This window comes from Epinephelus lanceolatus, chromosome 4 (assembly GCF_041903045.1).
Source record: "Epinephelus lanceolatus isolate andai-2023 chromosome 4, ASM4190304v1, whole genome shotgun sequence".
Lineage (NCBI taxonomy): Eukaryota > Metazoa > Chordata > Actinopteri > Perciformes > Serranidae > Epinephelus > Epinephelus lanceolatus.
The window spans coordinates 46,319,712-46,463,596 of NC_135737.1; the positions used below are offsets into that span (position 1 = coordinate 46,319,712).

Here is a 143,885-nt window from a genome sequence, read left to right on the forward strand (position 1 = left end):
AGACAACCCAAAAATGGAAGGCCTCTGGCCACAGTTATCACCAGTATGGAGGCATAAAAATCTCTCACTGTTAAATGTATGTCCACTGAGACTTCTGAGAGGCAGAAATAAACACAGTTTTAGTGTCTCTCCCACTAAAATAAATTCTATATATGAGAAACACTAATAGATTTTTTGTGGTGCGTTCACACAAAACAGAACTGACACAATGATCTCGAAAATCTAAATGTTTCATACAGTTCATTTTATTCATCTTCAAACAAGTACAAAAGCAAGAACATCTGATTGGATCTGTTTTTGAAATATTTAACAATGACCAAAAAAACAAACCTTCAACTAAAAAACAGTGAAATATTTAGATGGCAGTTGGTTTACAAAGTTCCCTTTTCAATGATTCTCTCAACCTCAAAAGGCTCAAAACACGTTATCATCATCATCACCATCATCACCATCATCATCATCATCATGACACAGCCCACGGACGCCAGCTTTAACAACTATTGATCCTCCTGAAATCTACTTGTTTTAAGAACCTTCCCCTGAGACATTTGGGTTTTAACAAGTCACTGACTGAGCTGCAGTCACACACAGGTGGTCTCTCACAGCTGTTACATGATGCTGGGAACACAAAACTCTTCAGTCCCTTTAAACACACAATAATAAAGCAGGCAGCACCTTGTTCCTGCTGGAGCGTGACATTATTGACACTTAGTGGACAGTTAAAGTACAAAATCAGTCAGAACTCCACAAACAAACAAAAGATAAACCATCAAACTTCCCTTTCAGAAACCATGTTTCTTTTTCATGTTTTAGCCCCTTTAATAATCATCAGATATACTCTGTGCACTACTGCTGTACCAAAACTAGCTGCAAATAATCCATCATGTATGGTTTTATTTTGGTCACAGTGAATTTATTGTTCTTTGGAAAAGCACTAAGGGCTTTTAAAATCTAACTGCATTTAAAACGCATCATCAAACACCAACAACACAACTTTACTACAATAAATACAGACTGGATCTCGGCTGTGATAATGTCTCTGCAGAAAGATGAGTCACTATGAGATGATCTTTGGAGAAATGAACTGAAACCAAAAGCTGCCTGAGAAAAAAAAAAGGAAAACCAAAATCATTAACACTTTTGGTTGTTTAGAAAAAGGCCAGCAGTGATGTACAGATATGTGATTTGTAGTTAATGGACTAAAACAATAAATAAAAATAGACACACAAAAAAGGACTTAGTCCTTAAAACTTTGACAAATGTTACCCTCAACACATTTCCCTTTTTGCAAAACATCTTAATGAATTTTAAATACAAGTGCTATCACGGTGTAAAGGCAGTTAGTGGTCAATATTAAGTACAAAATACTTCATAATTTTGTCATAAATGGTACTTTAATTAAGTATTACACAGAGTTATTAAGAGGAAAGCAGGCCCCCAGGAAGTGTACCAGGCTTTGAAGTCAATTTTCGTAGTGGCCAAACAGTGGTATTGCAATTTTCAGGGTCTGTCGTGTGATGCCAATGGGCCCAAAAAGACTTTTTCCCATAGACTTACATTGGGAAAAAGACATTTATATATATTTTTAGAGTCACAACCTCCGCAAAAGGACTTGCTCCACTATCAAGATTTAATCCATTCGGTCCAGCATCTTTTGAAAATTCTAAAAGAGCTGCAAGATTAACTAATTTTATCAGCACTGAAGTTAGCACAGCGCTAAACTGGACATTAGCCGCTCGGTCAGTGGCCGTAAGTCTCTAGTGCGTCTGCTCTATGAGCCCAATGTTGCTGAAACATTAGTGATTGTCCGGATAATTTTATAACATGGAAATTGAGTGATTTTGGCTTCATGAGTGACTGAGCAACTTTCATAGGACTGAACGGGGCCTCACCGCCAATGCTGTATCCATGGGGGCAGCACAAAGCTAGCCTGTGAGCTGCATCCTTTACATTAGCTTTGGCTACATAAGTACAGATTAGAGTTTAGAGATATAACCTGTGTGAACAAGGAAGTAAATCCTCTAAAGTCAAAACATTAGCGTCTGCGTCATTACATGTTGTTGTTTTTTGTTTTGTTTTTTTACACAACATGAGTCATAAAATTATTCTGGCTGTGACTGCTGACCTCACTTTCCTACTGTGCTAGTACAGTGTTTCTACGTTATTAATTATGATTTCATATCTAGGAAAAAAGGAAATAAACAGCTGTACAAGTCAGACTCTTTCTCATTTTTAACCCCCTCAATCTTTCAAACATACACTGCATTTATTCAACAGAAAAAAAAGACATCTATGATTCTTCTGTTTTTTTCTAAGCAACTACTGCAACATTGGAATTACTAACAAACAAAGCAGATTTACAACTTTGAACACATTGATGTGGACATTTAATCAGCTGATGCTACAATAACGTAGCATTGGTCTAGAAAATGAGGCAGTTAGGAATAATTTTACTGACAGAAAAATCTCATATGCAAAGATAAATCTACATAGTACAACTTCCCATTAGTTTACATACGTTCTACTATATTTAGGCGGTATATATATTCTTTAAGGCATGGACTTTGGAATATTATTTCTGAGCGGGTGAAGCCAGACATGTTTCATATGGAAGCCCATCAAGCCAGTGTGATGAAGAAAAAGAAAACTCATCAGTTCATTTTTTTAAGATACTGAGCCCCACTGTCGATAAAGCCGACTTACTCAAAACAATGAAAAGCTCTCTTGAAATAATGACACTAACTCATTATTTTAAGAAAGCTTCTCATTATTTTAGGATACCAACCCAGTATTTTGCAATACTAACTCTTTCATTAGATACTAATTTTTTTGAGATACTAATTTGTCATTTTGGGTTACTTACTCATTATTTTAAGAAAGCTTCTTATTACTTACTGATACTATCTCAGAATAATTAGCATCTCAAAATAATGACTTAGTTTCTTTAAATATTTAGTATCTAAAAATATGCAGCTTTCTCAAAAGTAATGAGTAAGTATCTTAAAATGATGAATTGGTATTTCATAATGAGTTACTATGTCAAAATAATGAGCTAGTCTTGTTTCTATTTTGGGTTTTTAATTTATCATTTTGGTATACTAACTTATTTTAAAAAGGTTTCTAACTTTAATGACTTATTGGATCTTTATTCATTACACGGGCAGAAATGTGCTACCGTATTATTTTCATGTAGCCTACAGCTCCTAGTAAGAGACAAAGATATATTTTAAATCTAAAGGCAGCATATTGTGTTTAGACTGTTAATTTAATGGACAGGTTACTGCGAATTATTGGAAAGAACTAAACTCAAACTGAAATCTTATGTTTCAAACCTAAACATGATTTGATTTTGTCCCTTACCTTTCAGGAGTTATAAAATATTATACAAACTGCTCATTTAATCTCAACACACCACCCACATCAGCTGCCACAAAGCACGAGAGAGTATTTCTAAAATCTCTCTTTTGTTGGTGCATAAAATCGCATCTTAAGCTGTCAACATTTAATAATATTTTTAAAGGTTTGCAACCTGTCAATCTCGCATAGTCATTCCTTGTCCTCAAACAACGGAGGTTTGGAAAAGTTTGCGTCCAGACCAGTTAAATTGCTGTGTGATGCAAAAAATACACACCAGAACATTGAGTCTGAAAAAGTTCCCGAAGAAGGCAGTAAGTGGTAAGTAAAACTGGTTGTTTCTTTGGTCAGATTACTGTTTTTAAGGACAAGGATAAACTGTCTTTCTCACGTCTTAAACTTTGTTTATAAAATGAATGTAAAAAAGCTGTTTCCAATAGATATCAAAGTATTTTTTCTTAAACTGATGCAGCAACCTGTCTCTTTTTATAGATTCTGAGTGATGACCACTTTTAGAAAGTTAAAGAAAAAATGTAAACAGCACACAGAACCAGTGGAATTGTCTCACTTCATTAAAGGCTGTATAATGTTGTATCGAGTTTGTCCATGTTCACAGTGTCATTCAATGAAACAAGATCCAGAACCCCTCCTCTGCTGGGCAGGTGGGCATGGTGCAGGAAAGCTCACTTGCCCAATGTGTGACAACCCGGGCTGGTCTCAGGTGGGTAAGCACCTGTGGGATCTGTGCGCTGCACCCCAACATGAAGTTGATGACTTTATGTTCAAAGCCAAGCAGGTGCCTATTGTGGAAAAGTTACAAGAGCTCAGGGCAACAAATCCACAACCATCTTTGACTTCAACGCTTGAACTTTAGGAACCGTGTGAGTGCGGAAGATCAGAGTGCCTTCTTCGCCAAGGCCAAGAAAGTGATACCAACGTTGCTCCAAACTGACGAGGAAGGCCATGGTCACAACTATATCCATGCTGCTGGGGTACATAACTGGCTTCCCACCTATACCAACTGGACACCAGCCAGTTGTCTTCACATCACTGAAAATGGAAGAGGTCCTGGACATAGATCAGGAAGAAGATGAATCTTGTGTGGGTTGGAGATGACAAGACCCAAAGAACATCTGGCCACACCACTGTGGCCCTCAATGAGGAGGAGGATACTTGGCTGAGGAAGGTGATACACATTACACATAGCACGTTTTTCATGCAGCTGACAGGAAGCATCTCACCAAATTGAGCGCTCACCTGAACACAGCCTGGCATGATGCTGGCCTCAAGGGCACCATCACCATCAACTTAACATGATTAACTGTGAGCAGTCAGGTCAAAAAGCACCTGACCCAGAAGGAGAGAACCAGGGTGGACACCTCCATGTGTCATGATGTGGCGACAGCAGAAATATTTTACTGCACTGTACCAGACCTTCAACAGGACTTTAAAGTGAGGTAACTGAGAACAAAGGCCCCGGTGGAGGATGCTGAGACAGCAGAAAGCCACAATCTAAGGACTGAGCTGGAAGGGGAGCCCCAACATGCTGATGACCCTGACACAGAGTCAGATTTGAGTGACTTGGCTGCAGACTGTGAGGCAACTGAGGCAAGAGACTATTAATGACTGTGATGAGGATGAAGGGCAGCGGGTCAAGGGGACTGAGGACTAGGGGCAGGAGGGCAAGGAGGCTGAAGATAAGGCAGGGGAGGAGAAGGGGGTTGAGAACTCTACAAAAAGCCCAGACACCACTGACAAATTCTCTGACAGGTCGCCAGCCTCAATGATGAGTGATACAGGGAGGGATGAAGATGAGGATGAAGGTCTCAGAGGGTTGGATCCGACACTGGTTATGTGTTTACATCTAATTGGTTTTAAAATGAAGCCAACTTTATTGTGATATTCCAAAAATGAGGTTGTATAATGAGAACATTTTCATCTTTCAGTGGCTCATCACTTAAAGAAGAAACAGTTGAAGTTCAGACTATTAACTAACTGACATTTGGGTTGCACCAAAACCATGCTGCAGCCCGAGTTTAATACAGGAAGAAGCTAGTTTTGTAGTTAGAGAAAACATAGTTGGATCATAATGGAAATTATGTTGGAAAATGTGGAGAAAAACGTGTATGTGTGACACTCAGTGCTGCCCTTGATTCAAGGTTTTATTAAGTTGCTTCTTCATCCTGTATTCCTGCACATCACTGTCAGATCTTTGATGTTTGACTCTTGTGGGTTCATTGAAATGAGCATTACATGGTGAGCTGCAAACCTCTGTTCTGTCGAGCCTGAGGAAAGTGCTTCGGTCAAACTGTCTCTGGGTGGTCCTCAGGTAGGCGGGGGTCCGTTGACATATCTCAGTGCCAGGTGGAAACTACGATGCATCCTGCTGCTGCGGTGACACGGCGGCTCCAGGACGACCCAGATCAGATAGGCCAGGAGAGCCAGAGCTGCAGCCAGAAGGAGGTAGAGGAGGGCTGGGCAGAGCAGGGAGGACGAGGCCCTGCTGCTGGAGGTCATACTGTGGAGGAGAGGTGGAGGTGTTACTGTCTGGTTTGAATGCTCAGCTGTGGAGCTAGAAGATCTACTTTTGGGCAACAGGTGGAGCTTAACTAGAAGGAACAAGTTAGATGCTAAACTTACGTGTTGATAAACCTTAGTGGTTTTTTAATGAAACTATAATTTATCAAGCAGTCATTGACATGTTAAATTATGTGCCATGCAAATGGGATATTTTGCAGTAATGAACACCGGCATTTCCCCGTAATGGCTGCGGGAGATCGTTGTTTGCATTATCTAGTATATATCCCTCTATAATAAAAACCATAACAGCTAGAACAGCAGCTCATTCATTTTGCAGCAGAAAGCTAAGGCTTCTGTCTTTCAAGTGATCATGTTGTTCGCTCAGAATGATGTCACTGCATTGCATTACATGTGGTGCAGAAATGCGCAGTGGTGCCACAGGAATAAATGATGTATCTATCACAAAGCTTTTGCACTCTGCTCATAAAAATGATCATACCTCAAAAGCTAAATTAAAGCTGCAAGCAGTGTTGGGCGGGACCTCGGCCTCACGCCGTTTTGGCCTCCAGCTCACGCAGACAGTGCGAAATATTCGTAAGAGTCGAAATGTCGAGAAAACAAGCAATGTCAAGGGTACGCAAGGTCATGTTTGAGGGACTTTATATTACAGTGCATTACAAAATGTATTTAACGGTCATAATCACAAAAGTGGCAACAGTATTATAAGTAATAAAGGCTGTAGTAGTATGTGGGAGATGGAAAACACTGGTATATAATGTGTAGATGCTGTTTCAAATGAAGATTCTGCTGCTGCAATCTGTCCTATAAAGATTGTGAGACACGCACACACTGACTTACATGCAGCAGAGGGAGAGACAAGCTGTGAGAGACCAGGCAGATGGAGATGGCTTTAAAATGTGTCGAACTCCTCCCTTTTATTTCCAAACCGTGGGTCCAATCCTTAATCTGAGCATATCAGCAGAGAGATACACTCGTCCCGAACACAGACATATAGGTTTTATGTTTGTGGACTCAAAAATGCGATCTTGGTCGCAAGTTTAACATGTCTAGCTCACAGCTGACAATTTCTCCACATTTGCTCATGTTAAGTTCAGAGGCACTAGCTCACTTCCTGTTGGATTTAGGTCAGGGGTGTCAGCGCATGATTTGTAGGTCTCGATGAGACAAACAAGCCAGTTTTGGTTTGATCTTTCTACGACATTTCTACGGGCTGCAGGAGCCATTTTAGTAGATCTAGGTGGCACTAGAGAGCCCATTTTGGCAGTTTGGGGGTTAATTTTTTTCATTTTATCAAATTATTCGCCAGTCCTGACATGCGTACCAATTTTGGTGAGTTTTTGAGCATGTTTAGGGGGTCTAATTCCAGCTCAAAGAGGCGGTGGGAGAAAGAATAAAGAATAAAAGTACCAGAAACAAAAGGGTCCTCTGACTTCGGCCGAGGTCCCTAATAATGTACATGCATGTTCCACAGACACAGGTGGGGCACAAAATGGCATGCAACACCACAAACTGTGTGCAAACACTGAGCAGTATTCTTGTTAATGATGTGATGAAAAACTTGACCTTCTGTTTTTCTCTTCATCAACACAAAGGACACTGTTCTGCCTATCTCCGTGGTTTTAGAAAAATCCTGCATATTACAGTCAGCCTGCGTCTTTTATCGCTCCATCTGCACACAACTCTTTTCTCACCTTTGTTCGGAGAGAAGACGCTCAGCTTCCTCACAACAGGACTGCTCTTCTTCAGCCTGGGGAACAGAGAGAGCTTCTGTTGATCCGCTGTGGTTTCAGGCAACATTTCTTACTTTCACAGGAAAACTTTTCAGGAATATATCAGCTCAGAAATATCTGCACACACACAGAGTTTATTCCTCCCCAGAGGGCATGACTGACACTATGTCTTATTACTACTACTTATTTAAAAGGTTCTCTGCGTATTATTTTCCATCAATAAATCAATACTACATTAATTTTTGACACTTTAATTACTGTGAATGGATGAAATCCTCTGGCAGTCTCGACACTGTATATTATGTGCCATGACAACAAGCCTCTTTCAGGGAAAGCTGCGACCAAAAACACCAACAACATTTCTATGATAATTTATCTGGTTTATCATCCAAAATTAAGATAACCAACCGATGCTGCCTACTCACCTGAAGATCTGATCGATATCGGTGCCCTGTCCAATCAGGCGAAGCTTTTAGGTCATGTGAGGGTGAAGAGGAGGGGGCAGGAAAAGACTGTTGTGTGTTGTTGAAATGAGGACGCAGATGGTTGGGTGTGTCACTGTGGCGTTCATCCAGGTAGCACTGTAACACAGAACAGTTAAATACAGTCTGTTAATGGATGGACGGTGATAAAGTCTAATTAGTGAAGGTTAAAGCTGTCAACACTCTCCACATCTGCAACATCTACAGCTGTTTCAACCCTCCCCCCCCCCCGGGGGGGCGCCTAGGCAGAATTTGCGACAGACATGTTAGTTGCCAGCCAGAGTTCTCTTTATGTCTTCTGGGTCAAGTCCAAGTCCAAGTCCAAGTCAAGTAGCAAGGCTTCCAGGTTTTTGAATGCAGACTATAAAAAAATTGCCCAACATTTGATCACTGTCATTTCAAAGCTGTGTTAAATTGGTTTTAGTCCTTTTTAATACATTCTAACAGAGCTGTTGCAGTTGCAGAGTGTTTTTACATCTTTACACTGGATACCTAAACTTTGCTGTTACAAACATGACTGGATGAGTTCAGATTAAACTATAATTTCCATCTTGTGGTTGTTTGCCTCTTCAGTTTACATCCATGTCTGTCCATGTAGCCATTGGGGGGGGGGACTGATACACCAAAGAAGCGTCGCAATATTTTGTGTGGAAATGCTGTATCGATAAAATATCGATTGTAGTTTTTCTATAGGATTTTTTTTTCACTATGGCCACTGTGCATAATGTTCTTGCTCTTCAGACACCAAGTGCTTTACACATACTGGGACAACTTACTCCATAAAATCCTTAATAAACTGCAGCAGCACACATGCTGTCTACATACTGAAACAGCCTTGTAGTCTGGTTTATGTCAGACAAACCAAAAGAGCTTTAAAGATTCGTATATCAGAATACAAAACTACAATCTGCACACAAAACAGGGACTATGCTATTGCCCAGCACTGTGCACAGGTTAACCATGGCCCTGCAGCATCAATAAAGTTCTGGGGGAAGAAAAAATGTCACCCTGTCCTAGAGGTGGTGACATTGTCAACTCACTGCTCTGCAGAGAGGCATATTGAATTCATATTCATAACACAGTTAAGAGGATGTTTTCCAGACATCACACTTAGTCCAGCTATGCTAAGTTCTGTCAAAGTGGCAAAACTTCACCCCCGAGATGATGGAGCACACGGGGAGGGAGGGTCAGGATGATGCCTCAAATTACAATTCAACAGTTTGTTCAGCTCTCAGTCTGAATTTGTACACAAGCTGTCCCAAACATCGATTAAACTCCTGATTCTCTCCTTCGCTGCTCTCAAATCTGGACTCGCAGGTTGATTTCTGCTCCAATTTGTTTTGTGCTTGCTCGATAGTTTTGTCAGTAATGAACCTCCATTAGAAAGTGCCAATGCTATTACGCACAAACATGCGTTCAATCAAACTCCCATATTGCAAATGAGTGTGCTCAAAAGCGCTCTAATTACAATAACGCACACACTTTGTCATCAGATCTGACCCTTAAAAACTCATCTACCAACTTTACCTCTCTCTCCCGTACACAGACAGTAATCTGTAACGGGTTGTAAGTCACACAGAGGAAAAACAGAGATGAAGGAAAGTGGAAGTAAAAAGGAAGGAAGGAAAGGAGGAAGTCTGTGTGTTTCTCTCCTGTTTTTATGGCGACAGTTAAAGTGCAGCCAGACTCGATGCATAAATCAAGACTTTATGGATTCATTTCGGCGGCCTGAGGAGCGGCGGACGAGACGGAGGAAGAGGAGAATAAATAGGCGCTTTCACCAGTAATGAGAGAGGGAGAGAAGGCCAATGAAGTCAGATGGAGAGAGGAAAGTGAAGTCGGAAAGGGGAAACAGAGAGGAGGGTTAGAGGACAGATATTGAGGAATCTGTCTTTGCAAAAGGTGGAAAAATAAAGGGTGATGAGTATGAATGTTGATGGAGCTTCTGGTGAGAGGGCACATCACTCAGTGTGTGTGTTTGCTGGAACTCTTTACAATGCTGAGCAAAGTGAGAGAGATAACAATGACATACTGTGTGTAAGTAAGACAACCTACTGTATGTGTATTAATGACTTCGTGGGGAATCCGTTTCTCAACCCACATTTTGGGGTCAAAAAGTACAGAAGTAAATTAAGGAGAAAAGAACTGAGTGAGCACTAAACAAGTCTGTGTGCTGGTTAGTCTGCATCAACATTTGCAAGTATGCCAAGTGGCAACCTCTGAGGCTGAGAAATGAGGCCAGTGTGCAAGTGCCAAAAACTGCAGTTCCTCTAATGGCCACTTGAGGCTGGCTACAAAACCGTAAGGGCCCGTCCCAATACCCCCCCTTAGCCCTACCCCTAGATTTGCGCGTTCCCGCAAGGGGTAGTGGTGTCCCAATTCCTTTTTGCATGTAGGGGTAGGGGGGATAATGAGGGGTAGTGGGTATGAAACTAGCCCTTCGGAGCGAGAGATTTCAGATGCTGACTTGCCAGCAAGGGGCAGACATCGCCATGGCTACCACTGAGCAAGAGACGGGGAAAAAAGTTCATACATTGCTAATGTTACCGTCGTGAGGTTGCTTGTTAGCTAGCTAGCTAGCTCGCGCTATCTGGCGTCTGTCATCTGTCCTGTTCTGCAAAATTGTCGGACTTTTCACATTACGATAACACGCCAGCTAGTATAACTATGCTGCCTCGTAATGTTAGCTGGATAGCTAGCGAGCTGAAGTCCCCTGTCGTCTGTCGTTCATCAAACGAAGCATGATGAATGCGGCAAACGAGATCGGTAGGATGAACTCAACCGGAGACTCCATTGTAGATGCCGGTTGGAAATGTAGATGGCTCGCAGCTTCCTGTTTAAAATAGTTATGTATGCGTGAACGTAACTGACGCAGTGACGTAGTGAGTGGTGTCCCAATTTCTAGGGAAAGATTTCAACCCCTACCCCATGTTGCTTCATTTTGAGGGCCAAGGGGTAGGGCCAAGGGCTACGGGGTAGTGGACAAGGGGGGTATTGGGATTGGGCCTAAGTCCCCATAGAGCTCTGTGATAAAATACTCAACTCTACAGCAGTAATAAACATGTTTACAGCCTGGTACAAAAAACAGTTTTGGACTCTGAGCTAATTTCAACATTCATGACAACTGTGCAGGAGGTGAATTTCTATAACTCACCCATTTATATTTTATTAAGGCCCAAAGTTACGCATATTTAAGTGCAGGGCTGCTTGATTGACAGGCTGCGTGCAACTTGCTGCAGTCATTGAGTCAGATTCACTCCTCACTTCTTCACAGCTCTAGCCTCTCATCCAAATATGATCCCCTCTGACTCCAAAAAGCCAAGTTGGCAGTGGAGAATAAATATTGGTTCATTTAATTGGTTCCAATAATTGGTCCATAAACCAATGGGCAACCTCACAGTAGCTATGCCCATTATTTTTTACAGTCTATGGAGTACGCAGGCACACATTTGTTGTGATTTTTGAGACTGAGAGAAGAGTTGTTGGACAACTTTAAATCATCAACAGCACTGTTCTTGCTCATAATTATTAAAGTTGCTCACTCTTACTTGTGACAAACTGTGACAATAAGTTCTTCATCTTAACCTGAGAGTGAAGTTTCATCACGTTAGACCCCACAACTTTAACAAGACTTAAAAGGCCTGTATACTTCAGACACTCCCTAACCAAACCTCTGAACACGTTCTCATCCTAAGTCATCACATATCGCAGCTTTGTCAGTGGACTTTCACATCTACTACTTACACACTAGGTATCCTCCTGCATTGTCCTCATTCAGTTATTTTGTCACCTTCCATAACAAGGTTGGTCCCCACAAGGGCAGCCATTTGTGTGTGTGTGTTTGAGAAAAAGAGAGAGCAAATTGGTGAATGTCTCGAGAGTCAGGTCAGGAGTTTTTACACGCACAGACGATGTTCATGTGATGCCATGCGCTGAATGTTAATGCTGAACTCCACAGAAAACAAGCTCAGCAAACTAGAATTATCACCGTGTGGTCGCATGCTTCCGCGAACCAGTTAAGCTGCAGTTACAGTTTACATTCATGTCTGTCCAGACTCATATGTAGCGATGACGGCTGACAATGCTTCACATGTTGCTGCAAAAAGCTGCAAATTTAAAACATGATCTATAGAAGATCTATACAGTCAGCACAGTTTCAAGGTGGACACCGAAGATTGGAGTCACCAATTCAGCATCTGACCAAATGTCTCCCCTTCTGTTCCTGTGATATGATGTCGAGTAATAGCCAGAAAAAATGTGATGATGTCAAAGTGAAGTTAAGCTTTGACCTTTTGGATAAGAAAAGTCATCCACTCATCATTTTATCTTGGCCAAAAACATATTTTGTGAGGTCACAGTGACCTCTAACGACCAAAATCTAATCAGTTCATTGCTGAGTCCGAGTGGACATTTGTGCCAAATTTGAAGAAATTCCCTCAAGGCATTCCTTGGCCAGAAAACATTTTGATGCCACAATAAAGTTGATCGTTGAACATTTGGATACAAAATGTCATCATTTCATAATTTTCCTTCGATTAGACATTTGTGCGAAATTTTAATTAGTGGATGAAGTTTTGAGTTTTGGCTAAAAACATGTTTTGTGAGGTCACGCTGACCTTTGACGTTTGACCACAAAGTCTAATCAGTTCATCACTGAATACTAGTTGAAGTCTGAACCAACTTCCTCTTGAGAAATCCCGTTTAGAGAATGAGACGTACAGACAAAAAAACAACCCAAAACCAGCCTCTGGCCACAGCTATCAGCAGAGCAGAGGCATAAAAATAAGACAAAACAATAAGGTTTATATTGTTGTTATTGTCAACAAATCTCACGAAAAGCACAAAACCAATAATGTGTTATGATGTTCTGATATTCTGATACTCTTTGACTCCCTGTCTGTTGGGGACTATTTTCAGCGGTGCATTAATCCACATTTGGTGCTCTTGTGAGTATTTGTGGCAGCGCAACAGTATATGTGGGATTCAGTCAGAATAACTACAGAGTGTGTTTTCATGGTGATGAAGGAACAACAGTGTGACTCACTGATGTGTTTTTAACAACAGTGGAGGAAAAAGATTTATTGCAATACTTGTTCGTAGATACATTCGGTGTTAGTTTGAGTCTTTTCATAGAACGTCTTGACAATTTAAAAAACTATATGGAATATCATCAAATTTATCCTTGAAATAGAGGTGAAATATGAACTTACAGCTGCCAAGTTAATTCTTTCATTTTGCAAAATGTTGGCAGTAGAACAAAGAATTGTCAGAAAGAATGTATTTTGGTCAAGAGTAATTGCTCGTCAAGTTTCAGTAGTGTGAATGAAGGTCACCCACCTCCACCTGCCCGTCCGTCTGCACAGCTCTGGAACAGGAAGTCCTCCTTTCTGGAGGGCCGGGACTCTGGACTCCCAGCCACGCCCTCACGCGCCCACCGTCAAAGCTGACTGGTTCACCGTCCTGTCTGTCAGGAGTTGAGGTCGCCCACTGGTCTCTGTTTGTCCGAGTCCCGCCCCTCTGGGTTGTGACTGGAGGGAAGACACTGGGCTGGGCGTGGTCAAGCCATCCCTCCAATCGCTGCACAGAAAACAGATAATATACACAGAAGACTTAGGTTTGGAAAAAAGTCATTTTATGCCATTCAGATGATCCAGCCTGTAACAGTTTCTTGTTTTGGTTTATTTTGTTATGTGTCATAATGTGGAAACTTACTAGTGTGAACTCAGACATAGAGACCTAATACTCTTTTAAAAGGGCTTGTTCAAGGGTTTGGAAGGTTCCTAACTGCTGACTTTTCACCAGATCATACCATCCAGGCTTTTAAATGATTTCCTAATTTTCAAGCAACCACAGCTTCGTTTCACTGTAGTGCAATTTAAACTAGATTTATCACCCTATGGTTGCATGCCTCCATGCACCAGTCAAGTTTCTCTTATAGTTTACATCTATGTTTGTGAAAACATGGGTGCTTCACACCCATTGTCCCTCTGACAGGACAGAAGATCTGTACAATCAGCACAGTTTCAAGATTAACACCTAAGATTGGAGTCACCACTTCAATATCTGACCATATAGTTCCTCTTCTGTTTCTGAGATATGACGTTAACTAATGGCCAGAAAAGTGTTTTATGCAGAACATTATGATGTCACAGTGAAGCTGACCTTTGTGCCAAATTTAAAGGAATTCCCTTGAGATATCCCGTTCACAAGAATGAGATGTACAGGCGGACGGACAACCCAAAAACATAATGCCTCCAGCCACCGCTATCGCCGGCACAGAGGCGTAATGTTCAGTGCCCTTTTTGTCCTATCAAAGTGCCAACATTATTGTGTGGCACTTCAGTTACACTCCTTTTTGCAAAGCTTAAAAAAGTAACCACATTTACAAACTTCCTCATTACAATTATAATAATTTTCAGAGTTTGTTAATATAATTCTCTTTAGCAGATGAGTGGAATGTCTATACTGTGATTTTATTACGTTGGTCTAATCTGTCCACAAGACATCCATTTCCTGTCTGTCTGTCCTGGGACAGACGGTTTCTCTGCCTGTGGTTTCTTCCATTTTTTGTCCCTGTTGAAGTTGTTTTGGGGGGAGGTTCTCCTCATCTGCTGTGAGGGTTTGAGGACAAAGGGTGTCGTCTGTTGCACAGATTGTAAAGCCCCATGAGGCAAACTGTGATTTTTGATAGTGGGCTATATAAATAATGATCTAAAAATGATGTAAAAAATGAAGTGTAGGAAATTAGCTAAAACATGCAAAACTACCATGACGAAGAGTTGTACCACAGGACAGTGGGTTCTGCACCATATTGTCAAAGAAGTGTGAATTTAAGTTAAACTGGTGACGCCTGAAATTGATCAGAGGTGTAATCTCCATCTTTTGACTTGCATTCAGAATTCTTGCGGCATACAAGCAGACGAGGTCACACGGTCGCAGATTAATAAAGTACAAACATGAAGAGTCCTCTGGGCAGACAGCGCCAAGCTGAGCCTGCAGGCAGGGCGTGCTGACATCACGTCTCTACACATCCAGCAAATACATAAGATTGTATTTTTTCTTTTTCTTTCAGAGTGTACACACACTTTGATGTCTTTGTTGGGATGCTGCAGCTGTGATCAGATGCTAATTCAGTTTTACGTGCGTCTCTCTGTTCGTCTCTTTTCCTGTTGGGCTTTGGGGTTCACCGACAGGGCAACAGTGTGTGGGTGTGAAACAGACAGAGAGGCAGAGAGAGGGGGGAGCTGCAGGCGAGCAGAGGAGGATACTCAAATCACTTCAATATTTCGCTTCGCGCCTCTGTTTCCCCACAGTTCATGGACGCATGTCTTTTTTTTCCTTCTCCATTTTTTATCTCTTTATTTCTGTGTCTGCCTCTCTCTCTCTTGTGCAGCTGCTGACACACTCCTGTCTCGCCAAAATAAAGCTAAAAGAGGAAACTGACAACAACATATAGAGGTGCCACATCCTGCAGGCGTCATCAATAAATCAGCAGTAGAGGAGGTGAACTGTTGTAACCAGCTCATAAAGCCGGCACGCAGCCACGGAGAACATTTTTAGATAGCTGGTGTATCGAAACATCAATGACTGTGTACGTGTGTGTCTGTGTGTGTGGGACAGACAGACAGACAGACAGACAGACGAAGCCTCTGGGCCATGTAGCATCTGGGTCAGAGCAGAGCAACAGAGAGTGTACAATGAAGTTAGAGGTAAACACCACATGGTTTTGTTCTTATTTCGGCCTGATGTTGCTCCTCTGTAGTCGTCCTCCAACAACACATCAGTTTGAATGTTTCAAATAAATAAATACATTAAAATGAATCATTTCAGCACCTCTCGCTTTTGTGTTGCCAAGTGACATTAGAAGGAAATGGCAGTTTGGAGCAAAAGTTAGCGTCAAAATCATTATGAATACTTGGAAAACGATACATAAATTGTCAAACTGTTTCTCCATGTTAGCTGGTTTGGGCTCGTTAAATTGACAGTTTGAATATGACGCCACAGAGGTGCCCTTTTTGTTTTTGTGTCTAGAGGCTAATGGAGACAAAAAATTCTAATTAGGTAAGTATTGAGGGAGACAGCTGCAGTCACAATAGCCAAACAGGCTATAAGTAATTCCTGCAGGCAACTGTACACTGACAACGACACTTGGCTAATGTTATCATATTTTTGGGAGCAGACAGAGGGGTCTACAGTCTGTGTTTGAAGGATATATCCAGGATGGCAAACTGACTCAGCAGCAACAACAGGTTAAAAAGACAAAGATAGTTAGAAGCTAGAGCCGAACTATAGGCTACAGATCACAGTGTAAAAGTGAACCACCACATCACTGCTGATCGCCACACAAGACAATAAATATAAAGGGAAACTTTGCTGATACTGAACCAGCTGTGTGTCATCACAGATTAACGTTGTTTGGCTTTCCCCCGTGCCGCCAGCCGCCGGACCTCTGCTGGTGGATGGGTGAGGATCTCCAGGGGAAGCCAAACAACAGTCATCTGCGCACAATGCGATGACACACAGCTGGTTGAATATGAGCAAAGTTTCCCTGCTTCCCTTCACTGGTTCCTGTACAGCAGGGTCGGTCTTTGTTTCACTGTTATAATTATCAAAAAGCAAAAGCAGCATTCAGGAGGCTATACCTTCATTAGCTAGCTAGCTAACCCTAAACAGGGAAGACAGACATATCTCCTTCCAACCTCTCCAGGTAACGAGTATCATTTATTCACAATGATCTCTAGGCTCAGCATTTAGCTCCACATCCACAAAACCAGCCTGAATAGAGGAGAATCAGAAGCGATTGCATGAGAGTCTATGGAGCACAATCGTGCTGTCAGAGCCTTGTCGGAGCTCACCCATACTACGCTACTACAACAACATTATGGAAAGAATCCCTGCAGTGAAATGAAACATTTTTTGTACCTTTCACTTGTTCCGCACCAAGTTTTGCAAAAGGAGAAGTCTCGTTCTGATACCTTGCAGACTTTTTCACATCACTGAAATCAGCTAAACATTCAGCCGTGACAATGAAAATATTTTTGATTAGAGTAAAATACACTTTCTCTACTCCAAACAATTTCTTTCTGCAACACGTCACCTCTCGTGAAATTTTGACCAAAAAAAATTTTTTTGGACGTACATTAACAGGCTGGAAAACTCTCCATATTGCAACAGGCTCCAGGTTGAAAAAGACCAGAGTCCCCCTTCATCAGGCAAAAGAACATAGCTAACTTCAGTGGACAAAATTCAAAATGGCCTCCCCATGCCTCTCTGTGAGGTGTGATTTCTCCCAGCCAATCAGCGAGCATCAGGCTATATCATAGATAGTGACATCCTGGGGTCTGTCCCAAGTCTCTTAAATTACTGCTAGTTATCTTACCTAGCCGACTTTGCTAGCTGTTTAGCCCCTCCCACCTAGGAAAAAATGTGAGGAGCTAGCGCTAGGAGTGATGAGCGAGCATTGTCGGTTTAAGAGACATGAGACGTCCTTTCCACTGAAGCGTCACGTGAAGCGACATCCATTCCTGATGACGGCGGCACCACTGGATCTGCTCCGTAAGGAAGCAGCCAGCGTCTGGCGGTACTATGGGTACATCCCAAGTCTCATTATATTCGCTGACCAAAACAGTAGCCCCACCACCCCCCGCCATCATGACTCTGGTCACACACTTTTGCATGTAGCAGCCGCACATCACCGACAGTCCAATGAACAACGCAATGGGTTGTGACTGAAATAAACCTAATTGCAACATAACAATCTTGCATGAAATATCATTACTCTTTGAAGTAGGTACGTGAATTACAGTGACTCATTGCAAAGAATGCATGTAACTGGTACTTACTCCTGTACTGTTTCTCCACCATCTCGTTCAAATGTGCCAGATGTAGAGGGCGGGTATTTATACGTCATGGCATTCAGCTGAAAAACTCTTCTGGATAGGAAGCTCTCGACCATCCTAGCTCGTAGCTGCTTAAAGCTTGCTGCTAGCTCCTAGCGCTAGCTCCTTGCTGCACAAATAAGAGACTTGGGACGGCCTAGAAGATGGCAGACCTCAAACGACTTTCGGTTCAAGCGAGGAGCTAGCAGTAGCACTATAAAAATGAGAGACTTGGGACGGACCCCTGGCATCTGACAAAATCAGCAGTGGCCCAGACTTCCTTGTTGCGTGTATGGTTGCGTGGCCAAACCCACTCCGACACCCACAGTCATAACATAAAAAATAACAGTGGTGGGTCAGTGAAACTCACACATTATATGTTTGAATAGTTGTGCTAAATGTTAAGTGTTGTTTGTGTGGGATTTCTACAAAGTAGTTACATTTTGGCATTAGAATGGTGACACTATGTTTGATCACCTGTGACTAGTGTAAGACATGCACCAGGTGCGCCATACTGAGGGAACTGTTTTACAAATAACGCATCATAACGTAGGACAACAGTACTCAATAGTGCACTGGGTGATGCCACAGGTTTGTGTGTTTTTATATTGCATTATTATATTTAGTATATTTATGAGCACTGTTGGAGGGAGCCAATGACTGCGTCACTGTAACTGTGCACACAACAATAAAGAACTTGAAATGTCTGTTGTCTGATATTTTTTAATTGATGACGTCTCTTTTTCCTCTGAACCATAATGAATTTATTTTTATCAGAAAACTCAAGGGGGCTGTTCTTGTTTAACTCACCAGATCTGTTTCCTGGTTGTTGATGTCATTGCTGATGTCAGACAGAGAGCCGAGGGAGCTGAGGTAGCTCCGCCTCTTCACACCATCTCTGTGACACAGACCTTGAAACACACACAGAGCACTCATCCATAAGAGTATGTTTCATTGAGGGCAACTTATATTCATTATAGCCAACACCAAAACCTAAAGCCCGGAACGTTCAGCAGTCTTTCAGTCTTATCCTGACATACGTTTAAAAAACACCCTACAGTTGCCTGCGGCCCTTCATGGTGGTCTGGTAAACGAGGTGTTGGATCTGTAGCTACTGAGAAATAACAGTGAAAAAAAAGACTCAAATGTTCCTGTGAGGAAATTTTATATGACAGACACTTGAAAATATTCCTACCTGTGCTGACACTGAAATACGACGAGTCGGCATCGTCACAGGAAACAGAGCGACCAACATCAACCGAGGGGTCCCACTCCAGCCCCAGGTGCTCGTGGGTAGGTGAGGACTGAGGAGGGAGGTGAATGGGAGAGGAGAAGGCCGGGGTGTGGTTAGCCGATTGGCTGGAATCTAGAGAAAAGACACAAACAGTTTGATTTATTACTGAATGTCAGCAGTTGTCCTTTAGTGAGTCATTAATACCTGTAATTAAATGTTTAGTGTTTCAGTTAACCTTTCGGATGGTTTGATAAAGCAGGGAGGTCCAGGTTGGTTTTATCAAGCACTCCCTCTTCCTCTAATACAGTCTCTGAAGGACAACCAGAGTCTGTAGCCTGAGATAGAATCCAGTCATCCTCAAACACCTGGAGGAGGAGCAGGAGGAAGAGGGGGAGGAAGAGAAAAAGAAATGAACATTAGAATTACCACCTTGTGGTTGTGTATGCTACATGTTAGCATGTTACAGTCTCCACCCATGTCAGTGAAAACATGGATGCTTCACACACAGAAGATCTATACAATCAGCACAGGTTCAAGATTAGAGTCACCAATTCAGTATCTGTCCAAATGTCTCCCCTTCTGTTCCTGAGATATGACGCTGATTAGTGGCCATAAAAGTATTTTATGCAGAACATTATGATGTCACAGTGAAGGTGACCTTTGACCTTTTGGATATAAAATGCCGTCACTTAATTATTTTTTTCCTGTTAGACATTTATGAGAAATTTTGTCATAATTAGTGGATGAATTTCTGAATTGAGGCCGAAAGCATGTTTTGTGAAGTCACAGTGACCTTTGACCACCAAATTCTAATCAGTTCATTCTTGAGTCCAAGTAGATGTCTGTGTGAGCTTCACTCCACCTTCATGTATATTTACATCTGTGTGAGTTCACTGCCATTCATTTCAGCTGTCACAATGAGTGTGTGTCTGTGTGTGTGTACCAGTCTCATGCTCAGCAGCCGCGTGTGTGTTCGGGCGATGTTGTTGTAGACGAGGCTGCAGCGCCGCAGCAGCTCCAGCAGCCGACTCTCCACATGCTGAGCATCAGTTGGCTGGCTGCGCTGGATCAAGGCCTCCCCACGCTGCAGCAGGACGTTCACACGGCCGGAGTTCACACACACACACTGCTGGAAGGACTGCACACACACACACACACATAAAAAAACCAAAACATATACATAAGGTAGGAAAACACATGCATTTAGTTATATAACACAAACACACAAACCTGCAGTTGTCTCAGCTTTTCGCAGGTGTTTCCTGTCAGGTGATCGACATCGGTCAGACGGACGTCCAGGTCAGCCAACCAGAGAGTGAGCTCCTCCCTCTCTGCCTCAAACCCCTCCCACTCCGAGACAAAGAGCTGACAGAGAAGAAATAGAGATACACACAAATCTCTCTTTCTTTGCTCTGATGGTTCACAAATGCTTCAATAAAGGATTTTTTAGTGTTTTAATGTCATTTTTTCCACATTTCTGCCTGAAGCTAAATTCAATTTCTCCTAAATGATTAAACAGATCACAGGTACACTGCACTACCTGGTAAACATGCAATCTAACTTTAGAAAATGTTTTTTGGACTTTACATTTTTGGCACCAAAGATCTTTTCTGCCAACAATAAGTGTGAGCATGTGAATACACCTGATTTAACATTTACTTAGGTAAAGTGTGGAGTTGCTGCTGCAGTAGAACCAAAATTTACCTTTTGGTTCTCATCTCACCCAAAACTCTAGATGTCAGAATCAGCAACATGAAAATTCAACCGCAGCATTAATTAACTAAAATCGCTTTCTATGCTTTAACAAAATACAAGATATTATTGGAAGTACACTACTTATTTGGGTATTTTATTGGGTGGGACTCTGACCTTGAGTTGTCTGGTGATGGATTCCAGTTTGGCGTTCACATTGTCCCATCGTTGCCCACACTCCCTTGCCATCGCCAGCAGCCGCGCCTGCATGGCGCCTTGAAACAGCCGAGTCAGTGTCCGATTCTTCTGGGTCAGACTGTCCAACTGGACAAGACGAGATCCGGCCTCGCACCGCAGCCTCTAAACACATACAGCAAAAGCATGTTTTTTTCCTACAGCTACACAAAACAACTCAGACATCTTTAGAGGACTCCATTACCCATAAGTCCTGTGCATTGAAGTCATGCAGTGAATTAGCCTGTTGGTTTACAATCACATTTGACAAAGAAATGCATCAAATCTTTGGATTTGAGAAGCTGTTTCTCATTCCTCAGAGATGTTGGTCCATATTGACATGATGACATCACACAGTTGCTGCAGATTTGTCGGCTGCACATCCATGATGAGAATCTCCCGTTCCAGCACACCCCAAAGGTGCTCTATTGGACTGAGATCTGGTGACTGTGGAGGCCATTGGAGTACAGTGAACTCATTGTCATGTTTGAGATGATGTGAGCTTTGTGACATGGTGCGTTATCCTGCTGGAAGTAGCCATCAGAAGATGGGTACACTGTGGTCATAAAGGGATGGACACGCTCAGCAACAATACTCAGGTAGGCTGTGGTGTTTAAACCATGCTCAGTTGGTACTAAGAAAATCTCCCCCACACCATTACACCACCAGCAGCAGCAGCCTGAAGCGTTGATACAAGGCAGGATGGATCCATGCTTCCATCTGAATGGCAACAGGAAGTCAAATAAGCACTGGTTCCAACCAAGGTGTGCAGAAGAGCATCTCTGAAGCAACAACACCTTGTCCAACCTTGAAGCAGATGGGCTACAGCAGCAGAAGACCACACCAGGTGCCACTCCTGTCAGCTAACAACAGGAAACTGAGGCTACAATTCACACGGGTTTTCTCACCAAAACTGGACAATAGAAGATTGGAAAAACCACCCTTTCTATCATCTTGAAGCAGTCTGGCCATTCTCCTCTGACCTCTGGCATCAACAAGGCATTTTGGCTCACTGGATATTTTCTCTTTTTGGGACCATCCTCTATAAACCCTAGAGATGGTTGTGCTGAAAATCCCAGTAAATACTCAGAGCAGCCCGTCTGGCACCAACAACCATGCCACGTTCAAAGTCACTTCAATCACCTTTCTTCATCATTCTGATGCTCCGTTTGAACTTCAGCAGCTCGTCTTCACCATGTCTACATGACTAAATGCATTGAGCTGCTGCCATGTGATTGGCTGATTAGCTATTAACGTTTGCGAGCAGTTGAACCTAATAAAGTGGCCGGTGAGTGTAATTGCAGATTGATTGTGTGTCGAATGACTAATCAACTTATCATTGCAGCTCTAGTCTCACTCTGTACAAATCAGACATTAAAGTCCTGCATTATGCAGACGACTTGACTCTGCTATCTGCTTTCAAATGAACATTTTTAGAAAAGAGCCTGAAGCTGCTGTAGTAAAATCAAAATTATGTTTATTTTCAAACATTAAAATCTGATAGAGTCATATATATTGTGAATTGTTAAATTTGTAACTTACACTCCACCTTTTCAACTCTTTGGGCCTCGTAATCAGCGGCACATGAAAATTCAACCATCAAATTATGTAACCGATAATAACAAGACTTTGCACCTTCAGTAATTTTTTCTATACTGGTGTTTAATTTAAAGTGCAGATACATGAAACAGGGGGAATTCTGTGCTTGATCATTCTCCTGCCTTCTCCTCCAGTGGAACAACAGAAAGTGACTGATACATAAAAGCAGCTGCCTCACTGTGTGTTGGAGCTGCAGAGGAGGTTTGCTGTGGATCACATTTCCCAGAAGTGACCAACCTGACAGCAGAATTTAATTTGGACAAACAAGGAGAATCTACAGCTTTTCAGTCAGCAGGGATGGACGCACTGCTCGGCTGCACACTCAAACTTTGTGATTTAAAGGTTGTAAAACGACGGGATTTACACATAAATACTGACTGCCTCAGCTTTACGACCAGCCGCTGAGCGATATTTACGCTCTACCTGGATTATGTCTTTAACCTGCACCTGAACTTAGCCGAACTTTGTTTTAACCCCAGTTTTTCTTTCACCGAGGCATGTGAGCTATCCAGATTGTAGAGCCTCGAGACAAATATATGGATCTAAGATGCACACTTACTTTGATTATGACAATGATGTACAACACAGAGGAGAGTTAATAAATGACCAATAAATAAAAAAATAAAATAAAATGCAGGACAAGCTAAGATGAAAAGTAACTGTGGAGAGATCAAATTTAGTAAGAAATAAGGCTATGAAATAAAAACTTAGTAAGCAGATTTTTTTTTTTTTTTACATTACTGAGTAAAAAGACTCCATATTTAATCCGATGAGAAATAAAGTTCCTATTTAATCCCTTCATTAACTGAAGTTTGGGTTCAAATATGAACTCACTCTTAGTTTTTAATTTTTCTCTGGAAAATTTTGCAAAAGTTCTCAAAGAGAAGCTAAACTCATCCACAATTTAAGATCACATGATTCCTTTCTATGCAACCAATTGTCAAATCTCATTCCGGGCGCCCTATTTAAACTGCTCTGTCCTGCCTACTGTTGCTGCTTCCTCTGCAAGCCACTTTGCAACCTGCCTCCACCCCAGCTCCTCCTTTTCATGCTGTGTCTGACTTATCAATAGCCCCTTTTCCACTGCAGGAACTTTTCTCATTTACCCGGGGTTTTGAAAAACCTCTGTGCATTTCCACCGAAATTACCCAGGGAAAAAACTTACCCTGGAAAAAGTACCTAGTAAGGGGGTAGGACTTTTCAGATTACCCAGAATTCTTGAGGGGCGGGGCGGTGTGCCGAAGAACGCTGATCGGTGGAATGCACACACAGCCTTCCGCAGTTCCGTGTCAGTGTGTCTGCAAACTTTATTTCATTCCTATGGGCTTCACTTCGTTTGTGTTTTGATTAAGGACGGGTACCGACACCCAGTACTAAATTAGCACCGGGGCTAAATTATCAAAGACCATAGTATTGATATGCTCTAACAGTATCGGTTCTTTTGTGCTGACGCTAAACTCCTCCACATACACACACACTGACGCAACACGGTAACCGGTGAACAGCCGAGCGGCCGCAGTGGAAACAAAGTGAAGATAACTCAAAAATGACTCAAGTTGACGGCAGCTATACTCGTTACTGTAACTAACACTAACCCTTAAGAAGCAGTAGCGGCAGTAGCTCAGTCCATAGGGACTTGGGTTGGGACCCGGAGGGTCGCCTGTTCAAGTCCCCATGTGGACCAAATATGGAGCGTGGACTGGTAGCTAGAGAGGTGCCAGTTCACCTCCTGGGCCCAACTGCTCGGGGCGCCTGACCAAGGCAGCCCCCTCACTCTGACATCTCTTCACTTTCTGTACCCGGGGAGGGGGTCTTTGCTGCTGCTCTCCCTGCCTTTGGCTTTGCATGTAGGCATATGGAAGGGCAGGGAGGTTTGTTCTCTCTGCCTCAGGCTTTCCTTGTTTGCGTGTGAAAGGGCAGAGAGGTGTGCTCTCTCCACCTTAGGCTTTCTGCGTAGGCCTAGTAAAGGCAGAGACAATACTGTAAATGGAAGTAATTTTTCTTTGACTAATGTGGTCCTGACTCAACTGTGTTTATTGTGCATTTTGTCTCTCATTTGTCCATTTTGTGCCTCCTCGTCTCCTCCGTCCTCCTGCCTGTGACCTGGACATCATTCACAGCGGGATGCTTACGGATGTCTCAATTCCTAAAATGCATGTCAATGAGAGAAGAGTGAGGATGCACAAGTCTCTCCTGCATTCATGACGTGACACACAGGAAATAATGCAGCTGTGTTTCATGTCATATTTAACTGACACTGCTTCGAAGCCCAGATGTCTCATTATATTAAATGCCTGTTGCCTTGACTCCTCCGCTCACATCGGATGGGAGGGATTAAAACATGAGGAGAGAGGGCAAGGAAAGGAATCAAGGATGCGAAAACTGAAAAATGAGAGTAGGGATAGTAAATACAGCCTGAGCAAAAATCTTTTCCCATGGAAAGATTCCACCTCCAGTGTTCCTGGAATTTGCCACTCTACAGTAATTTGTGTTTCATTTCTACTCACCTCAAACTTCCTCAGTTCTTCCTTGGCAGTGATGCAGGTAACGTGGGCAGAGTTGGGGGAACTGACAGCCTGCTCGGCCAGTCGAAGCCAAGTGTCCAGGTGGGCGTGTTCTTTCATGAACTCGTGCCAGAGCACCCACTTCCTCTCTAATCTGGAAACACAGAGGAAGTCAAACAGCAAGAAAGACACACAGGCTGCTGGAATGTGAGACACAAAGACATGGAGGTTATAAATGGTCTTGTGGCGGCAGCGGGGGCGACTCCATAGAGTGCCAAAGTTAAACCAGATCTACCAGGTTGTGTTCCAGATGTAAGAAACCTTAGACAGTAAACCCTCAACCTCCAAGAACCACCATTACATGAGAGACAGGATGCCTCTGGCTGCAAACAATGTTAGTACTCTTTGGTTGATAAATCTAATATTTGTGAAACCCTTGGATTCCACTACTAAGCTCTCATGATACATATATGCGGGACACTCACTGTCCACATCCCTGCAGGTCTCCGTCTTGGCTCCAGCTGCCGTCCCCTTGCTGCTCCGAAGCTGCAGACGAGGTGGAAAGAAAAGGAGACTCTGACAGATCCAGAAACAGCTCCATGTCCCTCACTTCCTGTCCCTTGGTGTTGGGGTGGCGCTCTGAAGTGGCTGGGGATCCAGGCATTCTGACATCACGTGACCTTTACCTGTTAAGACACAAAGTGGAGACAATAAATTAGACTGTTGAAAGCAGGAGTTTGTAGAAAGGCCAGAAACATGTTTTGTGAGGTCACACTGACCTCTGACCTTCGACCACCAAATTTTTATCAATTAAGTCATCGTTCATGAGATAACAGGTATCATGTTCACAAAAATGAGACAGATGTAGGATCACATTGACCTTGACCTTTGACTGAAGACCACCAATATCTAATCACATCATTGTTGAGTTCAAGTGGACATTTGTGCCAAATTTAAAAAAAAAATCCCCCAGCATGTACACAGAGATGTCGTTAGAGAGCTGCTACCAAGTCCCTTCTTTACACCGCCTTTGCATTTTTACACAGAACCAGCCGGCAGCACTTTATAAACAATAACAATCATTTACCGTCCCTGTTATATGCCGCTTGATCTCGCCCTCTGCTCAGAGGGTAAGGAGCTCCTGCACCTCATTGTTTTTACTATTTGTGGACATTCTTAGCTGTTAAGTGCTAGCAGTGTGTGACAACCTGCTGGGCGATAAACCTGATTGTGATTTAAACAAGTCGACTTAAACACATTTGAGTTTTTGCTCCTGGAGAACAGAAGAAAAGCAAACAACAAGAATTCATTTTGTTTAGTGGTTTAAAGCCTCCAAGCAAAGAGACAGACCTCACACACACACGCACACACGCACACACACACACACACACACACACACACACAGCAGTGATTCGCCATTATCACCTCCACAAGGACCAACACACACACACACACACACACACACACACACACCTGCAGCTACACACACAAATATGGAGCCAATAACGCCACACTGAGGGCAAGATTTACGTGTATGAAAGGAAGAACACATTTACGCTTCACCTTTTGTTTAGTTTGAGCTCACAGCCTGTGAGTAATTATCTCCTGATTTACAGAGGCAGCAGCTGATCAAACAGTCGGGTCCACAGACTGACACCCAGGCTCATTCTCTGAGAGCTCTCGTCTTCTGTTTTTTCCTCTCCTTCTCTCCTTACTTTTTTCTTTCCTACCTTCCTTTCCTGTCTAAGATCACAAACTTAATGAGTCACTCATTTAGCGCAACTCTTTGTCTGTGTGTGTGTGTGTGTGTGTGTCCACCTAAGAACTTCTGGCGTCCCAGACTCATAAATCAAGCGCTTCCTCCCACCCCACGGGAGGCTGATCAGGCCAAGGCCACATCCTCCAAACCCACACCTGGGGACTCTGTGTGTGTGTGTGTGTGTGTGTGTGTGTGTGTGTGTGTGTGTGTGTGTGTGTGTGTGTGTGTGTGTGTGTGTGGTGTATTAGCAGAGTTATGACGCCAAGGCTTCGGCCCTGCACCTCTGAGACGCCACATAGATCCCACTTACTGTCTGTCTGCATCAGTGTATGTGTGTGTGTGTGTGTGTGTGTGTGTGTGAGTGTGAGTGTGAGAGACTCCTAAGGGGCTGTGCATGCGTTTTTTGCGCTCTAAAATTCATTGTTTTCAGTGTAGACACGTGGCAGGCACGCTTAAACGCCAGAGAGTCCCCAACTGCCTATTTTTCAGGCTGCAGCCTGAGATAAACAGAATTCAACTTTTGGAACGCAGCAGCGCACACTGCATGTCATGTCATGAGGACCAACCAATCACCAATCGAATATCAGTATGTCATAAATATGGAGAAGAAGTTGATCATTTTAGTGCAGGGCTGCCAGAACTTTACACAGGCCTACACACAAACAGCTCATGGAAGAAGATCAGCTCTGCACTCAGGGTTTCAGGTCAACAGGCTGTGTTACGGTGCTTGTTAAGGCTGCTTAGCAACCTTAGACGCAACCTGCCACTGCGCTCTTGAAAGCTGGCACAAGACCCAAGACAAGCCTAGCACCCAGCATCTGACCTCACGTTCTCCATGCGGTTAAAGACGCAGCATTTGCACAACCTGTTAGTCTATAGGCTGTTTCAGGGCGTGTTTAGGTTGTCAAGAAATGACATCATTGTTTCAGGTAGACTTTCAGTCCAGCCAGTATTGCAAGCATTGCAACATATGAAACACTGAACTTTAGTCCTCCTGAAATACACACTGTGGGAAATGACAAAATCAGTTTCAGGACCTTGCGGCTCAGTTGGAGGTTGTTCCCTTTAACATGGTTCAAACTTGATGTCAGAAATAAAAGTCTACTGCTTCCTTGAAGAAACGAACAGTGCAAAGCGCCAGAGGAAAGAACTGGACACCACTGGGAAAAATCTCCAAAACTCCAAAATCTGTAGTGCTCATTTTATTACAGATAAGTCAATTGTTGAAGATGACGATCACTAGCCAAGAGAGGAGCATCTGTATTACTGTGTGCTGTGTCTTAATTTCATTCTCCAAACTAGAATAACCACCTTGTGTTTGTATGTTTTGCAAACCAGTCAAGGTGCAGTTACAGTTAACATCCACGTCTGTGAAAACATGGATGCTTCACACACACATCAATTCAGTATCTGACCAAATGTCTCTTCTTCTGTTCCTGAGATATGATGTTGAATAATTAAACATTATGATGTCACAGTGAAGCTGACCTTTTGGATATGAAGGTCATCACTTCATTATTTTTTATCCACTAAGACATTTCTGCAAAATTTAGTCATAACTAGCATTGGAATTCTTGAGTTTTGGCCAAAAACATATTTTGTGAGGTCACAGTGACCTTTGACCACCAAAATCTCTTGTGTTCATTGAGTCCAAGTGAATGTCTCTGCCAAATCTTAAGAAATTAAGAAAAATTTCGAGATATCGCTTTCAAAAGAATGACACAAATGAGGTCACTGTGACTTTGACCTTTGACCTATGACCACCAAAATCTAATCACTTCATCATTGAGTCAAAGTGTATGTTTCTGCCAAATCTTACGAAATTCCCTTACGAAATGTCTAATTTTCTTTGAATGTAGGTCTTCAGTTAGTCGTGCTAGAGCACATTTATTTATGGTAAAGACGACTTTGTTTTCCACACAGGTTCAACGTGTCTCAATAAACAAACAGACAGACGGGTTCAGTTCAGGACCAGATGAAGACATTTACCACCTCGGTCTCGAGAGAAAAACATTAATATGAACATCTGTTGAACATGTGAATACACACACAAATGCACACACACTGCTGTGTCCCCCAGTGAGCTGGACGTGTGAATGGAGAGACAGAGAGGGAAAGAGAGCATCTTTATCTGCTGATGACTCACCAACTGCAGCTCAGGGCTCCAACAACACACTAAAGTGCTGCTACTCTCTGTCTCTCTCACACACACACACACACACACACACACACACACACACACACACACACCTGCTTGCTTAATGACTATTATTTTTCATTCATTCCATTTCCACTTTTAACACTCGACTTCTGGTCCCTGTTGCAGACAATATTAAACACACAAGTCAACAGTCTCGGTCCTGATCAGCACCACAGCCACCTCTGAGGACACTGAGGTCATGTCCTCTCTGTCTTCTTGTTGGGAATTTGGGACATTTGTGAACCTCGGGGGAGTTTAAATGTTCCTCTGCCCCCGTAAACACAGAGACTGCACTTGTAGATATATTGAACTTTCTGATTTTTCGTGTTTTCTTGTATTTGTTGTTGTGAATCTTACGGGTCACAAGAGTGCAGGACACGCAGGAAGTGAGTGGGCAAAAAAATACTTCATAATACACAAAACTAAAAACTTCAAAACAGACAAACGTCTGTCAACATGTATAAATATTGTAGCATGACAGAAGCAAAAATAAGGACTGAATGGATTTAAGTGTGTGTTGGTGTCAATAATTGATTTGCATATTAATTTAAACACTAGTCTAATGCCTACCACACACTGGCAGACTTCAGTGTGACGGCCTCTCATATCTAAAGACAATGTAGGTTTTTAGTCACAGACTATAAAGAGCTTATGACCAGTTCTCACTCTAATACCAGTGCTTGGGCAGTGAATTCCAGCCTCAGACTCTGGCGAGAGAAGCCGTCCTTTCATATCGGTATGATACGTCACCATTATTGTGAAATTCCACCCAGTGGTGACAGGGGAAAACGTGACAACAATGTTAGTTAAGGTAGTGGAAGTCTGAGTAGGGTGAGAGGGTCCAACAACCACCGACTTTCACCTGGGAGGCCATGTTAGCTTCCCCTACGAAGCCAAACCCTGTTCTGGCCCAATTGTTGAAAAACGTGCGCTAAAGTGCCCTCTTGCAGATGTAACATATCCATGGTTTCCAGAAACACATATGCTTCTAACATATACTAACATTTTCGTCTGGCAACTGAAATGTTCCCTAAACAAACCGGCTGCTGGCTGTAGCTTCATATTTAACGTACATACATGAGAGTGGCATCGATCTGACCCTCAGAAAGAGAGGAAAAGTATTTTCTCAAATGGTCAAACCTTTTCTTTGAGTTTTTACACAAGAGAACGTGAGTGAACTGAAACAGGTTTGTGTCTGGTAGTTTTCCATCAGCGGGGGAGATTTGAATATGACACAGAGATGAACAAACACACAGAGAACTTCATTTGCATCATCTGCATTAAAGCCGGATTACAACTATTCAAACAGTCAAATATTAGAGAATTTCATCGCGTCTTGAAGGACGTTCAAGAATGCAAAAAAGCCTCTGGATACAGATCACACACCGTCATTACAACATTTCACAGTCTTCACAGATATCTGAGCATCTTTTCACAGCAACTGTGAGAGTGTGTGTCACTTGTCACACACACAGTCAGCCTGTATCTCAATAATCCTTTAACCAAACATGCCACTCACTCAGACAGACAGACAGGTGGACAACAAGTCTGATACCTGACAGTATTCATCGCTGATGATGTCACAGACATCGCCAGCTGAGCCAGACAGGCAAAAAAAAAAAAAAAACCCCAACCTGCGATTGTATTGGACAGACAAGCTGGCAGTGAAGCCTGATTGGCCGTAATGACTGATGCTTCATCACCCAATATGATTACCCGACAGCTTCCCATGTGAGTGTGTGTTTGTTTGTGTGTGCGTCTCAGATCAGTCATTGACTTCTGTGACTTTGATGCCTCCAGCAAACAGTCTGGGGGGGACAAACAGCTGGCTGCGTCTCAACAGTGTAGCATCACCCGCTCTTCTCATCTCGTTTCTCCTCAACACTTGACCGCACGCATTATAAATCATTCCCACCATCTCTGTTAGTTTTTATTAAACCTTCTATTAAACCTGCATCAGTTTGATGTCTGTTGGTAGTCAGAATTTGATTTGCATCTAGGGAGGAATCTAGTGCTTTGAGGCACAACAGGAAGAGGGTGCTGTTTAATCCCAGAGCAAAGAGAGCTGGATGCTTGAGTGATATTTAGTTTAATTTCACTATAACAATACATCAAAACTTAATACGTATTTATTGTTGTGTTTTTGTTTCCACTATTTTCCACTTTTAAGTTAAGTTCCTGGTCCTGGTTACATATGTACGTTTCATACGTCTCACGTTTTGACATCAGGCAACCATTCTCATTTCACATTTGCAAATATGAGCGCTGGGGCAGTAACTTCCATGTCAGACACTGACGAAAAAAGCTGTTTTCATGTCAGCATGATGGGGGCGGACTCCGGTGTTTTTTTGGACCTAATTGTATTGCGTGTATTGCGGAGTTTTGCACAGCCGCGGATCTTTGCTCTCAAACCACAAAAAGTGTGCTGGCACAACAGTCTCCTTCAGTACATTATTCTATGCTTTCTTTGGATTTTCACATTGGCTGGTCATCCTGTTTAATTTGTCTTCTGATTAAATGGGAACCGTTGAAACAAGTTGTAGGAAGCCTCTGCAAGTAATTGGTTGCTGGCAGACACTCTGTGCTGCAATAACATGGTTACTCAGCAGTGCCGTGCACTGTAGAGCCGATGCGCTGCTGGTTCTGCCGGCCTGAAGAGAATATAATGTCTATAGCCTTACTGTTGTGTACAGCCTTTATAGACTGAGCTGAGTAGTGATGCGCGGGTCGACCCGTAACCCGCGGGACCCGCAAATGGACCTGCGGGTCCCGCAAATGGACCTGCGGGTCGGGCAGCAGTGATCGTCTGTTAAATCGGTCTGTAAATGAAATTTTGACATATTATTATAATCTATTAATCTATAATCTATTACTGTCACTGCATCCAAAGGTACTGATGCGTTGAGCAGGTGACAGTCCGCGGTCGTTTTCAAAACACACTTGTGTCACGCACTCCAAAAGAAACTTGTTGAAACTTTAAATAATAATTTATTGTACAAAACAGGGGAAACAAACGTTGACAAAAATGGTTCCATAATTCATATTAAATTCAAAAGATAACGAAAAAACAGCTACAAGTTAGAGGGAATAGTGATAAAGTGGTAAAACTTGGCATTGATCCACAGCCTCAGACGGATGCGCTCAAGCCTGCCGTGAGCACAAGCTCCGTAGGCTATACTATATTTTTAACAATGCAATTTAATTTTTATTGATAGCCTACATTTACCAACAACAAAACGACTACATTTAGCACCAAAAAATGTTAAAAAATAAATAAATTAAAAAAAAAAAGTTAATAAAAAAACGAATATTGAATACCAAATTTTCATAAAGAATACCTACCCATAGAAACGAATATTCGAATAGCCGAATATTTGGGTACAGCCCTAGTATCTATGTAAAGCTAAGCCCTGTTCTTTTTTTCTAAACCTAACCATGTGTGTGTTGAAGACGTAACAATGTGCATTTCTTGTTCAATTTGTGGTGTTGTACCGACATAGAGCTTTTATTTTGAAAGAGACCGTATGCAAACTGTACATTTCCTGTGAAAACAGAAGTGTATTTTGAAAACAGACAATGCATGTAACAGGCTGAAGTTGACACGGCGTCCCAGAACGTCAACAACCAACTCACCCAGGGTACCTTGGATGTCATATGTGGACATGAAAGGTCCATGACAAGGTCAGAGTGATAATATGTTGCATCAGGAGGTGGAGGGGATGGTGGAAGGCATGACACCTGCCAGGCTGTAGACCACTGTTCAAAACCGACAAACACCAAAACCAGCTGTGATTTAGCAAGTCATTTATTTCCACCGGAGATAGTGCCACATATAGGGTGTTTTTTACAGAGACCTCGCTGCTTTTCCAGCACAGATTGTGCTCCCAAAACTGGGTATATTTTGTGTCTAAACCTAACCACACTTAAGCCACAGCGCTGTTACAACATAAAGTTCTCTCACATAATAAACATGCAAATGTAACACACATCCATGGCTTGCATACACTGGCTCAACATTCTGTTTTAATGGGAAGTAAAATCAAAGTAATCGCAGCAGTGTCATGTTCTTAAAATTCTGCTTCACTGAGACTTTAAGCTTTTTTTTTTGCTTATCGAGGATAAAAATTCTTATCAAGCATAAACTGCATTAGATTATTAAACCTGTTTCAAGGTAACTACACTGACGACTCCTGACTGCATGCAGGGGGCAGTGCTGTGCTTATCAGATCCTCCTCTGTACTTCTGCTTTAATTGAATGAATTAAAAGACAATCTAGTTTCAGGAACCTTTATCTTGAATGTCTGAAGTTCCACTGCTTACATTACTACTTTAAAGGTCATGTAGTGTTTAGTACTGGCCTCATTTTAATGCTACATTTTCTTCTTACCCTGTTGGCAGATGTTTCTGTTTGATAGCAGAAGATTTCTCTAGATTACATAATATTTTATGTCTCTGCAGGAGGGATTTTGTTTTTTCTTGCAGTGCATGTTGCTGTTGTGCCTGCAGGAAACCAGAAGCAGCCAGACAGACCAGCATGAGGGAATGAGGGTAAGCAGCTCATCTTCACTATTAAGACTCATCCCTGCTGAGATGATGAGATGATCACCTCCTCCGCTGTACACTGCAGCAGCAGAGGAAGTGAATTCATGTTATTAAGATTAAGAAAATGGCTTTTGTTAGACCTGATGGTGATATGGAGCTGAGGAGGAGATTGAGGTGAGAGGAAAAGACTCTGAAGACTCAGCTTAGGCTCATTTAAATAATGTCTACGTCCTGAGACAGAAAGATGAATCTGGCAGTTAATAACAGAGAGACGAGGGGTGGAGTTAGTTTATATGCAGCTTTATTGGCATGGTGGTCAGAGGTGGATTTGTGCTATCAGGCCTGCAGTATAAACTGGATGATATTCAGGTGTGAAGGTGACAGGAAGCACGTTCACAGCATGACGATATTCCCACAGTGAGTCCTGAGACAGTGCTGGTTCAGCCTCTGGCAGTGAACGGTGAGCAGATATTTAAACTGAATGTGATGACTCTGTGTAGGAAGTGTGTGCAGCCATTTAAATCCTGCAGATTTCAGTCCAGGTTGACTGTTGGTAACAGCAGGTGTGTTTAATACCACAGCAAACAGAAGCTGAGCAGCTGGTGTGTCTGTTTACAGTGCAGCCAAACAAACTCGGGGTGTTTTCATAAAGAAGTCATTCGCCTAGTCTTACCATCGTGACACGTCATGAGCAACCACCACCTGATTTCATTGTGCAAACACAGCCAGTAGTATTTCACACAACAGCAGGACACAGTAAAGGTGACAAAATGATACGTTTCCTGTGACTGCTTCACAGTAAAAGCCCCCCGGGGTTTGAAGGCTTTTAATGTGAAGCAGCAGCAGGAAACAAATTCAGTTCAGCAGCAGGGTTGCAGGAGCGAACCGGTTTTACAGCATACCATGGTGTGCAAATGGTTATCATACCATTTACATTTCAATGGTACTGAAAAATTAGAATTACCGCCTCATGGTTGTAAGCCTCTGCACACCAGTCAAGTTCATCCATGACAGTTTCCATCCATGTCTGTGAAAACATGAATGCTTCACACATAACTTCCCCCCTGGCAGCACAGAAGATCTGTTTTTCAAGGTACTGTATCCAAGTTAGAAATTCCAGTATTGTAATTACACTAAAACTGATACCATATTTTCTGAGATGGTTATTATGAAGAGCTCGTACCCTTGCAACCCTAACTAGCAGTGACTTAATTCAGCTCTGACACAGCTGCAGGGTAGTGACCAGTAACACTGATATGAGTAAGATCAAATAACAAACAGTAACACTGGATTTATTTCATCCATTCATCTATTTATCCAGGGCGGGGTCACGAGGCAGCAGGCTAAGCAAAGCACCCCAGACGCCTCTCTTCAGAGTGAAACTTTCCAGCTCCTCCTGCAGGATCCCAAGGCGTTCCCAGACCAGACGAGATATATAATCCCTCCAGCGTGTTCTGGTTCTGCCCGGGGGCCTCCAACCAGTTGGACCTCTACGGCTAAGCCCAGCTACCCTACAAAGGAAGCTTATTTTGGCCACTTGTATCTGTGATCTCATCCTCTGATCATTACCCAAAGCTCATGACCATAGGTGAGGGTTGGGACATAGATGGACCACGACATCAAGAGCTTTGCCTTCTTGCTCAGCTCCCTCTTCACCACCACAATCCGGTGCAGCACCCACAGCACTGCAGACACCGCACCATACTGCCAATCCATCTTACGCTCCATTTTACCCTCATTACCTCTTACCACCCATTGAGAACCTGGATTTGTTCATGTGTGGATATGAATATGAATCCAGTGCAGGAGTGGCAGATCCTGCCACTAACTAAAAAACTACTGTATAAAGAGAAGATTACAGAATGTGAATAAATAGTATTAAAAAAGGTTTTGATTTCATGAGAACATTAAAGATATACTGTGATACAAAATTTAAGGTTGTTCTAAGTATCATTAATGAAACAGCATCACTTCAGCCTTGAGCTCTGCACACTGTGTTTTTACCTTAATTCTCTTCATGTAACTTTTGAACCTAACAGGTTGCAACTGAGAAATACTGAGTTTGAACTTCCCTTTTGTCATGAACGCAGCATTATTTCCATCCAATGCTGCCAGATGAAACATTAATGAAAATGTTTTCATGAATTCAAAGGAAGCTTGTTTGCTGTACATATGACTGCATGTATATCTGGCAAAAAATGGCAACACTACTAAGGTTGTGACCTTAACGTTTAGAAAACTCCGATCAAACTGGCATCAGGCACACTGTGCGTGTAGAGAAAATCACTGCAGGTCAGCGAGTGCAGTTTGGAAAATGCTGGAACGAAGCACTGAAATGCATCACTCCCTGAAGTTTCAGCGGCGAGGAAAAGAGATGAATGGCTCCTATTAGAGCGCAGCGGCTTTAGAGGGAAAGTGATATTCAGCTGAGGAGGTGATGAAGGTGAGAGGAAGTTAAGACTATTAGAACCAAGACTGATTAAAATAACGTCTGTGTCCTGAGACAAAGTTAATCATCCCCTCTGCAGCTCAGCTGAGAACACACACAAACCTGAGCTTGCATGGCCGCCATGTGACCACATTAAACATCGTCTGTGTCGTACTGAGGGGGTTTATCATCTCCTCCTCTCAACAACTGTGAGTTTGGAACATGTAGATAAGTGGAATTACCGCCTTGAGGTTGTATGCCTCCAGGAACCAGTCTGTTTTTTGCTGACAGTTTATATCCATGTCTGAAAACATGGATGCTTCACACACAGAAGATCTATACAATCAGCACAGTTTCAAGATTAGAGTCACCAATTCAGTATCTGACCAAATGTGTCCCCTTCTGTTCCTGAGATATGACGTTAAAACATGATGATGTCACAGTCAAGCTGACCTTTGACCTTTTGGATGCAAAATGTCATTACTTCATCATTTTATCCTATCAGGCATTTGTGTGAAATTTTGTCATAAGTAGCATAAGAATTCTTAACCTAAGGCCAAAAACATGTTCTGTGAGATCATAGTGACCTTTGACCTTCCACCTCCAAATTCTAATCAGGTCATCGCTGAGTCAAAGAGGATGTTTGTGCCAAATATGAAATTTCTTCAAGGTGTTCTTTAGATGTCGTGTTCACGAGAATGGGACGGATGGACAGACGGATGTACAGATGTTCATTAGTACATTTATAAGTACAGACAACCTGAAAACACAAGGCCTCAGCCACAGCTATTGCCAGATTGTCATATGTAAAAAGAGCATTGGGCCTTTAACTGTTAGTAAACACTATGATGGGTTTTGGTGGGTGGGGCTTAGCTGGAGGCAAAACAATTCTCCACAGACATTAGCTAGTGCTAGCTAACAAGTTCTGTTGGCTTGTTTTCGACAATGGAGGAAGATGATACGAGTCTCTCTGAAAAAGGTGCTTTCAGAAATATTCATTCCAAGCAAACTGAAATGTTTGTAAATTGGGAGCACTGTCTGAATGTAGTGTTGGGTTATCCAGAGCAGCGCACTCTCAGAGTGGCAGAGCACACTCTGGACACTCTGTCTGTGGAGACGGAGCAGCAGAGCGCCGAGCAGAGTGAATGTGTGATTAACTTAACCGTTGGTTCATTCATGTAGAAATATAACGCTGCGTTTCTTCCACCAACAGGGCTCTCATTTTAGTGTAGAGCGTCAGACTGAATTTACCAACACACCATGTCAGGTCACTCACTCTCCGGGACCGCCAGTGTTACTTGAATAAGTAAACACTGACCAACGGGACCAGACTGGCCGACCTGTATGCTCTCACTCAGTGGATGGATGGTTTATGATAAATAACACAACATCTTAAGACTCCTGTGTAGCCTACAGCCCTGTGGTGGCGAGTCGTGTTTTGCCTCTAGCTAATAAAAAGATATATAATTGTGACATCGGCCCTAAAAGGGTCTATAGATGAGCCTTAACATGGACTTTAACAACTTAAGTTGAACCTGTGCAGGATCGAAAAAAGGGTGGAATGGATGTTTAAAGGGCCAGTGTGTAATATTTGGCATGGTTTATTGTTCAATCTGAATCTGAATCTGAATATTCTACCCATTAATATGTTTATACAAGTGTATGATCGCTATAAAATAAAATTCATTTGGTTTTTGTAGCCTTATAATTATGCTTTTATATATATATATATATATATATATATATATATATATATATATATATATATATATATATATATATGTATGTATGTATGATGTATGTGTATATATATATATATATATATATATATATATATATATATATATATATATATATATATATGTGTGTGTGTATGTATGATGTATGTATATATATATATATATATATATATATATATATATATATATATATATATATATATATATATATATATAGGGCCTTGCTTTAGAGAGATCGCCATCTTGCGCCGCCATGTATGTACGGCAGACCGAGTGGACAATCCAGCCAGCCAGAGAACGCGTTTCGTGTGTATAAATGAACCAGCGAAGACAGCAGAAGGAAGGAAGAAGGAGGAGGAAACAGCAGTGTGTTAGTAGTTCGTCGATAGAGAGTAGTGAAAAGTTTTTTTAGTTATAAAGTTTGCGAATGGACCACACTTACCACGCAACAGGAGAGAATGAACCCGAACCGTCATCTGCGAGGAAAAGAAGACGCAACTTCACTCCTTGTGATGCACTCTCTGCGGCGCTTTTCCTCCTGGTGATATATCTCCCCAACAATGGCAGCAGTAGCACCGAATCCCATTCTGTGCATTCAGCCTCTCTTCTCGCCCGGTCAGCATCAAACTCTTCAAAATCGCGTTCAAAGTCGTCCATTTCAGCTACTATAGACCAGAGATATTGCTAGGCTAAATAAACAGCTGAGCTCTGTTTACCGGCTACGCTGTCAGTCAGTGTGCGGGCTGGAGATTGGTGGCGCAGAGAGGGGAGGGGGTCCCCGCTAGGTATTGTAAACGAGTATGTGTGTATGAAGTGTGTGTGTTACGCTAGAAGAGTCAGAGTTTGGGACGGAGTGGAGTGTTACCGGAGTTTCTGGAGTGCTCAAATAAACTGGCCTTTTTCCCGAATGCTCCTCTGGTCTCCTGCTCGTGAGGGATTCATTACAATATCGTAACATGGTTTAGATTTCTAAATAAACATTCACCTCGTTGCTAGATAGACCTACTCCTGAAAAACTCGTGCGCAAGGCTTTTTGTCCCTACGAGGCCACCGTCATTTACCCGACGGGAGGGGTGAGTGAGTGAGCCCTGCAATCTAGAATTTGACCACTGATGTCACTGTTTCCAACAGTTTTCAACCCATTTTACACACTGGCCCTTTAAATTGTTGTTCAGTGATAGAACCTTTAATTTCTTTAAAGCCACAGTGTGTAGGAATTTCTCCCATCTAACGTTGAAATCATATATTGCATTCAAACAGATGGCGCACTCTAGCGCCTCACTGTTTCAAACACGTATTGCAACAACTGTAGCCACTGTGTACCAAAAAGCTATGATAACACTGATGAAACCATGTCATCCGATACTACATGGAGTATTCATTCAGGCTCCTACACAGACACACGCGACGCGAGTTGACAAACCCCCTCCTCACCATGCTGGCTGTGTTTACAACGTAGGACTGTTGGGGCGGATGTAAATTGAAACAACCAATCACGTCTTGTCCTTTGACAACTGACAAGTGGCTCAACCTCACACACCTCATCCCTCTCTTCGCATTACTGCGCCGCTAACAGCTGTTAGTGGCCAGCGGCACTACTGCCGCATAACAAAGTCCCACTCTTTGAGCATAATGCAGGATCATGTATTATGCAGCATCACGGGAGACGGAATCCTCGTCACCAAGAAAGTGCAAAAGGGAATCAAAAAGGCAGCATGACCGGCGAATTAAAAAAACAAGGGTCAGCATTGGGGTTGCCTTTCCCAGGTGGAGAGAGCTGCTGAAGGAGAAAGGTAATACAATCACAGGCCAGCGCTAACAGCGGCTAACAGCGGCTAACAGCGGCGCAGTGATGTGAGGAGAGGGATGAGGCTGTTAGCGACTGGCCGCTAACAGCGGCTAACAGCCAACAGCGGCGCTGGCCTGTGATTGCATTACCATTCTCCCTCAGCAGCTCTCTCTACCTGGGAAAGGCTACCCCGATGTGGACCTTCATTTTTTTAATTCGCCGGTCACGCTGCCTTTTCTATTCCCTTTTGCGCTTTCTTGGCGACAAGGATTCCGTCTCCCGTGATGCTGCATATGCATGATCCTGCATTATGCTCAAAGAGTGGGACTTTGTTTCAGATTTGCCAGGGTTATCTCTTGCTCCTCTCCTGGCTCTCAACGAAAACACCGAAGGCGGTGCTGTATGTCCTTTGCTGGCGGGTGTATTCTCAAGATGGCGAAACATAATGGAACCCCACAGACGACTTACCCGCACAATGTACAAACAAATCCGAAATTCTCCTTTTACGAGAATAAGTCAGATTATTGGTGGAGGTAATGGTACACCAGTGATGACATATTTATGAATGCAGACATCAATTTTTGCCAATAAACAACTGAAAATGTTACACAATGTCCCTTTAATTTATGTTGGAGCCAAAGCGTCAGTCTGCTTTACTTTCTGTCTCTATCACAATAAAAAGATATAAGAGTTCTTTGCTTCAACACAGAAGCTTCCTGTAAAAACTTAGTTTGCAGGTCATTTCAAGCCCACAGGAAAGAATGTCTGACTCCGTCATAACCTAAAGAATAACCCCAATTTCAGATGTCAGCAGTGTGTAAGAGCTACTGAAGCGTTCATCCGTGCAGTCCACACCGACTGTGTTACAGCAGCAGCTGTCTGTCAGCAGCACAGATAAACTCAGTCTGAGAGGGCAGCAGCCAGCCACGGCGTCGTTATCTGGATGACTGATGTCAGAATTACCAACAAAACTATTGATCTGCAGAATAGTTTTAAGCACTACATGAGATGCGTGCAGGAAGAGAACAGGCGCACTGTCATTATCATTTGTTGCTTACAGTATATGCTGTGCTGCTGACTCTGTGCACTGAGTGTTTTCACCAAATCAAATTCCAATGACTTGCACAGCCATTAAAGTGAAAGGTTTTTATTTATTGACTCTGCACACCATCGCTCGATATGCTCACAGTGAAACTAGAAAGTTGACAGTGAACCTGAAGGTCTGGATCCATAATTACAGATTAGAACTGTGTTAATGAATTCACAACATATAGACAGCAAGAGATTTGTGTAATCTGAACGGCTGCTTGTGGAGATTATAACTTACACTGAACAGGAAACAACAAGTAAGTCGACTGTGAGCATACGGACATGCATCTCTCAGTGTGGATTGTGCCATTAATTAAGATGGCAACACTCCAAAAACACTTGGTATAACTCTGGCAGTGCGGACTGTCCTTGAGGTTTCACAGAAAGTGAGTTTACATGTAATCCAACACCCAACCAGTGTCCTCTCTTCACTGGACATTCCTCTTCTTTCTAACCTTGCGACGACTAAAAAGACACAACCTAGTGTGCAGCAGAGAGCAGCCTGTGGTGACATCAGTGTGTGTGTGTGTGTAGTGACATAAGGCCGGTTGCTCCTGTCAGAACTCTCCTCCCTGCCTGCCCTCTTCTCCTCTCACAGATTGTGTCCTACAGTACAGCTCTCCCTGCACCTGCAGAATCTGAGCTCAACCAGCCACATTAAAACCAGCTCTAAAATCTTGCTGACCACCAAAACCTTTTTTATATTTCCCAGCTTGAAATAAAGTAACTTATTTATTCCTCCTTAGATGCAATTTTTATGCCAAACAACAAAATTAGACCTGCAAGCACTCTGAGAACTCACACTGCAGCCTTGTCATCTAACCAACCCAATGGTCTGAGAAAATGTTGGCATTGTACTTTTCTGCAAACCATGGTGTTACACCCCACCCTTAGGCCCCTATGGGGCGAACAAGGCTCCAACACTGACCCAAAATAATCACATAAACACCTTTAAAACACTGAAGTCCATGGCATTTAATACAAGTAAAACATGCAAACAAGACAACAAAACTCCCAGGCTGAGAGGCGGCAGGACTAGCAGTCTCCACGCCAGAGGCCTCCCCTCTGCTGCTGGCACAGAAGCTCTTAATCATCTCCTCCATGCCAGGTGCACTGCACCTCATTAACTAATGCAACACACCTGGGCAGATCTGCAAGGGAGGGAAGAGGGACAGCAGTAGAGAATACACAGACAGCCTTAACACATGGATATGTAACATTTGCAGATCATTATGTAGTGGATACGTTGAAACTGAGAGGCCGTTTACACGTGGCCGGCTATTTTCATAAACGGACATTTCACCGTCTCCGTTTTCAAAAAGATCTTCGTTTACACTTACCCGTGTATATATACACAAGAGCATGCCAAACCTGTAGGTGGCAGTGTAACGAGAAGCTCAAGCCTTCCATGTATCCATTGTCACCATAGCAACATAGGTCGCACTTTTTACACAGGCGCAAGTTCCGGCGCATACTGTGACGTCGGCTGCCTATAACTCCGGTTATCTCTGTTTATCTCAGTTTACATGCAAACGCGCAACGGGAGTTTTCCAAAATCTCCACTCTGGCCGGAGTTTTTAGAAAGACTCGTTTTCAGAGGAGAAATCTCCTTTTGCGTGTAAACGAAGGGCACAAACGAAGGAAGATGTCTCCATTTATCAAAATCACTGTGTACGTGTAAACGGCCTCTTAGGGTTTCAAGAACACTGTGGTTAACATGGTTATGCTAAGGCACAAAAACCACTTTGGAATGGTTCAGAAATGATCATGTTTTCACTTGAAATACCTGCTTTTAGTTGCAAGATCCTGGCAGGAAACTGCAATACCTGCGTTAAAAAACAACCACTTTCATGGCACTATCTCCGCAGGAAACGCAGTAATGTCTGTGTAAAAAAACAACTGCTTTTCACTGTACTGTCTCGGCAGGAAACTCAACGATGTCACTGTAAAAATTAAAATTGCTATGCGTGGCACTATCCCAGCAGGAAAAGCAGCAATAGCCATGTTTCCATCAGCCTGTTTAGATGCGCATATAGAAGTATTGCATCAGAAAATTATGATGGAAACGCCAAAATTCAAATTAAAATCCCCTGATTCACACAAACTAAAATACGCTCGCTTTAGCCGGGTTTTGGTTGATTCGAAAAATGTTGATTCACAAAACGGGGGATGGAAACAGTTATGTTCGAAGTAAGTCTGACGCACCTCTCTCCATGGTGATATCCACACTCCGGGTCAGGAAGGCGGTAATGCATTTACAAGCTGGTTGCCAACCGCCAGAAAACGTAGAAGAAGAAGAATGCGAGACTTGTTTTGTTTCTGGTTCTGCGGAAAACTTGTGCGAGTTCATAGTTTTCACCAAAGTCCGTACATTTAATGGAAACACACAGGATTCCTATTTCTTTAAATGCACATTTCCCAAAGATTCGATTCACTTTTGGATGGAAACATAGCTAATGTCTCAGTAGAAAAGCAACTGCTTTTCATGGCATTATTGCCGCAGCAAAAGCAGCCGTGTCTCGCTATAATACAAGCACTTTTCGTGGCACTATCCCAGCAGGAAACTCAGTGATGTCTTGGTAAAAATCTCTGGTGGAAAACCAGTAATAGCTCCCTGAAAAACACCCTCAGTTGGAGCCTAAAAAGCTCCTGGAAACAACAAGTCACTAAAACACAACCGGTTTTGTTGTTTATTGTTATGTATGTGTTGTTCTGCAGTGATCAGCAGCTTGGTAGGCTTCTCTAATTGAACGTCCACCATGAGCCTGTCTGAACATGTGGAGCACAGTCAGTAAGCAAAGCATGACTGTGACGCATCAAACCTAAATTAATGCTGTGTAATGCTGCTTCACTCTGGTGCTATTTCCTTAATAATAAACATTTAATAGTGCAGTAAACTGAGATTTAAAATGGTCGTCAATTATCACCATTCAAATGGTGGTGCATATGCAGCCTCTATGGTCCTGAAATGATTTACTTTAAACTCAGCCACTAAATGGCACAAGGTGGATTTAGTGAACTGGAAGACTGATCAAGTAGCTCATACTGTAGACTGCAGCCACACTGAAATTAAGTTTGTCAGTTAGGCTATTTGTAGGAAAGATCTTTGAATAAATTAACTTCTATTTTCACCTATTTGTCCTTGTCCCTTCCAACACATCTTTGCTCCTCCTTCTGCTCCTCCTCCTTTCTGCCCCCAGAGTCAGTCTATTGTCTCATCTGGACAAAAGGAGGCAGGCAGGGAACAAACAGCCTCTCTGTCCCCCTCAGAGACAGACGGAGAGACAGAGACCTAGAGAGAGGAAGGGGTGGAGGCTATGAAAGATACCTGATCCTAACTATCTAATTACGTAGAGAAGATGGAGAAAAAGGGAGGAGATGGAAAAGGAGACAGTGAGAATATCTGGAGGGTGTATAAGTTTACAAATCATCTTTAAAATAACTGACAGAGAGAAAACAGTCAGAGCACCAAAGGGGGAAAGAACGGCTGCATGCTTCTATGGATTATACCCATTAGTGATATTCTATATTCTTGAATATGAATAGACCAAAACTAACATTGTGTAAGTTCATCTCTGACGTCACCTTTCATTTCAACCAGAGACAACTGTTCAGTTTCTGGTATCAACTGAAATTACTGCCTATTGGTTGCATGTCTCTGCGAAACAGTCCAGTTTCTCTGACAGAAAACATGGATGCTTCAGTCACCAGTTTAGTATCTGACCAAATGTCTCCCCTTCTGTTCCTGAGATATGATGTTAAATAAGCACCGAAAGTGTTTTATGCAGAACATTATGATGTCACAGTGAAGCTGACCTTTGACCTTTTAGATAAATGTCACCTCTTCATCATTTTATCCTGTTAGACATATGTGTGAAGGAACCACTTGCTAACGGTGAGAAAAAGATCATGTTTTGGCTTAAAATTCCTGCGTTTGGTGGCACTGTCACTGGTGTGGAAACAGCAGCGGGTCACTGAAACAACCAGTTTTGTTGTTTGTTGGTCTCGACCAGTGTTCTGCAGCTCAGCAGGCGTCTCGCCTGGGTGTCACAAACATACTGTACTTAAAGTTCACAGTGAATTCCTCAGACTTGCCTTTCTACTCCACAACTCTCAGCCAGCATATATTCACATACATGAGAGAGCAGCATGGATTTGTTCTCCTGTCCTAGTCTACTAAAAGGCAGCAGAGGTGTTCATGAAGTGTAAAGGAGGGAAGTGAATACAGTCTGGAACTGGATAAAAGAAACACATTAACAGTAATATGAGCCACAGTTCACTCAAACACCAGTTTCCTTCTGTGTGTCAAAGAGTACAATGCTGTTTCAGTGAAATGTGAACCTGTTTCCTCCACTGAAGGCTCAAAATAACAGATGACAAAGAGCATTTAAGGACACTCGAGTTAGTTTAGTTTCTGTTTTCATCACTTTAATGTTGGTTTCCACCTGCCTGATAGTGCAGATATGAGCCGAGCTTAAAGTCTGCACTAAATACAGAATCTTTTTCTGTTTTTACTACTTATATATTGACAACCTAAATGTAGCACAGTTAGTCTTTCACTAGAGCTGTTCACATCTGCTGCACATGAGCAATAAGTGTAGCTACAGGTGGTTAAAGAAAAAAGCGAAACAGTGCAAGAAACAAAATGAAACTGCAGGAAGAATTTACAAAAGTATTGTGTAGCTTTTGAGGCTGCTAAACCTGCACAAATAACACAAAGAGGAAAAGGTTAACTCTCAAAGCTCCCACAAAGGGTGGAATGCACCTCGCACCGCGCTGCCAAGTAAATATGCTCCTGTGCTATTTGCACACATTTAAATGAGGTAATATGCAAACACCTGGCACCAAACTGCCCCCTTTCAATGCAAATAGGCCTTACTACAAACTAGTCCAATTCACAAAGATCAGCACTAACAGCCACACACAGTCACAGTGAAATAATTATCACAGAGTTGGTGGGAAGTCAAGTGCACTCACAGACTCGGATATTAAATCACAAACAGGGCTTCTCTCCATCCATCCATTTTTAGTCGCTTAACCAGGGCCCAGGGACACCATGGTGTTCCCAGGCCAGACGAGATATATAATCCCTCCAGTGTGTTCTGCATCTGACCTGTGGCCTCCCACCAGTTGGACGTACCCGAAATACCTCAATTGACCCCTACGACATGAAGGAGCAGCGGCTCTACTCCAAGCTCCCTCCAGATGTCAGAGCTCCTCCCCCTTACACTAAGGCTGAGCCCAGACACGCTACAGAGGAAACTCACTTCGGCCGCTTGTATCCGTGATCTCATTCTTTCAGTCACTACCCAGAGCTCATGACCATAGGTGAGGGTTGGGACCAAGAGTACCTCACCAGGTCTGCGGCTTCTCTCTGTCATTTTTTATTCCCCGCCTGAAGTTTGGAGGAACGACTCTGCCTCTTGTTGGTCAGGACCTGCAGCTCGCTGTCTTTTCTCTCTGCCACATTTATGCCTTCTGTGTTCTCAGTACAAAGGCAACATTTATACTTTGCCACATGGATAATTGCAATGAGGTGCAAAAAAAGGGCAAATTGCACTCAGTTGCAAAACTTAATGGGTTTGTTTGTGCTTTAATATCATCAGAGCAATATCTCTCTACGGACCTTGAGACTGGGCAGAAAGCCAAACCATTCGGCAGAATAAGTGTTTTACATTTCTGCAAATCACAGCTATGGAACATTTGCATGTTGTTATCATGCAGCGGATACATTGAAACTTTACATTTCAATAACGCTGTGGTTAACCTGTGGTCAAATACTACTTGGTTATGGTTGGGAAAAGATCATGTTTTGGCTTAAAATATTCAGTGTTGGTGGCAGTGGGAAAAACAGTGATGGTTTGCCACAAAACACCCACGATGCACCTGACACAATCAAACAGCTCATGCAGCGCTGTGCTGGACTGCATGTGTGCTACTGTGGTCATTTCATTCATCTCAGACTGATTTAGCGCAGCACGTGCAACATATAGACCGACATCGCACTGTAGACTAATTAACAGATTCTGAGTGTTGCTGGAGAACTTGTGAGTGAGTGAGCATTATGTAACACAGCTTGTCCCTGTATCAATATAAACGGTGTTGTCTAAATTTATATCTTGCTTGAAAATATGTTGATGTATCCCACATGGTCGTTACATCGCCCAGCCCCAGACTCCTATTAGTCTTCACCGAAACTGTTGAGGAATGAAACTGCAGCTGCCGTCCTCCACGAAGGAGCGAGCTACAAACCTTTTAGCATCTTTGGGCCCAAACAATCCCAGAGAGCATCACTGTAAAAAAAAAACCCATGTAATCAGACATTTCTGTTCTGTCATCCGTTTACAGTTATCATGGTCCATTCTTAAAAATTAATGAGGCAATGATATGTTGATTTTAAAAAGCTACGTAGAGCCCCTTTAATGGAGCACGTAGGCTGTGCAGGGAACAAACACTTTGTAAATCACAGTAATTATATCTGCCCTGGGGAAGTCCTCACAGGCCAATGAGCTGTTAACGTACTGAATTTATGTGTCATTTTGGTCCCAGCTGTGAAGACACCCTGAGGTGTTGTCACCCTAAAATAAAAACCACATACTTTCTACTTAACTTTCTAAAACCCAAAATTATTCTCCTTAAAACTGCACAACAGCATGAAAACAGTTCTGATTTATAAAAGTAAATCAGACAGATGTGACTTTATAATTCTAAGCTCAGTGATTATGTCAAATTTGGCTTCAGGCTGAACGGGACTTTGAAACTTCTAAAGGTGTCAGAGGAGTCTTTTTACTGAGCAGATCTTAATCTCATGACCCAAATACGTCGACGTTTCTCTGCAGATTTGAATGTTAAACTAACTAAGCTGGAAGTGGCGTCACGAGGTGGCAGAGTGCAGTGAATTATACGGACTGAAAGGAGAAAGTGTGGAGTTTTGGGATAAGCAGGGAGGATCACAGACACAGAGAGAGAGACGGAGAGCGGAGGGGAGTGTGACGACATATTTCAGACTTTGATAAGGAGATTCAGGCCGGAGAATTAAATATTAACGTCTTTTACAATACTAACGATTGTTTTTATTGCTATGTTATCTGCAGAACTTCTGACATGACAGGAAGTCCTGATTTCTTTGGAAACATCATGACATTTAATGACCTCTTAGCCCTTGTTACGCCCCACCCTTAGACAGCCCTATGGGATGAACAACACTCCACCACTGACCCAACATTACCACAGAAGACATCTTTAAACCACTCAGATCCTTGGGATTTATTAACAAATAAATCAAGCGAACAAGACAACAAAAATCCCAGGCTGAGAGGCAGCAGGACCAGCAGTCCCCACACCAGAGGCCTCTCTGCTCTGCTGCTGGCACAGGAGCTCTTAAGCACCTCCTCCATGCCAGGTGTGATGCACCTCGTTAAGCAACGCAGCGCACCTGGGCAGATCTACGATGGAAAGAAAAGGGACAGCAAAGCTCAGCGTGGCATTGTGTGTCTAAACTGAAAATGGAAAAGCAGGCATGGCTTCACTCGGCACGGCCAAAAGTGACAGTGGAAGAGGCCCATGTGGGTTAGGGGATACTGCTGAAGTCTAAAACTGCTCAAACCTGAGGGGAAGTGTGGTTGTTTTTTGTCTTTTTGTTTTTTGAGCTGCTGAACAGCTGAATTTCCCTCCTGGGATAAATAAAGTTCTTTTCTATTCTATTTTGAAACTGTTCATTTAAGATCGAGATGGAGCTGCCAATGGCCACCATGTATTGCCCTGTTTTGCTTGCTGATTCAGTGTTTTACCACAGCACCCAGAGAGGACCTTATGAGCACCAGGGAAACAACCCCAACAGTTTTATTTCCCACTTTTCTCTCTTCCTCAGTGGAATTAATGGATGTTCTGGTCAAAGCAGTGAAACGACGAAGGAGAGGGAAATGAGCCGATGAGCTTGTGCACCTCCACAAGAGCGTACTTCGCACACCATTACCATGAATATTTCTCTACAATGTGCATTCACTGTGCAACACATTGGACAAACTCCAGCAACTGGTGGGGAGAAACAAAGACTTTTCTTCATCTTGCGTTTTGTGCTTCACAGAGACGTGGCTTTGAGGATCAATAGTGGACTCTGCGCTGCAGCTGTCAGGCGTCTAGCTGTGTGAACCTGACTGATGCAGACTGACTGGATACAGAGTCAGGTATCAGTTTATTGCCAAATTAGTCTCAACGCGCCCGGAGGCACTTAATCTATTCCAATTTTCTTGAAAACCACACCATGAACAGTCCAAAGCCTCATCTCTCCAAATATAATCGAGGTTTTAGTCCATGAGGAATAGTTAGTTCTCCTGCTCAGTGTTGTCACGACCACACGTTTCTACCCAAATTTGACGTGCACATTTGCCACAGCACTCACCACACCTGATTGCAGGCACCTAGCTTTGTGTGTGTCCTAACTGCAAACCCAAAGATCCCTACTCCATCTGCAGCGTGCACCCAGCAAACCAGATAAACCAGGGTCTGGAGCCCCCTGCAACTGCTCATCCCAGAGGCCCCCTCCTTCTCCCCCTACACCACGACGACGGCCCTCTCTGTACTCTGTCTTTGCCTCCACTCTGAAGCCCTGTGCTGATTGGCTGTCTCTGGTGTCCGCGGACATCTTTAACACCTTGCTGAAGACATGCCATGAAAACCTTCCAAACCTCCACCATTATCCATGTCCCCCGGAAAACAAGGATCACAGGACTGAATGATTACAGACCTGTCCCCCTGACCTCTGTGGTTATTAAGTCCTTTGAGCACCTTGTTCGATCCCACCGACCCACTTCTGGACCCCCTGCAGTTCGCCTACACAACCAACAGGTCTGTGGACGATGCAGTCAACATAACCCTCCATTTTATCCTTCACCCCCAGCAGCTTACGCCGGGATCCTGTTTGTGGATTTCAGCTCTACCTTCAACACCATCATCATCATCTTCTCCATCAGCTGCACGTGCCAGATCACAGACTTCCTAAAGTGTTGAGCGTCAGTCTGTAGCTTCATGTTACCAGCTTCCATTGAAAAATACTTATAGTCTGTTGCTGCTAACCTGCAAACTGTACCATAATTCCAGCCTTCACCAATCAAACACGTTCAACAAAAACTTTCTGGTTGTTTACTTTGCAACGTGAACAAGGTATCAGTGCCGTCTACCTGACAGTAAACTTTGCTAGGGAAGCCAGACTGGCCCTGCTCGGCCTTCTTCGGTCCCATTCGGCAGTGCAGTGAAGTGTTTCTGTGCAGAGGGCTGACGTGCTGCAGGTAACAGCAGTCATAAAGCTGAAGGAAGCAGGCTATTTAATGGTGTAATAACATTATGTGTTGTTATGGCTGTCAGAGGGGACATTAGCCTGCAGATGTTAGCTAGCAAAGAGTTAGTGCAGACTGCCTCCATGGGGGGGGTGGGGGGGGTGGAGCCTTGGGACATAATGAAGGTAATCTGAGTCATAATGAAGCCCAGCAGCCTCAGCAACACTAATAAAACACATTAACTCCTTTCAAAACACTCAGATCAACTCACAACCTGCTCTGCATCCTCTTTCACTGCTTTTCTCCTCTCTGCTGCTGCAGCTCTTCATCTCTAACTCCTCTTCCTCCCACACCTGTCTTCCTCTCAGAAGTGTTCACTATTTGTTCAACAGTTTTCAAGCAGATTCGTCGCAGGGCTCATTATCACTGCAGCTGTCAAAGGATTCATTGATTGGCACACAGAGTTTGTGTTGACTTGTATTGTCTTCAAAAATGCATGAAAACAGCAGTTTTATACATTTACTCTCACCGGCCACTTAATTAGGTACAGCTGTTCGACTGCTTGTTAACACAAATAGCTAATCAGCCAATCACGTGGCAGCAACTGAAGTTCGAGCTGCTGAAGTTCAAATTGAGCCTCAGAACGATGAAGAAAGGTGATTTAAGAGACTTTGAACGTGGCATGGTTGTTGAAGCAGGTGATGAGCATTTTGTACAATTTTCTGACACTTTACAGACCACATTTACTGGTACACAGTGTGCAGCTGCAAAATGCTCTGCTCAGAATCTGAAGCAGGTCAAATGAATCCAATATCTGAAACAACAAGAACTTTATTTCTATTGTCACACGTTCAGTGATCACGATTGTTTCAGTTTCAGGTGGGAACGGGGTCAAACATAACTCAGCCTCTCAGGTGACACTAAACATTCAGCACAGCTCAGGTCACTGTAGTGAAACTGTAGCCACAGTTATACGATCTATGTGACACAGTTACATTGTAAAAGCTGCAGGGTGGTTCACCTGAGCTCAGTGACACCGTAACCCTCCACTCATAGAGCCCATGCGGGACGTGACCTGTGTGCATGACACAGTGGTCGCTGTATTGGATGAAGCTGCAGCCACAAGGGTCGGACCAAAAAAATTACCCTGTGACACAAATGTTCCTCGAACACAATGCCCAAGTAGAAGGTTAGCTGAAGTGTAGGCTTTATCATTTCAGTATTTTTATTACTTCAACTTATCAAATGAAAGCATACCAGATAACCAGATCAACTTTTAGACTTAATTAGGTTGTTTTACGAATAAGAAAGCTGCAGAATGAAGCTCTCAGTGCACGACACAAAGGCCTTCTGAAGTTCAGATAAATGCAGCTTAAAAGGTTTTACCAGCTAAAATATCAGAGAAAAGTGAAACATGCAGATCACAAATCTCGCTTTGTCCAACCAACATCCCAAACCTCACAGAAATTCTGTTCTCATGATATAAAACAGATGAAAGCAGAAAATGATCATACTGAAGAAGCTAGAAACACAGTGCTAACGGAGTATCAGTACTGCTGTGAATTTATTTTCTGTCAGTCAACTGTTTGGTTGAGTTGCACTAAATTCAAGTCAAGGTGGACACACTGCACTTCAGCATCAGCTGTCTACAGGTCTATGTAACTGATGAAGAGGAATAAACAGAAACATCTGCAACAGTGGTGTAAAACAAACTCCTGAACACAGTCAGGGATCAACCTGTTTGTTTGTCGGAGAATTCACCAGAGACCTCGAGCTCAAACTGACACACACACACAGCAACATGTTTAATTGTTTCTTCAGTTCACGTGTGGCAGAGGATTAGTCTGCTGTCAGACACCCAAAAACAGGTCTGAGTGTTGTTCTGCTGTCAGTGGGTGGAGGAGGTGTTTCACCACAGCGACACATTCCTACAGCAGCACCGACAGCTGCTGCTGCGGTGGTGGTTGTTCCAGTCACAGCAAGCCTGAAGGAACCTGTAGACAATCCAGTGTGACCAAAGACCATCCATTAGGGTGTGACAGGAGCGTGTTTGTTTGTTTGAGGTGGTGGACACAGATAATGAGCTGGGTTACAACCTGGGACCTAACAATTAAAGGAAACATACTGCAGCTTCACAAAGCCACAAAATGTTCAGATTTAAAGCCCATCACAGTTTCCTACAGTCCAACATGAAGTGTTCAGATGTTTTGTTTTCAATTGAAAAGCAAAAATGTTGGCATTGTAGGTTTCTGCAAACCACAAATACGTTACACTGGCATATTTCATATGCATCATTTCAGCTTTTCTAAAGTGACACCTAGACGAGACACCTGCCGACCTGTCGATACCAGCAAAGAGCAAAACCAGTTGTGATCCAGTGAGTTGTCGCTGTGTTTCCAGCTGCTTTTAGACACAAAATGTGGGTGTTTTCTAGCGTCCCATCGCTGTTTTTCCAGCTGGAATTGTGCAAAATAGTGGTTCAGAAACTGCTCCATCTAATTAATGCAAAACTCCAGAGATACCATAAAGCAGCTCTCAGAAGTCAAACGCAAGCAGAGGTATTAAAGGGACAGCTACCTGGAGACTGATGGACACCACCATTCACCAGTCTGTATCAGCTGATACAAACAATATTGGCCAAAAAGTTTATCATCATATATTCTACTATCTCCTACATACAAGATATTACCCCTTACATAACAGATCAACTTCTAGACTTAATTAGGTTGCTTTAAGAGTAAGAAAGCTGCAGAATGAAGCTCTCAGTGCACGACACGAAGGCCTTCTGAAGTTCAGATAAATGCAGCTTAAACAAAAGGGTTTACCAGCTCAGTTAACTAACTACAAATGTCCACTGTAAAACTGAAATAAGGCTCAGACGCTGTGAGCTGTGTTGTTAAACAGAACTGTGTCCTCCTTTGTGTCTTCTGTGTTACATCGTTTGATACAACTATCCAATCACAGCCTGACCTGAAACTATATGAGCCTATAAAATATCAGAAAACAGTGAAACATGCAGATCACAACATCTGGTTTTGTCCGACCAGCATCCTAAACCTCAAGGATATCATAAAAAAGATCTACATTTTGAAGTGACTCCTGCACCATGTGCACCAGACCAGCATGCATGATGCCTGCCTGTCTCCGTAACCATGGCAACAGAGGGACACATGGACACCAAACACACACAAGTCTTAAAACTCATATCCCGAGGGCACACAGGACACTGGATACACTCCTGACAGCCCGGTGTGTGAGTGACTCTACCACACACACACGCAAGCACGCACGCGCGCGCACACACACACACACACACACACACACACACACACACACACAGGCCTACAGTATCCAGGTACAGAATAAAAACCGGTTCCTGAGCAGCACAGCGGTGTAAATTACTACTCTCACAGTCTCACATTAAGCTGCATGTTTCCTCAAAACAACTTGTGTCTAAAATAACAAACAGGTGATGAGAGTTTCGGTTCAGGTGACATTTGAAACTTGTTTACATGCAGATAAAACAACAAAACAACAAAACAACACTCAGTAAGACCTCACAAACCGGAAAACAAACTCACGGTGAGTTTAAACGGTGTGTGAGGCGGTGAACGTGATCTAATTAACGTCGGCAAGATGACTCACTTACCGGCCGGTGGATGAGCTCATTTCAGGAAACGAGTCAAGAGAAAAACATGTCCAGTTTGTTGGGGTAAAAACAAAACTATTCTGACAGTCAGAAACACTTCCGGTGATCCAGGTGAGTTTTGGGCTGGTGGTCAGCTGATAAGAGCTGAGAGATAAAACTCAGCAGCAGCCGTGAAAAACCTTCAGTCTGCAGCAGGAAAACACTACAGGTAACACAAACCTACCTGCTGCAGGTAGTTTATAAGCCACGCCCCCTCCGAACCTTTCCACACACACACACCTGCAGCTGCTCACCTGCATCACGCGCCACTAGCTCGGCTCCTTCTTCCCCGCGTCCCTTTTTCTTTATAAACCTCCTCTGACGTGTCCTACTTCACCTCCTCACACAGAGTGAAGGTGACTTTCAATCTTCCAGATACTTTCATTCACCTTCTCATTCTTTTATCTGTTTTCTGTCATTTCCTCATCGCTCAAAGTTTGTTTGCACAAAGGCAAGGAAGCATAGAAGTGGAGCTGTTACTGGAATGGGACGCGGCCCTCATGGCCTTCTTTACCTTTGCCATTAAACCATAAACCCATAAAACCTCTCCATCAGTCTGAGACCTGTAAACATGTAGATTCATTTTTAATTTAGAAAACACACCAAGCAAACATCATGATGCAGCATTTGAAATGATAATAATAATTAGCAGAAGTAGAAGTAGAATTATAATTATGAACCTTATACATACTTTTCAAAACAAAGGTGCTTCACAAGGAAGAATCAGCACCGATTAGAAGTACAAAAATATACAATAAATATGATGAAACCTTAAGTAAATACTAAATATCATATATCCATAGTTATGTTAATTATTTACCAGTGGTGTTTTTAGGCCTGGGCATCCGAGGTTTCAGCCCCAAATGTTTTATGAATAGCCCTGGATCTAAGTAGAATATATTAAAAATAAAATAAAATTGAAAATAATATGAAGCTGTTTGTTTTAGGTCCTCTGTGTCATTCAAGCAACACATATTGTGTGATCGCATGGAAGAGGGAAAGCGCACCAGTAATCACTTCAATGGTAAAAGCTTTAAATATATTTACTGCTGGATAGTTTAATCTATAATTATACATCATCATTTAGTAGTTGATTATATTTTGTATTATTAATCTGAGTTTTCAGAGTAACTTAAGCTGACAAATAAGTGTAGTGCAGTAAAAAGCACAGTGTTTCCCTCTGAGATGTAGAGGACGAGCAGAAGTATAAAGTAGCATGAAACAGAAATATTTTTCTCTCTAAATTTTAATGATACAGGTGCAAAGTATTCTGTTTCTACTTAATACTAATGACCAACAACTACTACTATTTTCAACTTCACAATTTCCCATTTATCTGTAAAATTTAATCTAAAAAAACACTTTTTAAGGGTAAATAAGATGCCAGAGTGCATTTTGAAAAACTTAACGCTTAACTTAGCTTAACATTCTGTTTCACTCTCTGTATCAGTCCCAAACATTTACAGTGGACAGGAGCACTCTCCTTGACAGACAAACTTCTTCAGCCAATCAGTGCAACAAAACACCAGGGATCATCTTCATCAACACCAACGGAGCCAGTTGAAAGTCAAGCTTTTGTCAAATCCAGTTGGAAGAAAACATCTCTTCCTGTAAGAAACACGGTAAGTGCATGTTCATGTTCTTGTTTAATTGTTGTTTTTCGCTCTATTTCTTTATTCGACTAACGTTAGAGTTAGCGCTCGTTGCTTCAGGAGACACCATTAAGCTGCAGGCTACATGTTACCTCATGAACTACAACGCAGACCCTGATTGGCTACTTATGTTGTCAACTATCCCTGATTGGATTTTAATTTCTGGAAGGAGTTTGGGGCAGCATAAAGTCCAAAACAGAATATTGAGCTGACGCCATCAGGGTGATCTTACCAGGCTGGATTTTCCCATGTTTATGATTCTAAGTGACTCACAGACTTTTTCATAATGTCAAAATCAGCTGCATGTTCAGCCGACATTAACTTCTCGTCGTCTTTAGCCTTGTGAGATTTCAGAAAGAGAATTCCTGTTAGTAGAACTTAAACACAAAACTAATTGGAACAAGTAAAAGGTACAAAACAAAGCACTTCATTTCACTGCAGGATCCTTTCCGCAAAATTTAAGACACTCATAATAACGACCTGAGTCTGTGAGTGGCAAAAGCAAGCACTTTAAATGGATGTAAATTGATGGGGCGCAGGTGCCCTGAGTGGTTCTATTGCATAATAAATAATGAATAAATAATGAAATATAAGGTCCAGGTTGAAAATACTGGTGTTTCCCTTTAAGATCAGCATAACAAAAGGAAACCCTCAGAGAAACTGGAAACATGAATGAAGAACTCATGGCTTGTTGCCAGAGAAGAGGTCACTGTTCATTTGATACAACATAACTGAAACAGTTAGGAAAGACTTGGCATGGCTGCAGCAGCTCTATCTCTTTGTGTGGTTGAGATTTCAAAATACCACACGTGAACCTTCAGCACTCACTCTGCTGCCGAAGATTGACTCTGGTGGGACTCGAACTCAGAACCTTTGAATCTCTCCTTCTGTGTTTGTCTAGAAGTCCAATGCGCTATCCATTGCGCCGCAGAGCCACATGTTGCTGTGTTGATGTAGTGGATCCAACAACCCCAGCCTTTCACCCGGGAGGCCGGTGTTTGCTTCCTGTGAGATTGCAAAGCCAAACCCTGTCCTTTTATTCTAAACCCAACCACATGCCAACCACCAACCATGTGCATGTGTTGGCTAAATGTAACCAACTGTGTTTGTTGTTGAGAGAAAAAACATCAGCTTGTGGAGTTGTACCAAGGTAGTGCATTTATTTTGAAAGAGACTGTATGCACACTGTACATTTCCTGTGAAAACCAAAGTGTATTTTGTAACAGGCCTAAATTAACATTTCATACCTGAATGTCAACAACTAACGCACCCACGGTACATTGCATGTCATAGGTTGATGTAGAAAGTTCATGACCATTCTGCTTTTGTACAGAATCCTGAGGTGGAATAACAGCACAAAGTTCCTACCTTGAACAGGCAGTGCAGAGGAGGCTGGTGTCAAAGGAGATCATGGTCGAATGACTTTTCACCCACTTTACACTGTAAACCTTTAAAGATCGACTCTGGTGGGACTCGAACCCACAACCTTTGAATCACTTCTTTTGTGTATGTCTAGAAGTCCAATGCGCTATCCATTGCGCCACAGAGCCACATGTTACTTTCTCAGATGTAGTGGCTCTTTTTGGACTTAGGACTCCCAGTATTGCTTGAAAATTTCGACCAGGACTCACTCCGAGGTGGTCGAATACGGGCACTTGGTCGGTGACTTCTGGCATCAGACGCCAATGAAAAAACTGTCCTTTCACATTGGCATGATATGCAACCAGTCGCCATTATTGTTTAATGGCGGCCAGCAGCATCAGGGGGAAATGTGGTGGGATAACAAGGAAAGTTAAAGGGGCAGAAGTTCTATTAGGGCGAGTGGGAGGAGTGGTGAATGGGTCCAACAACCCCAGCCTTTCACCCCAGACGCCGGTGTTTGCTTCCTGTAAAATTGCAAAGCCAAACCCTGTTGTTTTTTTTTCTAAACCCAACCACATGCCAACCACCAACCATGTGCATGTGTTGACTAAATGTAACCAACTGTGTTTGTTGTTGAGAGAAAAAACATCAGCTTGTGGAGTTGTACCAAGGTAGTGCATTTATTTTGAAAGAGACTGTATGCACACTGTACATTTCCTGTGAAAACCAAACTGTATTTTGTAACAGGCCTAAGTTGACATGGCATACCAGAATGTCAACAACTAACGCACCCACAGTACATTACATGTCATAGGTCGCTTGACCATTCTGCATTCGTGCCTTTTGTACAGAACCCTGAGGTGGAATAACAACACAAAGTTCCTACCTTGAACAGGCAGTGCAGAGGAGGCTGGTGTCAAGGGAGATCATGGTTGAATGACTTTTCATCCACTTAACACTGTAAACCTTTAAATATCGACTCTGGTGGGACTCGAACCCACAACCTTTGAATCACTTCTTTTGTGTATGTCTAGAAGTCCAATGCGCTATCCATTGCGCCACAGAGCCACATGTTACTTTCTCAGATGTAGTGGCTCTTTTTGGACTTAGGACTCCCAGTATCGCTTGAAAATTTCGACCAGGACTCACTCCGAGGTGGTCGAATACGGGCACTTGGTCGGTGACTTCTGGCATCAGACGCCAGTGAAAAAACTGTCCTTTCACATTGGCATGATATGCAACCAGTCGCCATTATTGTTTAATGGCGGCCAGCAGCATCAGGGGGAAATGTGGTGGGATAACAAGGAAAGTTAAAGGGGCAGAAGTTCTATTAGGGCGAGTGCGAGGAGTGGTGAATGGGTCCAACAGCCCCAGCCTTTCACCCCAGACGCCGGTGTTTGCTTCCTGTAAAATTGCAAAGCCAAACCCTGTTGTTTTTTTTTCTAAACCCAACCACATGCCAACCACCAACCATGTGCATGTGTTGGCTAAATGTAACCAACTGTGTTTGTTGTTGAGAGAAAAAACATCAGCTTGTGGAGTTGTACCAAGGTAGTGCATTTATTTTGAAAGAGACTGTATGCACACTGTACATTTCCTGTGAAAACCAAACTGTATTTTGTAACAGGCCTAAATTAACATTTCATACCAGAATGTCAACAACCAACGCACCCACGGTACATTGCATGGCGTAGGTTGATGTAGAAAGTTCATGACCATTCTGCTTTTGTACAGAACCTTGAGGTGGAATAACAGCACAAAGTTCCTGCCTTGAACAGGCAGTGCAGAGGAGGCTGGTGTCAAGGGAGATCATGGTCGAATGACTTTTCACCCACTTTACACTGTAAACCTTTAAAGATCGACTCTGGTGGGACTCGAACCCACAACCTTTGAATCACTTCTTTTGTGTATGTCTAGAAGTCCAATGCGCTATCCATTGCGCCACAGAGCCACATGTTACTTTCTCAGATGTAGTGGCTCTTTTTGGACTTAGGACTCCCAGTATCGCTTGAAAATTTCGACCAGGACTCACTCCGAGGTGGTCGAATACGGGCACTTGGTCGGTGACTTCTGGCATCAGACGCCAGTGAAAAAACTGTCCTTTCACATTGGCATGATATGCAACCAGTCGCCATTATTGTTTAATGGCGGCCAGCAGCATCAGGGGGAAATGTGGTGGGATAACAAGGAAAGTTAAAGGGGCAGAAGTTCTATTAGGGCGAGTGCGAGGAGTGGTGAATGGGTCCAACAGCCCCAGCCTTTCACCCCAGACGCCGGTGTTTGCTTCCTGTAAAATTGCAAAGCCAAACCCTGTTGTTTTTTTTTCTAAACCCAACCACATGCCAACCACCAACCATGTGCATGTGTTGGCTAAATGTAACCAACTGTGTTTGTTGTTGAGAGAAAAAACATCAGCTTGTGGAGTTGTACCAAGGTAGTGCATTTATTTTGAAAGAGACTGTATGCACACTGTACATTTCCTGTGAAAACCAAACTGTATTTTGTAACAGGCCTAAATTAACATTTCATACCAGAATGTCAACAACCAACGCACCCACGGTACATTGCATGGCGTAGGTTGATGTAGAAAGTTCATGACCATTCTGCTTTTGTACAGAACCTTGAGGTGGAATAACAGCACAAAGTTCCTGCCTTGAACAGGCAGTGCAGAGGAGGCTGGTGTCAAGGGAGATCATGGTCGAATGACTTTTCACCCACTTTACACTGTAAACCTTTAAAGATCGACTCTGGTGGGACTCGAACCCACAACCTTTGAATCACTTCTTTTGTGTATGTCTAGAAGTCCAATGCGCTATCCATTGCGCCACAGAGCCACATGTTACTTTCTCAGATGTAGTGGGTCTTTTTGGACTTAGGACTCCCAGTATTGCTTGAAAATTTCGACCAGGTTTCACTCCGAGGTGGTCGAATACGGGCACTTGGTCGGTGACTTCTGGCATCAGACGCCAATGAAAAAACTGTCCTTTTACGTTGGCATGTTACGCAACCAGTCGCCATTATTGTTTAATGGCGGCCAGCAGCATCAGGGGGAAATGTGGTGGGATAACAAGGAAAGTTAAAGGGGCAGAAGTTCTATTAGGGCGAGTGCGAGGAGTGGTGAATGGGTCCAACAACCCCAGCCTTTCACCCCAGACGCCGGTGTTTGCTTCCTGTAAAATTGCAAAGCCAAACCCTGTTGTTTTTTTTTCTAAACCCAACCACATGCCAACCACCAACCATGTGCATGTGTTGACTAAATGTAACCAACTGTGTTTGTTGTTGAGAGAAAAAACATCAGCTTGTGGAGTTGTACCAAGGTAGTGCATTTATTTTGAAAGAGACTGCATGCACACTGTACATTTCCTGTGAAAACCAAAGTGTATTTTGTAACAGGCCTAAATTAACATTTCATACCAGAATGTCAACAACCAGCGCACCCACGGTACATTGCATGTCATAGGTTGATGTAGAAAGTTCATGACCATTCTGCTTTTGTACAGAACCCTGAGGTGGAATAACAGCACAAAGTTCCTACCTTGAACAGGCAGTGCAGAGGAGGCTGGTGTCAAGGGAGATCATGGTCAAATGACTTTTCACCTACTTAACACTGTAAACCTTTAAAGATCGACTCTGGTGGGACTCGAACCAACAACCTTTGAATCACTTCTTTTGTGTATGTCTAGAAGTCCAATGCGCTATCCATTGCGCCACAGAGCCACATGTTGCTTCCTCCGATGTAGTGGGTCTTTTTGGTCTTAAGACTCCCAGTATTGCTTGAAAATTTCGACCAGGTTTCACTCCAAAGTGGTCAAATACGGGCACTTGGCGTGATGACTTCTGGCATCAGACGCCAGTGAAAAAACTGTCCTTTCACATTGGCATGATATGCAACCAGTCGCCATTATTGTTTAATGGCGGCCAGCAGCATCAGGGGGAAATGTGGTGGGATAACAAGGAAAGTTAAAGGGGCAGAAGTTCTATTAGGGCGAGTGGGAGGAGTGGTGAATGGGTCCAGCAACCCCAGCCTTTCACCCCAGACGCCGGTGTTTGCTTCCTGTGAGATTGCAAAGCCAAACCCTGTTTTTTTATTCTAAACCCAACCACATGCCAACCACCAACCATGTGCATGTGTTGGCTAAATGTAACCAACTGTGTTTATTGTTGAGGGAAAAAACATCATCTTGTGGCGTTGTACCAAAGTACTGCATTTATTTTGAAAGAGACTGTATGCACACTGTACATTTCCTGTGAAAACCAAAGTGTATTTTGTAACAGGCCTAAGTTGACATGGCATACCAGAATGTCAACAACTAACGCACCCACAGTACATTACATGTCATAGGTCGCTTGACCATTCTGCATTCGTGCCTTTTGTACAGAACCCTGAGGTGGAATAACAACACAAAGTTCCTGCCTTGAACAGGCAGTGCAGAGGAGGCTGGTGTCAAGGGAGATCATGGTTGAATGACTTCGACTCTGGTGGGACTCGAACCCACAACCTTTGAATCACCTCTTTTGTGTATGTCTAGAAGTCCAATGCGCTATCCATTGCGCCACAGAGCCACATGTTGCATCTCTTCATGTAGTGGGTCTTCTTGGTCTTAAGACTCCCAGTCGTATATCTTTGCCTGTAAACCTTTGAAGATCAACAGAACTTAAAATGCTGTAAAAACCACCACCGTGCTACATATTCAATGATATATATTCACATACCTACCTACCTGCAAACAAAAACCTCAAGTTAGCAATGCACAGTGTGTGGCTCTGTGGTGAAATGGATAGCGCACTGGACTTCTAGAACACAGGAAAAGTGATTCAAAGGTTGTGGGTTGGTGTTCCACCAAAGGCAAGCATTATAAGATTTATGAGGGTGTTCAACTTCCTTGTAGTACAGGGGAATGTTAAAGACACAGAGTACTCTAAGTTCATTTCGTCTGCGTTTATGGACATTTTCTTAAAGTTTAGGTATACAGATGAAACAGATTGTGGGGGCAGTGTAGTATAGTTCAAGTAAGATACGACCATAGGAGACAAAGAAGAAATGTGAAAAATGGCAAAATGGAACAAATCAGTAATAAAGTGAACATAATTCTCCAGCCACATCTTGCAGTGTTATCACAGGCCACCTCAGTCTACAATGCTACCTCATTGTACATTATTACGACTTCCACTCCATTCCTTGTCTCGATTGTTGTTAGAAACTATGAACTCAGTCTTTAATGCCATCTATTGGCTGTATCTATGCCATCATGCAGGAGATTTATTGTTGCATGTAAAGGAAGTATAAATTCTTTCTGATGCCCACCTTGAAAACCTTTAGAGATTGACTCTGGTGGGATTTAAACCCAAAACCTTTGATTCACTTCTCCTGTGTCTGTCTAGAAATCCAGCATGCTGTCCATTGCCCCACAGAGCAACATTGTTACATTGATATGACAGTTTGTGTTGGTCAGCAGACTTGGAGTACTCTTTCAAAATGGAGTGGGGGGTTTGAAGAGCGGGGCGGTCTTAGCTCAGTGAACCATGGAGAATAACTTTGCTGAAGCCAAGAATAGCATCTGTCATCAGACCGCCATCAGCTAATCCTCTTCACAATGCCTCCAAAGCATCTCCTCACCATCTGAGAACTGCTTCTGTTTAGCTCCATAACTGCTTAAACCAAATCCACTGAATTAAGCTACTGAGAGGGCAAAGAGAGCATCACATTGGGAGTGTGCCTACTTAGCTCTTTAGCTACTTAGCCCCAAGTGAGGCTAATCAACCGTTGAAAACAACACATGCAGCACCTTAGGAGGCCTGCTGCTTCGCACTTTGGCAAACAAAACCCAAGGAAAGATAATGAGCCCTCATATATCTGTAAGGCATCTCAGAAACACATCTAACTGTGGTTACCAACATCCAGCTGAGGAATCAACAGGAATTTGTCCGTCCCGTACAACTGAATCTTTGGTGAAGTGCAGAGGGAATAAAGAAAAACTTTTAGCTCTTATACACGCAGAAGCAAACTTTCCAGAGATCTCTCAGGATTTGGAAGTGTTTCAGATTCATCTGCTGAGCTTTATGTCTGCTGTGACTCAACACTGAAGTGTTCAACTGTGGAACATTGTTTGGTGTGGATTATTTTATTATTTGTAACCCACACAAGACAATCTATCCACAAACATGTATTTTTACATTTGTGTTTTGTAAGGGCATATCCACAAAAATACATACAACTTACTCTGTAAACACGTACTTTAATTTCACATAAAATGTTACAGGTGTTACAAATGTAAAGAGTTTACAGCAAATACACATAAAGTCATATTTTAGCATTTGTGGATCCATTTTGAAACTGGATTTGCACATTTGTGGATTGCTTCCTGTAAGTTTGCAGGTCATGTGACATTTGTGACATGTGTTCTGTGTATCTGTTTAAAGGGATAGTGCACCCAAAAATGAAAATTCAGCCATTATCTACTCACCCATATGCCGAGGGAGGCTCTGGTGAAGTTTGTGAGTCCTCACAACACTCACTGTAGCCTGTAGCTCTAACTGCCTCTCTGTACACTGCGCTGATGTGTGCGCGCTTGCGCGAGACCGTGAGACATGGGCACTGCCTTCATGTGTGTTCATGTGCGTTCGCTGGTCTCGCGCACAGTCCACAGCAAGACAGTTAGAGCTACAGGCTACAGTGAGGCTAAAAACAGAGTTCAAATGACGTTTTTCCAAACAACTTTTTATGTCGGGGCTTCAGGACACTTGGATCACTACGGACGAGCAGTATGGAGATATTTTGTGGTTTCAATTATGTGTTTTTGGACGTTTGAATCTGGGGTGCTGTCAGCCTCCATTAGGTGGAGTTGTGTTGCTACCTCCTCTCCCCTTGGATCTCTGCAAGTGATGTGAGGACTCTAAAACTTCACCTGAGCCTCCCTCGGCATATGGGTGAGTAGATAATGGCTGAATTTTCATTTTTGGGTGCACTATCCCTTTAATACTGTCCAATTCCTACTGCGGCAGGAGTCAGCTGCTGTTAGTTCGTTTCCAGAGAGCATGGAGAATTTTTTGCCCTTTCGGTTTGAGCACGTTTCCTTTGTGTTATGTTATGTAATGTTAAGCATTTGAAATAAAAATGGATCATTTGCAAGGATAATATTTTCCCAATGGTAATTTTCAGTAGCGTGTAATGGTAATTCCCATTATGTGTTAGCATCAAGCTAATGGCCTAATTTGACACAGGGTTGCAGTGGTGAAAGAAGTACTCGGATCTTTTACTCATTACTCAAGTACAAGAGAAACAAAAAGTAAAAGTATTAATCATGCAGAACAGTCAGTTTCAGATTAATGTGTTCTTCACTTTAATGTTGAGCCTGGTAAATGTGGGGCTTCTTTACAGGTCATAGTCAAGTCCTATGTTTATCCATCATAATTTATTTGTTCATAATATTTTTATAATTACAAGTCTGAATCTGCAGTTTGCAGCAGTGGTGGAAGGTAACAAAGTACAGTATAATTCTGATGTATTTGCACTTTACTTGAGTATCTCCATGTTCTGCTACTTTATACTTCTACTCCATTACACCTGAGAAGGAAATATTTTACTTTTCACTGCCCTACATTTATTTGATACATTAAATACTAGTTAAACTAGTATTTAATGTATCCTTGCCTTCATATATGGGTTTCCTGCTCTACCCAGTGAGCCACTGAGCGTGAGTACTTTTACTTTAAGTATGCAAATACATTTTCCTGACACATATACTTTTACTTGAGTAACATTTCTAACTCAGGGCATTTACTTTTAATAACTCTGAAAGTTATATCTACCCCATTTCCCTCATTGAAACCTCCTGAATCTTTGAACATGTGCACATTCTTAATTCAAAAAGTTCAACTACTGGACACAAGATTGGCTGTTATGATGCAAACACATCTCAAACTGAGATTAAAGGTGAGCACAGAGAAACTTCAGCAGATAAAGTAAAGAAACACACAGACCTCATTCTGAGCAGAGGCTGAATATCCAAGTGAAGTAACTTCACTTCACTTGGATATTCTACTGTAAAGCACCTACTCAAAACTTGAAAAGTGACAAATAGGATAGACAGTTGGGAAATACAGTCATTTAAGATACAAAAAAGAGCAAAAGTCCACGACGAAAGCTCTAAAGATAACAGTCTAATAGATTTTCACAATGACACCCCCTCTAATCAGACTGTATTAGTCAGAAACAGAATTTGAAAGGAGCACATCAAACACAATCAGTGCCAGATGAAACAGGACTCCTTTGAGATTCATGAATTATGATCAGCAGCTGAAAGTGAGGCAGACAGAGAGTGAAGACAGACAGGCGGGGGTCATGACGCCCTCATTTACTCAGCTCAGTGGACACTCAAAGGTGCACTCTGCAAAATGTTTCAGTAAACAGCTGAGCCAAGTCCTCCATACCTGAGGTGATATGGACTCTCCCTTTTGTCCTTTGTCTGGTGACTGATGCCAAAAGTTTCTGGTTCCCAGCAGAGAGCAGGAGACCAGATTTAACTGTGGATCTTTGCATGTGTAATTTCAGTTACCAAATTGGTGGCTCTGAAGTCTTCCTTCAAATGACAGAAGTGATGAACTCAGCAGCCACCAGCCTAAATTGACCAGCTCCTTGGCTCGTGCTCAGTATTAAATTCCCTCCTCACTCGTAGCCATAAATACAGCACATTGTCTTGGTGTGATTGTGTCGACAGAGCGCAGTTCATCGTGGCTGTAAATAGCCTCAGAACCAGCATCTTATGTAATTTCCTGCTAAACCTCTTTTTGAAATACGATGCTTACGTAACTGTCCTACAACACCAGGCCTCATTTACATAATTGCATAGAGATAAAGTCACTGCACCAATCTACGGCAGAGTGTGTGTGAACTCATTTACACATATGCAGATCGGCCACACATGTAAACACACACACACACACACACACACACACACAAAAGCCAGGCATTGATTTGTTGTGTCTGTCAGCTCTCCTTGGGTTTTATATGTGTCAGTGTTTGCAGATGTGTGTACGGCTCTGTGGCGCAACAGCATGTTGTCTTTTGTCTCCCTTTATTTTAACTGATATGCACTCACCGGCCACTTTTGTGGAAGAAAGGTGATTGAAGTGACTTTGAACGTGGCATGGTTGTTGGTGCCAGACGGGCTGCTCTGAGTATTTACTGGGATTTTCAGCACAACCATCTCTAGGGTTTACAGAGGATGGTCCCAAAAAGAGCAAATATCCAGTGAGCCAAAATGCCTTGTTGATGCCAGAGGTCAGAGGAGAATGGCCGGACTGGTTCAAGATGATAGAAAGGCAACAGGAAGTCAAATAAGCACTGGTTCCAACCAAGGTGTGCAGAAGAGCATCTCTGAAGCAACAACACCTTGTCCAACCTTGAAGCAGATGGGCTACAGCAGCAGAAGACCACACCAGGTGCCACTCCTGTCAGCTAACAACAGGAAACTGAGGCTACAATTCACCAAAACTGGACAATAGAAGATTGGAAAAACCACATTCAGATGGAAGCATGGATCCATCCTGCCTTGTATCAACGCTTCAGGCTGCTGCTGCTGGTGTAATGGTGTGGGGGAGATTTTCTTAGTACCAACTGAGCATGGTTTAAACACCACAGCCTACCTGAGTATTGTTGCTGAGCGTGTCCATCCCTTTATGACCACAGTGTACCCATCTTCTGATGGCTACTTCCAGCAGGATAACGCACCATGTCACAAAGCTCACATCATCTCAAACATGACAATGAGTTCACTGTACTCCAATGGCCTCCACAGTCACCAGATCTCAGTCCAATAGAGCACCTTTGGGATGTGCTGGAACGGGAGATTCTCATCATGGATGTGCAGCCGACCACTCTGCAGCAATTGTGTGATGTCATCATGTCAATATGGACCAAAAGGAGGAACAGTACTGGCAAGGTGTTCCCTAGCTGGTGAATGTGTGTTTACCTCACTACACTACAAACAAGACACTTCTATTGTGTGTTGTAACATGATGCCAAACCTCTCTTTGTACAAACATATAAAGCTCGACTCTGGTGGGACTCGAACCCACAACCTTTGAATCACTTCTCCTCTTCTCAGCTAGAAGTCCAATGCGCTATCCATTGCGCCACAGAGCCACACATGATACATACTCGATGATGTTTGTTTGCAGGTAGACTTTACATAGAGAAATGATGAAATATGTATTGCTGTGGGGGGTTTACAGCAATTTAAGTTTTGTCAATAATTAAAGGGTAACTTCAGTCACTTTTAACTGGGACCCTATTGTCCCTTTTCGCTCAGTGGCAGAGCAGGATGCAGTCGGAGTCTGCAGTTGGTTTGTATGGTTTTATCAGCTTTACAAGTATTAATATCAAGGGAAATAATGACTTAACTCTAAGCATTCTAAACCTGTAAAGGTCGACTCTGGTGGGACTTGAACCCACAACCTTTGAATCACTTCCCCTGTGCTTAACTAGAAGTCCAATGCGCTGTCCATTGCGCCACAGAGCCACACAATTTGTGCTGAAGCAATGGGTTTTTCTGGGCAGACTTGATGTATCGACATTATAGTACTGTAATGGTTTTACAACACATTCTCACTCCAACCTTGTCACATCCATTTTTGGTCATGGACTTTCCATGTCAAGATATGACGTCCAAGGTACCCTGGGTGTGTTGGTTGTTGATGTTCAGAGATGTTTCATTTGTCTGTTTTCAAAATACACTTCTGTTTTCACAGGAACTGTACAGTTTAAATACAGTCTCTTTCAAAATAAAAGCACTACGTCAGTACAATATTACAAATTGATGCTTTTGTTCCTTCAGCAAAAAAACGCACATGGTTACGTTTTGCCAACACACACACACACACACACACACACACACACACACACACACGGTTGGGTTCAGGAAAAAAGAACAGGGTTTGGCTTTACAATCTTGTGGGAGGCAAACACCGGCCTGAAGGTTGGTGGTTGTTAGACTCATCCAGCACTCATGCCAGAAATCACTGATCAAGTGTGAGATTTCAAGGACCTCATAGTGAGACCAGTTTGGGTTTTACAAGGTTGTAAGTTTTGCTTTAGCTTGAGTCATTAAGATGCATCAATTGTTCTGAATGTCTGAGTCTACAGTTGATTTCAGCTCATGATTTGCATCAACTTCACAAGTATCTACATCAAAGAAAATCATGGTTTAACCTTTAAGGATTGACTCTGGTGGGAGTTGAACCCACAACCTTTGAATAACTTCGCATGTGTTTGTCTAGAAGTCCAATGCGCTATCCATTGCACCACAGAGGCACAGGTTTAGTGCTAATGTGACTGTTTTTGTCGGCAAACTTGATGTAGAGGAACAATTAAATATGCAGTACTTAAGTTTTGCATCAGACTTTAAAAAGTTCAACACCACGTCAAAATCTAGCGTCCAGATCCTGGATCATGTCTTGTGTCTTGTGTGTTTGAATTTGTACAGAACATTTCCAGTCTGATGATCAAAGGGAACCATTGGAGTATCACATTTGTGGCTCTGTGGCGCAATGGATAGCGCATTGGACTTCTAGACAAACACAGGAGAAGTGATTCAAAGGTTGTGGGTTCGAGTCCCACCAGAGTCGATCTTTAAAGTGTTAGGCAGTTAAAAATACAAAAAGCCTGTTCAAGGTGCTGTTATTCCACCTCAGGGCTCGTATAGCAAAAGGGGGTACACAGTTGTCATGCCAACAGGTAGCAATAGTGATGGATGTATTCAGATCCTTTATTTAAGTAAAAGTACTACTATTACACTGTAAAATTCTTCAAGTCTTTGTATTTGAGAAGCTGATATAATGAAACTAATCATTTCAGCTACACGTGTATATTTTCATATTGTTTGTTTCCAAATACCTTAATTTGTAAAGTCCCTAAAGTTATCAAATAATTTTTGTGGAGTAAACAGTGTTCTCAAGTAAAGTGAAGGTACCTAAGGTTTGTTTTTCTCGTATCTTAGTCAGAGTGCTCTCAATCTCATGTAACATGTTCTCTGACCTCAGATAGGATCAAATATAAGACAACACTGGTGAATCCCAGAAATCACTGGGTACTGACAAAATGAGAACAAATCATGGATATGAACAAAAAGAGGAGGAAACTTGTCTGTATACTGTTTCTTGTATGAGGCTCAATATAATGTTAATTAGGTTACAATATGTGGGAGTAACGATGGGTCACATGAACACTATTATTATTATTATTGAAATAATAACTTCTTTTTTTTTAAAGCTACAGTCATTCTGCAGTAACACAGAGAGCTGTAAATAATTATTGATCAGTTTTGTTATCATCAGCTGATTTATAAAATAAAAGGGGGAAGTATGACCAAGCAAATGTAAAATATCAAAATATCCAGGCTACGAAAACACACAAATTAGAGTCTCAAATGATTTTATTTCACTTCATATTTTTCCCAACGTGCTGCAGAAGACGTCTTGTCCTGCATACAACACAATGGACTGAACACACACACACACACACACACACACACACATTCACACACACACACACACACACACTGACCTCCTCACCTTTCCGCCTCGATGCCCAAACAGCCTTTTGTTCCCTGAACTGACCAATGACACGGCCATTGTCCGCCTGTCAGCCAATCTCAGCTCCTATTGTGATGCAAACTGGCCAATCACAGCGCTGTATGTACCCCCAAATGGACCAATCAGCTCCTTACCATCTTTACGCCACGCCCACTTCTTTATGCACACACACACACACACAGACACACACGAACACAGACCCTGCACAATTGAACTCAAACTCTCCTCCCTTCACCCTTTCTTTTGTTCAACCGTACACTTGTACATGAGCTGAGCACTGTGTATGCTCTGTGTGTGTGTGTGTGTGTATGCTGTGTGTGTGTGTGTGTGTGTGTGTGTGCTTCTGTATGCATTTCCTGACCTTTACTGCTACATCAGCTCCGACCTTTTTAATGGCAGCGAGTGGGAGCATTTTTTCCACTTTAATGTGACACACTAAAAGGAGAGAGACGACAGGAAAAGGGTCAGATGTTGTGTTTTGTTGTCCTTGTTGATTACGGCTGACATTTCCTCATATTTCCACTGAGCAGGCCTTGTGTTTAACGTAAAACAGGTCACAAAAACTACTGATGATTGTCAGTTAGTGGAAAAGGAGAGCTGAAGTGGAACTGAGACAAAAATCACCAAAACTTTATGTTTCAACGGTGCTGTGGTTAATGTGTTTGTAGGTTACGGCACAAGAAGCACTTGGTTATAGGAAAAAAAAAAAAAGGTTCATGGGGTCAAGGATCATGTTTTACCCAACTGAGATCAAAACAAACCTTTTATATTAGGTATGATTATTTTTTATCCACTGGGGTCTTTGGCAGAGATGGTTAGTAGCTGTTTGTGTCCTTGTGTTGTGTTGTTAACGTGCTGACTGGCTGACGAGCATCTTGAATCCGCCCTGTCGATCCTCAGGTTTCCCTTTCTGAATGACAAATACATAATGCTTCTCAAAGTCAAGGAGGCTGTGCATTGAATCCCGCCAAAGAACTGTTTTAATGTCAAGGATCCTTTGAATTCTAATGAGGACCGAGTCCTTCCTTCAGAGAATTTTAAAGGACACATGAGTGTATCTTCAGCTGGCATAAAGTACCCACAATTCTTTGTGCACAATTTGCCTAAATTTAAGGCGGGGGCCAATCTGAGTTCACTAAATGCTGGGAGGAAGTCTCGCCTACCCTCTGTAGAACCCAACTTGGAAGGACCCATGCTACCAAGGAAGCATCCTTGACTTTGAGAGGCACTGACAGACTACTGCCATCTGCTGGTATGAAGAGATTCAGAAGTAGAGTAATTGGCTTTCATCTCTGTTAGTTCTTTGATGTCAGTTTGGTGTGTGATCTCCATTCTCAGAAGTCTTGCACCCACCTAACTTTGCAATCTTTAAAGATCGACTCAGGTGGGACTCGAACCCACAACCTTTGAATCACTGCTCTTGTATTTGTCTAGAAGTCCAATGCACTATCCATTGCGCCACAGAGCCACATGTTGCTGCTTATGATTCTTATGATGTCTGTGACTTCTGGCATCAGACGCAGATGAAAAAAACATCCTTTCACGTTAGCATGATACGCAACCAGTCGCCATTATTGTTTAATGGCCAGCAGCGTCAGGGGGAAATGTGGTGGGATAACAAGGAAAGTTAAAGGGGCGGAAGTTCTATTAGGGTGAGTGGGAGAGGTGGTGAAGGGGTCCAACAACCCCAGCCTTTCACCCGGGAGGCCGGTGTTTGCTTCCTGTAAGATTGCAAAGCCAAACCCTGTTCTTTTTTTCTAAACCCAACCACATGCCAACCACCAACCATGTGCATGTGTTGACTAAATGTAACCAACTGTGTTTGTTGTTGAGGGAAAAAACATCAGCTTGTGGAGTTGTACTAATGTAGTGCATTTATTTTGAAAGAGACTGTAAGCACACTGCTGGGATGGAGAGTTTTGGCCGAGACACAGGTGACGTTAGGCAGCAGAACATTTGGCTTTCATCTCTGTTAGTTCTTTGATGTCAGTTTGGTGTGTCCGGAACTGTGATCTCCATTCTCAGAAGTCTTGCACCCACCTAACTTTGCAATCTTTAAAGTTCGACTCTGGTGGGACTCGAACCCACATCCTTTGAATCACTTCTCCTGTGTTTGTCTAGAAGTCCAATGCGCTATCCATTGCGCCACAGAGCCACATGTTGCTCCCTAAGATGTAGTGGCTCTTTTTGGACTTAGGACTCCCAGTATTGCTTGAAAATTTTGACCAGGTTTCACTCTGAGGTGGTCGAATACGGGCACTTGGTGAGTGACTTCTGGCATCAGAAGCAGATGAAAAAAACATCCTTTCATGTTTGGCATGATACGCAACCAGTCGCCATTATTGTTTAATGGCGACCAGCAGCATCAGGGGGAAATATGGTGGGATAACAAGGAAAGTTAAAGGGGCTGAAGTTCTATTAGGGCGAGTGCGAGGGGTGGTGAATGGGTGGCTTTCATCTCTGCTTGTTCTTTGATGTCAGTTTGGTGTGTCCGGGACTGTGATCTCCCTTCTCAGGACCTTGCACCCACCTAACTTTGCAATCTTTAAAGATCGCCTCTGGTGGGACTCGAACCAAGAACCTTTGAATTACTTCTTCTGTCTTTGTCTAGACGTCCGATGCGCTATCCACAACTTCATGCAGCAGACATGATGTTTTCTCTTGCTCTGCAGAATTTGAGTGATCTGTGATCTTTAGTTGAGGAATCGCTCCAACATTTGGGAAATTACTGAGCCTTTTTTTTAAAAAACATGAACCCAAATATTTGTGAGTTGTTTTTAAAGATTTACGTCTTTGGTAAGAACCAGACAGGGACACAGACAGGAAGTCAGGAAGTCAGACAGTACTGAGAGACAGACTTCACAGGATTTAAAATGTGATAATTAGAAGCATGTCTGTATGTTCTGTGTGTCTCCTTCTCTCTTCAGGTAGAAGCAGAGGTTATCATCCACGTCTGTGGAAACCTGGGGCGCATTTGATTTATCAGAAGGGGTAAAGGCGGGGGGGGGAGAGATCTAACTGAGGTCTTTGCAAGAGGAAAGAAAAAATCCTGCAGAAAGGAGCTAAATCAAGCACGCCTGAAGAGAGATCACATTATTCAGAGAGAGACTTCTGTATCGCCTCAGGTGACGAGAGAGTGAGTATGTGTGTGTGTGTGTGTGTGTGTGTGTTGAGGCAGGCTGTGTGTGTGTGTGGTGTGTCTCCTGTGGGCTATGTGGGGCAATGAAGGTCGGACAGTTGTCTAATGACTGTCTGGAGTGTGCGTGTGTGTGTGCGTGTGTGTGTGTGTGTGTCAGACAAAGAGCCAACAGTTAAATGTCTTCACGTTATTCTCTGGTTATATTGTATTAAGATATTACAGGTTGAAACAGGTGCACAGAGTGAGAGGAAGGAGACTGCGGAGAGAGACAGACAAGAGTGAGTCACTTTGAAAGAGGATGGAGGGAGAGAGGGAGGAAGGCTGAATGGAAGATAAGTCGATGAAAGGATAAGAGAGAAGCAGAGAGAGAAGACAGAGACGTTACATAATGGTTTTTAGCAGCCGTCTGTCTGCTCTGCTGTCTGCGCCGCCTCCTGCTGGTCACACCGACAAACTGCAGCTGAGGCTCACAGCTGGGAATATTCAATCAGGCTCATTATTATGTAAGTGGGCTCACAGATGACACAGTGTCAGCCTTGCACCAATTAAAAGCACCAAACAATATAATAAATATAGTAGAATATTGCTGCGGTTCGGTCTAACTGAAGTCATGACGTTGTCTTTGTTGTTTATTTATTTTCCATAATAGCTTATCCTGACATCGGGCGAGAGGCAGGGTTCACCCTGGACAGGTCACCAGACTATCACAGGGCTGACACATAGAGACAGACAACCATTCACACTCACATTCACACCTACGGACAATTTAGAGTTATCAGTTAACCTGCATGTCTTTGGACTGTGGGAGGAAGCTGGAGGGTGCGTTCCCCATCGCAAACTTTTTCTTTTTACTTTTAGTAGGTAATGCAGCTGCCCTTAAAAAGTACATACTATATTCTGTCAAGTTTATGCTCATGTGTTTGTGTCCACTTTCTGTTTTATGTATATATGAAGAGAGACTGATGAGGGTAAAGATGCAGGTGAGGAGGTGGGTGAAGAAGGCCCGTAGCAGAGCTGAGGAGGACAGTGGGAACAGGTGTGTCGATGCAACTCATCCACCAGAATTGCCACTGATTGTGTATTTCTGCAAAGCCCACACACATTTGTATGTCATTATATAGAAGGTATGATGAAACTTTCTGTGTCAGCAATGCTGTGGTTTACAAAAACCACTTGGTTATGTCACAGCTCAGGTTCCTCAGGTTATGTTTTTAATTTAATTCATTCATGTTGTTTCCTGTTTTACTTTGAAACTCACATCTCCTCTCGTTTCAGATCACTTCACTTACTGCCGCTGTGTGTTTTCCCTCCCTTCTGATGACGTCACCTGTGTCTGATTGTCTGTCCCGCCCTGATCAGCCTCACCTGTGTCTCGTTATCCTTCCCCTCGCCACAGTATTTAGTGTGTCTCTTGTTTTCTCTCAGTGCCAGTTTTTCTCAGCTCCTTGTGTGTCATGTTCCAGCCTTTTGTTTCCCTGTGTCCTTTGCTTGTTTTTTTTTATTTTACTTGTTGACTCTGCCTCTATCTCATCCCTATAAGATTTGTTTGCCTCCACTGATTGTCCTTCTGTGTAATGAACCCAACTTTGACCAATGAAGACTGTTTTATTTTACCCAAACTGTCCTTAGAGTCGAGCGGTTGAGTCCACTCTCCCCTGGTCCACCAGTTGTTAAAGGTACTGGTTTGGGAAAAAAAGCACATTTTGGCTTAAAACACCCAGTTTGGGGGGTGCAAAGCAGCAATTTCTTGGTATAAAAACAGTCATTTATCATGGTGTTTCCCCTCTGGAAAAACAACAACCAAAAACAATAATAAGGGGTGGGAGACACAGTGACAGGCCACTGAAAAACACCCTCGTTTAGCCCAGCGACAGTTCTCACATTTGTGTCTGAAGAGCTGCAGAAAAAAAATGACGAGTTGCTAAAAACAACCAGTTTTGCTGTTTGTTGGTGTATCAGTGGTCTGCAGCTTGGCAGGCATCACTCCAAGGTGACACACCATCCATCATCCCCGCCACCTCCAGATAACAAAGCCAGCTCATATACAACGTTACTTTAAAAACATTGGTATGATATGTATGAAACGTACAAATGAAACGTGTTTTGCAGGAATGTACGATGCCCACATTTTCTCCAGGCGACTGGGCTGGTGGATGGTGGTGTAGTCAGGTGATGGGGAAAGGAGGGAAAGTCTGAAGGCATCTGGTGGATGGGTGGAAAATGGCAATGAAGGGGTAAGCAAGGAGGGACAGAGAGACAGAGTGGGACATATATCAACACTGTTCTGTCAAGCCAGCCTCACTCCAAAGTCGTCGAATTCCAGCGTTTGGGCAGTGACTTGTGGCATCAGACACTGACGAAAGAGCTGTTCTTTAACATCAGCATGAGATGCGGCCAGTCGCTCAGCAGCGGCAATGGTCCAAGCAGGGCGGGCAGGAGGGGTGTCCAACAAACACCAACTTTCACCCGGAAAGTGGCGTTTGTGTCCTGTAAGATTATAAAGCCAAACCCTGTTCTTTTATAAAAAAAAAAAAAAAAACCTAACCACGTGCTTTTGTTGCCTCAACTCAACCACGGGCATTAGTTGTTGGAGGGGGGAAAAAAAAGTCAATTTGCGATGTTGTACTGACATAAAGCTTTTATTTTGAAAGAGACTATATACAAACAGTAAATTTCCTGTGAAAACAGAAGTGTATTTTGAAAACAGACAATGCATGTAACAGGCTGAAGTTGATATACCGTCCCAGAACATCAACAACCAACACACCCAGGGTACCTTGGACGTTGTATGTGGACGTGGAAAGTCCATGACCAAACAACAACATGTGACGAGGTCGAAGGGAGAATGTGTTGATTCTTGTGCCCTTCTTTGCTCCAGGATGAAGATCAGACTGTGTGGGTTGAGTCACATCACTCCTGGACTCAGTTATAATTTGTTCTTGGTGTCAAAGAGCAATTTAAACATATCAAATTAAGCCAGTTTGAATCATGTGAACTGAAAGCCTGCACTCAGCATGTTAACAGCATTTCAAAATGAAGACATCAGTCTGCTGTCAGTCAGTGAAACTACATTTATCTGCATCACTGATGTCACTCATGATCCTGAGCCAGAGCAGGTTATTAACTAAAGAATCTGCAGCTTTTAAATCTGCATGTAATTAATTTTGAAAACCATTCAGCTCTACGAGAGTCAATATTTCCAAACTCGTCTGATTGTGTGCCTGCAGGCTGTGAGATGAGTCATGCACCGAGCAGAGATCCAGAGAGAGTTTTCAGTTTGATGCCAGCAAGCATGTTGTCAGACTGAGGGCGCTTCATTCACAAACTGAACTCCAAACAGTTTCAGAAGGCAGACCACAATAACCCTCTTCTTCAGGAAGATCTGGATCAGCTGATCTGACCTGTGGACAGAAAGAGACAGTGATTCTCTCTTTTTATTGACTGATCAGCATCAATAAACAAACACCATCAATCTTCATATTATTTCCTCGCTCCTCCAGTTTCCCTTTTCTGTCTGCTGTCCTCAGAGTTCAGGTCATCGCTGGGATACACACATCAGTCTGGATGAGACTCAAACCTCAAACTCTCCCTCCTTCCTCTTTCTCTCTTTCTCCTCCTCCTTTTTTATGCCAGATCCCAACCTGCATGTACGTCATGCGTGGTGCACCAATTTCAGCAGAGTACCCTGCTTTTGTTAGTACACTTCCATGTAGTACACTACACTATGTACTTCTTGCATGGTGCACTAATTTCAGCAGGGTAGTGTTGTCTCAAATTGTGGAGCATTATCGCCAACATTTGGCCGCTATCTCTTCCCACACATGAACCAAACTTGTGCCACAATGTCAGTGCTGATTAAAATGTAGGCTACCAATGTGCCGCTGTGGCTAGGAGCAAGTTAGCTAGGTGGTGAATGCTAATGTTAGCATTTTCATCATTGTTTGCGGTACCAAATCATCACAGAGCCAACAAACATTTCTGACTGTCACAGCTCAGGTTCCTCAGGTTCTGTTTTTTTATTTCATTCATTCATGTTGTTTCCTGTTTTACTTTGAAACTCACATCTCCTCTCGTTTCAGATCACTTCACTTCCTGCCCCTGTGTGTTTTCCCTCCCTTTTGATGACATCACCTGTGTCTGATTGTCTGTCCCGCCCTGCAAGGCAATGCAAAAGTAGTGCGAGGCAATGCAAAAGTCAGTCCAAAAAAATCTCCCGACTTGACCATTAAGGAGCTCCGTATCTAACCCATTCTGTTTGTTGTTGGTTATATCCTTAAAAACTCCGACTTTATTCTCGTAATATTACGACTTTATTCTCATTAAATTATGACTTTATTTTCATAATATTCCGACTTAATTCTCATTAAATTGTGATTTTGTTCTTGTAATATTACGAGTTTTTTCTCGTAATATTACGACTTTATTCTCATAATATTACGACTTTATTCTCATAATATTATGACTTTTTTCTCATTAAATTACGACTTTATCTCATAATATTACGACTTTATTTTTGTAATATTACGACTTTTTTCTTGTAATATTACGACTTCATTCTCATAATATTATGACTTTATTCTCTCAATCTCTGAATTTCTTTTCTTCAATGTGGCCCTAATACTCCGTCGTAGTTGATTCCATAGTTTCAATTAGATTTGTGTACAAAAAAAAAGTCTGTAATCTATAATACTGTTGTCCAGAAGAGCTGCAGTAAATGGATTGTACATAATAACTCAAAAGTATTTTGTCCAAATAGTGTCAATATTAGTTGGTGTAGTTTAGGCCACGGTGAGCTCCTGCATGTGTTTTTATTCGTGGTCAACATTTTATATGAGTGCTGATGTAATGAGACACATTCTGAGAAAGATAATCTTTAAAATATGAAACTCTCAAATTACCAAAGCAAGAAACAGCCACTGAACAGTAATAAAACTACATCAAAAAACAGCTCTGAGGCCTCAACAGAAGGCTCATTGGACTGTGTTGAAACCCAGCCCAAAGATACACTACGTTACACTGCAACCAGCCAACAAAGTGACTCAATAGTACTGAAACCCAGCCAGTAAACTAGCACAGTTTTGAGATCGAGCCCTGAGGCCATTGGTCAGAGTATTGAGATGCAGCCAGGAGCCAGTGAAATGTCTAACACACATTGCAGGGCAGACACAGAACTGAAACCCAGCCGACACAGCGAGCGGACATGGAAGGAGAGATGAGCAGTTGCCAAAAGGCAGAGTGAGAGAAGAACTGAAACCCGTCCAAAAAGCCCTACGAGTGAACTCCCGCCGTGCTTACTAATCAGCGACAGTACAGACAGTGAGCCAGCAGACAGAGAGGGAGAGTCCAGCTCACTGAGCAGTCTGGGGCCTCATGATGTTTTGCTGATTCATGCTGAGACGAGCTGAGAGTCTGACAGAAACACTCACACCTGATGTGGCGGCTAATATGAATAACCCAGCTGGACTCATTCAGTGTTGTAAGACAACAACAAGATGACCTCTGCTTCCTCTCATGCTGTGCAAAAACCTCCTTCACTGGGATTGGCTGAAACAAAAGTCCGCCCACGACCCCTAACGGTGCAGTCACCCTAGATTTGGGTCCTCATTCATTTCAGTGAGAAACAGGGGGAGACGTCGTCACTTCCTGTCCCTAATTAACCCCGCCTGGTTCAGATATCAGCAGTGGTGGAAAGTAACTGAGTACCTGTACTTTATACTTCTACTCTACATCTCACAGGGAAATACTGTACTTTTACTGCACTCCATTTATCTGACAGCTTTGGTTACTTCATAGATTCAGATTATTAATACAAAGTAGGCCCGCGTCCTCGTGTCTACGACCAAATCACAGCCGTGCTTACATTCAGTCCAGCAGTGTGTGCCAACAAGTGCCATTTAACAACAGCAGAAAGCGGCAGCAGGTTATGATATGTATATTTATTTCATGACTTATTTGGTTATATTTAACTTTCATCCTTGTCCTGCCATGTTTCTCCTGACGCTGCCGGGTGCCATTAAACTATCACGGAAACTGGCCGCGATTCATGCCAGCTTTAAAGGACGCTTTTCTCTGATGCCGTAAGTCACTGCCCAAGCGCCGGATTTTGACGACTTCGGAGTGAGACCAGTCTCCATCTACAGAGTCACCATGTTGTGCTGCCATGTTTCTGCAGTAGCTCAGAACGGACAAACCAAACACTGGCTCTTGATGGGGACATTCATGTTTCCATGTCAACCACTGTAGTAAGAAGCCCCTCTGAAACGAGTAGTGTCAGTGTTTTTACTGGTTTAAGGGCCTGTTTATACGGTTCTGTTTATTTCTGAAAACAGGTATTTATCTTTGCGTTTGCACCTGTCATTTACACAAAAGCGCTGTTTTTCTCAATGAAAATGGAGATTTTTAAAAAGGCCTTCCAATGTGAAAGTTTGTGCCCATTAGGCGCCCGGTAACCACAACAACAATGGCGGATATGTGCCGGGTTGTTTGCATCGTGTTAGCACTTTTGGGACTACTTACGAGCGTACAACTGAACTTAGCACTGCTGCACCAACATCACCGCTACATCGGCGCACAAAGACGTCTGCTGTGCCCAATATTAGTCAGTGCATAGCAGCTAACTATGCTACATGAGGTTCAAATGTAGTTTATCATTGTTTTTATCACTAGTGCCATGAGGAAAACAAATCACTGTGCAGGGGCAGAACGTTCTTCTATGGTGTTTGATGTATGGCGTATCGCCACCTACTGGCCTGGCGTGCTAATTACAGCAAAAAGCTGCAGTTTTTGCTTTTTCATGTAAACAGGGATATCGCTTTCACAACTGATCACATAAACCATTTTTTTTTTATACAAAAGAAATAAAAATCAGTTTTTATTTGTATCGGTATCCCTGTAAACAAGGCTTTAATGACCTGGTCCATTTGTTCTGGAGAGGAAGAGACCTCGGTGGATAATTCAGCTCTGCTACAGCTGTGTGTGTTTTCTTCCTGTCCAGGTGTGCTGCATTGCTTAAGGAGGTCCATTGCACCTGGTGTGGAGGAGGTGCTTAAGAGCTCCTGTACCAGCAGCAGAGCAGAGAGGCTTCTGGCGCTGGTCCTGCTGCCCTTGCTGCCTCACAGCCTGCGATTTTTGTTGTTTTGTTTGTTTATTTGTTAATAGATCTGAGTGTTTTAAAGGTGTCTTCTGAGGTTATTTTCGGTCAGTGGTGGAGTTTTGTTCACCCCATAGAGCCTCCCAAGGGTGGGGCCTTACAAGCTCCTGTTAACAACCTCCTGACGTCAGGGACCAGTTGCACAGCACACCTTTAGTTTTCTCTTTAAATATGACACTTAAAGCTTAATTTCTCCTTAGCTGAGGCACAGAATCCCTTACAAGGTTTCCTTAGTTAAAGAAAGACATTAACTAATTTACTGTGTTTTTTACTGTGAGATTTTACAGCGGTGAAAGTTTCCATGTTTTATTGTTGTGATGGACTGAATTATGTAGACCAAACTTTTTATGCCTAAGGCACACCAGTATTTGTATCTGTGTACAATAGCCTCTATAAAATGTGTTTTCACTCAAATCATGACATAAATGTTTGTTAATAGTTACTCATATCAGACAACAATCGACAACCAACCATTACTCATGAAATATTTATTAAGAAAATGATTCAAGAATTCATTTTAAACATTTTAAAATCACATCAAAGCACAAGTAGCACATCCATTTAGAAGAAATAGTGTGAAAGAGAAATAATGTAAGATAATGTGACGTGTCACACACTTACAATTCCCTCACATGAACGGTGACAAATAGGTTCCCCATGAAGGGTTTTTATAAAAATTAAATTAAATTAATTACACTTCTTAGCTAGAGTTTGCCTCTTTATTAGGAAATGTGTGCACACAACATACTGATACAGTCAATTAAAAACTCATTCATAACGTTTTGTACAAGCACAGTTGAGGTAATTCATTCAGGTACAAATGCAGATGACACTATTTCAGCGGTACATAAATTCCAAATAATTTTTTAAGAAAGAACTTTGTCGGTAATAGAGAATAAACAAGAGCAGTGTGATTTGCAATAACAGAATATTCATTTGAATTTTAATTATTTTCTGTCAAGGAAATTCTTTTTTCCCCAGATGAGTATCACATTACTCAGTTCTATCCAAAAACTTTCTAGGGAACTATTTCAACATTTTGGACCCATAAAATGTTGTTTTGTGATTTTATTATCGTAAAGTGAATTTTAATCATCACAGCACAAATACACAAACACATAAAAAAATTTTTTCCAAAGACAAACAGACTTTTAAAATCCCACAGGACTCAAAATGTTCTTCACAACTTGTAATTATTTATCATGATTTTGTCTCTTTGTCTTTAATGTTTGTATATTGTGCAGCCGAGCCTACTGTGATCCTCACTGAACACGTTTGTACCACTGAAATGTGTGAATGTGCTGTTTGATCGTCAGTCTGAGGATGTTTGATAATCTGCTGCTCTTTCTGTTCCTTCCCTTCATGTCTGTTAGTGATCGATCAGATCAGAGAGAGTTTAAAGAGACGGCGCTGACTGATCTGTTATTGATCACTGATTGATCTTTTCTCAGAAGTCAGACTGAACTAACATCCGACACACTCACAGGGAAACAAACTGTGGAAACTGAAACTCAAAACATATTTAATGCTTTTCATTTTTGACTTAAGACACTTAAATATTTTCTTATTTATCCCCTCATTATTATAGATGATGAAACAACAAGTCTTAAAAACTCTGATAAAGCTGTTACTAAATCAAACCATGAGGCCTGTACATTTTCTTTATTTAAACCTGTAAATAAACTGTGGCACAGAAAAAGTCTTAACACGTCTACTCTGTATACATGTATATTGTACTTACTCCTACTAAGTACATCTGCTGCAGGCAGAACTACTACCTCAATATCAAGCAGGTCTCACTCCGAAGTCGTTGACAACCGACACTTGCTCAGTGACTTCTGGCGTCAGACACCGACAAAAAAAGCTGTCCTTTCACGTGGCATGATAAGCAGCCAGTCACCAATATTGTTTAACATCAGGGGGAAATGCAGCAGGACAACAACGAAAATTAAGAAAGTGAAAAGTCCCAGTAGGGTTAATGGGTCCAACAACCATTGACTTTCACCTGCGAGGCCGGTGTTTGCTTCCCATTTGAATATAAAGTCAAACTCTGTTCTTTTTTTCCTAAACCCAACCACATGTGTTGTTGAAGGAAAAAAATGTCAATTTGTGGAGTTGTACCAACGTAGTGCTTTTATTTTGAAAGAGACTGTATGCAAACTGTACATTTCCTGTGAAAACAGAAGTGTATTTTGAAAACAGACAATGCATGTAACAGGCTGAAGTTGACACGGCGTCCCAGAACGTCAACAACCAACACACCCAGGGTACCTTGGACGTCATATGTGGACGTGGAAAGTCCATGACCAAATGTGGACATGTGACGAGGTCACAGTGAGGATGTGATGTCAGCATCACTCACATCAACTGTGCTTTTACTATAGTAGCACAAAGGAGTGTGGAATAAAATACATCACATTCCTGTGGACAGTTTTATTTATGATCATATTTAGTTTGAGTCAGTTTCGGTTCCTGCAGGTTTTTAACTGTTTGAACTGAGAAGGTGAGAAAAGCTCAGTGTCATTTACAGCTTTGATCTGCTGTGACGTGACAAAGATCCTCTGCTGCAGATCAAAGCTGGTTTCACTCTAACACTCACTGTGTAGTGACGAAGCAAATACATATTTATATTTAGCCAAATATTGTACTCAAGTAAGAGTACTGATGCTTTAGAACAATTTACTCAAGTAAAAGTAAAAAGTAGTCATCCAAATAATTACTTGAGTAAGAGTAAAAGAGTATTTGGTGAAAAAACTACTCAAGTACTGAGTAACTGTTGAGTAACGTCTGATTTAGTTGTAAAATAAGAACATGAACGTAATCAATCAATCAAAAATAATAATCTGCAAATTCATGTATTTTAAACGATACCCCTTTAACTAAAACAAAAATAAATTAAATCTTTACAAACATAACATAAATCAAGGCACAAGAAACACAAATATATTCTTATACTGTACATATATATATATGTATGTAATTATGTACTCAGAGGTGGGTAGAGTAGCCAAATATTGTACTCAAGTAAGAGTATTGTTGCTTTAAAACAATATAACTCAAGTAAAAGTAAAAAGTATTTTGCATTAAAACTACTCTGAAAAGTACAATTTATCCAAAAAGTTACTCAAGTAAATGTAACTGAGTAAATGTAACTAGTTACGACCCACCTCTGTCAGCTTGTGTGTGCGTGTACATATCCTTATATTAACACTGTGTAACATTCCTGTACAGTTTCCTACAACATCTTACTGTGCAATAATATTTATATATTTCTTTTTTTTTCTATTTTATCTCATGTCATATCTTTTGTCTTTTGATTCTGACTCTTTAGCTGCTGTAGTATGTGAAATCTCTTCTCTTCTCTTCTCTTCTCTTCTCTTCTCTTCTCTTCTCTTCTCTCAGACACTGTTGGCTGTTTTCCCTTTTCACATTTTGTTTTTGGAGAAATAGTAATTTAGAAGCCAGCAGGTTGTTTGCAGTCTGTACAAACGCTACCGGTGACATCTGCAGGCCACCGGCATTCACTGCAGATTATTCCTCCTCAAAAATCCAAATGATCCTGAACACAGACAGTAGCAGATGGCAGAAGACAGTGAGGAGAGAATAAAAGGAAAGGAAAGAAATAACTACAAAGTGTGTTTTACAGCACCTCTGGTCCATAGATGGACGTTTCCAACACTTTAAAAGGTTGAAATATATTTTTTTTATCTCTAAAAAGTTCAAAAACAAACTGACCAACATAGATTTAAACCTAATTTGGGGTACACAGATGGCTGACAAGGTATTCTGAATAAATAACATGTACCTGTACACTTGGTCCTACTGTCCCAGTCTTTGTGTAGCGTAAAGTACATTTACTCAAGTACTGTACTTAAGTACAAATTTGAGGTACTTGTGCTTGACTTGCTTAATTTTAAGAAGATAAACTTCATTAATCCCTGAGGGGAAATTCAGTTTTGCCACTCACACATTCACAAACAGGACCCATACATGAGGAGATGTTAGAGCAAGAATTGCTACTAATGGACAGGTACCCTAAACAGTTGGGTGTTTGGTGCCTTGCTCAGGGACATCTCTCCAGCTGCCAGTCCACGCTCCACATTTGGTCCAGACGGGAACTTGAACCAGCGACCAAAGTCCCTATGGACTGTGCAAAAGCCACTTTATACTGTTGCTCTGGCATTTGAGTGCGCCTGCCATGTGTCTACAGTAAAGACAATTAATTTGAGGATGCAAAATAACGCGGCATGTGTGCAGCAACTGCACAGCTGCCCTGTGTGGGCGCAGCAGGACGACCCCTGGTTATTTGACTGGAGCAACAGTCTTTTAACTGTGTGTGTGTGTGTGTGTGTGTGTGTGTGTGTGTGTGTGTGTGGTACTCAGCATCTGAGAGGTACAGCTTAGTGTGTTACACCTTATAGGAACTGGTTAGTATTGTATGTATCAGTGTCTTTATGTATAATTTTTGTACTGTGTAGTTTTTAATTCTTCACTCTTGTTGTTACATCTTACCCCAGACTGTGTTACAACCTGTCCCAGTGTAGTGGAGCAGGCTGTAACAATGGATCTCCTTGTGTTGGACATCAGTTAATGACGTCTGTGATGTAGCTGGAGAAGTTGGAAAGACTGTTTGTTAAGGGTGCAAAAATTTGAGACATCCAACACAAACAGTTTAAGTGCTGAGACAAAAGTGTTACAACTATATGCTACCTGGTCTCCCCTACTTTTACTTTTACTGTACTAACACAAGCACATTTTCCTAATTACATTTACTTACTTTTACTTAACTAACTTTTTCAATGCAGGGCTTTAGTTTGTGGTGGAGTACTTTCACAGTGTGATATTAGTACTTTTACTTGAGTAAAGGATCTGAGTACTTCCTCCTCCTCCAGTTGTTTGAAGAAAAGTGAAAGTTAACAGCTGATTCAAAGATGAAATGAACAAACTAAGTGATTCCAGTTTACAGACTCAGTCCCATCATCACATCATCGTCCAGTTCAAAGAATCAAAGGGTTCAAGAGGTCAAATCAAAGTCCAGATTTCTTCTCATGTCTGACTGAACTTCAGCCATCAAACGCTCAAGAAGCTCATTAACATATTAAAGCGCAGTCAGGTGTTTGATGGCGCCTTCACACTTTGTGCTTCTCTTTAAAACTGGACACTGGAGCTCCAGAGCTCAGAAGCAACTTGTTCAGACATTCAAGTGTAACGATGGACAGAAGGAGCGGCGTGTCGGACTTCAGCATGGAGCGCATCCTCTCCCCACAGTTCGGACACAAGACCTCGGTGATGGAGTTTCCACCAGGAGGTTGTCTCCAGAGGATCCAAGACGGATTCAGTTTGGACTCCGGGAACATCAGACCTCCTGCGCCGGTCCTGGTGCCGGTGCCGGTACCAGTGTCAGGCTGCCTTCAGTACCGAGGGATGAGCTTCGGAGAGGCGTTGTACCCGTGCGGAGCCGGTTTCCATCACACAGACTTCAGCATTTATCCAAACTTACAACAAGGAGCTCACGTGCATTTCAGCAGCAGCCAGGACTCTGCAGGTTATTATTATTTTTTTTTTTTACATTTCTAAAGATAATCTTGAAAAGTTTGTTGACATAAAGTTGTATTTGAATTTAAACTTGTTTTTAGTTTAAGAGTAAACTCTTAGATCGACTTAATTCAGGATCACTTTTCGCGCATTTCTTCCGTTTTTCGCTCCATAAACTCGTTTAAATGTTATTTTTTTATCAGGTGCTCAACAGTTTGCAAGTCACCATGGTTACCATCAAGCTGGGATGCTGGCGCAGTCGCGTCAGAAGGCCCGGATGAGGACGGTGTTCACCGACAGTCAGACCAAGCGACTCGAGGCGCTGTTCGAGCTCACCGAGTATCCAGCAGTTGAGGCACGCGCTGAGGTGGCGAGGAGCACCGGCCTGAGCGAGGAGACGGTCAGGGTGAGTCCCACGTGATGATTAGTGTTGGCTTTATTTTTATTTTTCATTAATTTAATAGGCCGGAGAAAGAAAAAGGGCGCAAAGCCCCTCCAGGCTGCGTAAAATGTTGCCAGTTTGGATTTTACGCACGGTCTCATCCATGAAGTTTTTTTTCTTTTATGTGGCAAATCAAGTCTGTCCTTTTACAAGGAAAATTATTATTTATCGTTATATGATTCACAGTATTAAACATATACAACCCACATGCGTATGCGGAGCCGCTGAGGTGATTTATTTTAATCATGTGTGAACAAGGAATGCGCAGAACCTGTCCATATGGCAGTTTTACGCACGATCGCTTTCTTGTTCCATATTCTTCTGGTGTCGTAGTGGGAGGGGAAGGTGGGACTGATTACCCAGGGCTCCCAAAACTGGCTGAATAAATCTGCTGAAATACTTAACTATGTATTAAAAAAACATGGAAGCTATCTGAGACCTCTCTCACCCCGTAGGGAGTGTTCTTATGAAGGTGGTGGGAGTGGTGCCTGTCAAATAATTTAGTAAGCACTTGGGGGGGACTTCTGGCTTAGGGGAGGAGCATACACATTTGAATAGTTGTATTTTGTATTTTGTATATGAACGGATTTTTAAAGAAAGACAAATCACCAAAATTACACCATTTATCACAACTAGAAACTGTAAAACAGAAATTATTGCTGGATTTTCAAACTTCCGATGGTTTAATCTCGTCTCTCTTTCTGTTTGTGGTTCCAGGTGTGGTTTAAGAACCGCAGAGCCAGGAGGAAGCGACAGCACAGCGGGTCGAAGGTCAAATCCCCCTCCTCTCCCACCAGAGCTGGAGCAGAGAAGAAGTTCTTCACCTCCTTCCTCTGAACCCGACGAACCTGATGCTTCTCAAAGTCAAGGAAGGATCCTTCAATGCCCTGAATTTTAAGAAGGACTGTACCAGTGTCAAGGACCCTTGAATTCCACTGAGGACTGAGTCCTTCCTTCAGAGAAATTTAAAGGATGCATACCCACAAGACCCACAATTCTTTGCACACAATTTGCCTGATTTAAAGGCAGGGCCTCTTCAGTGACGCACACCTGTTTGAATGTATGCTCACTGAACACTAGGAAGGAGTCTTGCCTTGCCTCTGTAGGACCCAACTTTGAAGGAAGCATCCTTGACTTTGTGAAGCACTGACTGTCCACCTGCTGCTCAGAGGTCAAACTCATCCTGTAACATGACTTCTGCTATCAGAGGTCAAAGGTCGGCTGACAGCATCCTGCTGTTGGATAACAGGTTTGGCTAAACAGACAGCTGCTCTGATGTGACTGCAGGTGATTTTCTAAGTGTGATGACGCGTTCAGAAGCTGCAGGGAAAGTCCGACACCTGAGACTTCAAACCCTGATGAGTTAGGAGACCTGTTCGGCCTGAGCTGCAGTTTTATCTCAACGGAGTGACTTTTCTGTGGCTTTTAAATTATTTTGTATTTTTATGTAATTTATTGAGATTTGTGTATTATAGATGCCATGTGCAGGTTTTAAACATGAGCATCATTGAGTGGTTTCTTCAAAAAAATAAATTTTGTTGAAATGAATTTAGTCTTGTGTTGGTTTATTTTTATACATTTATTCATTTTTGTGTATCTTTATTTACTGTATAAATTATGCTTCAGCAAAATTTAGATAAACATGATTTATAATGTACTTTGTATTTCAGCACACTGTGAAAAACATTTAATTTCAAAATGGCATTTTTACAATGACACTTTTTTTTATGAGAAAGGCATCATATCTTCGTATCTGAGACCAGTGAATATTCTGGATTTTTGCTCAGAAGATAAAACAGTAACATAAAAAGTCACATAACTGCTTTAAGTTTGCCCTGTCCCTAATAATGTGACAGCATAAGAACAATACATCTAATTATTCTCTAGATATTCTGACACACTACAGGGAGACAACTTACAGGTCTAAATGCAATATTACTCTTACACAAAGACTTTTTTCATAAAAATATATCTTCAGAACATAAAGCTCAACATTTTAAAAGGTGTTTTTTTCACTGGAGTTTCTTCCAGTCAAATCTTATCTTGAAGTATCTTATTTTACAGCATCTTAAATTGTAAAATGTATTTTATATAAACTTATCTAATCCAGAAAATGTCATTAAATAGTGAAAAAAGCCTGTTATATTTTCACACAACCCAGACAGATAAATTCACAAAAATATTAAGTAAATGATCATATACAACCAAAAAAAACCAAACTTCATATTTGAAAAGCTGGAACCAGCAAATATTTGCCATTTTTGCCATGAAGCTGTAAAAGTCACATAAAAGAAGTCACTAAAATAATTTGCATCATTAACAAGGTGAGAACATGAGAAACATCTGATTATTTGCTATATAATTCCTTTGAAGATATTCTGACACATTACAGAGACACAATAAATAGATTACGATGCAGTATTGCTCTTAAATAAAGATTTTTTTCCCCATAAAAATAGATTTTAAAAATTCTTCAAAACATTATAGCTCATCTTTTTCAATGATGTTTTTTCACTGGAGTTTCCTTCTGTCAAATTTTATCCTATTTTATCTTAACGTTTCTTATGTAACCTTCATGTCTTGGAGTATTTTCTATGACAAAATGTAATAAAACACTGAAAAAGCCCGTTTGAATTTCAAACAGCCCGAACAGATTAAACACAATTTCCTGTTGTTAATGGGCCAACAGTTTAAGAAATGAAAACAGAGCAAGAAGCTCACATATGACAAAGAGAAGCAACAAGGCTTCATATTTGAGAGGCTGGAACCAGCTTACAAAATGACATAAAGGATGAGTTGATTATCAAAACAGTTGCGACTGATCGATTAATCAGCATTTTGCTGCAGCTCCTTTCTAACGTGTCTTGTGGAAGACTTTTCCATCCGGCTGCTTCTTCCACTTGAGTTTGATGTCATCATTCAGCCCATGGTCCTTCAGCCTCTCTTTGAGCTGAGACACAAACAACATAACAACATTATCATCACAAACTGGTAGTCAAAGGTCAAGGCCACTGTGACCTTGCGTCCATCTCATTCTCCTGAACACAATATCACAAGAACACATTGAGGTTATTATCTTGTTTCCTAAATTTGGCACAAACATCCACTTGAACTTAGCAATAAACTGATTCAAATTTGGAGGTCAAAGGTCACTGTGAGGCTGTTACATAACTGCTGTTGTGAGTAGGTACATTATCTAATACATATCTACATTACAATTTAATGTATTAAAAAGTGGAAAACTAGTGTTGTGTTTGTTCCATCACTGTCGATTGCTGTAGTTTTTGTAAAGTCTTAGTATGTTATAAAAATGTCATGAAAAGGTCATGAAAAAGTCATCACAAATGTCATGGTATAATGAAGAAATCATATTGTGTGCATGTTTCCTGTGCAGCCCTCAGTCATATTTAATGAAATGTAATTAAATTTAATGAAAAAATATCCTGGTACAGGATATAAAGCCTCCACACCAGACTCACCAACTACAAAAACAAACCATACAACAAACTAATGTTACAATGTTTAAGATAACAATAATTACACAAATAATCACAAATCAGCTTTAAAGTTATATAAAATATTCTTTGTTGACCAAAATCCATCCAATCTATTTTTGTAGGGGTCCAGACTGCATCCTCTTGTTTCATGCTTGTTCCACCCTGGTGGAAGTATTTTTTTAGGATTTCCCTCTTAAATCATATCTATTAGTCCATACCCATTGGTCACCTTCTACCTATGCCAGTCCTCAATGCCTATGTGCAGTTTCACATAGATTGACCACGTCAGTGAGTAGAAAAACGTGGGACAGACAGAATGACTGACTGACAGAATGACACACTGACAGTTTCCGTGATTATGTACAGCATACCATACCATGACTTAGTCATACCAAACATTAGAAAACAACACCAACATTGGTCCACAGGGGGAGCCACAGCGATCGGTCGCATTTTAGCCATTTTGAAGCATTTTTCTGTTGTTATAGCGCCACCCAGTTGCCAATTAGAGTTAAATTTCTCCAGTCACCTTGAGGCGTCCTGTTCTACATATCTACCAAGTTTAGTAAAAATCCATACGGCGGTTAGGCCTAGATAAGAAATGAGCTCTCTAGCGCCCCCATTTTGTTTGATGGGCTCAATAATGGAGGGGTCCCCTCAGATTATGTGTGGTCATATGCCTACAAAGTTGCGTGGTGATGGGTGAAACCCTTGAGATGTTATACACCTTTATGTGATGAGCCACGCCCTCCGCAATATTCATTGCCTTATAGAAGCTCAGTTTTAGTAAGTTTTCCAACTTTTGCCAAGAGGGAACTTTAGATATTGGTCCCTAGATTATGTTCACCCAGTTTCATGCAGATCGCTCAAACTTCCTAGGAAGAGATCCATTTGAAGTGTTTTTCAAAAAATTCAAAATGGCGGACAATCTATATAAGCGGAAGTTGTGGGTTCTTGAGGCAAATGTGTTCCTCATGAGGAGAGGCATCTCTGTGCAAAGTTTCATGTCTCTACGACATACGGGACATGAGATATGCCCATTCAAAGTTTGACATTTCAATGGGTTGCTATAGCGCCCCCCTTTGGCCAATTGATGTAATATTGCTTCATTGGCATCCTCCCATGACCCTCTACCACTGTGCCAAATTTCACATGGATTGACCAAGTCAGTGAGGAGAAAAACGTGGAACACACACACACACACACACACACAGAGTTTTCATCATTATATAGTAAGATAAAGCCCAAACTTTATGTCAATAACATTAAGATGCAACAATAACCTGGTTGATCCTGCCGCACTCTCCCTGCTGACCCATTCTGGAGTTTTCTGATGGTGCCCCAGTACTGCTTCACTGGATGGGGGCCACTCCTCCTAACTTTATTATAATTAATCATTGGTGTTGGTAATAACAGGGTAAGGGAAGGATTAGTTTTAATATAATTTCTTCCCTTTCTTTTATTTTCTCTTCCCCCTCCCCCATCCTTTCACCTGTCAAACCTGTAGAGTATATACACACAGACACAAACACAAACACACACACGACAGCCAACACAACCTTGTCCTCTTCTCCCCTGACACTTTACTGGCCTAAATTCAGCTCTGTATTCAGTGTTCTTGTTGTTTTGTTTGTTGGTGGTTAATACAAACTTGCAATAAAAAAAAAACTTAGTTTCTTCTTCTCTCCCGTTAATCATGTGACGAACCCTCAGATTTATATGGTGACCCTTCTGAGGGGCCCGACCCCCTAGGGTGGGAACCACTGGATTAAACTAGCTCACTGTGTGTATAGTAATTGTACGTTATTTTTTTTATTAGGAAATCTCCTCTGGGGGAGAGGGGGCGCACATCAGTGTGGATGACAAAAACAGGATCAGTAAGATGATCAGAGAGGCTGGCTCAGTGATCGGCCTCACTCCAGGCCCACTTGAGATCACAAGGCAAAGTGAAGAAGAGAAACCTGATACAGTGCTGCATTTTAAGGCCATCCAGTACATGGTGTTCTTCTCGGATTCAGAGGCTCATTCAGGACGTCTCATTTGCATGTATTTGCTGTATAATGGCTGTGGAAAGGGAAGTTGACAGGAGGAGGGGACAGGGGCTCAACTCAAAGGCAGCTGTTGGCACACTACACGCTTTTAACTGAGAAAATGCCCTGGGCCAAATAATACACATATATATCCATCCATCCATCCATTTTCATCTGCTTATCTGGGGCCGTGTTGCGGGGGCAGCAGGCCAAGCAAAGCACCCCAGACGTCCCTCTCCCCAGCAACACTTTCCAGCTCCTCCTGGAGGACCCCAAGGTGTTCCCAGGCCAGATGAGATATGTAATCTCTCCAGTGTGTTCTGGGTCTGCCCCGGGGCCTCCTACCAGTGGGACGTGCCCAGAACACCTCCAGCGGGAGGCGCCCAGGAGGATCCAGATCAGATGCCCGAGTCACCTCAACTGACCCCTTTCAACGTGAAGGAGCAGCGGCTCTACTCCAAGCTCCCTCCGGATGTCCGAGCTCCTCAACCTATGTCTAAGGCTGAGGCCTTCGATGAAGCGGACCACTTTATATATATATAATATATATATATATATATATATATATTTATATACATACATACATACATATGTATATATGTATATGTATATATATATGTATATAACAAAAGTCCTGGCCAAAGGGTAGAAATTAAATATAAGAAGCTTTCCAGATTGTGAGTCTTCCCATCTGCACTGTGAGCTTTCATCCTCAGGGGGGCGCCACAGACAAGCATGAGTCTGTTTGTACTGTATTGTGAGGGGACGCAGGTTTCTCTTTGACTGGATGGTGAAAACATTCAATCACTGCCAGTTTAGGAAACATGTTAGCATGCTCCTTCCACCACCATCAAACCTCCAAAGGATCCTCCTTGGGTGACTTGAGCTCCATGTAGGCTGCCACCTCATTCTCGGCCTGCAAAGTTTCATGGCTGGAGTCCTCCATGTCGGTGACCAATGTGACCACGGGGTCAAAGGTTACACTTGTGTCACTTACTTTCAAAATAAAAGGAACTGCAACTTGATAATTTAATTAAATATTTACCCATTACACAGTATTTTGCAGGTTACCTGGTGACCTGGTGCAGGATTCTGATGGATGGTGCTGACCCTGACCTTTGACCACCACATTCTAATTAGTCCATCCTCAACTCAAATTGGACGTTCATGCCAAAATCGACCCTTCGCTAAGTCCCGCCCCTGCACGCAGACTGGCCAATCATAACGTAGCATCGGGCTGGCTCTGTCTGCTTCTCTCTGACATCACTCTTTCATTTCTTCAAAATATGATGAGGACAAAAATCTATTCAGTTCATTGTTGAGTCTTAGTGGACATTCAAGCCAAATCTGAATAAATGAAATCATATTGCGTACACAAGAATGGGAGGTTAGTCAACCGGAAATCATAATGCCTCTGGTCTCAGCTGTTTCAGGCGCAGAGGCATTAAATACATATCCTCCAAACTGTTTTGTGTGAGTAAAAGCAATGGACAGGAGAGGTAGGAAAAACAACATCAAATTCTTTATTATATTCATAGAGTCGTCACTGTTATTATTAGAAGCATTTCCATGCTGATGAGAAGAAGATACACATATCGAAAAACCCAAATGAGAAAATATTGAGAGAGAAAGTTACAGAGAGAGAAGAGAGAGCATGCAGTGAGTATCTGTTAGGATGAAGACGTCCGATGCTCCTTCTCCCCTGTTTCCTCTTAAACGTCCGCCAGCTTCACACGCTTTTAAAACAGGAGTTACTCACACACACATGGACTGTAACCGAGCACAAAATATAACACACACACACACACACTACAAAACCGGAGAACAAAAAGTACACTTAGTGAAGTTATCAAAATATAGGCTATATACTGTTTATTCTTAAGACGTATTAATGTTAAAACAACCAGTGCTGAGTTAGTTTCTATGAGAATGACTTCAACATTATATTCTCAGACACGTACACCGATCGATTATAGGAAGATTTAAAAGGACCAAACCGGTGAGTCTAAATATTTTAACTCATCAACTACAAATCACAAATACTTTACATTCCTGCTGATCAGTCTCCAAACCATCCGTCAGTGATTGATTGATTTCTTGGAGTTTTATGTGAGAACATAACATAAACATGACTGAATTTGGACAAAGATGCAAAGTTTCTGGAGCAGGTTTCATGCTGATTTTCTTAGAAATAAACAGTAAGCGAAGGAAATAACACAAAAAACTACAGGAAGGGTTTGGAAAGGAGTCAGCGGAATATAAGTACACATACAATAGTTTATAGTTAAAGAGCTAAAGCAGAAAAGACTCAGCCCAGTCACTAGAAGAAAATGCTGATGTACGTTTCTGCAAAATATGTTACATTAGCACGTCTCATATATCATATCAAGGTTTCTTAAGTGACGAAGTGTATGAGTGAGATGGTGGATGGCGCGTAGGGCAAGTTAGAATTATGTTAGTTGAATCGGATACGGCCATTTAATACAAACATTTTTTTTCCATATAAAGTTTTAAAGTTTGAACAGGGCTCAGCCGGACGTTCAGTGTGACAGCAGCATTCACAGCAAACAAGCTAACGGCGCTAACGACCAATTAGAAATGTGCAACAACATTTTCTGCCAACTCTCGATATCAAACAAAAGTCAGACGCTGTGTTGTATTAACCTGTGAGCTTTAAAATAACCACTTCTACGCAGAGGAGAGAAGATAACGTTATCTCGGAGCCTTATGATGGAAAGTCAAGACAGTGCAGGCAGTGCGGCTGCACTGGGGCCCATGGGGTGGGGGGTCCCGTAGACAGAGTAGCTGGAGAACGGGACCTTGTGAGGGATTCAACTTCCCACCTCAGAACTACGCCGGTGGTTAAAGACAAACACAAAATATAAATGCTGTTATCTGCTATATATGCACTCGAGAAGGCAAACCCATCTCCGTCAGTGTTTCTTTGCTTTTATTTTGTGAAAGTCAGTAGAAATCTATAATAAAATTATTTGTTCATTTTACGTGAACAATATAAATTATAAACTTTTAAAAAATCAATTCAATGTATAATTTTTTAATTTACTTGGTATTTTTGTCACATGCAGATTTGCAGTGACGATTGGTAATATGTATGTTGATACTGTTCAACGTCAAGTCTGTATTTGATCATGTGATGATACTATAAAACATACGGTAGCTTTTTCGACGCAAAGAGCCATAATAAGAGTGTGCACTGGGGCCTATTCTAACTACCATACGCTGCTGCTAGGAACCAAAACCTCCCCAGGAGTAAACTGTGCAGCACACTGACTACCAAAAAAAACAAAACAAAAAATGACTGCTCGATTTGAAGCGATCTTAGTCGTTTGAGGGGTCTGACTTTCAAGGTGCAGCCATGATGGCGCGACACTTTGGTGATATGCCTGCCAAGCTGCAGACCACTGTTCAAAACCAAAAAAACAATAAAACCAAATGTGATTTAGCGAGTCATTGCTGTGTTTCAATGTGGCTATTTTGTAGCGACCTGTCATTTTGTCCTGCCTGGATAGTGGCATGAAAAGCGGCTGTATTTTTACTGAGACATTCCTTTTTTAGCAAGGACTGTGACCATAACAAATGGTTTTCGTTCCTAAACCTAACCACGTATTAATCACAGCATTATTTATACAAAAAGTTTCAATGTATCTGCTACATAATAACGTACAAATGTAACGTATGCATGGTTTGCAGAAACGTACGACGCCAGCATTTTGTTCTGCTGGCTGCAAAACCAGTGTAGTCCTTTAAATGGAGCAAATCAAACAGAGATTATGTAATGAGGAAAGCGTATGTAACGATTTGTTTGTCTTGAAATGATTAACCAGAGACTCACTAGTGACACTTAGTGGCCGAACCAGAGAAAGCTCCACATTTACACAGCAGTAAGAACACAATGTTCAAACCAACAGAGGCTTCACTGGGACACATTAACTGTACTGTACGTTTACTGTACAAAGACAAACCTCACCATCACTGTGGTCCACTGACGTCTATTCTCTAAGGTGACGGAGTCAGCACGTCCTGACTCTGTGCAGCTTTAGCATTGAAAAGCAGGGCTGCTGCAGCAGCAGCGTGTTTGTTGCAAAAACATTTTCCTTTGTGTAAAATTATAAAGAGATGTAAACTGCAACATGTGGAGTTGCTTCAGTTCATCAGGCTCTTTTGTTCAGGTCTGGATGGGACGGTGGGGGAAAGTAGCCAACAGCATGAATGTAGAAAGGTAAAGCTGTGAGTCATCTGCATATCGTGGCATCGACATTCTCACTTTTCAAAAAACTGTCTCGCAAAACATATTTTAAGGATAGTTTTAATAACCATGAGTCCTTCAGAAAAGTGGTGTTTAAGTAGAGTTAATTTAGTTTTCCCAATTTATCTTCAGAGGAATGCTTAATTTGGCTGTCCCTAAACAAAGCTGGAATTTAAAGGGACCTTGTACAGCAATACATCTGGGCAAATGTGAATTCCTGATAACCCAAATAAATCAAACCAGGACATATTTTAGTTTTCAGGAAATAACAGTAATTTCTGTCATGTTTAAGGACATGTTCACATCTAAAAAGCTCCTTTGTCGATTTCCAATTTTTCCAAAAACATTGAGAGTGCTAGATTTCCTAACTCTATTCTTTCCATTTAGTTGCAAGTGCTTTGCACCTTATCAAGCTGATTAAACCAGCCAACAAACACCCTGACATAAGTGTAAACAGAGCAGGAGTTTGTGTTCAAAATGCAAAACTGTTGAGTGCTCCGTTCACCTATCAGGATGCCACATAACTCAACCTACGACTCGTATCAAAGCTTATGAGTTTGGTGAAGTATAACTTGCACCATTTGATATTTTGACGTCTCATTTGCTTTTAGTTTATTGATGACAATGACAAGTTTTCAGTCCGATCACAGCCTGACTAAACTGTGCAGCTGGTTGAGCTAAACTGAGCACCTGATGAGTGCAAAGCGCTGTAGTTATCATCAGTATAATGTTGAAGCTGATTTCACGGGCACAAAAAGAACAGTTATCAACAGCAGTGTGCAGGAGCAACCACAAAGTGTTTCCCTTAGCCGAGGCTGCAGAGCACAGAGACAGACTCAGAGAGATACTGAAACAACAAAGTTCAGTTTGAGGGATTTTACTGTCAGTCTGAACTCCAAACAGACACAATCAGAGTGACAGGCCAGTCGCCTGAAGAAAATGTCGGCATTGTTCATTTCTGCAAACCACAGATTTGTACGTTTCACATTTCTAAAGTGATGTAGTATATGAGCTGACTTTGTCATGGAGGAGGACTGGTTGTGTTCTAGCAAGCGTTTGTCCTCCAGCAAATATTTAGCCACCAAACATGCGTGTTTCTTAGCAACCTCTCACTGTTTTTCCAGCTAAGATTGTGTCTCATAAAGCGGTCGTTTTTGCTGAGACATCAGTGCATTTCCAGCAGTGGGCATTTTCACCCAAAACACAATCTAACCATGACCAAGTTGTTTTTATGCCTAAATAACTTCATGTTAACCGCAGTGTTGTTAAATCACACAGAAATATAACATTTAGTTTGCAGAAAGGTGCAATGCCAACATTTATTCTGGCGACTGGGTTGATAGTGAAGAGTCAGGTTTTTCACCAGAGCAAACAAAGTGTCTCACTGTGCAGCTTCACAGGCTGGTGGATTTCAAAAGTCAAGAACAAAATTTTGGATTTTACCAAAACTTTAAGAGTTGAACGCACAGTTAAACACATTTGTAGGGAAAGTGAAGGTTAAGTGGTAATGTGATGCTGAAAGGATATATTGTACAGCTCTAAGTTGGTGTATATTAGAGCTATGTTTGTCAACGGCTAACTTACAGAAAATAAATTTGCTGTTATGTTACATGACATGGAGGGTTATCCCCTGAAAATTACTGTAATAATTCATTTCATTATAAACAACAAAAGTCCATGAGTTTTCCAAAATTTTAAATGATTTTTAGGAATTCCATGACCTTCCCAGGCCTGGAAAATGAGACTGAAATTCCATGACTTCTCCAGGTTTCCCATGATGGTGGGAACCCTGCTGAGCTCTGTTAATACCTGTGTGTTTTATGTCCAGAATATACATCATTTATACTCAAGTCTTCCTGGAGCTGTAAAACAAACATTTGTCTAAAAAAAACTGTGAATGTTGACTCATGATCATAAACTCCGATACATGTTTGTGAGTTACAGATTTAGATGCAGCTTTGGACCTCCACAGTTGGAGTTGGACTTATCTGTATATTCACCTGCGACTGCGGCCACTTCGTCGACAGAAACAAAAACAAAGCCTCTCACTGGCTCTTGAACTTTTGATTCCACCAGTCCCTGAGGTGTAAACATGCCTCCACAGATTATTCCTTTGACTCGTCTGTATGAACACTTGTTTGAGCGTCTCGTCTCCAGCAGCCTCGGCCATCAGAGTGTGTGAGCGTGTTCATCTCTCTGTATCAGTGCGCTTACAGAGTGTAAAGAGACATTAACACAGGAACCATTTCCACACAGAGATAGGTACACTGTTTACATATTGCTGTTTTCAGTTACACTTCGAGAGAGATTTTTAACATTAAGCGAACACACGTAAGTTCAGTTTAACTTGTGTTTTTGTTTCGTCTTTTCGCAGATGCTCACATTCACAAAAGGAAGCAAGGTCTTATTTAAACGGAGAGAAAGAGAGGGATAAGAGAAGAGGGGAAGAGAAGCAGAGAGGAAAACTTTCACAAATATCATGGACTCTCTGGAGAGTTTATCCAGGGTTTAAATTTCTGTGTTAGGAAATTAAAAACCTTGAGATGACAGAGATGATGAAGGGAAACGAGCGGTATTACTATTATAAACAAATACTAATTTCCCAATGGATTAAAGCTGATATTAACTTTAAATTAAGCTTATTTTCAGACGCGAGTGTGACGGCAGCAACGCAAAAACATTAATATTACATGTAGCAGGGCTGAAAACACCTTTTTTGATTTTAGATTGCATTGGAAAAAGAATAATCATTTTGGGTCTGTTAGCACTTTTGGTTAACTACAGATTGCAGCTCTTTATAAGATTTCTATAATATACTGTATTTTAAATGTAACTAGATGGACTAATGTTTCTATTTGGCAACACACTGATTAATAATGACAGTTGTTCTAAGGCATTCAGTCACTATAATGTCTAACTACAGTTCGTCATCTAAAACGACTAAATGAACAGATTGTTTTTTCTTCTTCTAAGTGATGAAGCAAAAAGTTACTGTTTAGATTTGTTGTTTAAGAAACATCAAATTCATCTTACAGTAATAAAATGGCACCCACATCAACTTCAGAGCAGCGTTCCCTGAACAGTATGTGACGGGAGACACAGAGCCTGATTACACCTGGTACTGGCATGCGTTTCCATAATCAGAGGACAAGTGGACAGCTGAGACGCATCACCGTCCACTCTGGTGTCTGTCATGCGTCTGCAGCTGAACACTTGTGTTCAGATTTCGAAGGGGCCCGTGCACAGTTATTAAGTCCACATGTTCACCAGTCATGCTAGCGGCTGTGTGCCAGCGGAATCCAATGGAACGATGGATGGTTAGCACACTGTCACCAAAGCAACCACCATGTCCTACACTGATGACGCAGTCCTTGTCGTGGCGCATCAGGAAGTGTTAGCTTTCACACCACAGATGACATGTGGTCAAATGCATCCCTGACAAGTGGTTTGAGTGACCGCATCACAATGTGTCTTGGTGGTTGTTTGTGTTTAGCGCTGTCCACTTGTGATAACAGGTATAAACAGGCTGATAGAGACCAAGAACTTTTTTGTTTTCTAAGGCTTAAATACATGAGATAAAAAAATATAACTGACTGTGAGACTATGATAAAAAACGACAAAGTCAGTCGTTGATTAACTGGTTTCAGTTTGACATCTGAGATTAAAGCATGCAGGTGATGAAAATTGTTCACACGCAGTCCACAGTTATAACGACTGAGTTCTTGGTCTCAGGTGAGAAGCGAGGAAGCAGAAACCAAATCTGGATCCAACATTTTCTACACTTTGAATTTCACACAGTGACTACGCTTACATGCACACTAATATCCTAATAAACAGCATATTTCCTTTGGCTATTCTGAATTTGGCCTTTTCCAGATTAAGATATGTGGGATATGCCAGGAGCATTCTTTGGGCATGTATACATTTGGAATATTTATCTCAGTTGTGGTTTTTGCTGCAGTTGTCAACACTTGGCCTCTTGCCTGTTTAGTCAGCTCTGTGAGTTGTACACAAACCAACTAGCTAACAGTTCACAGGCTGGGGTAGAGATGCATGCCCCATGGAAAAGCCCACATTTGGTCAGGTGGAACGACACACCTACTTTCGAACATCATGAAAGACTTGTCTATCAGCAGGTTTATGGATTTGTGCAAAATCCATTGTGCATATCGCAATGCCGACATTTTCAAGAAGGTGGTTAACGGAATGAGAGAAGGAGGCTGCGTTATCACGAGCCAATGAGTCCACCACCGGTGGGAAAAATCTGAAACTAGAATTACCACTCCATGGTTGTATGCCTCCGTGTACCAGTCCAGTGTCTCTTTTAGTTTCCATCCATGTCTGTGAAAACACGGATGCTTCACACACAGATGTTTCAAGATTAGAGTCACCAATTCAGTACCTGACCAAATGTCTCCCCTTCTGTTCCTGAGATGTGACGTTGAGTAATGGCCAGTTAAGTGTTTTTGCAAAATATTATGATGTCACAGTGAAGCTGACCTTTGACCTTCTGGATATTAAATGTTGTCACGTCATTCTGTGTGAAGTTTTGTCAGAATTAGTGGGTGACTTCCAAAAACATGTTTGGTCACAGGGATCTTTGACCACCAAACCACCAAAGTCTGATCAGTTCATTCTTGAGTCCATGTGGACGTTTCTGCTAATATGAAGGAATTCCCTCAAGGCGTATCACATTCACAAGACTGGTTCAGAGATCGACAAACAACCCCAAAACATTATGGCTCCAGCCACAACACTCACCGGCATGGAGCCATAAAATTTTGACACAAAGAAGCAAAATGGTACAAGCGGCTCCAGCCGTTCTAATTTTCCATATTTTGCCTATAAAAAGATGTTAGAGCACGTCTATCAGAGTATACACGCCTGCATGTGAGCAGGAATATTAGTGAAATATTCATTTATAAATATTACCCATGTAGGAATGCTGTCTTTTTCAGGATAAGGGCATTACTGTGTGCATGTAGTGTATGTTCTGTTTGGGCACTTAAAATTCTCAGTGTGACACAAGTGTGCATTTTGAAGCGTCGCAGGTACTCAGAAGATTAATGCTTCCTCACAACTGTCGGCCTGGTTCGTTGGGCCTCTTCTGGACTCAGACTCATGTACAGTTGTCATTTGTTTGGCAAACCTCACCGTTGTCTGTGTTCAGGTACGCAGGCGGAGTATGTCATGGGATTTAACGAGCGTGCGTACATTTGCGAGCTGCAAACCACGAGTCAAAACATCAGCTTTACAGCCTAATTTTTAGCTCGCTGGTGCAAACCTCCAAATTCGGTGAGACCCAAATCGAGCAGCAGCAAAAACAAAACATGCAGCAGCACAAACAGATGTTTTGTGGTTTATGATATCCTGAAATAAAGACGGACGAAGCTGGGACAATGAGATGAGGACTTGTTGAAACTAAAAGATAAGATGTGTAAAGGGGTGAGGAGAATATTTTAGGGGGATTGCTTTAGCAGAGTTTCGTTAAAGGAATGCAGGACATTTTGATCAGATACAAGGCACTATAGATTTTGCTATAGAACGGCTAAATTAGAGGGATTTGGGCTGAGAGTACGAGAGAAGAGGGTTTCACTATACGAGAAGTCTGAATGGCGACAGTGAACGTCTGAAGAGACTGAAAGAGAGAGGAAAGCGACAAAGTAAAAGATGAAGAGAGAAAGCGGAGAGATCAATCTGGTGGAAGAGGACGAAGGAGGAGGGCGTGGTTAGGACTGCATCTCAGCGCGCAGCATCCACGGAAACCAGCAGCAGAACAGCAACCTGGAGGAGAAGAGGAAGAGAGAAATAAGGAGAGGAAGGGGCATGAGTGTACAGAAGAACAAAAGGAAGAGGAGTTGATGAAGAGAAAGAAGAGCAGGAGGTACAGCAGTTTTCATAAACTGAGGCTCTGTTTACACGCCTGGTAAAAGCTTCTCCATCATACATCCATCTTTAGCTGTGCAAGGTGTAAACGTGAGAATATTTTCCTTCTCTAAACCCACATGGAATATTTTCAGATATTTTTAGGCAGAAGGTCAGACTTGGATGTGAACAGCTGTGTTGTGAACGCAGCCTGACAGGTTTATTATTAGCTGTCAGAGAGTCGATCCTGTCTCTGTGACCTCACCTGGATATGGAGCTCTCAGAGGTCAGGTCTTTAGGAGAACGCATCGTGTTGAAGTTACGCTTCGGCTGTGACACTGCAGAACACAAACAAACAAATGACGGACTTTTAATGATACAGAAACGAGGAGGACGTCACCATTACTTATGGATTTGGGGGTGAACATAAAGGTGAGCCCAGTGATGCTATTTCCAGGTTTATAAATGTACTGTATGCCTCTGATCCATACGTTTTGTATTATTGCCAGGTTTTATTGCCGTTATGCAACACAACATACACAAAATGGCGTTCATAAAAATGAGACAGACAAGGTCACAGTGATCTTGACTAATGACCTTTGACCACCAAAAACTAATCAGTTCATCCTTTCAAATTTGAAGAAATTCCCTTGAGGAATTCTTGAGATATCGTATTCACAAGGAGAGGACGGTGATACAACAACACAATGAAAGATACTTACTGGTGACTTGGTGGACTTTCTTCACCATGGAGCTGTCGTTCTGTGAGCCTTCTTTAGGACCTCCGATTCTGACAGAGCAACAGATTTTGTCAAAGTGAATTAATTAAAAGAAGAAAACTTGACTAAAATAATTGTTAGTCTGGTGTAAAGTGGACCATAACATCGCAGCAGACCTCCACTGGTTTGAACATCACGCACCTATAACGTCCTCACCCGGTGCCTTTCATGCATCAAAGCTGAATTAAAAGTCTTGTTTTGGCAGAATATGATAAGAGGAACTAAAACAATGAGAAACTCTCAGGTTTGTGGTGACCTACCTCTGGACTCGGGAGGGCGGAGCAAACACTCCATATTTGGGCAGGCAGCTGAAGTAGCGGACTCCAAACACTGAGCCGTCGTGTTTTCCTGTCGCCTGATCTAACTCGATTCCAAACCAGTAACCTGCAGGAACACAAACAGCTCAGGTAAAAATTGTTTCATGTTGATAGATTTTGTGTAGTTGTATTTTGAATTAAACAGTGCATCTAACGAGCCTATTGAGCTGTGTGTGCAGTACACAGTATAGACAATGTGCTGAAGCCCAGCAGACAGACCTGGAGCAAAGTCGGTCTTGCCGTAGAAGCGGACGATGCCGTGTTTCTGTCCGGCCACCAGAACCTGATCTCCAACTTCCACGTTGAGTCCCTCTGGATCCAGACTGGCTACTGATGATTTCTTCTTCTGGGCTGAGAACACACAGCAGACAAATATATCGTACCACAGAGATTCACACCTGATTCATCAATAGATAAATGTTCTATTTCAAAACGTGTCCAGTTTGAAGAATTTTGATGTATGACACACAACCTGGACCACATCACTCCTGTGTTACCTTTCTCCCTCTCCTTCTCCTTCTTCTCTTTCTCCTTCTTGGTCTTTCCAGCGAGGCGGGAGGCCAGGTCCATGCGGGGGGTTCGGGGGGTGGAGGTGACGGATGAAGGTGTCTGATCCACAGCTTTGGAAATCTTTGACACCGGTGCAAAAATCCCTGCAGACAAACACAGTGAAACCTCAGAGAGCCTGCAGACATAGAGCAACACCATCATCCCATTGGAGTCATTAGAATGCTGTTACCTAGTTTAGGAGGGCAGATGAAATAGCGAACACCGCCCACGCTGCCATCGTTCTTTCCCTCTGGCTCATCAAGCTCCACGCCGACCCACTGACCACTGGCAAACTCTGTAGTACCGCAAAACCTGAGAGTGCCAGTCTGAGAGAGACACACAGAGATGAAGATAAAGAAAGATAAAGATAAAGTCAGAGTTGAAATTCCTCCCCAGCTGGAAACCATTCAGGTTGCGTGGAAGCAGAAAGTCTGAGTGTCTGCTGCTGTGTTTTATGGAGGAGACGGGGAGGAAATGTAACATTAACGCTACAGATGGCGTGTAGGTTATCAGGTTTTCATTTGTCATGTGACAGGAAGAGAAAGTGTTGTCAGAGTGGTGCAGTCAGTTCAGTTAGTCTATGTTCCAGCCGGCGCCCAGTCCAACCAACCTGTGTGAGGTTTGCAGCCGGGCTGTCGTCTCGGCTCTGGTCTGTCTGGAGCTACAGAGCGAGAACACACTGTTCAGAGCTCATACAGCTTGAAGGTGTGAAGGACAAACTGACAGCCATCACACAACACAACTGCAAGCTTTAAAGGGATAGTTTGAAGTTGTGTTGTGTGAGGTACTTATCAGGGGTGTTCACAAAATTCACAGTTCGGTTCGGTACGATACAGTGGTATACAGTACATTGTTGATAAAGCAAAAAGTAAAAATGCTACAGAAATCCTTTTGTTTTTTTGTAATTGTAATTATTTGTTGTATGCACGTGGAAGGGCAGAGAGGTGTGTTTTCTCTGCTTTAAGGCTTTTCGTGTAGGCCCGTGACAGGGTAGGGAGGTTTGCTTTCTCTGCCTCAGGCTTTCTGCAAATGCATGTGGAAGGGCAGGGAGGTGTGCTCTCTCCACCTTAGGCTTTCCTTGTATGCATGTGAAAGGGCAGAGAGGTGTGCTCTCTCCACCTTAGGCTTTCTGCGTAGGCCCGCTGAAAGGAAGAGAGGCCCCAGAACAGAGCCATGCCGCAAAATATAATTCTGCAATGGAAATAACATTTAGACTTAAGACTTAAGTGGTCCTGACTGCATTATGTTTAACACGGACACTGAAAATTAGATTTTCCAAATGTAATAGAATAGTTCAACGTCTAATGGTAATGGTAATGTGTACCAAACCGAAAGCCTTGTACTGAATGGTTTAATACGAATTCGTGTATTGTTACACCCCTATCCTTAGTCAGTGTATTCAATACAGTAGGCAACCGTTAAAATGCCACATTTTGTGCATCGACACATTTTGTCCTTTCTCTGTTTAACAACATTTCTGATCCTCAGTGTGCCTCTGACCTTCATGTCGTCCAGCAGCACACGATCCCCCAGCTTCAGCCCCAGCGAGGACAGCATCAGGTTTCCTGGGATGTTGTCATAGTTTGGCAGCGTGGCTCTTGGAAGGTTGCAGCTCAGAGGGACGGCGTCCAGCAGCAGTTGCTTCAGCTCTTTCGCAACCATGGCAGCCTCCGCCTTGTCCAGACTCATGTCCATCGGGTCGGGAACCACTTCCCCCGGAACCTGGCCCTTATCATTCTGCAGAGAAACAGACCATTCTCTGGTTACATCAAGTAATCAAGTTTTGGCAGTGTGCCGAATCATGACCATGATAGATTATCCACAGGCCACAGGAAGAGTGTCTGGGTAAAGGTGTATATACGTGTGTGTTTGTCGTGCTCAATAATGGCTGTGCCCCTGGTTGGAAAACCAAGCGAGTCAATTACTGTTGTGTAGGCGGGATGAAGATGTTCAGGGATAAATGTTCAACTTGGACCCTATGTTCTCATGTTTTTGTGTCCATGTGACTAATTGGAACTGTACTGTTTTTGAAACTGGTCCAGTACTGAGTGATGTAGTCAGCAGCAGCAAAGCAAGCTGCAGTGTAACCACTCAGGGCATCTGTGCACCATCAGTGTGCATCCACTAAAAGTGTTTGTTTTTTCGGAAAACATTATGGAAAGGATCCCTACAGAGATAGACCTTAAGTTAAAGAGTAAGATCCTTTTTGTTTAATAGGAAACATTTTCAAACCCACCAGACTCCATTGAAATAAACAGTATTTTAAGAGTGTACTGAGGCGGCCTATTGTCCTGTCTGGCTGGGTGAATTAAGAATTTATTTCAACAGTGTGTTTGTTGATGGTGATTTCGGGGCTGTTTCTGGTTACTTGGAAACTGGAAACTTACCCTTAAACAAAAAGGTTTATCTCTGTTGGGATCCTTTCCACAATGTTGTCAGACACTTAGAATAATAATCTGAGCCTGTCAGTGACAAAAACAGTGTGTCTCAATCACTTCTTCTGTACTAAACACATATTTTGAGTGCCAAGTGCACTACTGTAAGTGCGTTCACGCTGCACAGTATGCGAAAATGCAGCGTACTACTGATGCACTCAAAAGAGTCCAAAAGTTGAGTGTAGAATGATGGACACTTCTCACCCTCAACGGTCGCCATCTTTGTGACGTAGCAAACTTCTCAACTTCTGACATGGTAGCCGGACAACAAGAAGCATGTTAGTTATACATGTTTTGTTTTTTTTGTACCAACACTGTTGTTGAATAAAAGTTGTCAATAATGTTTGTTGGGTCTGTTATGATTTGGTGCTGTGAACAATAACTAGCTAGCTAACTTGCTCCTAGCTATGGCGGCACATTTTAATCAGCGTCGACGTTGTGGCGTAAGTTTGATTTATGTGTGGGCGGAGATAGTGGCCAAATGTTGGCGATAATACTCCATAATCCCTTTGCACTTCTCCATCTAAAAACATGGTAAAGAAGAGGAAGAGGCAGTAAAAAAAAAAGAAGTGAAAAACCGGTAAGTGTAAAACGGCAGGAAACTAGTGCACCACGCAAGAAGTACGTAGTGTGCATAGTGTACTACACCAAAGTGTACTCACAGAAGTGTGCAATCTGAGACACTCTTGAACACTTTTAGAGAACGTACACTGACGCTGCACAAATACCCATTAGCTTTACAATGTAGCCTGTTTTGTCGCTGCCGTCTGCAGCACTGTTGCTTAATACTGGACCAACTTTAGAAGCTGTCGTTTCCATTAGTCACTGACTAAACAGCATGGGAAAAGGGTCCAGGTTGAAAATACTGAAGTTACCCTTTAAAGTTTGCAGTCCCTACAACTTCTACCAGAACTTGCCGGCCCTAGTGTCTCATATTTGTTTTCAGTCTGTCTCTGTGTGTTTGCTGGGCGTGGCCTCCTGGTTCCCCCCCCTGCTTGTCTTCTGCCTCCTGATTTGGACTGCTCTGCCTTCAGCTAATCTGCCTGCTCTGCTTTGCCATTCCCTGCCCACCTCAGCCATCATTTCACTCAAGCCATCAGCTCCATGTCTTCAAACTACAATAAATTGCCTTTAACCATTCCAAGTTTCCTGGCTGTGTTTGTGTTTGGGTCCTACGTTGAACTGTCACAACAAGAACTCATGAGAAGACTGAAAATGAGTCATAACTGACTGGTCAGAGCAAAGTAACCTCATGACCAGTGTCACACAGAAGAATAAAGTGAAACCAAATGATGGCTCAGTGTGATTATCAAGCATAAAATAAAATAAAATAAAATAAAGAGTTTTTACCCGGACAGTGGGGTTGGCTCCGTGCTCTAGCAGACATTTGACTGCACCCAGACAGAGGTTGGAGGCAGCAATGTGGAGAGCTGTGCCATAGTGGAAATCACTGCAGGTGGAGTTCAACACTGTGGAAACAACAGAAGAAGAAGAGGTCACAGATTAACCTTCACCCCTGAGCTGGAGCTCCATACATTGTGTGATGTGTGTGTGTGTGTGTGTGTGTGTGTGTGTGTACCTCTTGGTTTAGAGGCTTTGAGCAGGACTCGGATCAGTTCTGGGACGTCAAAGTAAGCGGCGTAGTGCAGAGCGTTCATGTTGGTCCAGCGGCTCCTCAGACTCACGTCAGCGCCCAGAGCGATTAGCTGGCTGCTGAGACGCAGTGCAGCCGCTGGGTCACCTGCGCACACAGTGAGGGTAAAGCTAAGGCTGAGCAGAAAGCAACATTCATATCAGCGCTGCTAAGTGCACAACAGATCCTCAGATCCTCGCCCAGTATTCTGACTGAACTGATGAAACTTTTCTGATAGTAATTTTTCATGTAAAAACATTTTAGCTTCACAGCTTCACAACTGTTTTCTGTTAATAATATTAATAATTATAATAAAGTTGAGGTTTGGTCTGTTGGTTGGACAAAACAAACACTGTAAAAGTGTCACTTTCAGCTCTACGGTAGGTCACTGTGATGCTATTTCTCACTATCTCAGTATTTTTACAAACCAAACAATTCATTACTGGAGAAAAAAATAGTCAGATTAATCCATAATGACAACTAGAATAACCACCCTGTGGTTGTATGACTCCGCCCACCAGTCCAGTGTCTCTGACAGTCTCCATTCATGTCAGTGAAAACATGGATGCTTCACACACTGAAGATCTATACAATCAGCACAGTTTCAAGATTAGAGTCACCAATTCAGTATCTGACCAAATGTGTCCCCTTCTGTTCCTGAGATATGACGTTAAATAATGGACAGAAAATTGTTTTATACAGAACATTATGATGTCACCACCAAAATCTAATAATTTCCTAAAATGTCCAAGTGGACATTCGTCCCAAATTTGAAAAAATTCCCTTGAGGCGTTCTTCAGATATCGCATTCACATAGATGGACGGACGGAAAACCCGAAAACATAATGCCTCGGGCCACAGCTATCTGCAGTACAGAGGAATAATAAACATTAGTTAATTGTTTAAAATGAGTTTCACCTCAACCAGTGCATTAATGCAAGAGTCATAATCATCTAATGAGATCACATTTACTGTAAAACATAAAATAAAAGTCTGTTCCCAATTTAACGCCCAGTCTCTCTTACTAGCCTGGTGTGGCTACACATTTTAACAAATTAAGGCCTGTCTCAATTAGAGGCCTGGTCTGGTTGCCAAGCAGGTCATTGTTTTGTAGAAGTTCTTCGATGTATGAAACAGGTTGCTGGTGATCCACCTGAGCTAATGTGAGTGAGCTGCTTAGATCTAGAATACAAATATAAATGTTTGAACTTTTGTCAGAATGGAGACGCCACACACCGTTAGCTCGGTTAGATTCTCTACAGTTCAATGATTCAGTTCATTTTACTAAAACCATGAGCACCAGAGATGACTGTAATTCATTTGGATTTGCCACTATGATGAAAAAACAAGTGGTGACTCCCTTCCTCTGGAGCTGTGTCCATTCCTTGATTTCGTTAATTACTCATACTCCTTCAGTCTGGAGGGGTCCACCAACCAAAAGAATTGAAGGGTTTTTTTAATAAAAATTAATCAGAGTTATGAATATTGCTTTAACAGGAGCGGTGTTGTGTTGATATGCCAGGTGTCGTAATCCTTGAGTATTGTATCTCTGATGTGTTTTCTCACTGAGCTCGATCAAATGAATGATTCATAATTGATATGTTATTTGAAGCCTAACTTTTATACAAGTAATGTTCATACTGGTTCAAATAAACAATTTGATTGTACTTCCCATCTTTGCTGAGCAACAGTTTTGTGTAAAAGGAATTAAAGGCCTGTCCCAAATATAGCTCTGATGAGTTCAGTGATTTTAGAAATAGCCTGGGCTAACAGTTTAACAGTCACAGGGGACAGTTTGATACTTTAAATACTTTAACTACATTTTACTGATGATGCTTACGTACTTTTACTGAAGAAACATTTTCAATGCAGAACTTGTAACAGAGTATTTTTACAGAGTGGTATTAGTACTTTTAAATCAGTAAAGGATCCGAATACTTCCTCCATTACTGTTTCAGAATATAAATAAAATTGACTCGACTCTACATGGTGGAATAAGCTCTATCAAGCTTTGGCTAAACAGTCGACATTCATTATTACAATCATTACCTAACTAACTGAAAGATAAAATAACACCAGGCGTTTCCTGTCACTGATTACCTTCCTACAAATGCTGCAGTGCAGCTGAAGAGTCCAGCACCAGACTGACTGATTGGATCCACATTAAATATATCTTACCGACTCCATGTGCACCAGCCTTGCAGCTGTAGTGAAGCAGCGTCATGTCGGTCAGACCATCACGGTCGTTCACATGGCAACCGCGCTTCAGGATCTGAGACAAAAACAGAGAGAGACAGAGACAGCTCAAAACACCATTTTGTTTGTTTGTTCAGTGAATCTTTAGTTAATCCTGTTAAAAAGATTTGGAGTGAATACTTGTTTTTGTTATTTGTGTTATTACACAATATCAGGTTTTCTAATTTGAGCTCTTCATCTCTCCATCATATAAACTCACAGAATGATTACCAACCAAATTCAAATTAAAATAATGACATGAGGCTTTAAATCAACTTCATGTAGGAAGTAGTTGCACAAAATTTGACATGACAGGTCAGCGATTGTCTCGATGAGACTTCCTCTCATCATTCTGTCTGTTTCTGAGTCATGTCACTGTTTTATTCCTCCAGGCTGAGTCAGCTTCCTGCTGAGTCATGGTAGAGCCTCGATGACTTTCAATCTCTCTCCCTCTGCACCACTTTCTCCCTGCTCTCCTTTTCTGTCTTTTCAAGTCCGTGTAGCCATTTTAACTGGGTCAGCATCACCATGATTGTGTGAGTACTTGTGTTACTGACATTGTGGGGACTCTCCTCCCACAGGGGACAGAAAGGTCTCCACCAGGAAAACCATTAGATGACAGATTCAGATTTTGTTTTTGGTTAAGAATAGAGTTTAAGTAAAAGTTAGGATATGTATCGAGGGAAGAAATATAATCTCTTAAACCATTCTTCCAGTGGTTCAAACTGGGTTGAGTCTTAAAGTATCCACATTAATCAATGAAAAACTTCCTTAGTAACAAGACAATATTAAGACAAAAGTCTGCATCCTTGTTTTCAACACAAACACAACCAAGAAGAGAAACTTCTCTGAGCTAGAAATGGAAACGCAGATGTCGCCGGTCCAATTTAACCAACTGGTTCTATTTAATGGCCTGAAACGTTTCATTTAAGGAAGTAAAAAAAAAACCACAGCCTGGAAAGAAACCACCGCTGCGGTCAACAGCGTTGCGATGGGCAGTCAAACTCCAGCTGAGGTTGGAATATTTCATTTATACATCTATAATATGTACTGACATATAGCCCACACATATTGATAATATTGCCTACAAAAGTTTGGGCTCCCCTGGTCAAAATTGTGTTTACTGTGAATAGTTAAGGAAGTAGAAGATGAAGTGATTTTCAACTTTTAAGCAAGATCAGTGTTTTATTTTTACTTCGCACAATTTTAGAGTGAAACAAAAATGAAAGTAGCATCATGCAAAAGTCTGGGCACCCCAAAACAGTTGAGCTCTCAGACAACTTCTCCCAGGGTCTCAGACCTTAATGAGCTTGTTAGGGCTCTGGCTTGTTCACAGTCATCGTTAGCAAAGGCTAGGTGATGATAATTTCAAAGCTTTATAAAGACTCTGACTCCTGAAAGCTTGTCCCAACAATCAGCAGCCATGGGCTCCTCTAAACAGCTGCCTAGCACTCTGAACACTAAAAGACCTGATGAAGACTAGAAGAAGATAGCAAAGTGTTTTCAGGGAGCTGTTTCCTCAGTTGGTCATGTCAGTAAGAAATGGCAGTTAACAGGAACTGTGGAGGTCAAGCTGAAAACTCTCTGAGAGAGCTGCTCGTAGGATTGTTAGAAAGGCAAATCAAACCTCTGTTTGACTGCAAAAGACCTGCAGGAAGATTTCTCAGACTCTGGAGTGGTGGTGCACTGTTCTACTGTGCAGACACACCTGGACAAATATGAGCTTCATGGAAGAGTCATCAGAAGAAAACCTTTCCTGTGTCCTCACCACAACATTCAGCCTCACAAGTTTGCAAAGGAACATCTGAACAAGCCTGATGCTTTTTGGAAACAAGTCCTGTGGACTGATGAAGGTAAAACAGAACTTTCTGGACACAATGAGCAAAGGTATGTTTGGAGAACAAACTGTTAAACACGGGGGTGGATGGATGATGCTTTGGGCTTGTGTTGCAGCCAGTGGCACGGGGAACATTTCACAGGTAGAGGGAAGAATGGATTCAGTTAAATTCCAGACATCACAGCAACTGTAAAAAAGCTGCAGATGAAGAGAGGATGGCTTCTACAACAGGACAATGATCCTAAACACACCTCCAGATCCACAATGGACGACCTCAAGAGGAGCCAGCTGAAGGTTTGGCCACGCCCCTCACAGTCCCCCGACCTAAACATCATTAAACATCTGTGGATAGAGCTCAAAGAGCAGAGCATGAAGACGGCCCAAGAATCTCACAGAGCTAGAAGCCTTTTGCAGGAAGAACGGGTGAAAATCCTCCAAACAAGAACTGAAAGACTCTGAGCTGGATACACAAAGTGTTAAGATGATACCTGCCAAAGGGGGCGCTACTGAACACTGACCATGCAGGGTGCCCAAACTGTTGCTTCAGGTCCTTTTCCTTTTTTGTTAATTTGAAACTGTGAAAGATTGAAATTAAAAAGTAATCTTGCTTAAAATATTGAAGAAATGTTTCATATTTATCTTCATGCCTTTTAAAGATCAGTTTATCTTTTACTTAATTAACTACTCAGAGTAAATGAAATTTGACCAGAGGTGCCCAAAGTTTTGTTTTGCACGCCACTGTATATTTCGTTTTGAAAGTAACCTCCCCAACACTGGTGTGTTTGTCCTCACCTCGTTGCCAATGATGTCGATCTTGTGCTGCACCTGGGGAACCCACTGACGCACGATGGCGAACAGCTCGGGGATGGTGGTCCGGGGGTCCATGAGGATCTCCAAACAGGCCGGGTCATTGGGGTCGAAGAAAGTGAAAGCTGCAGGCAGGTGGAGATAAGAAAAAGTTAGAGTTAAAACCACTGATATGTAAAAGAGAAACAGCAGAGTACAAGAGGAAAGACAGACGGATGAGGAAAGAACAGAAGGAAATACAGAGAGCAGAGAACAGTTATCACTGCCGAGTCGTTTCTGTCACCCTCATCAGATCAGAAGTGACCTGTGAGCTCTGCAGTTTCTCTTCCTGCCAGCTCTGCAGTCTGAGCTCTGAGGCAGATTTCATTTCACTGAGTAACTGCAATCAACAAACTTCACTTTTCCTAACTGTCGACAGCTCAGGAAGACGCACGGCTTCACATTCAGACAGAAGTAGTGTGTCAGGCTGGAGGGGGAGGAGGGCCGCTCCGCTCTGTATTCACGGCTGGATAATGGGGATGACATGCAGAGTGTATAATGGAGTCTGCCTGATGAATACCAATGAGCCTGTCGTCCATACAGAAGTCATTACAGAGCTTCTTAAAGCTATGGATCGATTAAAGCTGTCAGTAATACACACTGTGTGCACTGTGCTCTGTGACTCAGATGCTTTCTTTACTTTCACCACTGCACGCTGCTTCCTGTGTGTGTTCTGTAGCTGTGTGAAGTCTGCTGAGGTTGTTGTTGTTGTTTTATGGGCGTTAGAGGCAGTGAGCCCACTCTGTTTACCTGTTGTCTGTTTATCCAAACATCATACAATACCTCCGACAAATCTCTGGACAGCTTTGAGCATTTTCAAAACTAGAATTAATGCTAATGTGTGAATTCAACATGTTGTACCAGTGTGTATTTAAGGTGGTAAGACGTACTGTAGTCTTTGGGCAGCGGCGCCTGGGCGGAGGGGTGCACCATGGCTCGTCGGCGTGGCTCATGAACTGGACTCTGGTACTCAGACACTGACAGCGGCTCGGGCTCGGGCTCCGGCTCGACGTCACGTTCCCGGCCAGCTTCTGGATCCATCTCTTCCTCCCGCTCCTCCCTCTCCTCCCGCTCCTCCTCCTGCTCGTCGTCGTCCTCATCCTCCACCTCCGTCCTCTCCTCCCCCTCCCTTTCCTCTCCTAGCTCATATTCTTCCTCTTCATCTTCTTCCTCCTCTTCTTCTTCCTCTTCTTCCTCCTCCTCGTCCTCCTCCTCGGTCAGTGCCTCTTCCTCCTCTTTCTGGACCTTCCCCTCCTCCTGCTCCTCCCGGTCGTGCCTCTCCTTCTCCTGCGCCTCCAGGTTCTCCTCTTTAGTCATGATGAGGGATGCTGCAGCTGGGCCTGTCAGAGAGGAGGAACCACACTTTAATAATGTTTCTAAGCAGCACTAAATCATTTCTATATTCTAGTGTTGGAACATTCCTGCTGCTTCCATGTTAATAAGACAGAGACAGTCAGGCCATGCATGGTTTAAACACTGAGTTATAATGTCTCTGCATTGAAATGACAGACCGTGTGCCCTTGACACAGACATGTAAAAGACTTCAACTGAAAAACGACTGTCTGCTCTTCCTGCCTCATCACCATCATGGATATTATACACAATACCACGAGACACCGGGTACAGTTTGTATTTACACATTATAAACACATTCAAAATGTTTTACTTTACTGCAGGATTACTGAAGCTCCGGTGTGCAGCTGTATTGTGTTGGGAAAAAATTTAATATAGGTTAATAACTAGAATATCACCTTGCAGTTGTATGTCTCTGCGCATCAGTCCAGTGTCTCTGACAGTCTCCATCCATGTCAGTGAAAACATGGATGCTTCACACACAGAAGATCTATACAATCAGCACAGTTTCAAGATTAGAGTCACCAATTCAGTATCTGACCAAACATCTCTCCTTCTGTTCCTGTTCTAAAAACAGTTCCTGTTTTGCAGATTATTATGTCACAGTCAGAGTTGCAGCGATATACTGGTTTTAAGGCACACTGTGATAAAAAGGTGACAGTTATCATACTGTGTACCTCTGGACGGAGAATCTCCCCTTTATTTGAGCTATTTCCAAAATGGTTTCAAGTTTCAACCAACAATAACCCTTCCATTTTCCTTCCTTTAAAGAGGCAACAGACAGCATCTTTTCCTAAATATATCATGATGAAAATAATGTGGGTTGCACAGGGTAGTGGCCACAGTGAAATCAGACGATCAGCGTTTACATAGATTACTTAGTGGCTTTGCAATCTTTGCAATAAGCTTCTGCCACCGGGGGCGAAATTTCACGGAAAAAATCTGCTTTACGGCAGGAAACGCGTCATGTATTGTGAAACTGGTCGGTCAGCCAATCAGGGACTGGAGCTGGTCCTTATGAGGAGCTGGGCATGAGATAGTTGAGTCACGAGCACAATGGCAGACGGACAAAGTTTGGAGACAAGTGAAAAACGGCCTAGCAAAAGAAAAGGAGCTCCTCTGTGTGAGGAGGCAAAGAAGAGCAAAAAGGAGAGTGATAAAAGAAGAGGAAAAACAAGAGTAAACCTCAGTCAGGCGTTCAAGAGATGGAGGGAGCTCCGTGACCAAAGAGGCTTCAAAACCCATGTCCAGCTAGTTTTCTTTCTAATGGATCAGTAAGTAACACGGCTAAATGTTAGCTAGACCAGAGAGGACTGTACTGTACTGGCTGCTAGTTCATTCCTAGCTGGCCAGCATCGCAAATCGCCGCAACCAGGGAGCGGGTAGCGAGTGTTGGTCGGCTGACATCCTGGTTGCCATTCTACGGCAGCCCTCGGACAGTGATACCCCCCTCCCTTCCTTCTGTTCTCTTCTCACGGAGGCAGCTATCCACGGACATCGCCCAGCTAAGTTACGCCCAGCTAAGTGAACACTGGACTTTGTTTCCCATTCAATTTGAGCTCCAACCGGCCGCATGGTTTCCATACGGTAGCGTTTATTCTAGAATGGGGACTGTTTACATGTGCATATTGGTATAATTCCACTGTGTCTACTGTTGTTTGTACTGATACTGTACATATTGGTATCATTTACTGTGAGCTGTTTGTACTGGTACTGTGCATTCTGCTATAATTATTTGCATTACTATTTGTTTTTTCTTCAGATAAATCTGATAATTGTTGCTCGGTCTCTTTACTCATTTATTTAGTAGAGTGTCCACACACCTTCTCATTCTACATATACATAGAGGTATACTGGCGGCTTTACAGCCTACATTTTATTGATTATCTCTGATCCTCACGCTCAATTTGGTCATTGCGACAGTGCAATGCAACACCGCTGACGCTAGGTGGCGCCAAGCTAAAAAAAAACCGAATCCTATCTGTTGCCTCTTTAAGTGTCATTGTAACTGATAATAATCTTTTCTGAGACAGTTATTATACCATGAAAATTCCATAGCATCGCAACCTTAATAACAGTGAAGCTGACCTTTGACCTTTTGGGTGTAAAATGTCATCACTTCATCATATTATCCTGTTAGACACTTGTGTTAGTTCTAAAGTTGTGACCAAAAACTTGACCTTTGACCACCAAAACCTAATCAGTTAATTGTTGAGTCCAAGTGGACGTTTGTGCCAAATTTGAAGACATTCCCTCAAGGTGTTCTTAAGATATTGCATTCACTGCAATGAGACATATTCAACCCCACGCTGGCGTCTAGCGGCCGGCGGTGTGGGGTTGTACACAAAAATAATAGGGGTGTATTTTTTTATGCGCTGTGTTTGCCCCAGTGTGTGTTTTGGCTAAAAATATCCAGTTTGGGGGAAAAAATCCCTGCTGTAAACACAGTGATGTATTAGTAAAAACAAAAAACGCTTTTCGAGGCACCATCTCCGCTGGAAACACAGTGATGGGTCACTACAAAACACTTGTGTTTGGTGCCTGTTAAGCCACAGGAAACACAGCTATGACTCGCTAAATCACAACTGGTTTTGTTAATTGTTGGTCTTGAACAGTGGTTTGGGGTTCAGCAGGCGTCTCATCTAGGTGTCACACCATCCACCATCCCCTCCACCTCCTGATGACAAAGTCAGCTCCGTCACTACGTCATTTTAGAAACGTTGATATGATACATAAACGTGCAAATGTAATGTATCTGTGGTATGTAGAAATGTATGATGCCAACATTTTCATGTGGCGACATCAGAAGGCTTGACAGTCATCTGATCAAAAAGCAACTCAGACTCATGGGGTCTGAACCAGGTCCAGTCCCTGTAAACCACCACATGGTCCCAGTAAGAGGGTGTGGTGCTGACTGATGGTGACTGGGTGTAGGTCCTCTTGGTTTCTGTTCTGCATCAGCAGATGAAGGCTATGTTTAGCTCTGTGTGTGTGTGTGTGTGTGTGTGTGTGTGTGTGTGAGTGAGGGAGAAAACAGGGAGAAGCAGGATAATTAACCTGCTGCATTGTACTGATAATGGCAGTGGCTAAAAAGGCTAATGCTAATGCTCGCTGTCTGTCATTAGCTGTTGACAGGCCTGACTGGATTAAATCTACTCTCCACTTTAGCAAATGGACGAGACGCTGATCTCCATCCAGCCGCCACTCCCTCCGTTATCGAGCCTCCATTTTCTCTATCACCATCACACATCCGAGGGAGGAAGGAAATTCTTGAAACATTTTCTCAACAGAAAGATTCACAGATGTCTTAAAGAGGATAAAAAGTGTTTTAGCACGTCTTTTTCATCAACGTAAATTTAAACTGGACTTAATCTGATATTGACATTTCTGACTTTTCATTTTTAAATCAACATGTCAATGGATCAACAGATGGCAACAATCTCAGCAGTCAACGTTTTATAAAAGTTTATAAAAGTTCCATTAATATGATATGATATGTGTAGGGGTACAGGGTACAGTTTCTAAATGCTGGGGAAACATTCTGTACATTTCTAACATAAAACTTTGGGGAACTCAACATTCCTGGGTTCACATTGCTGGCATGTAGACTCTCTGAAGGCTAGTGACTGAAAACTCTCTGATGTGAGGTAATGTGACGAATTTAGGCCAAAGCAAGTGTAGCTTTCAAGATAGAGAGGTCAACTTGGGCTCACACTGAAGGACATTTTTTGTCCACCTTTTCCTCGTACGGAAATGTCTTCATTTCAGTCCCTCCTACAACACTCTGATTGGCTCAGCCATTTTTCCAGTCACGGAAAGAGCTGTCACTGAGCACAACATCAGACAGGTGTTAAGCCCGGTATAAACTGCAGTATTGGGCTGTCCCAGATGAAGGATGACCAACGATAAAGTAACGTGGTGATATCTTTGGTTGTGGCTCTAAAACAGTGGTCCTGCGTCACACAGTGAGGGAGGTTCAAGGATGAACATTGTCACAGTCTCACGATCAAAGACAGCCTGGAACAGTGTCATAACTTTGGGATGACCATCTCACTGTGTGTCTGCTGTTACCACCTATGTCTACTAACCAACCAATAGAAATGCAGCATGAAATGACGCACTGATCAGCGCTAAACCCAAACACACAGACAGACAGCAGCTCGCCATGGAGGCAGAACACACTAAAAGAAATGTGTGTGATTCCAGCAAAGAGGAAAACCTTGTGAAGCCTTGTCTGTATGACGTGTCCTCCACCTCTGACCATGATCGCGTAAAGAAGGACGAAGCATGGAAGGAAATAGAGGCGGAGCTACAGCTGCCAGGTGAGACACCTAGCAGTTTGCAAACACACACACACACACACCTCAGTATATAGTGTCCACAAAACTTCACAGTTGGAGGGGTAATAACTCCATCGTACGTCGTAGCCTGTGATTCAGTCGGCGCTGTCATCGTACAGTCTGCAGACATCAAACCTGATGTTGTTCCCACGTTTATCAGATCCATGTCACACAGTGTAGCTGCACTAAACTTATAGGATTGCTAAAATCTCACAGTGTGTAGGAGGCGTAACTCCCTGCAGAGACTCAGAGCTCTGGAACCAGGTTAAATTCTTCCTGTATCGGCACTGGATGTTTAAATATGAACCTAACTCTTGTGAACAGCAGCGGGCAGCCAGCGCACACTGATCAGAAACCATCTCATCTGAGTCACACAGGAGGAACAGTTTCACTGCACCTAAAGGACGCCACCAGAGAGCACAGCAGCAGCATTCAGCTCGTACAAGAAGCCAGTTAAACCAGTAACATCCTCTTTATCCGCCTGCACACACACACACACATACACACACACACACTGATCACAAGTAGGTCAAGGGAGGGGTGTGAGATGTCTCTATAGTCTGCTCAGTTTAATCCACACAAGCAGCAGCTCTGTTACTGTCACTGTTCACACAGAGGGATTCTGACTATTAGAAAACAGTTAAATTTAAATTTGACCTCAAATTATTAACAGGTCACAGCATGTTGTTTTGTATCATCATCGCAATGTCAGCTTGTGCAATAAACACATAGCTGCCATGTTGCACTTTGAATATTAAGAATTAAATTACATTTTGTCGTTGCAACATGTTCTCACTCCGGACTCGTCAATTATCGCTGATTGTTCAGTAGACTTTTAACGTCTACATATGACACGCTAGGCATCATGGGTGTGTCTGTTGTTGACATTTTGGGACACCATGTCACTTTACACCTGTCACGTGCATTGTGAAATACACTTTTGTTTTCACAGGAAATGTGCAGTTTCTGCTCGTTAGATGCAGATGGTCTTTTTTAAATAAACCTACAACGTTGGGAAAACATCCTCGTATTTACATTTATTTCCTTGTGCAACAAAAGCACATGTCGAGGTGCAGAAAAACTGGAAATACCGCCTTGTAAATGTGCGCCTCCTCGCACCAGTCAAGTTTCGCTTATAGTCCCCATCCATGTCAGTGAAAACATGGATGCTTCACACACTGAAGATCTATACAATCAGCACAGTTTCAAGATTAGAGTCACCAATTCAGTATCTGACCAAATGTCTCCCCTTCTGTTCCTGAGATATGACACTGAGTAATGGTCAGAAAAGTGTTGCCATTATGATGTCACCACCAAAATCTAATAATTTCCTAAAAATGTCCAAGTGGACATTCGTCCCAAATTTGAAGAAATTCCCTTGAGGCGTTCTTGAGATATCGCATTCACAAAGATGGACGGACGGAAAACCCGAAAACATAATGCCTCGGGCCACAGCTATCTGCAGTACAGAGGAATAATTAACATTAGTTAATAGTTTAAAATGAGCTTCACCTCAACCAGTGCATTAATGCAAGAGTCATAATCAAATGTAAAATAAAAGTTTACTAGCCTGGTGTGGCTACACATTTTAACAAATTAAGGCCTGTCTCAATTAGAGGCCTGGTCTGGTTGCCAAGCAGGTCATTGTTTTTGTAGAAGTTCTTCGATGTATAAAACAGGTTGCTGGCGATCCACCTGAGCTAATGTGAGTGAGCTGCTTAGATCTCGCATACAAGTATAAATGTTTGAACTTTTGGACCGTTTATTGGACCCATCCACCTCCCCTCCCGTCCGCTGAACAAGGACTTTCCAGCTCCTAAAATCACATTGTTTTCTGACAGCATTTCAAACTGACACCGTCTGGTGGAGCTATAAACACACACCGCCCTGCTGGGTATCACAGCACCGCTACAGGATGGCTTTTCTCATTGGTGTGTGACGTGGAAATCACTAATCAAACAGCGTTATTTGACGACTTCAGAATGAGAAGAGATTGTTCGCAGGTGCTACTTTGTCTGATAAGTACCATCTCTGGCCAGTCAGACAAAGACAGGCAGGCTTAGTCACCTAGCTGATGAAATGACGGTCAAAAAATTCATTGTGTCTCAGAGAAAAACATCCGACTGAGTTGGGAATGACAACTTGTGTCATGAGAGGCGATCGGAGCAGAGAAGAAATCAGCAGTCAAGTTGTCAAGCAGCAAATGTTCAGTGTTGGTTTCAGTTTGTCTGAGAATAAAAACCACTGCAGCTCCTCAAGACAGAGTAACAATGTGGTGATCACGTGACGACAACACGTGTGCTCCTCAGCTTCCTGTCCAGCATGAACGCTCTGATGAAAACTTCCTGTCGTGACGCTGAATGTTGAATTCTGTCTGTGTGTCTGTGATGAGGTTTATGTAACGCCGGCTGCAGCCTCAGCTGGTTGAGTCCTGCCTGAACACAACCGAGCGGTGGTTACCATCTGAAACAGGACTCAGCCGAGGCCACGACAAAGGTTACGCAACACGGCCGTGTGAGTCAGCACGGACTCACACATGACAGCATGCACACAGACACCAGGGCTGCAGAATGAGCACAACAATTCATGTTAGAAAATTAAAGAGTAAAGTCTGAATGATGCATTGTTTCTGAGGCTGATACCAAAACTAATATTTGACTATTTAAATCTGATGATAACATATTTACTTTGCAGAACATTTATACACATTGTTGATGTGGTTTTTGCTTGTTGTTTTTTAGATATTGTATATATATATATTTGCAACTGAGAAATATACTTTGCAGGACATTTTACAGTTGTGACAAAATAAAAACATTTCAAAACAAATCTTTGGCATTTCTGTTCTTCAGTTCCTTGTCTGTTTTCAGCTGATCAGACAATATATACTGTGAGTTGGGCTTTAATTGACGCGTAAGAAATTGTGTTTTTTTCTTGCTGCTGTTACATCACTCTGACTCCACCTCTTCTTTTGTTTTCTGACATACTGACAGGTGCATTTTCCCCGTTTTTAGACCACCAAAAAAACAGTGACAGAGCCGTGGTGGCAGCTCAGTCGCCAGACGACAAATGTTTGCATTGTACATTTCTGCCATCCACAAACACGTTACATTTGTTTCATACGAATCATATCAAAGTTTCTAAAGTGACGTAGTACATGAGCTGACTGTCATCAGGAGGAGGGGATGGTGGATGGAGTGACAGCTGGTGGAGACGCCTGCCAAGCTGCAGACACTGTTCAAGACCAACAAACAAAACTTGTTATTTTTAGTGAGTTGTCGTTGTGTTTCCTGCAGCTTTGAGCCACCAAACGTTGGTGTTTTTAGCAACCTGTTTTCTTTTCCTAACCATAAACAAGTCTTTTTTGTGCCTAAACCTAACCACGTTTGCCACTGCGTTGATGAAACCTAAAGTTTTAACGTATTTTCTATAGAATAACATGCAAAATGAAATACACGCGGGTCGGCAGCGGGTAGGAACAAAAATATTTTTTTTAATTTTTCAGAATAAAACAAATGAAAAAGATGCGCAGTGTGTGTGTGTGTGTGATATTTTATCACATTTATATTTTTATCCGGCATTTTGCTGCACTCCCCGATTTTGTTTTTATACTGCCAATGCTGAAAAAAGACTGATTGGGCTTTCCTGCAAATTTGCACAACTCCTGTTTAAAAAGGTCCGGTGTTTGCTTCCTGTAAGACTGTAAAGCCAAACCCTGTTCTTTTTACCTAAACTCAATCATGTGCATTTGTTGTTGAAGGAAAAAAATAATTTGCAGTGTTGTAACGACGTAGTGCTTTTATTTTGAAAGAGACTGTATGCAAACTGTACATTTCCTGTGAAAACAGAAGTGTATTTTGAAAACAGACAATGCATGTAACAGGCTGAAATTGACACGGCGTCCCAGAACGTCAACAACCAACACACCCAGGGTACCTTGGACGCCATATGTGGACGTGGAAAGTCCATGACCAAACGTGGACATGTGACGAGGTCACAGTGAGGATGAGTTGGGAGAACATGTAAACTCCACACAAAGGGGTTCCCCCACCCCCTCTGTGTGGAGAAACCCTGGGGTCTGTACTGGGAACCCTCTTGCTGTGAGGCGACAATGCTAACCACTGCACCACCGTGCTGCCAGTGTTTTTGCTTTCAGTAATCATAATATAATAATTACTGCATTTTGATTAAACCAGTACAACAGTTTGATGACATTTCTACACAGGCTACCATTGTTGTCTCCAAATAAATGTTTGTTTGTTGCATCAGTTGAGGAATATGATATGAAAGGATACTGCCAAGTATGAAATATGTGAATGACTGACATTATGATCATCTGTAAATGATGTTATTGGCAGCTCTGTGGACTCAGCATGGATAGTACATGGATTGTACTGAATCAGTCCTGTGCTTATAGAGACTGGATCACATGTCTCATACATGAGTCCCAGTGGGAATACTGGCCAAGATGGAAACCATCGTAATAACCAGCATTAAGCTCTGAGCCTGACACACACCCCTACTGTTACACACTTACACAATACCACCGCTTAATGGCTCTATTTCGGATGATTTGAAGGGTGTAGGAATACCATGTGATGTGTACACCAGCAGGTTGTGGGAGTGAGGCGGAGGGAGGCCATGGCAGCATCCTCCTCCTCCTCCTCCTCCTCCTCCATCCATGCAGCCTCCATTTTACAACAAACCAAAGCGGAGACACCAAATATTATAAAAACCCGATCAGAGGCAGCAGACAGTTTGTTCTGCACAGCTTCATACACACCAGCTGATGTTTATGATGCGATCAAACCCAGACACAGCAGATACAAACTGCAGCTACAGCTCCGGGTTGTGCTTTGTGCCAATGTGCGTAGTGAAGGGCAGGATGGGAAAAAAACGCCCCGATGACAGACAATGAAAACACGCACACGCATAAAAACACACGAAGCTGTGAATCTTAATTTCATCTAGATATTAAACACACAGCATGCTCGTTTCTTCAGAGTCTGACCCGTCAGCGTGAGTGTGGGAGATGAAACGCAGGTTTATTTCGGAGGTGTTGTTTTGAACAGCGCCCCTCTCCCCCTCCATCTCTGCCTCTGCCTCAGCATCATCATCATCATCACCACCACACACAAACACACTGATAACGATCATCATGAAGAACAGACACGTGTCGTTAAAAGCTGCAGCTGAAGGTGTTTTTACCTGAAAACAAGCCGCTGGTTGTTCTGTGATGGGTCTCTCTCCTCTCTGGTCCACGGCAGGAACAACACTGATGCTCTGCTCGGTCTCTGCTGGCTCCAACACCCCCTCCCTCCCTCCTCCCTCCTCCCTGCTTTCATTAAAGTCATGATGCTCAGGCTTCACGTCACGCATCGATTCAACGAATACAGAGGAGCTTAAACGGACCGACAACACAAATAATGCCTGCATTAAAAAAAAGTCATGATAAACCTCATAGCTATGGGGACTGAAACAATTGGAGACATTTTATTCTCCTACACTGCAAATATGTCCCGACTTTCCCACAATGTGATGAACTTTCAAAATAATTTTAATTTGAATTGAACTGATTTTTTTAAAGGTTACATTCATAAAAGGTTTCCTGCCTCTCCATAAACTCTCGCTATCCAAAAAAGTCCCCTTTCCCCAAAAATGTTCTCACTTGAAAAATGAATTCACCTTTAAAAATTGTTTAGAATTTAAATGTTTTAATTTTAAGTTTTCAAAAATGTCCTCACTGTCTAAAAAGTAGGCCTACCCATTTTCCAAAACGTTCCTAACACTTTTCAAAATATCGTCAAGTTTCAAAATGCACTCACTTTCAGGATTGGTTTTGAAATACAGTTGAATTGATTTTTTATTTTATTTTAACTTTTCAAAAATGTCCCCACGTCCCTAAAATCACAACACTTTCCAAAATGCCTTCACTTTTAGAAATAGTTCTAAATTTACAAAATAGATAAATACACGAATAAACAAATAAATTAATAACATTTAAATTAAAGTTAAAATAAAAAAGAGCTAGATTTAAAAAAAAAATAGCATTTTAAAAACAATCACTACCTTTCCAAAAATTCTCATTATGAAAAAAAGGTCCCCTCTTTCCAGAAATGTTGTCATTTTAAAAAGTTATTTACTTTTAAAAATGGTTCTGAATTTACATTTTTTTATTTGAAAATTTTCAAAATGTCCCCATGGTCTAAAAAGTCCCCAGATTTTTTATTTTTTTTATTTTTTAAGTTTCTCTTTCAAAAGATTTCCCAACTTTCTCAAACCCACATTCCAAAATATCCTCAGTTTTCAAAATGCCTTCACTTTTGGAAATAGTTCTGAATTTCCCAAATAAATAAATGAGTAAATAAGCATGTAATTTAAAAAAAAAAAAACTTTCAAAAAATAAAGTTAAAATAAAAATAACAGTGTAACTTAAATTCATTTTCCTACTTTGTTTTTAAAAAGTTACATTTTAAAAACATTTCCTACCGTTCCAAACGTTCTCATGTCAAAAAGTCTCCACTTCCCAAAAATGTCCTCACTTTTCAAAATTTCCTCACTCTTAAAGATTTCCCCTCCCCTTAACATAAAAATGTAAAAATGTCCTTACTACCCAAAATGTTCCCAGCTTCCAAAAATGTGAGGTTCAAAGAAAAAATAAAATAAAAATAATGATTTAAAAAATGGAAATTCAGAACAATTTTTTAAAGTGAATAAGTTTTCAAAAATCAGGGACATTTTGGGGAAGCAGGGTTTTTTTTTTAGCAAGTGAAAACATTTTTTGAAAGGTAAGAAACATTTAGTTTTTAATTAAAGTTAACTTTACCAAAACCACAACACTTTCCAAAATGTTTTGAATTTTCAGAATGTTTAAAAAATAGTTATGAATCAAAAATTATATATTTTTTTCCTATCTTAACATTCACCGTCTTAGAAGAACATTGCTTTCCAAAAATGTTGACTCTCTTCAGAAGTCCGTAATTTCCAAAAAAGTGTCTTGACTTTTTCTCCCACTTTCCCAAAACACATTTTTCAAGAATGTCGTGGCTTTCCAAAATGTACTCAGCTTTCTTGAAATGGCCCCAGTTTCCAAATATTTCTAATTTGTCTTCATGTTTCAACATTTTTTCTTAATTTTTGTAAAGCTAAATAAAAAATAATAATAATAACTTTCCAAACATATCCTCTCTGTCTAAATGTCAACTCACTTTTCAAAAATGTCCTCACTCTCAGGGTCTAAAGGTCAAGTGGGTCCTCATTAAAGTAGGAGTGGAGGCATAAACACATACAAACACACACCCACCCACACACACACACACACAGAGGCGTGTGTTTCTGTTCTCAGGAAATGAAAGTGAAACAGATGATTTGTCTGCAGCTGATTTTCCTGTTCTTCCACTGAGTGAAAACAGCCGTGGCTTCTGAACAGGTGAGCTTTGATTTTGTTGCCTTATCTGATTTTATATTCAAATTCATTTGATTTCATTTTCACTGTGACGTACCAGTTTCACTTTCATCAGCATCAGCTCTGGTATGTAGCCAGGAATATAAAGTGGATGCTTGGTCACTGTAAGAGCACAAAAGTAAAGTAAAAATACGCACTGTGAGAATGTAAAGATTCTCCCTGTGTCCCGGTGACACGGGCAGTATATGTATTACCTATTAACAATATGAAAATGCTCTTATTATTCCTCATGTGCATTTTTATTTTTAAGTAATTTGTTATTTTTGACAAATTCACGATGAATGTGACAGGCAGAGAGGCACATGGATCAGTGTACACTGTGAGACAAACTGTGGTGAATAAATGTGACTTCACATTGTTCAGCACGAAACAATCCAGTCCATGTTTTCTGCTCTGCCTTCTCAAGTATGACTCTGCAGTTTCAGTCAGTTATCTGCACTGAACTGACATTAATGAGAGACAAAGATATAACTAGGGATTTCTAACTGCCAGTGTGTGTGTGTGTGTGTGTGTGTGTGTGTGTGTGTGTCAGTGTCAGATGTTGGACTGATGAGAGTCCTGGGCTGTTCTATGTGTTAGACTTTCAGCATTTTAATCAGGAGAGACCAGGATGATACAAGTACAAATTACAGATGTAGCCTACAGAGTAATAGATTAATACAATTTGAAATAAAGCCTACTCAGACTTGGACTCGGACTGGGATGCCGTGTCAGCTTCAGCCTGTTACATGCATTGTCTTTTTTCACAGGAAATGTAGTTTGCATACATTAGTGCATGTAAGGCACAACACCACAGACTGACTTTTTCTTTCCTTCAACAGCAAACGCACATGGTTCTGCTTTGCCAACACTTGCACGTGGGTGGGGTTCAGAAAAAAAGAACAGGGTTTGGCTTTACAGTCTTACAGGAAGTAAACACCAGCGTCCCGGGGGGAAAGTCGGTGGTTGTGGGACCCATCCTCTACCCGTCCCACCCACCCTACTCGGACTTTTGCCCACTTAACTTTCGTTGTTGTCCACTGTGTTTCCTCTTGACGCCAGGCACCATTAAACAATAACAGCAACTGGCTGCGTATCACGCCGTTGGAAAGGACGGCTTTCTTCGTCAGTGTTTAACGCCGAAAGTTACCGACCAAGCGCCAGATTTCAGTGACTTTGCAGTAAGACCCTTTTGGTCTCTGAGATGTCCAGTTCACCAGAATGCAATGGACGGTGTTGACCCTAACTTTTGACCACCAAAGGCTAATCAGTTCATCCTTGACTCAGATTGGACGTTTGTGCCAATATTGAAGAAACTCTCTCAAGGTATTCTTGAGATATCGTGTTCACAAGAATGAGACAGATGCAACGTCACAGTGACCTTTGACCACAAAAATCTATTTAGTTCATTGTTGAGTCAACGTGGACATCTGTGCCAAATTAAGATATTGCGATATGTCAAATAATAATGTCGTCACTGACCAAGTGCCGGACTGTTATGACTTCGGAGTGCGACCAGGTTGGCAAAAGTACAGCCTTCCTGACTGAACTTTAGCTAGAGCTTCATTTCCAAAACAGCATATACTGGAGGCATGGTCCTTGGTGACCCCCCACCCCGACTTTTCCTCTAGCACCATGAAGGAGCTGACATTTGTGGTTTTGAGTGAAATTAAACCTCTTGGTTATGGTGAGTAAAAGGTCATGGGGTTAGGGTTAGGCTTTTGGCTTAAAATACCCAGTTTGGGGGCACAATCCCTGCTGGAAATGCAGCGATGTCTTACGCCGGAATTCCACTGGATGCGTGTCCGTTGCAGAGCGGCTGCGCTGGTTATCCACTGCGTGCTCCGCCATCCGTCAACACCCACCGGCTGCATTTGCTGTGCGGAGCGGTGCAGCTCCGCCTGACAGCAGGAGTCACAGGGACCCACGAGATCTCGCGTATTCATGCATAATCGCGCGATATAATAAGATGTAGTTTCTATGAACAGAACCACAAAACCAGAGGAGTAGCAGGAAGACATCTCAATGCACCTCCATGATTAACATCTCCTCGTCCATGGTGTCAACGGGGTGAAATGACGTCTGAAAACCTCTGACCTGTTGACTTCAGGCCTGCCTCCGCCCATTATGACACTTTCAAGGTGTAGTGCAGGGAAATATGATCCGCCGTGAAGACTGTGTATTTTATTTTGAAAATTAACCAGATGTTTTATTTTGTTTCTGTGCACGACTTCCTGCCCCGCACGATCTGCTCCGTGCTGAATTGCTGCGTTGTGCTCCAGCGTCCAGCAAAAATAGAAGTCCTGCGTATCTGTTGCAGAGGGCTCCGGAGCGCCGCAGCTGTAACGGAGACGCAGCCGGTGGAAGCACACACATTGACTAGAATTGAAACGTATCGGCTCCACTGCTGTTCCGGAGGAAAAACTGGAAAAACTGTGATGGATCGCAACAAAACACCCATGTCTGTTGCTTGTAAAGCCGCAGGAAAAGTCAGCTCATAAACTTCAGAAAGACTGATATGATACGTATGAAGGGAACAAATTTAATGTATTTGTGGTTTACAGAGACCTACAGTGGCACAAACAAATTTTCCAGCAACTGGGATTCAGAGCTATATGCTTAGGCTGACCAAATGTCCTCTTTTGCCCGGACATGTCCACTTTTCACGTCCTGTCCGGGGCGTCCAGGGGGTGTTTATAAATTGATGATAATGTCCGGTTTTCCTTGTGTGTGTGTGTGTGTGTGTGTGTGTGTGTGTGTGTGTGTGTGTGTGTTAGAGTGCGGCACATGATATTTCTGTCCGAACCTGACAGTCATTCTGTTTTGTCATGTCCAAACCCGAACCGAGCCCGACATTATTTAATGACTAAAGCATTGAGTTTGTGTCACACAGTTGTTATGGTTACAGGCTATTTAACAGGCCGGGTGTGCACCGTGGGTGCTCCGCAGAGAGGGAGACCGCCGTGTTTGAGACGGGAGCGGGCGGTGGTAGGTCCGAGACTTCCAGCGAGGGGAGAGGTAGAAACAAACAGCCAGTGTGTGTGTGTTGTGTTCAGGTGTTGTCACGTAAATAACAGTGTCCAAGCAATAAACAGGACAGACAATAGGATTTTATTTATTTTTACACTACATTTTCACTGAAAGCTGACCAAATCTGACCCAAGCCCGAATACAGTTTATACATTTTTGACCAAACCCGGCCCGACCCGTTGGGTAGGTCTACCGTCGGGACCCGTCGGGCTCAGATCGGGTAGCCACACTCTAGTGTGTGTGTGTGTCCCCTATCTATAGGGGCCTATCTGAATTTCTGTCTTTGAGAGATATTATTTTGTAATATCACTGAATTTTCTATCCATACATATGAACTTATATATTAAAATTATAAGGCATCTTTGAGTAAACTGCGAGTATCATCTAAGTAGGCTATCTCGTAGCCGGCCGAGTGTCCTCTTTTTTGGAAATCAAAATATGGTCACCCTATACATGTTTAAGATAGCCCGTTCTCATTCTGAAGTTGTCAAATCCCACCATTTTGTCAGTGATTTCAGTTTCAGACACTGACGGCAAAAACCAACCAGGCCAACAGCACGTACGTTCTGCACCTGCGTGAGAGGCTGGGAGACCATCATGATGCTAGTTAGCCAGTTAGCACATTAACAACACAATCCAATGCTGGAAGAAAAGAGCATACTTACCGTGTGGCAATGACCAATGACAAAAATCATCAGGAAACATTTCTGCTAAAGAGAAAAATAATCTGACCTTATGGAACAAGTTTGTTTTGGTCTCACTCCCTCTGGACTTTAGCTCTTTGTTTACTTTCCTCAGTGTAAAATACCAGGTGGGTAGATCAGTATGTCTGAGTATGAAAACATTTCCAGGAAATTCATGGTGGATAGCTCAACTTGCTGCAGAGCCGGTGGGTTCGGAAGAATCCTCGTAGTGATTGCAGCATTAAGAAGCACCTGTTTAGTCTACCTGTTAACTTCAGTTTGTTTTATCATTTTATCCTTCTACCCTTCTCCTTTTCTCTTTCTTCTCTCCTCCAGATAAAATGGCTTCAGCCAACATTTCCCCATCCGAAGAGCAATTTTTGTGCTCAATCTGTCTGGATGTTTTCAATGAGCCCGTCTCCACTCCCTGCGGACACAACTACTGCAAGGGCTGCATCACAAGCTACTGGGCTTCCAGAAACTGCAGTGAGTGTCCACTGTGCAAGGAGAATTTCCACAATGTCCCTGAGCTGCAAGTCAACACAGAGCTCAAAGACATGGTGGAGCTTTTCAGGATGAAGAAAGTTGCAGGTGATGACAGTAGTTCCACTGCCGGGCCCGGGGATGTGCCCTGTGATGTCTGCCATGGGATAAAGCGTAAGGCTGTGAAATCCTGCCTGGTCTGTTTGGTGTCTTACTGCAGTGCTCACCTGAAGCCACATCACACTCAGGCCTTAAAGTGGCACGAGCTGATCAACCCTGTGAAGACCCTCGAGGACAGAATGTGCAAGAAACACAACAAGGTGATGGAGTTTTACTGCAAGAAAGACCAGAGCTGTGTTTGCCTCGTATGCTTGAGGGACGACCATGTGATGCATAGCGCCATCTCTTTAGAGGAGGAGTTTAAGGAGAGGAAAACTATGCTGAAGTTTGTGAAAAGGCAAGTCAAGCACACTCTGAGCGAGAAATGCAACACGACCAAGAGGATTCAAAACTCAATGATGCAAGGTCGGCAGGAAGTGGAGAATGTGAAGGTGGAAATTGTCAAAGCCTTTGCTGTTCTGGCAGCCTCGATTGAAACCAAAAAGGTGAAGCTGATTGAGCTGTTGGAGGAGAAGCAGAAAGCAGCAGAGCAGCATGCCGAAGCACTCATCAGACAACTACAGCTGGAGATTGCAGAGAACCATCAGATGAGTACCAAGCTGGAGGAGCTTTCATCAAGCGAGGACAACTTTAGACTCCTCCAGGACCTCCCATCTTTCTCCCCACCTTCAAACACAACACACCGCATTACAGAAAGAGTCCAACGCTTCCTGCAGGCAGAGACATTGTGGAGTGTGATAGCCAAGATGGAGGACATGCTGAATGAACAGATGGAGAACGTTATCCAGGAAGTCAATGTGGTGGATAAAGACGAGACAGTTGAGGGATCGATGAAAACCCAAACAGTGAATGCATCTGACGATGAGCTTGGGAAAATCCAGGAGCAATACGCAATAGAAGTGACTCTAGACCCCGACACAGCACACCCCTCCCTAATTGTCTCTGGGGACAGGAAACAAGTGAGAGATGGAGGCACCAAGAGGAGAGTCCCTGACAATCCCACAAGGTTTGACTCGTTCCATTTTGTCCTTGGAAATGAGGGGTTTTCCTCCGGCAAGTTTTACTGTGAAGTAATGCTCACAGGGCAAACAGGATGGGAAGTCGGAGTGGCAAGAGAGTCAGTCAACAGGAAGGGTGCTGGTTTGTCCCTCAGCCCTGAAAAGGGATGCTGGACACTGGGGTCCTATTGGGGAAACTGCCAGGCTAATGCAAATCCTCCCGTCAAGCTTTCCTTGTCTCAACAGCCCCAGAACCTTGGGGTGTTTGTGGATTATGAAGGAGGGTTGGTTTCTTTCTACGACGTGGATACAAGGGCTGTGATCTACTCCTTTACAGAATGTGCCTTTACAGCAAGTGGGACATTTCTGGGTAATTTATTAGCATTCAGGGTTTACAACTCAGGAAAGACCAGGATCTACCCGTTATTCCGACCCGGTGCTGAGTGGAGTGACTCTGCTCCTCTACAGATCACTCCTGTCAGATGCACAAAAGGAAAGTAGTGATCAGTTCAGTTTGTAAAATTAAAACCCTGCTTGACTAATAATGGCAGAGGTTGTTGGTGAATGTGTGTCCAGAATATGTCATCATTACAACAGTGTATATCAGCTCCTCAGTAAGCTGGGGCATATTTTTGCCGACCAAATCGCCGGATTTGGTTGGTACAACACCATGGTGGCATTACAATGCCATACAATGCCCTGTTAGTATTGTACATTTCTGTAAACCTCAGATATGTTACATTTGTGTGTTATTATGTAGCAGATATGATATCGCTGTGTTAAATAGGTTTAGGCACAAAAACCACTTGGGGTTAGGAAAATATCATCCTTTGGCTTAAAATACCCAATTAAGGGGTACAAGTCTGCTGGAAAAGCAGTGATGTCTCAGTTAAAAACAACCACTTTTCATAGCACTATCCCAGCAGGAAACACAGTGATGTCTTAATAAAACAACAACAAAGACTTTTCCGTGGCACTTTCCCCAGTGAAAAAACAGTGACGAGTTGCCTAAAACCACTCATATTTTGTGACTAAAAAGCTGCTGGAAAACTAGCAACAGGTCGCAAAAAAACAGCAACAATAACAAGAAAACATGTTAAGTGGCCAAAAAATGCTGAAAAAACAGCAATGGGTCACTACCAAAAAAAAAAAAGTTTGGTGGCTGAAAAGATCCTGGAAAAACAGTGACGAGTTGCTACAAAAACAACAACAACAACAACAACAATTTTGCGACTAAAAGACCACTGGCAAAACAACGAGAAATTGCAAAAAAAACAAACAAACAAACAAACAAAAACATGTTTGCTGGGCTACAAAGATGCTGGAAAAACAGTGACGAGTTGCTACAAAAACAACAACAACAACAAAAGTTTTGCGACTAAAAGGCCACTGGCAAAACAACTACAAATCACAAAAAAACAAATAAACAAAAACATGTTTGCTGGGCTAAAAAGATGCTGGATAGACAGTGACAAGTTGCTACGAAAACAACAACAAAAGTTTTGTGACTAAAAGGCCACTGGCAAAACAACGACAAATCACACAAAAACAAACAAACAAAAACATGTTGGCTGGGCTAAAAAGATGCTGGAAAAACAGTGACGAGTTGCTACAAAAACAGCAACAACAACAACAAAAGTTTTGCGACTAAAAGGCCACTGGCAAAACAACTACAAATCACAAAAAAACAAATAAACAAAAACATGTTTGCTGGGCTAAAAAGATGCTGGATAGACAGTGACAAGTTGCTACGAAAACAACAACAAAAGTTTTGTGACTAAAAGGCCACTGGCAAAACAACGACAAATCACACAAAAACAAACAAACAAAAACATGTTGGCTGGGCTAAAAAGATGCTGGAAAAACAGTGACGAGTTGCTACAAAAACAGCAACAACAACAACAAAAGTTTTGCGACTAAAAGGCCACTGGCAAAACAACTACAAATCACAAAAAAACAAATAAACAAAAACATGTTTGCTGGGCTAAAAAGATGCTGGATAGACAGTGACAAGTTGCTACGAAAACAACAACAAAAGTTTTGTGACTAAAAGGCCACTGGCAAAACAACGACAAATCACACAAAAACAAACAAACAAAAACATGTTGGCTGGGCTAAAAAGATGCTGGAAAAACAGTGACGAGTTGCTACAAAAACAGCAACAACAACAACAAAAGTTTTGCGACTAAAAGGCCACTGGCAAAACAACTACAAATCACAAAAAAACAAATAAACAAAAACATGTTTGCTGGGCTAAAAAGATGCTGGATAGACAGTGACAAGTTGCTACGAAAACAACAACAAAAGTTTTGTGACTAAAAGGCCACTGGCAAAACAACGACAAATCACACAAAAACAAACAAACAAAAACATGTTGGCTGGGCTAAAAAGATGCTGGAAAAACAGTGACAAGTTGCTACAAAAAAACAACAACAACAAAAGTTTTGTGACTAAAAGGCCACTGGCAAAACACTGACAAATGGCAAAAAAACAAACAAAAAACGAACATGTTTGCTGGGCTGAAAAGATGCTGGATAGACAGTGACAAGTTACTACAAAAACAACAACAAAAGTTTTGTGACTAAAAGGCCACTGGCAAAACAACGACAAATCACAAAAAAACAAACAAACAAAAACATGTCTTGAACGGTGGTCTACAGCTCGACAGGCATCTCGCCTAAGTGTCACACAATCCACTATCTCCACCTCCTGATCTCCTGATGACAGTCAGCTCATGTACTACGTCACTTTAGAGATGTTGATATGATAGCCTACATGTAAAACATACAAATCTAACATTTCTATGGTTTGCAGAAATGTACAATGTCAACATTTTCTTTTGCAGACCTGGCTGATTTTTACAGGGGTTTCTTGTCTTTTACATGATTTGCAAGGTTTCTAGGCAACAGTTGTTGTCACATTATGGATTTAACTAACCAACAAACAGACAAAAAACTTCTAGAGTTGGTGCCTGAACACCTTTAGGGAACAACTGTAATGAAAATGATAACCTTAGGATGACGTCTGCTGGGCAGTGCAGCCTCAGGTGTCAAGTAGTCAAACAGCTGGTGAGATTCACAGCTTGCCTTTTAATTTCTTCAAATAGCTGAGCATTATAACTGCTAATATTATGTGGGTTAAATATATTAAAGAGTATTATAGTCATAGAGTATCAGACAACATGAGAAATGAAGAGCTGCTGGTCATGTTTACCTGACTGTACAGAAAATACAAATTTCATTGAGACTGACTGTAGCACTAACCCAGTCAGCTTTGGAAGTGGTCACCAAGCGGTTAGTGTGTATATATCCATGTGTGTACAATACTCTCTGGTGGCCAAGGTGTGTAATGTCATCCTTTGACATCTTCTGAAATGGGTGTGATTATACCCTGTGACCACTGGGGGCGGTGTAGACAGATGATTTTAAATGGCAGTCAGCTGTAAAAAGCATACAGGCAGACACAAGAATATTTGTACAGTTTGTTCATATATATATTGAAATTAGAAAAGAGTAGATGGAAACAAATATTGTAAGATAAAGAGACAGTGGTGGTGTGATTAATAACAGCACAGTCAGTAGGTCTAACTTCACAGTGCACACCAGACTGATGATGTGATTAAGTAATGGTGCTTCAAATATGTCTGAATTAGTATAGCGATATAAATAGCGATATAAATATCCCTCCCTTGACGGTCCCTGCTCCTGAGTGGCACAGTCAGTTGACAGGCTGTAGGGGGAGGGGCATTAAGTGGGTGCACTTCATATCATGACAAATATTGAAGATGGGGATGGGTCAGCGACTCATGGAGCTTCATGCCATCATTCAAAAATACACTGATCATTTGTATAAATCCAGAATGATGCTGTCAAAGACATTAACCATTATGTACATGCTGTTGTTGTTTCTTCATGTTTATTATGCTTTAGGAGGGATTTTGTTTTAGAAAACTGGTTTGAAGGATAATTTTAACATGTTCTGTTTGTAAATTAATGAATTGCATTTTTAAAACTGTGATTATCAGGCCTTGAATGTCTGTATACTGAAGGATACATTGCCCCGGTCACAGATATGCTCGTGTTTTAAGGCCTATTCTCTACAGATAATCAATAATATAAAGGTGTGAAACTTATTGTATTGCTCCCTGACAGTTCAGATTGAGAGGAGGGAACTAGTGAGGAAGATGAGGATTGCAATGAATGGTAGCTCCTGTGAGGAGAGAGCAAAGCAGAGTGAATGAGGGAAGATAGAAGAACTGAAAATGTTTCTGTAAAAGATGTGGTGGTTTCACTGTACATATTTCATTGCATGTGTGTGTCTGCAATAATACCTGATCAACCCTTGTATTTCTATCTCTCTTTCTCTCTCTATCACTCACTCGCACACACACAACATGAAAGAAAGTAGATAATTAATATGTTTTCAAAATATGCACATGGCGTATTTAAAGAGGTGGGAAAATGTTTACTCTGAATGGCTGATAGGTCTCGGGAGATTTGGAAAATAAAGGTCATCCATCCATTTTCTAACCGCCCTCTTGACCCTCTTGAGGGTCGCGAGGGGGGCTGGAGCCTATCCCAGCTGACATCGGGTGAGAGGCAGAGTTCACCCTGGACAGGTCACCAGACTATCACAGGGCTGACACATAGAAACAGACAACCATTCACACTCACATTCACACCTACGGACAATTTAGAGTCACCAATTAACCTGCATGTCTTTGGACTGTGGGAGGAAGCTGGAGCACCTGGAGGAAACCCACACTGACACATGCAAACTCCACACAGAAGGGCTCCCACGCCAGGGATCGAACCGGCAACCCTCTTGCTGTGAGGCGAGAGTGCTAACCACCACACCACCGTGCCGCCCAAAATAAAGGTCATATTTTTAAAAAAAAAAAAATTGTGAATATGTTTCACTGTGGCCTGTGTACATTAGAAAATAGCAATTCATTAATTTTCCAAAACATTTATATGTACCTGCCCATTCAAGGGACATACTAAAAATCAGTAACATACTATCATGATATAGTATAATATGGTTAATTACAAAAGCATAAGGTGAAAGGATGCATAGTATCATACAGCAATGTAAGATGAGGTAAAATAGAAAAGTAAATATAAAAACAGGATAGCATGGGTATAATTAAATAAAGTGTAGTATATTATGAAAAAGATACATACAGTATATGCAAAAAAAGAGAAAAAAAAACAATCAAATTCCTTGGATGTGAACACATAATTGGCCAATATGATAGAATGGTTATGATAGAATATATTTAAATAAATAAAACGTAAATGATATTATATTATAAAGCATAAGTTGACAGTTTTTCTTTCACAGGTGATGCATAATTTGGCCATTTTATTATAGTAAAGTGTAGTTTAATACAAAATAATATAATATAACATAACATAATATGATATAACATAATATAATATAACACAATATATAATATAATATAATATAATATAATATAATATAATATAATATAGAAACATACAGTATATGTGTTTATACCGTATGTTAATCAATAAGCTGACAGTTTTTGTGTTACAGGTGATGTAATGATGTAATGGACCATACTTTGGGCATTTTGCCATCAACCATCATGGCAGTTTTCTGTCACAATCGAAGGTCAGATTCTCTCTTGCTTCTGATTGGACCAGACGCTGTTGCGCCCGCCCTCCTCCCGCTACATGTGGCCCATCGCTGCTCTGAGCGCTCCTTCCGCCTGTCACTCAAACCGGCCTGAGCCAATCAGGTGCTTTTGTCCTTTTCACATACGTTCGCCGGGCAGCTAGCGCTACTATCCAACATGTCGGCGACTCCTGTGTTCCCCATGTGTGTGCGAGCGAGCCGGGCCCTGCTGAGGCTCAGGAGCGGGGCGGTAGGTGCCTCCTCCCCGGCTGTGGTGGATATCGTCCGGACACTCTCCACGGACAAGTCGCCGGCCGGAACGGGCAGCGCGACGGGCGGACTGGCTCAGGCTATCCTCCAGGAGAGGCTCCAGCAGCAGCAGCAGAGCCAGGTGGGACGGTTAGCCTGCTTATGTGCGCTCGATTTGGTTAACATGTCAGCACTGTTAGCGGGGAGAACGATTACACTGCAGCCAGTGGATCCGGCCGTAAGACCCCGCCCACACGAGTTGTCCATGTAAACCAAATCGAAGCAACGTCTCTGACATTTCCAGCCTCACGTTAAGCTGGAAGCTAATTTACATGTAAATGTTTATGTGAATAACCAGAGAGTGATAGACAGTATTGGTTATTTATCGTGTGTTATTTATCACGATACATGTCGGCGTCAGATATATTACGTTTCGGCTCCAGACTGCGTGTCTGCTGATGAATGAATCTGAGATTAGGGACGCTAACAGGTTAGCCGGCTAATGTTAGCATGCGTTTTTACTGAGACTGATAGGTTCACTGTTTCTCTGTCACGCCTGTCAGTGACACATGAGTTTTACAATCATCACTTGGGGCCAGTCGGTACCTTCCCAACAAAATGATCAATTAAATAATGTGTGCAGTGTTACTGTGGTTTGTTAAGTTAGCATAGCATCAGTTTAACCTGTGCCATCTTCTGAAACATTAAAGTCCCTGCCTCTATCAGCTCCTCACAGACACACTGAGCTAAAACTTGATTTCATCTGTAGCAGCTGCTAGATAAATGGCGTTGACAAGCCAAGGTTTGTTTGGTTTGAAGGTCAGAGCAGACCCCCATCCCCTCCCCCTGTCTAGTCCTTTCCTCCCCGCCGTCAGTTAGCCTTCCCGGAAACCCAGATCTGCAGCACAGGCACCATGTGTGACTGTACAACATGGGGAAAGGTAAAAAGATGACAGCAACAATACCGTCTGATGTATGCAATCAGATGTTATGTTGATGGTTTACCTCTGTCTTTCAATAAGAACTGCCTTGACAAAGATACAAACAATTTGAGCCAGGTACCAAATTTATTTTTTTTTAATATTTAAAATAGTTTGGACCTCAGAAGAAGAAGAAGAAGAAGAAGACTTTAATAAATCAAACTTCCATTTAGTTAGTGTCCCCACCTAACCTGAAGCGCTCCATTTGGAAATACAGCCCCAGTTCCAAAAAAGTTGGGATGCTGTGTAAAATTAAAGTAAATGGGATTCACAAATCCTTTTTGGACTGCACTTGCTCAAAGCTCTTTTACACCGCATGTCACATTGACCCATTCAGGAGCAATTTGAGGTTCAGTATCTTGCCCAAGGATACTTTGTCTACATGCAGCCTGAAGGAACCGGGGATCAAACCGGCAATCTTCCAATTAGTGGACGACCCGCTCTACCTCTGAGCCACAGCTGCCCAACCTATATTCAGCTCAGTACAGTACAAAGACCAGATATATAATGTTGAAACTGATGAGTTTCATTGTTCTTTTTTTGTAAATATACACTCATTCTGAATTTGACGCCTGCAACACGTTCCAGAAAAGTTAGGGAGACGATCAGGCTTACCACTGTGTGACATCATCTTTTCTTTGAGCAACACTCAGTAAGCATGTGGTAACTGAAGTTTTATAAGTCTTCTCCTCATTTTTGCTTGATATACGACCTCAGTTGCCCAATAATAATATTTTGTGCTTCATAATGTTCCACACATGTTCAGTGGGAGTCAGGTGTGGACTGCAGACAGGTCAGTCTGGTACCTGCACTCTTTTACTGCCAAGCCACGCTGTTGGGACACGAGCAGAATGCGTCTCATTGTCTCGCTGGAATAAGCAGGGACGTCCCTGAAAAATATGTCGTGTGGATGGCAGCATGTTGCTCCAAAACCTGTATGTACCTTTCGGCATTCATGGTGCCTTCACAGATGTGAAATTACCCATGATGCCATGCGCACTAACACACCTCCATACCATCACTGATGCTTTGAACTTTGAGTTGGTAACAACCCGGAGGGTCCTTTCCCTCTTTAGCCCGATGTGTTTACTGACAGTGGTTTTCCAAAATGTTCCTGAGCTCATGTAGTAAGATCCTTTATTCAGTTGTGTCAGATTGTAATGCAGCGCACCCTGAAAGGTCAAAGGTCACGGGCATTCAGTGCTGGTTTTCAGCCTTGCACCTTACTGGCAGCGATTTCTCTGGGTTCTCTGAATCTCTTGATGATATTATGGTTTGTAGATGGTGAGATTCCTAAATTCATCACAGTTGTGTATTAAGAAATGTTGTTCTTAAACTGTTGGACTTTGTGTCCTCCCAGTTTGATTTGATCACATCAGATCAGATCGATTTGATTGGAGGAGCAGCTGTTTGAGTGAAAGCACAATGAAAATTTCACTTTGACTGCACCTGATGTTCTGCTCCTCCATCAGCGACCAGAGTTAGCTCTGTGCTGCGAGAGTGTGCATGAATGAATAACCGAATGGTACCAGCAGCGCTCCTAATAACCAGTCCAACTGCAAAAATAGAAAATCAATACATAGCGGCAGATGTTTTAATCGTGGCACGATGCCACAAATAAATGGATATGTAGGAAACCCTGCTTGTGGTGACTGGGCTGAATTGTCTGGTATTACTTTAACTTGCAGAGTTTTGCGTGGTGGTTTTACAAAACAAAAGAATTAAGGATTTGTTCATATACTGAAAGGTTCATTGGTTAATCTCAAAATAACTGACAGATTAATCTCTAATGAAACTAATTGTTAGTTGGAGTCCTACTTGCAATGATAAGGTGATGATCTGATCGGTTATCAGGTAACATTCCCCCGCAGCTCAGGCTAAAGTCCAGGATCTGTATCTGTTGTGATGGTCACGAATGATTCTCACATTTTAATTTTTGTTTGTGTCCAGGGCCAGCCTCCTCCTGAGGGAGGGGAGGGTGAGAAGGAGAAAGAACAAGACGACAAGAAGCAGAAGGAAAACACTGCCTACGCTAAGAAGATGGTGCTACGGTTGGCGGGGCTCATGGGAGTTGGCGGCGCAGTCGGCATAGTCTACGTGTTCGGTGAGTGTGGAAACTATTGAGTGTCTAAAACCTGTAAAAAGAGTTTGGTCATTTTAAAAGGCATTTACCCAGAACTGCTCATCAGACAAGTCTCTGATTATTTTGTCCGAAAACACTCAAAAAAAACCTAAAAATATTCAGGTATACTAATCTGGGGTGGACTGATGTTGTCCAGAGACTAATGTGCTGTCTTACTCCAAAACATGCTGCTTCTGTGACCTAGAATTGTGCAAACAGAGGAGTCATTGCAGGTCAATTAAACGCTGTCAGTTTGTCTGTGCAGTCACTGCTGTGATTCACCACAAACGCCTAACGCTGGTGACCTTGGAGTGACGCCACAGCTTGTGATTATCATTAAGTTAAACAGGTTTTATCTGCAGCCCACACTGACTGGATATATCCAGCACCTCATTTAATCCAGGACTGATCTTGAAACAGGTCGTCTGAAACGGTTCAAGACTAATGTACGCAAAGTGGAGTCAGGTTCATGTGTCTCAGGGTCTGCAGTTGTTCTGAGTTTGGTACAACAATCACAGCACAGTGTCACACGTTGCATTATTTTCAGTCTCTCAATTTGGATTGTTCAAATAGTTGAGTAATCAAGCTGAATCACCAGACGTGATCTTGATCTTGTTCCTGGATTTTCTACTTTTATCTGTTGTATAAGACTGTAAATTCAAAAACATCTTCCAGATCTTGAAAACTCTAATGAGCAGCATTGCTTGTTTGTGACACATTATACACCAACCAATTTTTAATTAGTTGAGAAAATCATTCATCGTTAGTCAAAGTAACCATTAGTTTCAGCCCTACTCTGCAAGGTAAAACTACATGCAGTTGGCCAGACTGAAGCCCCCTCCCCACCCTCACCACCAGTGAGGGGAAAGAAGATGTTGTAAACATTGGGTGTGATTGGTTTATCACGCTCAGCATCCTGTTTAGAAGGACAGCCCACAGATGGGTGGAGCTAGCAGCTGTCAGTTGGAGGTGAGCAGCTTGTCTCCAGAGAAGAGTCAGGCTGAGAGCAATAAAGAGGTTTAATTTGTCAGTTTGTCAAGTTTGATGCAGCCGCTTTAGTTTCCAGTCAGCAGCAGAGGAAACAGCTGATGTAAGAAAGAGCGAAGAGAATCAGGTTTAGATTTGAACTTCCTGTGAGGCAGAGCAGCCAGTAGCTCGGATTATTTGGAGTTTGACTCTGAAGCGAAGATGAGTTGGAGAAATCTTCTTGGCGAAACGACAGGAGGAGCTCGGAGGAACTGTTGACCTTCAGCAGCAGTCAGTCAGTTCACCTCAACAGAGCATCTGCTGGGTTACTTATGCTGTTTTTTTTTTGGATCTTCAGGCTTTTTAGAGACCCTGAAGTTTTCATTTTTAATTCTGGGATGATGCCACATTTGGATTTTTCTGCTTCTTCCCCTTTTTTTATTTGCTGTTTTTCTGAAGTTAACGGAGGTGTTACCAGATGAAGCACTCGGCACTGTTGGTTTATTTTCCGTCCTGAGGAGTGATGATGGCACGGTGCTCACAGCAGGCAGAAGATGGATATAGATGTTTTATGTTTTTTATTCATATGATTTCAGAAGCTACTGTGGAAGCTTTGAAAGTGTGAGATCCCACTTTAACCATCTTTTTAACTATTACTTTCTCCCACTTTTCCCGTCATGTCATCTCTCATGGAATATTTCTGTTCTGGAATACTAAATTGGAATATGCTCTTTTATAATTTGGGATTAAATCACGTTTCTGCATCGTGGAGATATTCTGGAGATTCTGGATTGTAACCTGAAAATAACCGGAAAATATACACATCTACTATTTGTACTTCTGTGTGGTTTTCCTGCAGATAGGTTTGTGAAATACTTTTTTTCTGTTGTCAAAACTTTTGGGTGAGGTGCAGGTAATATTTACAGGTGTTATTGTTGCAAAGGAATTTAATCTCTCCTCTCTGACCTGTTCCCTGCAGGCTCTTAATACTGTGATGAAACTGCAGAAATACTGATGAAACAAACACGTGAAAGGGCTGAGAATGTTGCATGTGACTTTTTAGGAAAAGTTTGGAAACTCATCTGTTGTCTGTTGTAATCGCAGTTTTTTGTGTCACTATTGCAGCTGCAGTCACTGATTAATTCAGTGGTGATTAATCTATTGACTACTTTTTCCCCACATGAAACACTTAGATGAAAATGTTTTTTAAAGAGTTAAAAAATGCCCATCAGAAGTTTTGAAAAAAATCTTACTCGACTTAAACTCAAAGTTCACCATAGAAACAGCCTGCTAGTACAGATGTTGTGCAGATGTCATTTCTTGGAGTATCTTTAATGCATCGTATCCCTTAAGTTGGTACAGTGGGGGCAAAAAACAATTACATAAGGATCCTTTTCTTTTCATTCACTTCAAACAGACAGTGTTTTAAGTGTCAGAGACTGACACAATCCTCCTGGGGACAGGTTACATTTCACCCAAAGGTCAGGGTTGGGGGTTAGGATTGCTGTTGTAGTTGACCAGGAACCGGCAGGTGGGTGCTCCAGTTCTAGCATTTCATTGGAGCTCAATATAGTGTAACTGACTCACACACTAATCAGCTTTTTATGCTAACCTTAGCAAATGTTGCTAACGACATACAGCTGAAAGTTTGCAGGTAGATATTGAGCTTGTGAACTCAACACGAGTGCACCGAACTGTGACCCCCCCTTAAGGCTCGTTTTTATATGAAAATAGATGTGTGCGTTTTGAACATCATAAAATGTCACTGCCCTTATTATTCCATGCATCCTTTATGTTGTTATAAAGACAGCCAATAGATGGCGCTAGAGAGCAGAGTCAAAAGTTAAACACAGCTACAAAAAAGGTGACGTGAAGGAGGTTGTATTATTGTACCTTTTTAAATGAAGGTTTATAGTCTGTGTGACCATTATATACATCCTGACATGTGAATGGAGAATTATTTTCACTTAATTACATATTCTCTCCGTACTGCCATTATTAAATTTCGTCATCCTCTTCTACAGTCGTATCTCACTTGAATTATGATACACTGTTTGCACGATCTCCGGCAGTACTGTTCTGTTTTGTCCGTACCCGCAAGCCTCCTTTGTATTTTTACACAGAACCAAGCAACGATGGCATCATGTTGCTCCAGTGTGTGATTTTTCAGACGGCATGCCGACATTGTGGAAGCAAAAGCGTGACAGGCCTGACAAGTAACACAACAGTGTTGGCCTCTAGTGTTGTATATAACATATATGTGAGCAGCGCTTTATAAACAGTAACGATGGCATTAACATGTCAATAACAATCATTTACCATCCCTGTTATATGGCGGCTAATGTCATCCTCTGATTGGAGAGTAAGGAGCTCCCAGACCCAATTTTTGTTGACAATATTGGCTGCTGTTCTCTGTCTTTGAGTTAGCTGCTAACTGCTAGCAGCTACTTTCTGAATATCCTAGCGGTGGGTCACACACATAACATGTCGTCAAAACGTCACACCCGTCCCATCCGTGGTCGTGTCCTGGCAGCTGTTTGTAAAACCTTGAACATTTTATTGCGTCACGCTGAAAACACTCTCAGTCGTCACAACTCGTTGGTTACAAGTTGTTTTTTCCTGTGAACCTTCAGAGAAGCTGTTTCCACATGGGAGATAAACTGTTGTGTTTCTGTCTCTTTCAGGCAACAATTCAGTGGACGAACAAGGAAATGCGGTGAGTTTTACAGTCACACACACTCAAACATGATACCAGGTGTGATTCTGCACACATTACCAGCAGTACCTGTCAGTGTGTTTTAAGGTGATGGGGTTTAAAAGCTTGTGTCCACACACTGAAGACAGACTCGTCCGTTCAGGCACAAATGTGTTGACCAGAGCTGAGGTGATGTGTCGGCACACTTTGACACACCGCTGTGAATGTCAGCCGCCTTTTTCTTTCCATTGCTTCTCTTTTTGATGTGTGGTGGTGTTTGGCTCGCCTCTCAGGTAGGAGGTCCTCTTCCTGTTGTACAGGACGCTGTAAAGGACACACTTCACAGGTCACTGTGACGTGTGTCTGTCTGTCAGAGGCGTGAATGTGGACAGACGATCGAGGGAGCTGTCAGTGTGGGAAAGGAAGAAGCACACTTATCTCACCTTCAGCATCCCCTTTTGATCATCGTTATACTGTAATATAAGGCGCAGCAGCACACTCAGCAGGTAGCTGAGACATTGTGTTTGTCTGAGCTGTGAGTTTGGGAAAGTCAAACATCAAAGAGCCCAATTATCCCACCTCCACACACTAATGACCTTCACTTCCAGTCCTGTCAAGTTCCACTGACTGGGATCCCAGTGCTGCTTCATGGAGCAGTCGACAATCCTTAACTGTAACTTCACAAGCAACTGAATCAATTTAAAGACGTCAAATCTAAAACAAAGACTGACGTCATCATCAGTTGTCAGTTCAGCTTGCATGTGCAGTGACAGGGCCTGAAATAACTTGAAGGGATAGTTTGGATCTTTTGAAGTGGGGTTACATGAGGTCCATACTTAGTGTATGATTCACAGTGACATTAGA

The 143,885-nt window shown here is 42.2% G+C and overlaps 5 protein-coding genes and 12 non-coding genes across 23 annotated transcripts in view; 4 read left to right on the forward strand and 13 right to left on the reverse strand.

The window, feature by feature from the left end:
• Positions 1-221: 221 nt before the first annotated feature.
• Positions 222-53,964, reverse strand: LOC117259344 (nesprin-2). 4 transcript variants are annotated; one of them, XR_013490995.1, is made up of 14 exons: positions 53,719-53,963; positions 25,734-25,934; positions 25,252-25,402; positions 21,089-21,271; positions 20,450-20,584; positions 20,163-20,357; positions 19,455-19,584; positions 19,181-19,351; positions 18,796-18,896; positions 13,445-13,684; positions 8,051-8,206; positions 7,587-7,642; positions 5,624-5,872; positions 222-1,101 (listed from the first exon to the last, which is right to left on the reverse strand). XR_013490995.1 is itself a non-coding variant. In XM_078167377.1 (13 exons), the coding sequence occupies exons 2-13, from the start codon at positions 25,910-25,912 to the stop codon at positions 5,680-5,682; spliced, it is 1,890 nt and encodes a 629-aa protein (XP_078023503.1). In that variant the 5' UTR covers positions 25,913-25,934; positions 53,719-53,963; the 3' UTR covers positions 222-5,679. The 4 variants fall into 4 exon arrangements, 3 of the variants coding, with proteins under 3 accessions (XP_078023503.1, XP_078023504.1, XP_033486516.2); XM_078167377.1 differs by having other exon boundaries at positions 222-5,872; XM_078167378.1 differs by lacking the exon at positions 20,163-20,357 and having other exon boundaries at positions 222-5,872; positions 53,719-53,964.
• Positions 53,965-56,867: 2,903 nt separating this feature from the next.
• Positions 56,868-56,959, reverse strand: trnar-ucu (transfer RNA arginine (anticodon UCU)). The gene is given in 2 exon segments: positions 56,868-56,903; positions 56,923-56,959. It is a non-coding gene; the product is annotated as a tRNA-Arg (tRNA).
• Positions 56,960-57,747: 788 nt separating this feature from the next.
• Positions 57,748-57,839, reverse strand: trnar-ucu (transfer RNA arginine (anticodon UCU)). The gene is given in 2 exon segments: positions 57,748-57,783; positions 57,803-57,839. It is a non-coding gene; the product is annotated as a tRNA-Arg (tRNA).
• A 791-nt stretch (positions 57,840-58,630) lies between these two features.
• Positions 58,631-58,722, reverse strand: trnar-ucu (transfer RNA arginine (anticodon UCU)). Its single transcript is given in 2 exon segments — positions 58,631-58,666; positions 58,686-58,722. It is a non-coding gene; the product is annotated as a tRNA-Arg (tRNA).
• A 791-nt stretch (positions 58,723-59,513) lies between these two features.
• trnar-ucu (transfer RNA arginine (anticodon UCU)) lies at positions 59,514-59,605 on the reverse strand. Its single transcript is given in 2 exon segments — positions 59,514-59,549; positions 59,569-59,605. It is a non-coding gene; the product is annotated as a tRNA-Arg (tRNA).
• A 791-nt stretch (positions 59,606-60,396) lies between these two features.
• trnar-ucu (transfer RNA arginine (anticodon UCU)) lies at positions 60,397-60,488 on the reverse strand. Its single transcript is given in 2 exon segments — positions 60,397-60,432; positions 60,452-60,488. It is a non-coding gene; the product is annotated as a tRNA-Arg (tRNA).
• Positions 60,489-61,242: 754 nt separating this feature from the next.
• On the reverse strand, positions 61,243-61,334 carry trnar-ucu (transfer RNA arginine (anticodon UCU)). The gene is given in 2 exon segments: positions 61,243-61,278; positions 61,298-61,334. It is a non-coding gene; the product is annotated as a tRNA-Arg (tRNA).
• A 5,489-nt stretch (positions 61,335-66,823) lies between these two features.
• Positions 66,824-66,915, reverse strand: trnar-ucu (transfer RNA arginine (anticodon UCU)). Its single transcript is given in 2 exon segments — positions 66,824-66,859; positions 66,879-66,915. It is a non-coding gene; the product is annotated as a tRNA-Arg (tRNA).
• Positions 66,916-67,199: 284 nt separating this feature from the next.
• Positions 67,200-67,291, reverse strand: trnar-ucu (transfer RNA arginine (anticodon UCU)). Its single transcript is given in 2 exon segments — positions 67,200-67,235; positions 67,255-67,291. It is a non-coding gene; the product is annotated as a tRNA-Arg (tRNA).
• Positions 67,292-67,990: 699 nt separating this feature from the next.
• On the reverse strand, positions 67,991-68,082 carry trnar-ucu (transfer RNA arginine (anticodon UCU)). Its single transcript is given in 2 exon segments — positions 67,991-68,026; positions 68,046-68,082. It is a non-coding gene; the product is annotated as a tRNA-Arg (tRNA).
• A 222-nt stretch (positions 68,083-68,304) lies between these two features.
• trnar-ucu (transfer RNA arginine (anticodon UCU)) lies at positions 68,305-68,396 on the forward strand. The gene is given in 2 exon segments: positions 68,305-68,341; positions 68,361-68,396. It is a non-coding gene; the product is annotated as a tRNA-Arg (tRNA).
• A 2,342-nt stretch (positions 68,397-70,738) lies between these two features.
• trnar-ucu (transfer RNA arginine (anticodon UCU)) lies at positions 70,739-70,830 on the reverse strand. Its single transcript is given in 2 exon segments — positions 70,739-70,774; positions 70,794-70,830. It is a non-coding gene; the product is annotated as a tRNA-Arg (tRNA).
• Positions 70,831-71,425: 595 nt separating this feature from the next.
• On the reverse strand, positions 71,426-71,517 carry trnar-ucu (transfer RNA arginine (anticodon UCU)). Its single transcript is given in 2 exon segments — positions 71,426-71,461; positions 71,481-71,517. It is a non-coding gene; the product is annotated as a tRNA-Arg (tRNA).
• Positions 71,518-84,771: 13,254 nt separating this feature from the next.
• dharma lies at positions 84,772-86,971 on the forward strand. The gene is made up of 2 exons (XM_078167526.1): positions 84,772-85,592; positions 86,346-86,971. Exons 1-2 carry the CDS (start codon positions 85,434-85,436, stop codon positions 86,463-86,465), a joined length of 279 nt encoding a protein of 92 aa, XP_078023652.1. The 5' UTR covers positions 84,772-85,433; the 3' UTR covers positions 86,466-86,971.
• A 13,983-nt stretch (positions 86,972-100,954) lies between these two features.
• clip3 (CAP-GLY domain containing linker protein 3) lies at positions 100,955-123,230 on the reverse strand. Of its 4 annotated transcripts, none has more exons than XM_033630533.2 (15): positions 122,820-122,927; positions 112,809-113,258; positions 111,865-112,004; positions 109,179-109,272; positions 106,947-107,108; positions 106,718-106,836; positions 104,433-104,669; positions 103,543-103,593; positions 103,123-103,258; positions 102,881-103,036; positions 102,603-102,734; positions 102,327-102,450; positions 102,010-102,077; positions 101,553-101,625; positions 100,955-101,206 (listed from the first exon to the last, which is right to left on the reverse strand). In XM_033630533.2, exons 2-15 carry the CDS (start codon positions 113,233-113,235, stop codon positions 101,152-101,154), a joined length of 1,974 nt encoding a protein of 657 aa, XP_033486424.1. In that variant the 5' UTR covers positions 113,236-113,258; positions 122,820-122,927; the 3' UTR covers positions 100,955-101,151. The 4 variants fall into 4 exon arrangements, with proteins under 4 accessions (XP_033486424.1, XP_078023505.1, XP_078023507.1 ...); XM_078167379.1 differs by lacking the exon at positions 122,820-122,927 and adding an exon at positions 113,670-113,755; XM_078167381.1 differs by lacking the exon at positions 103,543-103,593 and having other exon boundaries at positions 122,820-123,230.
• A 1,737-nt stretch (positions 123,231-124,967) lies between these two features.
• On the forward strand, positions 124,968-131,461 carry LOC117259569 (E3 ubiquitin-protein ligase TRIM21-like). The gene is made up of 2 exons (XM_033630973.2): positions 124,968-125,040; positions 129,105-131,461. The coding sequence occupies exon 2, from the start codon at positions 129,110-129,112 to the stop codon at positions 130,868-130,870; it is 1,761 nt and encodes a 586-aa protein (XP_033486864.2). The 5' UTR covers positions 124,968-125,040; positions 129,105-129,109; the 3' UTR covers positions 130,871-131,461.
• A 4,679-nt stretch (positions 131,462-136,140) lies between these two features.
• Positions 136,141-143,885, forward strand: part of timm50 (translocase of inner mitochondrial membrane 50 homolog (S. cerevisiae)) — a 50,272-nt gene continuing 42,527 nt past the window's right edge. The window contains exons 1-3 of the mRNA XM_033630273.2: positions 136,141-136,400; positions 139,189-139,342; positions 143,011-143,042. Coding sequence (XP_033486164.1) covers positions 136,188-136,400; positions 139,189-139,342; positions 143,011-143,042 — 399 coding nt within the window. The 5' untranslated portion in view covers positions 136,141-136,187. The remainder of the gene's footprint in view (positions 136,401-139,188; positions 139,343-143,010; positions 143,043-143,885) is intronic.

Coding starts and splice junctions, on each gene's coding strand:
- LOC117259344 (XM_078167377.1), bottom strand. CDS start 25,912: ATGCCTGGATCCCCAGCCACTTCAGAGCGCCACCCCAACACCAAGGGA. Junction 19,585..20,162: donor GGCTGCTGAGCATGAGACTG/GTACACACACAC, acceptor CTCCTCCTCCAG/GTGTTTGAGGATGACTGGAT. Junction 18,897..19,180: donor GTATTTCAGTGTCAGCACAG/GTAGGAATATTT, acceptor GTGTGTTTCAAG/GTCTGTGTCACAGAGATGGT.
- dharma (XM_078167526.1), top strand. CDS start 85,434: ATGCTGGCGCAGTCGCGTCAGAAGGCCCGGATGAGGACGGTGTTCACC. Junction 85,593..86,345: donor TGAGCGAGGAGACGGTCAGG/GTGAGTCCCACG, acceptor TTGTGGTTCCAG/GTGTGGTTTAAGAACCGCAG.
- clip3 (XM_078167379.1), bottom strand. CDS start 113,739: ATGTTTTCACTGACATGGATGGAGACTGTCAGAGACACTGGACTGATG. Junction 109,273..111,864: donor TCGACATCATTGGCAACGAG/GTGAGGACAAAC, acceptor TTTTTGTCTCAG/ATCCTGAAGCGCGGTTGCCA. Junction 107,109..109,178: donor GGCTGGTGCACATGGAGTCG/GTAAGATATATT, acceptor CTGTGTGCGCAG/GTGACCCAGCGGCTGCACTG.
- LOC117259569 (XM_033630973.2), top strand. CDS start 129,110: ATGGCTTCAGCCAACATTTCCCCATCCGAAGAGCAATTTTTGTGCTCA.